Raw genomic sequence first — 121,896 nt, forward strand, 5'->3', positions numbered from 1 at the left:
TGCAGATTTAGAAATTCAAATTTTAAACTACTCAGCAGAACAAAATTTAAATTAGAAACCAAAGATTTTTTACATTAGTTAGACGTAAAAAAAGTTCTGAGTAAATATTTAAAAAAGAACTTCTCAAAGCTATTTTCAATTAATATGACGCACATATTAACATCACTGGTTTGTAAAGGGCGAAAAGTTGTATCAAATAGTTCGTACCGATTATACTGATTTGCACTGTACAGACTTATATTTTCTAGTAAAAGAATTCTTAAATTAACTAAAAACAATTCAAGAGATCTTTTGCAAACGTAAATATTTATGAATAAAATAAAAAATATTTACAATATGTATATTCTTTAATAAAGTGAAAATAATTTTTTTTCATTTAATTTGCAGTATATCTTGACATCATTGATTTTGAATATAAATAACCTAAACTTATACTAAGTGTGAAATAGTATGATCGTACAGATTCTGGAATTCATACAATTCTGGAATCAGCATTTTCAGGAACGTCGAATAATAGTGCACATTGAGAAAAATGTAGTCAAAACAACCAAAATATGGTAAAATTTACCATGTTTCTGGCTCTGTGGGAACACCAGAAAGTATGGTAATTTCCACGATATACCTTAGTAATTATTTTGGTAAAATTAACAATAAAATATTGCTTTATAATTTGAGTTAAAATTAGGTAATTGATGTGACATTTGGTAATTTTATCTTGATATCTTAAAGCATGGCATAAGAACCAATTATTCGGTGAAATGTACGTTTTATTTATGTATTTTTACTATCTGTGTGGTAATGAAATTTATTAATATGAAAACCAAAAATTCCGGTAAACCGTTACCATATGAGTGTTTTAAATATTGTATATTTTCTGATTTTATTATTACAATCATGTTTTTTTTTTACCAGAAATGTCTTTTCGATACATAATGGTAAATTTATGAAAATTTTTTATTCATGTAAAATTTATTATAAAATAAATCTAACTTATTAAACAATAAATATAGTTTATTTATCATTATATGATTGCAAAGCGAAAATTAAATATCGTTATAGTAAAAAAGTAATATCACATATTTACTTAATAATGTAATAAAACGATATGTTTAGTGAGCCTTTAACTTTAATTTACAATCATAATCGAATACCCAATAATAACAGAGAATAATATCTAGTGTGGATGATAAATGATGTATAAATTTAATTGGTAAACAACTGTAAATACACAAATACATTTTTATTTTTTCGGTAAATACCGTTATGTAGCATTACTAAACGTATCCCCCCCCCATGTCCTAGTATGCTGCCTCATCGTGGCGGGGGTGGTGGCCCTGGGTGGAATGGGTGAAGTACGTCCGGAGTTATATACTCCTGGCAGGGTCACCCAAGGCGTGAAGGCCATTCCACTATACCCAGCTAAAGCATAAAGGCAACGGACAAAGTCAGACTTCTTCCCTCGGGCGTCCACGGTCCTAGTACCAACAGAAGCTGCATACTTCTCCTTCATGCTCACCAGGCTTCACCTGATCATTTGCTGTCCTGTATGGGACTGGAGAAAAATTTTATTTTGGAGGATCCGCAGATGGTGTTTGATTTTCTGTCGGTGAACGGTCTCCTGGACTTGGTCTAGCCTTGTTCTGGGCCAAGAGGAATAAGTACCACTAAACGTATTACCGTTATGTAGCATTACTAAACATGAATTTTATACTGATGACAACCAAGAATTTCAGGGTTTTTTTGTTGTTTAATTTACCAAAACTTTTCTTCATTAAGCAAAAACTATTTTAAACCATTATGTAGAGCCCCTGAATATAGGAGCCTTACCATTATGGAGATGCATTAGCAAACGTCACTTCACTTACCAGCCTGAAAATTTTCCAGTGATGGATGAGTTACTAATAGCAACCGATTGGAATATGTTTCATTTCTAAATAAAGAGTGCTAACAACTGGTTGCCATTAACAATCATAATATTATGGCAAATGATTGAAAGATATTAAGTCGAGTGATATAGTTCTACCGCTAACTTTGACCTCTCTGATTCGTCATGTTATATAGCGAAATAATTTTTGTGAGCTTATGATGCATTAGTAAACATCTCTAAAAAGTATTTTACAATTAGATTATAATGCGATTGAATTTTTTTTTTAAAAAATTCCAACTTTACTCTCAAGGATTAGTTTACTTAAAATAAAACGTCAATAAGCTTATTTCAGTATCGAATTTGGGTCGAAACATAATTCCTGCAAGCTCATTGGTGCCTATTAGAACTGTGTCCAATACAGTTGAATCAAAATTGTCAAATCAATAATTAATGTCCGATTTCATGTTAGCATTTGTACCTCTCACATTTTGTACCTTAAAAGGTAACCGAAAAATACTTATATTAAAGGAAAAACTTGCTCATCTTTTCTTTTTATAAAAAAATACAAGTTGCAAAACTTTTTTTTTATCTCACACAAATAATTTCTTTGCTCCTGGGACAATCGTTTCAGAAAGAGCTAAAAAGAATTATTGAAAAAAAAAGAAGAAGAACGCCCTTCTTAGAAAAGTCTGTGGAGCAAAAACGCAATTTTCCTTTTAATAAACTCTCAGCAAACAACAATGCATGGCCCTGAATTATATCTCTCGGGAAATCTAGATTATTTGAGAGTAAATTACGTAAGAAAAATGATAAAATAGGAAAAGAAAATTTTTGTTAAAATGTTTCACATTTTTTTTATTTGGCGTTGTTTAAATACTTTCGAAAACCATTGCACGGAGAATTAAAATCTCACAAAAGTACTGTACGTTAATAACATTACTGGGGAAAATTACCATAATTCTGGTTATAAAACCAAAATTTATGATATATAAACCATTCATTTTGATAACTTTTCTGTTCATATGATAACGGTTTAACGGAAATTTTTGTTTTCAAAACAATAGTTCTTAATATCACACATTTAGTAAAAAATACAAAACTGAAAAGCAAATTTTACTGGAATAATGGTTTTTATTTCGTGCTCAAAGGTGAAATTGTATGAGGATGAAATTACCAAATTTTCCTTCATATATCACATTTTATCATATATTATTAAACCGTATTTAATTGGTAATTTTCCCAAAATCATTACCAAAGATCTTCAATGAGAACCGCCGAGATTTTGGGGTTGCCAAAAAGCCGGAAACACTCTAAATTTTATCATATTTGTGTATTTTTCGACATTTACTTTATTCTTAGTGTAACAAATCCAATTCATATAACTAAAACACAAGACATTTCAAATTACCAGTTTTAAAATAATTAAAATTTTGGTCCCCTTTATTATTATTATTGTTGTTGTTCTTTCAGCTACTTATATAACTACCTATATTTCGCTTTAACTAAACATAGTAGTACTTTAAGAGCTCGTTAAATTTTAACGATTATGGTTGGAAACATTTATTACATAGAGAAAAATTATATAGAATTTGAAAATTGAGAATATAAATTTTTTTACCAATTAAAAAAAATTATTAACTTTGAAACTTAATGTATTTTCCTTATATTGATTTTACATTTTTTGAATATCAACTACAATAATTCTCTGTTTTTACACTAATATCCAAAAAGGCACATATGAGTTTTGTGTTTAAACTTTATTTATATTCAAATTCTAAATCATTAAAAGATCTTTTTCGTATTGATTTGCTTTTTTTTAAGAAGTTATCTTTAATAATCCTCTGCTTTTATGTAAATATCCAGAATTTTGTTTATGTATTTATCCTTTAAATTTATTATGATTAAATTCAAAATGTATTAAACATTTTTTTGTATTAATTTGCTTTCTTTAAAAATGTTTTCTACAATAATTCTCTACTTTTCTACTAATATTGACGTGTCAGTGTGGCCGAGAGGTCAGAGTCGTCGTCCTGGAAAGACTGAGATTCAGGGTTCGATCCGCAGAACTGTAAGAAAATATAAAACTCCAAAATAAGCTTTTATTTATTATTTATAATTCTTCTAGAAGTTTCTAGAATGTTCTAGCATATCATTTCCTGTTCCTATCACTTCCTGTTATTATTCCTATAAAAGACTGGGTGTCTCAAGCCGAGGCCCCAGTTACTTTGTTCACGTTACTCTGTAGGTGTTGAATAAAGCTCTCGTACTTTATAGACTAGGTCCTATTTATTCTACGTGACATTTGGTGGAGGCGCCGGTTACTCGAAGCAGCTCTGGCCGGTGATTTAAGAAGGAGTCGCCGCTTAAGAGGATTGGAGCCAGAATATCCAAAAATGGCCGAAACACCTGTCACTACTCCGATTATTCAGCACATTCGTAATCCATCTTCGTTCTCTGGAGAATCCAACCAAGATCCTGGAGCTTGGTTAAAAGAATATGATCGTGTCGCTAAATATAACAATTGGGACGACGGAACATGTCTTGCAAATGCGTACTTTTTTCTAAGTGGAACAGCCAAACAGTGGTTTGAAAATAATGAAGGCAGTTTAACATCATGGGAAGTATTTCAAACTAGCTTGAAAGGTACATTCTCTGATAGTTTGCAGTCAGTACATCGTGCCGAAGAAGAATTGAAAACCAGAGCTCAACTACCAGGGGAAACAAGTCTTTCATACATACAAGCAGTACTGGGATTATGCCATCGTATCAACCCTAGCATGAGTGAAGCAGACAAGGTTTCTCATCTTATGAAGGGCATCGCGGAAAATATGTATCAAGTTCTGCTGACAAAAGGAGTAACAACGACTACCGCTTTCATCGAATGCTGTCAACATGTCGACTCGTGGCAGCAGCGACGCATTAATCGAAGGAAGTTTGAAAGATTACCAAATGCCGTTCCCGTTGCGTCTCTTGAAGACAATTTCGACCTATTGTCAATAATACGCCAAGTGGTCCAAGAAGAAATCACCCGACTATTTCCTGCTACTGTTTCAACTCCTGAACCAACTATTGACAGTTTAGAACAAGTTATACGACATGAAGTTGTGAAGACCTTAGCACCCATGACCGAGGCAAACTTCAACAGAAACAAAAACATGTCGGTCAAGTGGAAGTACTGTCAGATTCAAGTGGAAACAACAATTGGCTGCAAGGAAAGCAAAGGTTTACTGGCTCAATGCGGTAGATTTCTAACACTGCAACGAAATTTAGTGTTCCCATCGTCTATTATACAGAAAGAAAAAAGATGGAAGTTGGCGTTTCTGTATCGACTACCGGAGATTGAATAAAGTGACCAAAAAGGATGTATACCCGTTACCCAGGGTAGACGATATTCTGAATTGCTTAAAGAACGCAAATTACTTCTCTTCTATGGATTTATTTTCTGGATATTGGCAAGTAGAAGTCGATGAAGCTGATCGTGAAAAAACTGCTTTTGTAACCTCTGACGGCCTATATGAATTTAAGGTTATGCCGTTTGGACTTTGTAATGCTCCCGCCACCTTTGAAAGAATGATGGATAATTTATTACGGCATTTGAAGTGGAAAGTTTGTCTGTGTTATCTTGACGACATTGTAGTATTCTCAGATACTTTTGCCGAACACGTGCGACGTCTGAAGATTGTTTTAAATTGTCTTGATACAGCAGGATTACAACTCAATGCGAAGAAATGTCTATTTGGCTCAAGGAAACTCAAGGTACTTGGTCATGTCGTTAGTACAGAAGGAGTAGAGCCAGATCCAGATAAAGTCATGGCTATTGCTAATTATCCTGTACCTACTTCAATTTCAGACATCAAAAGTTTCCTCGGACTTTGTTCCTACTATCGTAGGTTTATAAAAGACTTTTGTACCAAAGCGTATCCTCTGCAGAAACTGTTAAAAAACGATGAGAAGTTCATGTGGTCAGAAGAACAGCGCTACTCGTTTGAAATTTTGAAGGCCGCTCTAACCACCGAACCAGTATTGGGTATATTCGATCATGATGCCCCCACAGAGTTACACACTGATTCCAGTGGCTATGGCATTGGATCAGTGTTAGTTCAAACTCAGAAGGGAAAAGAGACTGTAATTGCATATGCCTCTAGAGTACTGACCAAGGCTGAAACAAATTACTCGACAACGGAACGTGAATGTCTTGCTGCTATCTGGTCCATCAGTAAATTTCGTCCTTATCTTTTTGGAAGACCGTTCACCATTATAACAGATCATCATTCTTTATGCTGGCTTGCAGGTTTGAAAGATCCTTCTGGTAGGTTAGCTCGGTGGGCTCTCAGACTACAGGAATTCGATGTAACTATTGTTTATAAGTCCGGTCGTAGACATAAAGATGCTGATTGCCTATCACGACATCCACTACCAGCTACTGAAAATGATCCTGAAAAGAGCATAACTACCATCACAAATCTAGCGGAAGAGCAGGACAGAGACCAGGAGATAACAACTTTGAAGACGAATATAGGGCAGCGAAGTAATGATTCAAATTATAAAATTATGGATGGTATACTCTGTAAGCGGAATTATGAATCTGTCGGAAGACAGTGGTTACCGATTATTCCTTTTAAGTTACGCCTAGAAATTCTTCATCACTTTCACGACGCGCCAACAGCAGGTCATTTGGGATTTGCCAAAACATTGGATAGAATAAGAAAGCGCTTTTATTGGCCTAGACTGTACCGAAGTGTTAGACGGTACGTTTCTCATTGTAAGGAATGTCAACGACGTAAACGTCTGCCGCAAAGGCCGCCTGGAAGCTTGATGCCGATCCCTCCTGCGGAAGCCCCTTTTCATAGAATAGGTATTGATTTGTTGGGACGCTTCCCTAAGTCACTTTTAGGAAATAAATGGATTGTAGTGTGTACAGACTATTTAACTAGATTTGCCACTACGAAAGCTCTACCCAACGCCGAAGCTCCCGAGGTAGCAAAATTCCTGCTTGAAGACATTCTGTTAAAACATGGTTCTCCAAGAGTTCTCATCTCAGATCGTGGATCTGTGTTTCTCTCGAGGGTTGTATCGGAGCTATTGAAACTCTGTGACGTGGATCATCGCACTACAACAGCCTACCATCCTCAGACTAATGGCCTCACGGAAAAATTTAACAATACGTTAGCTGATATGCTGTCTATGTATGTTGACGTTGAACAGAAAGATTGGGATGCTATTTTACCCTTCGTCACTTTCGCCTATAACACAGCTAAACAAGAAACTACTGGCTTCACACCATTTTATCTTCACGGCTATGAAGCTGAAACAACTTTGGACACAATGTTTCCTAACCAACCAGGATTTGAAACTGATTATGCTGCGCATCTTGTCTGCAAAGCAGAAGAAGCTAGACAACTTGCTCGCCTTCGTACCATTGATGCGCAAGAAAAAGACAAGAAACGATACGATGCAAAACACCGACCAATGTCTTATGAACCAGGTGAACTTGTTTGGATTTTTAGACCAATTCGAAAAGTTGGGTTGTCCGAAAAACTATTAAAGAAGTATTTTGGACCTTACAAAATAAAGCGAAAGTTATCTGATGTTACTTACGAGGTCGAAGACGTCACTCCATCTACAAGGCGCAAAACTACAGACACCGTTACTGTGGTGCGCATGAAGCCTTACCATGACCCATCGTTTCAATTAGAACCATGTGAAACCGAAAATGCCGAAAGACAGAGAAGTTACAAAACAAAGAAACAATCTAAGAACGAGAGTAAGTTGGAGTATCGAGGACCAACCACCCGATCACGTGCCAGAACAGTCAACGAGTGAAACAGCGTGGACGCTGTTTTTTTTTCCAAGGAGGATGCTATGACGTGTCAGTGTGGCCGAGAGGTCAGAGTCGTCGTCCTGGAAAGACTGAGATTCAGGGTTCGATCCGCAGAACTGTAAGAAAATATAAAACTCCAAAATAAGCTTTTATTTATTATTTATAATTCTTCTAGAAGTTTCTAGAATGTTCTAGCATATCATTTCCTGTTCCTATCACTTCCTGTTATTATTCCTATAAAAGACTGGGTGTCTCAAGCCGAGGCCCCAGTTACTTTGTTCACGTTACTCTGTAGGTGTTGAATAAAGCTCTCGTACTTTATAGACTAAGTCCTATTTATTCTACGTGACAATATCAAGAAATTCATCTTTTTTTTAATTTATTTTTCTTATTAAAATTAATCTTAATTCAATTAGAAATGTATTAAATATTTTGCGCTGATTGGCTTTTTTTAAATATTATCTGCAATATTTTCTGCTTTTACCGTAATGTCCGGAAATGTGTAACATTTTCTTATGAATTTATGTTTTTCAACGTTTCAAAATCAACAATTAATAAAAAATATACGACAAATTATCTAAATATGTACTACTTTTTATGTTTTTTTCTTTAAGAAGAGAAATTAAAATTTATCAGCAATATTTTTCTTCTTTCAATCTAATGTTAGGAATTGTATATTTATAAATTTGCTTCTCAAAGTTTTGAAAACAATAATCTTAAACTTTATAAAATAATAAACTGATCAAAGCCAGTTTTTATGTGAGTTTATTTTCTTTAAAAAAATCAAAATCCATCTACAATAATTCACGACTTTACATCTTATTTTTTTATTTATTTATGCTTTTCAAAGTTTTAATAATAATCATATACTTAGTAAAATTATAAATGTGTTGAAAAATTTAAACTTTTAGTTTGTTTATTTGTTTAGCAAAGTACTAAATTTGCCTGAAATATCTTTTGCAATTTACCTTTTGCAATAACGTCAAAAAAATTATGTTCTTGTTTGTCTCTAATATCAAATTGTATTTAGTGGCATATTTACTCATATAAAGTTTCCATTAAAAGGAAAAAATACAGTTATTTTCTGGATTAAGGCTCCTATACTATCAGAGCTGACCTATCAAGCAATATTGGAGCCAAAAAGTTCACAAGTTAACGTTATGTTAGTATTGTGCTTATGTTAGCTCTTTGAAGCAAAAATAGATGATGAGTCGGCCTGTCTAATTCAGGGGCTCTATTCTGGATAATGTGTTTAATAGCAGCAATAAAACACGTAATTAGTGCTATTAAAGACGTCACAAGTATAATTAAACAAGTGATATAAGTAATTTTTTACTTTTTCATTGATATCAAAAAATTTATGTTCTTATGCATTTCTTATGTCAAAGTATCTTTAGCGACAGATTTACTCATATAAAGTTTCTACAAAATTTGAAAAATACAGTTATTTTTCTTGACAACGTGTTTAATAGCAGTAAAAAAATTTATTGCTGACTTTTAGGTGTTTCCGCTTCGCTAAATTAATATTTTACTACCTTTAAAGCTATAACTTGTGTAGTTAATGTCAACTAAGTCTTTTCCGTTTCGCTTTTTCTTGTATATTTACATTTAATACATCATAAAACTATTTTTTTTATCCCAAAAGGCTATCCATACCTCCAGTAACTTACTCCTAAAAAACATTATTAAGATAGGTAAAAAGTATTGCTAAGCAAATAAAACGGGGGGAAAAAAGGTTTGACCTTTAAGAAGATTTATTACCTTAAACCTTAGATGGTATTTCTGACATTATCTTGTAAAACGTAAAATAAAGTATTTTATTTTATTGAGCAAAAGGGATTTTCAAATTTAATAATTAATTTTATTTTTCATATAAAGAAAATATTGCCGATCTATCGTCAAGACCTATTATCGAGATGGCTTGATTGAACTGACATATTTGTTTTATATATTCAGATAGTAGATACGATATGTTAAAAAAAATTTTTCAGTTTCACTTTCTCTTATACAGGGTGATGTAACACAGTAGTTATAAATTTGGAAAGGCAGTAGAAAACAGGGTCTAAACAGGGATTGCTTGTCTACCCAGCCAAGTTGGTCTCCAAATTATTAAATAGCGTGCATACAAATTGACATGATGAGTCCATTCTTAACAAAGAGGCACACCAAGCGACGCACGATGATACTTCTGGAAAGGGTTTGCTATCCTTAAATAGCGAGCATACAAATTGGCATGATGAGTCCATTCATAACAGAGAGGCACACCAAGCAACGCACAATGATACTTCTGGAAATGGTTTGCTATGCACTTGAATACCTGCAAGTGACGTCATCGTAGGTAAATCGTGACATTTGTCGATTCGGATGTCAATCAGGTTCGACACACACGCGTCACGTCACTTACAGGTATCCAATTAAGTCTGATTTAAGTTACTTTGTTAGGCGCAATCACTCCACTTCTTTTCGAGTTGCAAATACTCAATTCTCAAAGCTGATTTATTATTCTCAAATATATCATCAAGAACTATGGTTAATATGACTTATGGACCAGCGGTTTTTTGTAATTAATAAAAGTGCAAATTAGTTGCTAATGTCAAAAGAAACACCTTTTTTACAATATGAAATGCGTGATTCCGATTACAAAACGAATTCTTACATATTAGGGTATCTCGATACCACGGTACAAATAGACGTCTTGTCACATAGTAATTAAGAATAAGAAAATAAACAGATACGGAGCTGTAAGAAGCTGTTTGTTCGAATGGAGAGTATGAAAGGATATAATTATCGACTATGTCAGCCTTCTTCTATCAAAAGGTACCTCGTGATAGAATCAAGTTACATGTCTTACATATTAGTGAATTCGTATTTAATATTTATAGTGGTAGTTACACCAAATTACTCCCTTTCCAGTGTTTTATCTGTGTTAAAATTCGATAAACGATTACCACTAGTTGATTTATGCTGTATTTTTTCATATAATTTTTGCTTATTGTATTTTTTTTCATTTTTTGTTTATTTATATCATTTCGCCCATTTTTTTTCTTCTTTTTTGTTTAATGACCGAGAGACTCATGTTTACTTCACCGGATTTCTTTTTTTATTGAGCATATATTTTAAGCAAAGTCAACTGTTTCAATGTGGTCCATTCCTCGATCTGGGTAATTTCATATCACGTTCGCAGGTCACCATTGAAGGGATAAAATTATTGACTATGTCAACCTACTTCTATCAAAAGGTACCTCGTGATAGATTGAAGTTAACATGCCTTATATCCTAGTGAATTCGTATTTAATATTTATAGTGGTAGTTACACCGCAAGTATAAATTCAGAATGCACCACAAACTGACATTACAAAACCATAAGCTGTAAAAAAAAGTCCTGACTTTATCTGTAATAAAGTTGCCAGAAGTTTTCGTAATGTGGACTCAACATGAAAACTGTGTGAGACCCGTACAACTCTTCTGTGCGTTATGGGTTAGTTTACTAGGATATTTTCTAATCAATTTGTTTGTAATTACAAACACAGAAAATATGAATTCCATTACTTATAAGCACAAAAGTTCAAGTTTATGGCCAATTTTTAATTGTATGGAAAATTTTAAACATCTCACCCACCTTCCCACCAAAAAATGGCTTCAAAAATAAAATTAATTTTAGTTAACAAACTGAAGGAAGTTATTTTTCTAAATCAATCGCAATAACATTACGAGAAAAAAATGGCCCAATAAGGGGTAGACTACGATATATATTAGACTTTTATACATATGTCAGACTGCTAACTATATGTTAAACTGCTATATATAAGTTAGTTGTTGTTGTTGTTGTTGTAGTAGTTAATTTACGTTGCACTAGAGCAACACAATGGGCTATTGGCGACGGTCTGGGAAACACCCCTGAGGATGATCCAAAGACATGCCATCACAATTTTGATCCTCTGCACAGGGAATGGCACCCCCGCTTCGGTAGCCCGACGACCTGCACGCGAAGTCGAGCACTTTACGGTAGAACAGTTTAACGAGGACCAATACCGCACATCCTCGGTCCCTACGCAGACTGATCCAAGTGGTCACCGACCCGCACACTGACCGCAACCAGTGATGCTTGACTTCGGTGATCTGCTGGGAACCGTGTCTTAACGATCAGTCCACTGCGGGACATATATATAAGTTAGACTACTATAATTTGGTGTCTAAGGAGTGAAAGAAAAGAGCACAGGATGAGAAGCAATCCGAAAAAAAAACAATAAAAACTCCGAGCGATAGCGATAGCGAGCTCGGGTTAGATCTGTCTCTTGTGAAGAATACTACATACTAGCTTTAATGTTTGTTCTTAAATAATAAACATTTTTCTCCCGCGAAAATAGGTTCCCTTGAACGTTCTTCCTTTATCTCAGAACTGTTTGAGTTTGGCGCTAGTCAATGCTGTCGGGCAGCCAAATTGAATTAACGTTGACAAAAGAACACCATGATCCAATAGAATCAAGCTTTTCAAAGAACACTCACAATAGAAAGTATTCTAAGTGATGATTTAATAGAATGAAGTTATTTTCCCTATACAAGCCTTAGAAAGGATAAAGCCAAGTATTAGCTTAATCTCCAGTCTTCAATGGCATTAGAAACTTTATAAAGTCTTATCTTAAACGCGCCAAGAGTGAATTCTTGGAGGGATATTAATTAAGAAGAGAGCTTTCTATCAAGCAGCGTTTGAGCTTCTGGTTTAGTTTACATTAGCAAGGAAGAGCAAATAAGCTTTATTATGATCAAGTAAGTAACCTTCAAAGATGAAATTCTGTTGTAATTTTGCGATTTTGCTGACACTGGATTTAAAATATTTTAAAAGTATTACATTTTTAGTAATTCATAAAAAATATTCAGTTAAACTACGTAATTAAAAATTTCTTAGATTTCAATATTTCAAGTAATTAAGTTTAATATGACCATTTAATATTTTTAACTATATTTACTTGTACAGTTAGTAGTAGAAAAAAATATGTAAGTAATGGAAGAATAAAAAAGCTTTATTATTCTAAAAATTAAAAACTCGAGTCAGTTGTGAATATATGAATGAAAAAAAAAGGCAATCACATAAATTGGCGTAACTTTGACGCCGATATTCAATGACTCAAGATTTACAATATGTATGTTTAATAAAATAAATAACAATAAATTAATAAATTTATTGTTATTTGTGGACCAAACACTGGGACAAACTATCCTTCGTGGAGGACTTTATTGATGGAGCTAACCCACATTTGCGTTAGAGAGAGAGGAAAGACATGACAACCTCCCACAGTTAACATGGGACTCCTACCCATGATCCGCCAACCCCTGGCGATATTTTTTATTAGCATTGCAGTCGGTGAGAGTGGTGTGCAGAATTCATATCGGCCAGACATTGTTGGGATTCGAAGCTGGGTCACCTCATTGAGAAGCAAACGATCTATTTCGTATGCCACCAACGGCTCCAACCTTTTTAATTTTATAACCATCGTTGAACAATAGACCCAATTTTGAGTTTAGGTCTACCAATGTTCAATTCCATAGCCAATAATGCCAATAATTATGAAAAGAGTCTAGAAGACAAGGGAACTCCAAGATCAAGTATTTTGATTCCGTGGTGGACTTTTTTGAAAGGGAATATTTTATATCTGCACTGTGGTTGGTGCAAACAGTCTGTGGAATTCGTATCGACCAGCCATTGCTGGTATTCTAACCCGGGTCACCTCATTCAAATGCGAATGCTCTATCCTCTGAGTCAGCATCTTTTTTTTTAATTCCTTTCACAATCAAACATGATCTGATGTCACTAAACGTGCCTTCCTCAATAGAGGTTTGTCGGATTTCGATAGCATATTTGGTTATATGAATCTTATTATTGCTTTGTGTCTCTTTATAAAAATATCTAAAAACATATTTTAGGCGTGTTAATTATGTAATATCCTGTATCTTAAATTCGTTATCAAGAACATGAAACTTGTATCACAATACATAAAAGTCCAATCATTAGGTAGAAAGCTATTGAAGTTGTAATTTTTTTATTTATTTAATTAATTAAATTTTTGTGTAATGTATTTGCATGAACTTTGCGTAACTTATTACGTTGCTTAGAAAACCTCTTAGCATTTTAGATATTTAAAATATTTCCCTAAATTCTCAAAAAACGTAGTTCGCTACTATACCAATTTGAGCTATTTCACTTTTTATAAACTAGAACTTTTATGGTGGAATAAAATATACAGGTTTCATTCTTTTATGTAGATTTCCCGATTTTGTTTTACCTCCTTGGATACAGCAAGTAAGAAAAAATTCTTGAAGCCATTCATGAATAAAATCTTCTGATTTCGTTCAAAATACTGATGCAAAAACACTAGAATTTCGTATCACTCTTTGGAACATGCATTGTTATTCAGCAGCAGTACAAATCAAAATCTGTATTTTTATACTATTTTAGAATATTTAAGTTTTTGTCATAAATATGTCAAAAAACATGCGTGCATAGAAATAATATTTAAAAAAAAGCAATCAATCAACCATAAAATTAAAAAGTAACAATAATAAATAATTTTTTATTACATTTTTCAATGACTTTTATCATTGTTATTCAGATTTATTGTAAATTTTCATTAATTTGTAATAATTAATTTGTAACTTATCTCAGTATCAAACTGGTATTTAAAGTCAGTGTTTTTCTAATGTAACATGGCTAATATTTCTTTAAATTACCGTACTTGTAGCAGCATATCACTAAAAGTTGAAAACATTCATCTTGAATAGTATTACAATTGTTATGGCTAATAAAATGTACCATTATTTTATATGCTAAATATTCAACAATAAAATGAAAAATAAATTTAAAAGCTATGTTTTTCAAGTAGATTAAACGAAGAGAAAATAATTTCATTTTTCCAGACTTGACACCTTAGGTATCCCGTTATCACAGAATCAACATGGTCAGATCGAAAAGACAACAAACATGGGACGGAGCCTCTGAACTGTTTCGTTTTCAATGCATGCGTTTGCCTCATATTACGATCCCAGACGCCAGTGAAGAAGCTCAAAAGGTTCTAAACAGGTTTTGCTTTAAGGTTTGCTCAAGAGCAAAAACTTCTTCGCAAGTAAAAAACAGGTTTTTGTTTATGATCAGAACAAATATGAAGAAAATATTTATGTTTTGGCTTTAATCTCAGCTAACAGTTTACAATGTCACAAAATGAAAAGTTGATCAGTTGTGTATCTCGACCGACGATAGCACGGGACCGTTTACCTGAAATTAATGGAAGTTTTATTGCCATCCAACTAAGCTCTGGTTAAATTTAAGCATTCTAACTAGCTCAATAGAGATCACAATTTTAATTGACGATAATGACGATAATTGACTCTTTGATAATAATGTATCAATAAATTCTGCTTGCGGCTGTCAATAAAAGATTAAAACTCTTGTTTTCATCAGACACTAAGCTCCAGAGGAGATTCAAACTCTCTAGTTAATCGAAAAGGAAATAGTTTGGTGATAAATTCCATGTGGTGACAAATTCTGCTTGCAGCGGTTAGAAAACAAAACTTGTATCGCCATCCATTAAAAAGTTCCAAATGGGAATTTTGAGCACTCTAGCTCGTTGAAAAGTTTTAAATTTCAGTAGCAAGGTTCAAACCGTAAACACACAAAAGTGAGTAATAAAAATGCAATAGCAGTAAAAGAGCCCTGATGGCCCAAGGAATAGAGAGTTCGCTTTCCAATGAGGTGATCTGGATGTGAATCCCAGCAATAGCTGATCGCTACGAATTCTGCATCCGGCTTGCACCGACCACAGTGATGACATAGAATGTCCTCAGGAGTAAACAGATCATGAGTTAGAGTCCCATTGCTGTCAAGCTAACCATGGGAGATTTTCGTGGTTTTCCTCTCGATGTAACGCAAATGCGGGTTAGTTCCGTCAAAAAGTCCTGCACGAAGTCAATTTTCCTCCAATACTTGATCCAGAAGTTCCCTCGTCTTCTGTATTGGGTTCAAAATTGCAAGCCTACTGAGTTGAACATTAGTAGTCGTAAACCCAAAGAATTGGGTCAGCTGTTCAACTACGGTTATAATAACAGTAAAGTAAATAAGTCATTTGAATTTTGACCTTCGTTTAGGAATAAACTAAAAAGGATATTTCTAGTATTTTTATCATGTCTTTTCTTTAACCGAATTATTTTTTGAAGCATCAAACTTTTTAATGAATATTCAAAAGAATTCTGTGATATGGTCGCTTTTACAGCATTGCCAAAATGTTTTAGCCAATTCTTAGAACTATAAACTTAAAATGAATATCCTTTAAGGAAATAAATATAACATCAATCTCTTCTTTATCTTTTTGCAATCCATCAAGTGTTTCAAGACAACTAAAGACGATTTGTTTCTTTCTGTTTGAAAAGGGGTCCTTTGAGTGTCTGGAAATCCACCAAACAAACAAATTTAATCCAAGCACTTGAGGAGAGTATCTTTCCCTTCAAAAGTTTCAATGGAATTATTCAACTTCAAAATTGAAATGCTGTAAAAGCGTTCTTAGAACAGAATTCTTCAATAGATATAACGCTCAAAATATTTTATAAGTCATTCTCTCTCTCTTATCCCTTTTAAAAACGAAAAATAAAGTTTGAAGTGCACTCAAAAGCATTAATGCAATTTGGAATTAGAAAACTTTCAAAAGGCAAATTTATGTATTTTCTAAAGAGAAGGGATCAGAATAGAAAGGTGACAAATAAATTCGTATTCGAGTATTAAACATTTTAAGAAATTTCTTTTCGAGAACTGAATACTTTGACACTTTTCAGCCTCCAATTTAAACCCAATTTTTAATAATTTTCAACAATAGTATAGTTAATACTTAAATCAAATTGCAGTATGGTTAATACTTGTATAGAAATTCACAGAATATAGTTAGTCAAAATCTAAAAAGTTGCAAAAGATAAAAATCTGCATGACTTGTAAAAGAACTAATGTTTATCAAAAAATTATCGTGCATTAACGTTTATATATATATATATATATATATATATATATATATATATATATATATATAATAAATAAATAAATACAAGAAAACACTAAGAAAGTTAAGAAAAACAATAATGTAGTAATATTTATTTATCCAAAATACAAATCGATAAACTCTTTCAAAATCTGATAAAAAACAATGGATACCCAACTAATGTAATAAAATTTTATATAAAATCATTGAATTAATCGTATATTTTGGTGGATATATTTTCTAAACATTTTTTTTTGTTAATTTTTATGATTTTCCCATGTGCAAATCCATTTCAGGCCAAAATTCATTGCCAAAATTATTTACTAAATAATTTCTTTGTTAACTTATATAATTTTTCCATGTGCAAATCCATTTCGGGCAAATCCGTGGTTAGAATTATTTACCAAAAATTCCTTTACAAAATAATTTCCTTTGTTAATCTATACAGTTTTTCCATGTGCAAATCCATTTCGGGCAAATCCGTGGATAAAATTGTTTGCTAAAAATTTCTTTATTTATACAATTTTCCATGTGCAAATCCATTTCGGGCAAATCCGTGGCTAAAATTATGTACAAAAATTTTTCTTTGTTAATCTTTCCATGTGCAAATCCATTTCGGGCAAATCCGTGGTTAAAATTATCTGCTAAAATTTTTTCTTTGTTAATTTTTCCATGTGCAAATCCATTTCGGGCAAATCCGTGTTAAAATTATCTATTAAAATTTTTTCTTTGATAATTTAAATAATTTTTCTATGTGCTAATCCATATCGTGCAAATCCGCGGCTGAAATTATTTGCAAAACAGGCAATTTATGTTTGTCTTTTCTATTTTGTATTTTTCTTAAATAAACATCTATCTTCTAAAACTATTTATGATCAATTTTTAAAATTATCCAGTATAATATTACCTTGCGCACATCCATTTTGGGCCCATCCTTGGTAACTAACAAATCAAAACAAATCACTTCAGCAGTGCAGTAAGAACGACACTTTTAAACCCTCTTGTTACACTCAATTTGCGCTTTTGTTTTCATCTTTTGTTTTCATATTTTGTAATTTGGCAATCTTTCTGCGAAAACATTTTTAAATCATTCTTGAAAAATATCCGTCCGTGTAAGTTGTTATGATTTTGCTACTCGCTTTATAGTCCCCCCCTTTTTAATGTTTTTTCTTTTTATTTTATTTTATTATCTGTTTTTACATGTTATTTTTACTTTTTATGATCTATTTTTATGTGTTATTTTATAAAAAAAATTTTTGAGTGCTCCTCACACTATTGTATTAATATATTTTGATCTGGCTTTATTGATACAATATCAGAAAGCACTCTGTTTTGCGGATATAATCGTGTGGGCTGAAGAAAAAATTATATCTTTTTTTTCCCGGTTTTTTAATTAACATTTAATTTTTTTTTTTTTTTAATAAAATGTTGTTTATTTTTTTACTTATTATTTCCCACCCCCTTTTTTTCATAAGTCTATAATTTTTCTTTGTTTTATTCTTCATTTTGATATATATATATATATATATATATATATATATATATATATATATATATATATATATATATATATATATATATATATATATATATATATATATATATATATATGTGTGTTACTTTAAAAACCCGAAGTCTGGTAAATTCTTGGTATTTCCAAAATTGAATGGTGACAGAAATTCTACTTATAGCGGCCAGGAAATGAACGTAATTTTAATTGCCATCCAAATAGATCTCTGGTTAAAATTTAAGCACTATAATTAGCTAGATAGAGATCAAAAATATAATTGACAATAATGACGATAATTTAATCTTTGATAGGAATTTGTCAATCAAATCTGCTTGTAGCTGTCAATAAATGATTAAAAATCAAATTTTCATCTGACACTAAACCTTTGTGGAGATTAAAACACTCTAGTTTATGGAAATAGATTTGGTGATAAATTCCCTGTGGTGACAAACTCTGTTTGCATCGGTTAGAAAACAAAACTAGCATCGCCAACAATCAAAAAGTTCCAAATGAGAATTTTGAGCACTCTAGTTCGTTGAGAAGTGTTTGAAATTCGCAATGGCAATGAAATTCGAAATCGCAAGGTTCAAACCTCAGCCGCACAAAAGTGAGATAAAAAAAAGTTGTTTTATCACGCAAGCCAAAATGGAATCATAATAAAGCTAACTTCGGTCTTTTACATAGCCAATTTGGTAAAAGCTAGATTTTACCGGCAAAACCAGAGTCTTATGAAATTTCAGATTTTTACGGTAACAGCTGTAAAAGCTCGAAATTTGGTAAATCCCAGATATTATTGGTTTACCTAGGATGTACAAAAATTGCTAGGAAACATGTAGGAGTCATTTTTTTATGAATTTATGTTTCTCAACGTTTCAAAATCAACAAAATAATAAAAGTATAAGAAAAATTATCTAAATACTACTTTTGATGTTTTTTTTTTCCTTAAGAAAAGAAATTAAAATTTATCTGCAATAATTTTCTTCTTTCATACTAATGGTAAGAATTGTATATTTATACATTTGCTTCTCAAAGTTATTATTACGTTTTGAAATAAGAATTAGATAATTTTTGTGTTATGGAGAATTAGGTAAAAGCGTTTTCTTATGTCTTCAATAACTTTTAACTTGTACAATAGAACTCTAGTTCATGTTTAGAAATATGTAGAAAATTTTGTATTTCTTTCAAGAATTTAGTTAAATAAAATATAGCAGTGGAAGAAATAGGGTATATTTCTTGCCGTACTCAACAGTTGTGAAAAAAATATAATCTTGAACTTTATAATATAATAAACTGATCAAAAACCATTTTTCATGCGAGTTTATTTCCTTTAAAAAAATCAAAATCAATCTACCATAATTCACGACTTTACATCTTTTTTTTTTATTTATTTATGCTTTTCAAAGTTTTAATAGTAATCATATACGTAGTAAAATTATAAATGTGGTGAAAAATTTAAATTTTTAGTTTGTTTATTTGTTTTAACAAAGTACTAAATTCATCTGAAATATCTTTTGAAATTTTCCTTTTGCAATAACGTCAAAAAATTTATGTTCTTATTTGTCTCTAATGACAAATTGTATTTAGTGACATATTTACGCATATAAAGGTTCCATAAAAAGGAAAAAATACAGTTATTTTCTGGATAATGTGTTTAATAGCAGCAATAAAACACGTAATTAGTGCTATTAAAGACGTCACTAGTATAATTAAACACGTGATATAAGTAATTATAAGTAGTAATTAATTTTTTACTTTTACATTGATATCAAAAAATTTATGTTCTTATACATTTCCAATGTCAAAATATCTTTAGCGACAGATTTAATCATATAAAGTTTCTATAAAATTTGAAAAATATCAAAATTATCATAATAATGTGGCCACTCACTGTAAACGTTACGGTAAAAATGAGAAGTCTGCTAAAAGTTTGGGTTTTTACCCAAATCAGACATGGGGTATTTGCCTTAACATGTGCACTGACTGACAAAATTGTTATAACCACTTTACACTTACACATAGATCAATTATAATTTTCTCGAGGTACAGATAGCTAAGAAAAAGAATTGCAGGATAAGTGAAGAATCAATTGAACTGTGATGCTCGCAAATAAATGGGCGGCAAGACGAGATTTAACTGAAATAAGGTAAAAATTGACATGCTTGCAGGTGCTTAAAATGTAGGAACCAATATTATAGCCGAAATGGTTACACTTATAAAGCTTTTGTAAAGAGTTGTTAATAATGCAGTTAGTATTGTTACATGTTTTTCCTTACACCATGCAGGTAGCTTGATGCAAATGGAAGAGACAGTGCATAAGCAATTGCCCCAATTGCATCGCCACAAGACTCCAAACTGGTAAAGGCAATTAATGATCTTTGAGGTGTTTAGTTTATATTGTATAGTTCCATTGATTCCTGCAGAACAACATTTGAACGCCCAAGTGTAATTAAGTGCTATCGCAAATCAAGCACATCCTGTAATATTAATGATGCATCCTGCCAGATAAGGATACATTGCTTACTGTTATAAAGCTGACTTTATCCGATGATAGTATTAAGAGCACGACAGAAACTTTTCATCTTCATTACTGGCTACTGCAGTTACCTGATCTCAATCAAATCGAGAATCTGTAAGATAAGTTCGAATGGGTCGTTGTGCAACTTAATCAAGTTCCCTCAAATCTTAAGGAATTGGAAAGTGCAGTCCATTGAATATGCTCTCAGATTCCTTACACCACCTACTAACATCTCAAATTTTAAATGATTCCATACCATATTAATGCAAAATGTGATATTTTATAGAAAAGGTGGTCACAATTTGATTACTCGGTGGTATACATATAATAAAGTATAATTATTAACAGCAAAGTTAGAACTCCAAAATAATATACATATATATAAATGAAAGTCTGTTTTTTATCTGTACCTTGGGGAGCTGATAGTTTATTGAATCTATCGCTGATAGATTTAGCGAACTGATAGTTCGAAGCGCGGGGAAGGCCACTGACTTTAGAGCATTCCACTAATTATGAGAGAAAAAACGAATAGAATTTTTTTATCTGCTTAGAACTCGCCATTGATAAAAACTATCCAGCAGATTATTCTATTTTCTCTATCAGATAGTTTAAAGACTACATGAGTGTTTTCTTTTTTAGCTTAAGGCTCTCATTTCAAAAAGGAATTTGTTGCATATTCTTCAATATTAATTTGTTTCAATTATTTCATAATAACTCAATGATCAATGTGAACATGATTGCCTAGGAAAACTTCATTCAATTAGTATTTCTTAATTTATCTTATACCATGTGTTTGTTTTATTTGTATTTATGCTTTTAAAACTTGCTTCGATTAAACTGGGTAATTTAGAATCTGTAGTCCGTGGATCGAGATTCAGACAGAAAGTAAAAGTTTATTAACAAAAAGCAAACAAACACATACAAATTTAAAAAGAACGCCATCTGGCGGTATAAAAAGAAAAAGACTTCGTAGCTATCCTTCCCAGGGAATGACAACAATCTCCCCCAACGAGAAGGATTTTACTTTTTAACACATATAACAATATACATATAAAAAATATTAATTCTCTTAACATAAATTTCAAATTAAACTTATTTTTTCCAAAGAAAAAATTAACTTCTCAAAAGTTACAGCTTTAGTTAAAAAATCAGAAATATTATCATTAGTATTCTTATAAACAGTTTTTAAAATTTTATCTTCAATCATATCTCTCATAAAATGAAATTTAAGGTTTACATGCCTGGTTTTGTTAGAAGATTTACCATTATTCAACCAGTCAATAGCTGCTTGGCTATCAGAAAACATAGTAACAGGAGCATCAATAAATTTTTTACAGTTCAGTTCATTTAACATATTTATTATCCAAGTAAGTTCTCGAGCTGTGTCAGCTGCAGCAAATAATTCAGCTTCACATGTTGAAAGTCCTACACATCTTTGTTTTCTACTTTTCCATGTTATAAGAGAATTACCTATCATAATTACACAACCTGAAAAAGATTTTCCTCCTTCTGCATTGCCCCAACTTGCATCCGCACTACAGCTTAAAAAACCAAATTCTTTACTATAAAACAAGACTCTATCTTTTGAACCGTTCAAATATTTCAAAACCCTTTTAGCCAAAACATAATACCTTTTTTCTGGACGTTTATTAAATTGTGATAAATAACTAGTTACAAAAGCAATATCTGGTCGGGTTCTATTTGCTAAATATAAAAGTTCACCGACGATTTCCTGATAATCAGTTTGATCTACTAAATCATCAGTAGGATTAAAACATCTATCTTCACCTTTAGTTATGGGAATATTTGTTTTCTTGCAATTTTCCAAACCATATTTTTTCATTAAAGTTTCAATGTAATGAGTTTGAGATAGACCAATTCCGTTTTCTTTTTGTGAAATCTCAATGCCTAAAAATTTTGAATCGTTAGTTGTTTCTTTTAATTCAAATGTTTGATTAAGTTTTGAAATAATTTCCTTGTATAATTTCGGATTATTAGAAAATATTGCCAAATCATCTACGTATACACAAATTGCGAAAAAATCATTATCATTAATTTTAGTAAATACGCAATTGTCGGATGCAAGTTGAGTGAGACTAATCTTTTTAAGTTCATTTTTTAACTTTATATGCCAATTTCTACCAGATTGAGGTAGACCATAAATACTTTTATTTAATTTGCACACTTTATTTTAACCATATTTATCTTCAAAGCCTGGAGGTATTTCCATGTACAGAGTTTCATCAATATCACCATATAAATATGCAGTTTTAATGTCAAAAAATTTAACAAATAAATCCAATTTTGCTGATAAAGCAATTAATAACCTGAATGATTCAATATTTACCACAGGTGAATATGATTCAGAATAATCAACATTTTTTATTTGATTAAATCCAGCTGCAACCAGTCGCGCTTTGTAAATTTTGTTATTATTGTCATTTTTAATTGTATACACCCATTTACTTTTTATTATTTTTTCCTTCTTAGGCCTCTCAATTAATTCGAAAACCTTATGTTTCTCCATCGAAAGAAGTTCGTTTTCCATTGCGGTTTTCCACTCGGAATATTTATTACTATTTATCGCCTGGTCATAATTTTGAGGAATAGATGATCCTTTCAAGGCTAAGTTCGCGTTAGCTGATATTTTATTTTTAATTCTTTCAGAACGTCTTAATGCAGGAGTATTTTGATTATTTTCATTTTGTGAATCAGCACTTTCTTGAGAAGATTTAGGAGAAAAAGAATGTTCACTACTTGATTCAGTTGGAGGGGAGTTTTGGGTTTCAGTTTCGATCTGTGGTAGAGATATATTAAACTGGGTCAAATCCTCAATGTTCCATATGCTACATTCATTTTTGTTTGTTAGAAATTTACTTCCTCTTAATGATTCGTTAAAGTTAACAGATCGCTCTTCAATTACAATATTTTTATCGACATCATATATTCTATACGCGCGTCTTTCTCTACAATAACCGACGAAAATCCCACGTTTTCCCGGAACATCAAATTTATTTCGGAATTGTTTAGGTATATGAAAATAAACGACGCATCCAAATACTTGAAAGTAGTTAAGTTTAGGTTCTTTTCCTGACCATATTTCAATCGGAAGATTCTGTTTATTTTTACGCGGTGTAAGATTAGAAATGTGTGTGCTAAAATTTATTGCTTCAGCCCAAAATTTTAATGGTAATTCACTTTCATACAATAATGTCCTAGCACTTTCTACTAATATTCTTATGGCTCGCTCAGCACGTCCATTTGACGAAGGATTATACGGTACTGTTTTTTCATGTATGATCCCATATTTTTCTAGAAAACTATCAATCTCGTTATTGACAAATTCTAGACCATTATCTGTTCTGATTCTTTTGATTTTCTTATTCATTAAATTTTCATACCTTTCTTTAAACATACAAAACATTTCAAATACTTCATTTTTATGTTTCAAAAAATAAGAAAAGTACATCCCAGAAAAATCATCCACTAGTACTAAAAAATATTTTGAATTTCCTAATGAATCACAATTTATAGGGCCTGCAAGGTCCGCATGAATTAACTCTAATACAGAATTACTTTGTGCAATATTAATTGTTGGATGACTTTTATGAGTTACTTTGCTTATATCACAAGATTCACAATGATAGTTTTCAAAATCTTTAAAATTTATGCCAATAACATTTTGCATTTTAACCATGTATTGTGGATTTAAATGACATAGTCTTTTATGCCAAATATTATAAGTATCCAAATTACTTACTTCATTACATTCTAACTCAGAATTATTTACATCATTATAGTCAAACAATTTAGGTGAAATGTTACTACACGGTTCCATTAAAATTTCAAAACGATTGTTTACTTTTACAGCTTTTAAAACACTGCGATTATCATTAGTTAAAACCAAAATATTATTACCTTTAGATTCTATTTTATAACCTTTATCAATTAATTTAGATACTGAAATTAAATTGTTTCGTAAATCTGGTACATATATTACATCGTATATTGTTAGATTTTTACTGCAATTATCAACTGTTGTTGTAGCTTTTACAATACCAATACCTTTCGAAATTAAATTTGACTTCTTACCTGCTAATTGTATTATTCCATTAACATGATTTAAGTTTTCAAAAAAGTTTATATATTTTACCATGTGTGAAGTAGCACCAGAATCCAAAATGAAAACAGATTTGTTTTTATCAGTAGCACTAGAATTTATTTGGTGTTGTTCTTGTTCAGCGGTAAGTGCGAAATTTTCACTAGAATGTTTATCTTGATTTTCAAATGCACAATGAGCGCTATTGCTTTTGGTTTTGTTCATACCCGATTTATAGTTAGTAAATGTTCTTTTTTCTTGAGATGTTTGGTTCTGATTTCCCTCGTTCTTGTTTCGGAAATAGCAGTCTTTAGCTAGGTGATTTGTTTTATGGCAGATGAAACATTTCTTCGTGTTTCTATTTTCATTTTTATGTTTTACTCCGAATGCTTCTGTTCGTCTAGGAATTTCATTTTTTAATTTTGATAAGATGTTCTCTTCCTCCCGCAGTATTTCTAAAATCTCATCCATTGGCTTTTCACGTTGGGTTTTCAGGATTTCTCTTATTTTGGAAAACTTTCCTCGTAACCCTCTAACAGTATAAAATACAAGTTCTCTTTCAGAAATTTCCAGACCCAGTGACGAAGATTTCGTTTTAAGTCCTCGTGATCTTGCAATATAGTCTGACACATTTTCATTTTCTTTCATTTCTAGATTTTTTATTTCGTTATTTGCATCGATTTTTCGATCTTCTGTTTTACCAGTAAATGTGCTTTGAATTTTTTCCCATAGAATTTTAGCGTTAGTTTCGTTTGTGAACTGAAGACTTTGGTCATCAGAAAGCGATAGTTGTATGTATGCAACTGCGTCATCATTGTTTAATGTCCATTGTTCCCGTAACTTTCTTCAATTAGCACATTAGCTATTTTCTTAAGTGTCAGCAAAGCCTTGACTTTAATACTCCATTGATAGAAGTTTTCACTGTTCAGCAGTGGGATACTCGGCAGATCCCTGTTCATTTCGATTTTGGAATCCAAACGATGTAAATCACGGCGAAACTAAGTGAAACTTTTTACTGCGTCATAATTTTCAAAACCACAGCCATGCTGCCAACTGTAGTCCGTGGATCGAGATTCAGACAGAAAGTAAAAGTTTATTAACAAAAAGCAAACAAACACATACAAATTTAAAAAGAACGCCATCTGGCGGTATAAAAAGAAAAAGACTTCGTAGCTATCCTTCCCAGGGAATGACAACAGAATCAATGGTAATTAAAATAAAAACAATTAAGTTTTCGACAATCCAAATTAATGGAGAAACGGTACTAATTCGTTTAGGATAAAAGTAAAAACTCATCATACTATTATTCACACCAATGATACTTGATTAATTTTGGTAATAAGTGCTAATTAAAATGAAAAAATAAGCTATGTTAAAAGCAAAATTATTGAAGAAATGGTATAAATTCAGTTAAGAAAAGAGCAAAAAATTACCAAGCCATCATTAACTCCAATTATGCCTTGGTAATAAGTACTAATCGAAAAAAAGCTGAATACTTTATGAATAAAACAAAATTAATAAGGAAAAGGTGCTGATTCGTTTTAGAGAAAAGTAAAATATAGCCTTACAATAATATACGTTAATGGTACTTAATTAATTTTGGTAATAGGCACTGGTATTAAGATTATTGGTACAGTTTTAATAGGCACCAAATATACTATCATAGGAAAAATGTATTATATTTATATATTTTTCACCTATCGAAACTGCATCAATACTTTAAAGCTTTAATATAGATACTGTGGTAAGAGGTTTTTTTAATGGCCTTTCTAAAAAAATAAGCACCGGAAAAAATCGATTGATTGTGGCGAATTCCGACAATCATAAGTTTGCGTAAAGCAACAACATCATGCCACATGATATTGAACACAGTTAATCTTTATTCTGATAGGATGAACTATTAAAAGTAAGTTTTGCTTAATATAATCACGCAAAGAAACCAGTTAGGACAAAGTGTAATAAATAAGAAAAAATACAATTATTTTATCTTTTTCATAGTGCTGGTGTGTGTCCTTCAATTTTGTGGCTGATTTCGTAGTGTTGTTTAGTACTAAAATATTGACTGTCTACTTATTTTCTCTCCATTAGAAAACGGTTATTCAGACATAAATCGATACAAGATAATTAAAGAGCGTGCTATAAATTTTGTTTTTGATAAAATAGAGCTATAAGCTACCAAACACCACTAATGTTATATTTTGAATAGTTGAAAAATCAGAATTATCTATAGTTTGATTTATAACAATGTCATTTAAAATATTTTAATAATGAGAAAAATTAATTTTTCGAACGTGTCTGAATGAACAATTTCCAGTATCGAGGTTGAAATTGAGTACTTATACTTCAAGACAAGCAAGAAAATCACTGATACCCACACATGCAACCTATGACAGCACCAGCTGATCGTTTATAAGCAAAATGGCGCGTTAAAGTTGAGCTAAGTTTCTCTACATAAAATAGATTGTCAATTAGTTAATTAATTAATAGTTAATTAATTGTGAATTAATCTGAAGTTAATACAGTGCCTTATCGCACATCGAATTTGTTGAAATATAATCCCTTCTCGTCTAGGTTTTTAATTTAACTTAGATTTTTATTTGTCTATGTATTTTATTGTAACCGTGATATATTTTTGTTTTGTCTACCTGGCAACTTCGACCCATTATTAGTCTGTTTATGTTCTACATGTCTTACCACCTCTCTTTGTGATAAGTAAAAAATATTTAGTGAAAAAAAAATTTACTTTTTGTGAAAGAATATAGAATGCGCCATTTAAGAGAATTAATACTTGACGATCTTGGCTTACTCGAAATAAAATAGAAAAAACAGTTCCTAACGTAAACAAATGTCACGTTTCAACAACCAATCTGGATCGAGATACCCACACTACGTCACGTGCAGGTATCCCATTGCCTTTTGCACCCGTTGTCCAAATTCTAAGAAGCGCAAATAGTTCTGGAGTTATAAGAGCGAAAAACACACAGACGAAACATTCCTTTTATTATTATAGAAAATCTATCACAAAAGCGATTGTCAATATATTTTGCATATCTCATAATTTCCTATCCCTTTTCGGAATGGAAAGATGATAAAATACAATTTTCTTTTCAATTTTGAAATTGCCGGTTACAAACTTGGAATAAATCTTTCATTTTTTTAAGGTAATATTGAATTCCTAATTTGATAGTTTGTTGAAAAGAAAATTGCATATTCTGGGAATGGTTTAAAGTGCTTTATTTTTTTTTTATTTTTTCAAAACTCATATTTCTTTTAGGTTCAACCCTCTTTTGAGAGAATATTTTTCAAATGCATACAAAGTATTGATAGAAGAAACCTTTTTATTATTTCTTCAATAAATAAAAATTGATTTATTTTATTACAATTTGCATATCGATTTTAGGCAAACGCGTTCACTGCTTTCATTTGCAAACATTTATAAAATTTTCCAAGCAGTTATTGAACTAAACCATTAATCCTATAAAAAACTTTCTTAAAATATCATTATTAAGAAATTCTTTATATTTATCTACATATTTATTTATCTTATGAGGTAACAAAAAAGAAGGCATTGCTCTATCTAAATTAGTAACATTATAGTCATTTAGATAATTCACTTTGTTAGATTATCTTAAGTATTAATTTAAGTAGTGTTAAATGATGTTGAATAGTTCGTTATACTTTTTGCTTATAACAATCTATAGATTTTATAGAAATAAAATCTTGGTTACTATTTATGTATATTCCTTCCCTCCCTTCATTCATGCATGCATTCATTCATTCATGAAAGTTAATATAGAACAAATTGGAAAGAGCAAAAACCAGTATGAAAATCATTGATATATATATATATATATATATATATATATATATATATATATATATATATATATATATATATATATATATATATATATATATATATATATATATATATATATATATATATATATATATATATATATATATATATTATATATATATATATATATATTATATATATATATATATATATATATATATATATATATATATATATATATATATATATATATATATATATATATATATTATATATATATATATATATATATATATATATATATATATATATATATATATATATATATATATATATATATATATATATATATATGCCTTAAAGTCTAGATAATTTAAGAGACTTAGACTGATTCAGATAAAAAGGCATTTTATTAAGTTATATTAAGTACTGAAAACATTGTTCGCTGGAGTTTTGCGTCTATTACATTACTGGGTTTCCATAGCAGGGATGTTGGGATTTGGCACAGATTTATCTAGCCTTGAAAATAAGAAAAGGCTACGAATTTTTGAAGCTCTTGATATTTAAAGAGGGGTTCTGAAAAAGGGAGGTGGTTGCAAGGATATTCTTATCTTAATGAAACGTCATTCAAATGATAAAATTTAAAGATTTTGATCCGCTAAAAGGATAGCTCCATTCTGGCGCTGGGAAGTTTTTGGGACTATCTTAATGCGTACTTTATCTACGAATTATTACCCATTAACTTCAGAAAATAATTTATCTAGCCTTATCTGGTTTATCTTGACTTTTTATGGCTCTTTGTCAGAAAATGATTTCTATATCTTAAACTTGATAAGAAATATCTGTTTTAAGTTCATAATTTAATATAGAAAGCCTCGTATGAGGCATTCTATATTACATATATATATATATATATATATATATATATATATATATATATATATATATATATATATATATATATATATATATATATACATACATATATATACATCAATTTTGTAAGCATATTACTTAGCATATTACTTTGAACTTTCTTCGGTTTAAATAATTCAACTCTGCTCTTCATCTGCGGATCTGAACTTTGAAAAATTATTACATACTGTTAGAAATTCTAAGGAATCGTTTGACAGCTTTTGATTTGAGTTTTTGTAGCTTAGTCAATTAAAAATTTCTTTTCTTTTAAACTTTTTCTTCCATTCCCATTTGTTGCATTTTTGTTTACATTTCATATAAGCATTTCAACTTCCACTATACCTAACTGGTTTTCCACAATTTGTACATCTCGCCCTGTTATTTAGCCCATTTTTCAAGCTATAACTTTGACATTTTATTTCTCTCTATTTTGTGTTCCTGTACCGAGGACAGTACTTACTGATTTAATCAATAACATCTTGTTGTAATCCAATTCATTATTTAACGCTACTTTATTTCTTCCCATTTTGGATCTCGAAACTGAAGAAGGTACTTTAAAATTCAAGCAATAACTCATTTTTGCAGTTCTCTTAATCTTTCAATGTTACTTTATTATCAATTTCGAAACACATAACGGTCACAAAACTGATGAGGATACTATGAAATTCAAGCGAAATCTCTTGTTCCAACTTAATTGATTATTAAGGTCCATTTTGTGTCTTAAAATTAAATCAATATACTTGCAAATTAACGCAATATCTTCTAGTTGCAACTCAATTGATAAGTTAACGTACTTTATTTCTTTCCATTTTGCGTCTAGAAATCCTGAATTCATTTTCAAATTCAAGTTCGTGTAGCAAATCAATTTACTATTTAATGTTACTTTATTTCTTCCCATTTTGTGTCTGTAATTCCTAAAGGTACTATCAACTTTAAGCAATAACTTCTTTTTTCAGATCTATTAATATTTCAACATTACTTTATTATTTTTTTATTTTGTATTTCGGCATTGATGATAATATTCACTGATTAAAACTAAAATTTCTTGTTGCATCTCAATTGATTATTTAACGTTACTTTATCACTTTCTCTTTTCCGTCTTGATATTGATGAAGGTACTTGCAAAGTCAAGCAATGTCTTGTTTCAAGGAAATTGATTATTTAACTTTTATTTCTTCCCCGTTTGTGTTTTTGTTTGAAACTGATGAAGGTAATTTCAAATTCAATTCTTGCGAATCCATTAATCTTTCCACTTTACTTTATTATTTCTTCTATTTTGTGTTTAGGCACTGTTGATAGTTACCCATTGACTCAAGCTATATCTTCTTGTTTTACCTCAATTGATTCTTTGCTTTCTTTATTCCTAGCCATTGCATCTCAGCATTGATAGAGGTTGTCAATAGATTACAAAAACAGCTGCTTAATAAGGTTTTTATTTTTTATTTTGAATTTTCCTTTTACAATTATGTAAAACACCCGCTTGAAAAAAACACCAAACGTCAACTTAATCATCCATTCTAATAACGGAAGACATTAATAGTACACAAAATACTGAAATAACTACATTAAAGTAACCTTTGTTATGCAAAATATCAAACTTTATTTCAGTACTACCTAACAAAACAATGTAGATTTTTAGCTACTATATTCATGAGTGCTCATTCATAAAGCTCGAATATTATGAAAAGTTTTTAAATTATAATGCAAAAAGATTCATTTTACTTTACAAAAAATGAATGTAAGGTAAATCAAACAATGGATTCTTTGGAGAAAGATAGTTCTTTTCTTCGCTAGATAACAATTCCTTATTTGGAGATCATGATTAAAGATTTTTCACTGTGATCAAGTTTCCTACTAAATATATTCATTATTTTTTTTGTTCCTTGTTTAAGTTTTAGAAAGACCATGTCTCATTATGCATAATTAATCTACTTTAAAATATAAAAGGAAAAACAAAAAAAAATGTACATGGACATTTTTTTACATTACATGTCTTTCTTTTAAAGTTCCGTTTTAGCTTACAATGCAAATTGTGATGTTAAACTGCCATGCTTTTTTTTAGCACACAAAAAAAATTAGAATATTGCATTTTAAGTTCTCGGTTCTTTGTTCTAGTAAAATAATAAATATAGTATAACACAGATTGGAAGTTTTAAGAATGCAAATTGAAAATGTCTTTGTTTAGAACATAATTATTTGTTTCAAAATTTATGCAACATGCTAAGCAAGACTTGGATTTCGTAAAAAATGCAGTAAATGTTTTGAATACGCATCTGAATTGTTTTATTATGCATATCGATTATTATGGGTTTTATGTAATTTCTATATAGAAATTAGTTTCATGTACGAAATGGAGATAAAATCTCGAGAACTACGAAATAACTTATATTCTTTTTTCTTTTTAAATCACTCTCATTTTGCAATACTTTTATTTTCAATTTATGAACGTTTTAAAGTAATCTTGTTTATTTTTTGTTTTCTGTTCATTTGCGAACGAAGAAGAACATAAGTGATTTGGTCTCAGGAGGGTCATTTCTAAATATTTATCTAATTGTTTCCCAACAATATAAACAATAAATTCAAGTATTAAATTAAATAATCAAAAAAAAAAACTGAAGAGGTAAGATATTACTTGATTAAAAACTTCATTTACTTCAAAAATGGGAAAATAGAAAATAACAGTCGACTTTGCCAGAGTGAAAACTTCATTTACTTCAAAAAATAAACAAATAATAAATAGCAAGTCGATCTATTTCAAGTGCTTCACTGTATGGCGCCCATGCTCAAGACTTGCCAGACCTGAATGTAAGGAAACAAAAATGATTTGAAATGAAAAAGTTAAGTAGCCGACGAAAAATAGAAAAATAATGCTGAGAAACAGAACTAGAAAAACCGCAGAAGCAGATACAGAAAAAAAATTTAAAACAGAGCAATAAAAATCACAGTGGCTGAGAGACAAATCAGGGTAAAATGCATTTCCATGCGATATGGAGAGGTTGGGAGAAACTAGTGTCCATAGCAGGGGTATCGGCATTCATATTTTAGCATTGTCAAAATTGAATTCATGTCCAAGATTCCAAGAATGTGAAGCAATTGATGATGAATTAAGTCTGAATTTTAAAACGCGTTAGTATGCCCAATGTGGCCCAAACCGCACTGACAATTGAATTTATTCCCAAGATTGTGACAATGTGAAACAATTGATTTCTCTAATTCTTGATAGCGGATTTATGTATCGTGCTCCTTATGTCTAAATTTTAAAGAGCATTTGGTTTCCCCCAAGGTCGCACGGACAAGGAATGTGGTAAATATCCTAACGATTGCCAAAGCTTATAGGATGTTTAAAGGACTTAAATGTAATTTTGTTAACATTGTAAATGACCCCAGCGATTATCAAAGCTAATAAGAACTTTAAGAGACTTAAACCTATTCAATTCAATTTCAACAATGGTAAAATTATCCCCCCCCAGTTACATCAGCTCATCTCGATGCCCTGGATTCTTGTTTTATTTTGACCCCCATCCCCCTCCTCTCTCTCTGTGAAGGTATGAGGTTTTTCTAATTTTATTCCCAACCTTTATTTATTTTTCAATTTTTCGTTGGCAACTTTGCGTTTCTATTGCAAATCATTTTTGTTTCTTAACATTCACGTCTAAAAAATCTTGAAAACAGACTCCGACTTGAAACACGTCGATTGTAATTTCTTATTTGTTTATTTCTGAAGTGAATGAAGTTTTCAAACAGATAATATCTTACTGCATCAGTTTCTTAGGATTATTTATTTGACAGTAGACATGTTCCGAGTGCTTCAAAAATGGGCGCCCATTTTCAAGACTTGCTCGACATTTTCAAGACATCTGGCATGTCTTTAAAATGGGCTCCTTGTTTTTTAAGCTATGTAACATGTCGACTGTTACTTTTAATTTTTATATTTTTGAAGTGAGTGAAGTTTTTAACAATGAAATACATTTAAGTGTCTGTTTCACTACTTCTACTTAAGTTCATAACTAATTCTTTCAATAACAATTACAACGTTATCAAAAATCATTGTCCAAGGACCAGAAATGAAGTTACGTGTCAACTACTCTGACAGATACTCTAAAGGCAAGAGATTCAGTTCAAGAAAATCCTGTCCAATACTCTAAAGTGATACAGCTCAAGAACTTTTGTGATTTAGGACATCATTTTTCTTAGTCAGTTAAAAAAAATTATGACTTCCCTATGCTTATTGAAAATTTTTCGCTTAAAATTTCTTTCGCTTTTTTGCAAATGTAATTAATTTTCCAATTTGTAAGTGTTATTAGTGACGTCTTAAGTGTTTGATAAATGTCCTTCCCCTTTACTCTAAAAAATAAAACACTAAGTTTTGATGATTTATTAATCTTTGAATTATATTTCGTTATTTTTGAGAAACATTTCGTCCTAAATTCACATTTTTTGTGATGAAACGTGAACTCTCAAATATATGACGAAAATGTTTCCTCAACTCAAATTCTCATCTTAGTGCATTGTGGGAGGAGATTGTTAACTAGAATAACGAAACTATAATCAAGACGATCGCAAATAACGTGACGAATGAAACAGGCCGGGCTGAATGGTGTGCAAGGAGTTAGCCTAGTTCTGGGAAGATCCCGGGTTCAAATCTTGTTTCAGGTAACGGTGTGGCTAATATTTTTGTTCTATATGTCCTTTTTGTATTGTTGGGATGACATTTATCCACCTACATGGTTCTTACGATTAAGCGATTATTAGAAAAGTTAGTAGGTAAATCAACATTAGGCACTACGTGGTTTTTTTTTGTTTGTTATTTTTTCCTTCTTTTCTTTGAGAAAAATAAAATGACGAAAAATTTTTCTAATTTTGACGAAATTTGTTTCCACGAAGAAGTAAGTAACGATAGTTATTTCTTCATTTTGATGAAATTTTTGATTCAAGCATATTCCAGGAAACGGTTTCTTCCAAAAACAAAGAAAGTCTCGTGACATCTGAGTATCCATTTTTTACAGTGTTGACAACAAAATTGAGTATACGTGAAAATTGCTTCCCCTCGTTATCAAAACTGAGCGTATCTACTTATTCTTTAAATAGTGACGTATTATTCGAAGAGGCCTATAACTCTGTCAAATAAAATAAACAACATGCAACTTTTGTTCTTTTATAAAATCCGTCATATCGAAATATACCATTATGGAAAATTCAATTAATTTTGCTATTCGCTTGTATTTTTTGACACTAAAGTTAATTTTATACCTTAGGTTTTGAATTGATGATTTGATTAAATGGAATGATTAATAGAGGTGTGAGGGAATTGATTAAACCTCTTTCTCTTTCCAACAAATTTGGACAAATCGCAAATCCACTCTTCTTCAGATGCTTCCACAATATTTCAATTTCGCCATACCAGTTGAATTTAGCATTTTTCATTTTATTTCTCAGTAAAGTATCAACAACAGAAAATAACTTCCGAAGCTTAGGAAAGCATCGCTACATCGTATCATATTTGGAAATTTACTTTATAAAATTTCTTCCCTTATAAGGATATTCAAAAACTAGAAGAAAAAAAACTATCTACATTCGATCCTGCATTTTCTGATATAAATTTTAATATTCAATATTTAGAATCTACGAAATTTACCCAAGTAAATTCTTTATGTCATAGCTTAAACTATTCCATACATTTTTATAGCTAATGTCGTGTATATTGCTTAAACTTTATAATTATAAATCTATGAATAACTTTTCAAAACTGTTTCTTAAAACTCTTACAGAAATAACCTTTCCTTGCAAAATGTGCAGGATTGGCTTGGTTTTAATTGGATTAGGGTTTAGATATTTCGAAGTTGCAACTCAACACTGTAAATTAATTTCTTCTTTGCTTCGAAAAGAACGTCATCTCTGATTAGCTCCCAGTTCGAAATGGGTTAAAAGAGAATGACTTGACTTTACAGACGCCGACAGCACTTTTAAACTGAATTTAGAACACTGAACTTCCCTCGGGGACTCTTCGCGGAAACTGCTGACGTAATCTTGACGCAAGCGAACAAGGTACAAATTTTATGGCTAACGCTGGTAGTTGGGGCAAAATTATCCAAAAGAGATATTTTGAATATTTAAATGTAAATGAACTTGGGTACTTAAAAGAATCTTTTATGGAAATAAAAATCTTTTTTTTTTCGTTCAAAGAATGTTAGAGTAAGTGTGGTAAAGTGAAAAGTAGTATTATAATTTCATTTCTAGTCTTAAAGAGGTACAACATACCTTTGCCATTTTTGCCAGAAAAAATCGGGTAAAATTACAGAAGTGAATGGTAATGAGATTTCTGGTTAAAAAAAATTACATAATTCTGATAATGAAAAGCAAAATATACGATATTTAAAAGATTAATTTGATCATGCTTCCGTTCATATGGTAATGGTTTACTAAGTTCTAGTTTTCCAAAATTTTAGTTCTTATTACGAAATATTTAATAACAAATACAAAAGTGCGAGGTAAGTTTTACCGAATGAATGATTTTTATGCTATGCTCCAAAGTATCATGATAAAATTAGCAAATTTTACCACATTTACCAAGTTTTGCCCCATAGTAAAAAATTATATTCTAATATTAATTTATTATTATCATTTTTCCAAGACTTAGGCAAAAATTTCCGAGTATTTTGGTTTTTCCTATCAGAAACAAGGTAAATATTACCATATTCTATATTTTTTACCATACCTTTTTCTCAGTGCAATATAACTAATTACTGATTCGCATCCTTTGTCCACTTGATGTCATGATAATACCAGTCCAAGTTGTTGTTAGCCCAGCCATTGTCAGTTCTTCAAGTTATTCATCCAACTCATTGCCATGTTAAACACTCAGTTGTGTACTTGCAACTGGAGAAAAAGTGAAGTAATTATGCCTAACCATGTGATTTAAATCAGATTTAATTGGATGCCTATAAGAGACGTCACTCGTGTGTATTAAACCTGATTCCATGCATAATTAGTTTGTTTACGTTCTAACATGGCTTCGTGTCAGTCTTCGTGTTAAGTAAGAAATATATATAGAGAGAATTTAAATCTTTTTTAAAGAATCTTTGAGTAAGAATATAAAGTGCACTTAAGTGAATTGATACTTGATGAGCTTGGCTTGCACGAAATAGAATTCAAAGAACAGTAGCTAATCTAAGCAAATCCCACTCTTCAACAACCAATCAGGATCGAGATATATACACTACATCACTTATAGGTATCTCATTCTCCCGAAGATTACGTCGAAACATTTCATTTTTTTCTTATTCATATTACTAGCTTCCAGTTCTTTCTCGTGATATTGAATACTTTTTAATGTTGCCTTTAAACAGTAAAAAATTCCGAATAAAGTAACGGTAAAAAGTACCGGCACCCTGGGTGCATCTATATGTAAAATTAATTTCACCGTAAAATCCATTTTTACAGTAAAACTTTATACCGCATATTTAATAGTAATAATTAAACTGCAGTGACTCAGTGATTTTAAAATGAATATTACTATCAAAATAGCCGTATATCATATTTTTTGTTCCCTAAACATTTAATGTAAATAGTACCGAAACTCTGAGTGCCGGTAGATTTTACCGTAATTTGATCTAGAATTTTTTACAGCGTAGTGAAAATCTAAATCTCAGCTTCCTAAGAAAGTTCAGCTGACATAATTTGATTATTAACATTCCTCTTTAAGCTAAATGATATAATGCACTTAAGTATACTCATCTCATGCTTTATATCTCATGCTCAAATTACTTATAACTAGGGGGGTCTAACCAGTAGTCGCTGCTCTCGCCAATTCAGCAAGCCTAGACTCTTTTGAATAGCTCTCGCTTATTCAAGCTCGCTTCGCTTATTAAATACTTAATTTATTTAGTCCTCACAAATGCTAATAGATGCTTTCACAATCTGAAAAAATATATGAGACCAACTTTCTAAAATTAAGAACTAATTTGCCCTATATAAAACTCTTATAAGACCTCTCTTGACTTATGCTTCTGAGACCTGGGCATTGATTTCGAAAGACGAGGAGGCGATTACAATTTTTGAAGGAACGGTACTATGATATATCAGTGGTGGAACTCAGGTAAAAGGTTCATGGAGAAAAGGAACCTACTCAGAGCAGAATAAAAGCTGAAGAGAGCCTGATGTTGTCAAGTACATAAAAATACAAAGCCTAAAACGGGCTGGACATTTAATCAGACTACAGGAAAACCGAAACTATAAGTAAATATTTTTATCAAAACCAATGGATCGAAGAGAAAGCTTTATTTAATATATACGAAGAGGAAGATAACGTCTTAGGTGGATCGACAGTGTTGAGAAGGACATCAAGACTTCGAAAATCCGAAACTGGAGGACAATCGTCTAACAAAGGAACAGTTTGAGGAAACTCCGAAAGAAGACCAGAGACCACCAATGGCTGTCACGCCAGTGAAGAAAAATTAATGCTGTCCTGATTTTTATGAACTCTTTTTAAAACGAATTGTGAAAAATATGTACCGTAAACATCTTTTATATATCTTCTTCGAATTTTAATTAATTCATGTGCAACTTACACAACTTAACATTTGAGACAAATGATGCATAGAATTTTCCTTAACACGCAATAATAAATTTTGGAGATATAACAGCTTTTTTTCCTAACACAAACTCAACAAATGGAAATCAGAGTGAAAGATAAGACGAAATGAACCAAACAAACAAATGATAACCAAAGAAAAGAAATTAGAAATGAAGAAAAGAAAACCTAGCTTGATGATCTTTGTTGGAAAATCGAAACTGTTTCTTCCGTTAATTATGAAGTATGCTAAACAAAACATACAGTTTTAAATTATTATTGGGCCGGCGCAACCAAACAAGCGTAAATAAAAAAATTTAATTTTTATGAATTATTAACTTTTTGAACTTTTTATAAGGTATAGCTCAGTTTGTTTCAGTCTAGGGCAACATAAATGAGTATAGTATACCAAGATTTCAGCTCTTCGTTGCCTACGCGGGAAACGAATATTCATTCAGAAATTTGTAAACACATGTACGTTTAAGCGATCATGCTTATGCCTACTCACTCGCTTGTTATTTCTCTTTTGTAACGTGAAAAAGAAACTCCATAGATTATTAAACAATTTACAAACATTGGTATTTCTTATAGATAATATTAATTAGAATTAATACCGAGTAAGCATCTTTTAATACTTCTTTGCGTTAATTTCTGATTAGAGAAATAAGATTTTAATGAAATATTACAGCTATTAATTTAAAATTTTGATACATTCTGAAAAAATTTCGTTTTTTTAGCAATTTTTCAACAGCTTCAGAATATTCATTTGAAATATAGCAATTTTGATGCAGAAGAAAAACTAGTTTAAAATTTTTCACGAAATTTTTGCGTAAAACAACCGTTTAACATCAAACATTTCAGATAATTTATTTTAGACGTAAATGATGAGAAATTGCCCCAAAAACAGTAACAATTCTTTTTCTTTTCTAAAAATTCATAAATATTTAAAGGTCCATTTTCTTTCCCTAAGACTTCGTTGATGTTAAATGCAAAACATTTATTTGAAATTGAAACACAAGTTATTAATTCATAAATTGAATTAGTAAACATAAAAAAATAGTCCTCCTTTAAACAAAACGCACTCATTTTTGACACCATGTTTGACACGTTTAATGCTTTATTTCTCTTCTCCGATTATCTAGATAAATAAATTAAAAAAACAAGGGATAAAATCACAATCAAAAATTGTAGACACAATTATTACATCTAGATTGACAAACAAGGATTATGTGAAACAAAATTAAAAATATGTCAGTAAATAATGAATTTCACTGAAAAATAATCACAGAAGATTAATCTAAAAACCTGAAATGAAAAGGAACAAAGGAATTTCTTTTGTCACAAAAGAGAAGCTATATAAAATCAAACACAGAAAGAGTCACATTGTTATAACTTTTAAAGAAAAAGAGAAAAGGATTAAGTTCATAAAATTTAACAAAAGTGCGAAATGAGAGTTAAATAAGCAGAAGAAAACAAACTCCCGAAAGTTAATTAAAAATTTCATGCTTTTTGCTTTTTTGAAATAATCAAAACAAAAGGCAGCAGCTAGCTTGGTTTTGAGAAATTTAAAAACTGGAATTCATGACTAAATGCTTATAAGCAGAGGACAGACATATTTTTTAGCTCACGAAACTTTGAATGTCTTCTTGTTTCTAACCGAAAGAACAGAACCACAAACAAAAATTTTTTGCTTTTTAACATAATTCAATACTTAATTTTTAACTATAATGTTTTTAATTACCTTGAAGAAGTAAAAAAATAATAATAAAAAATGTTAAAAGCTACTTTTTCAAATCGACTATAAAGAAGGAATAGCAATTACATTTTTATCACATCTAGAAGTTAGTAGACAGTCATGCCGTTGGTCATGAAATTGAGGAACCCTAATATTTATGACTGCCCAGGCCTACACCGGGCTGTTGCGGGAATGCTTTACTTTACTTTTAAAGGTAGGTAGTATTTAAGATTATGTTGTAGATATAAGCACAGACCTGTCATTGAACTGGGGTTTAATTCCTGATCTTGGCTTGAAACCCATTCAGCTTCAAATGGATAGATAGCAACTTCTCTGGGGATGACTGCATTGCCAACATCATATCAGTGGTCACGAAATTATGGGGCTTCAATATCTACGCCCCACCCCAGATCTATGACGGCTGGAGAATGCTTTATTTAATAGACATTTAACACGTCTAATAGATATACATGTGTAAAAGAAGGAAACATGTGTGTTCTTTTACACATGTTTACACATGTGTAAAAGAAGGAAAATAGAAGTTAAAACTTGCAGTTAAATTTTCATATATATATTCTGCCTTTTAACTACACTGTAAAGAAATTCCGAATCAAATATGGTAAAAAAAACAGTACTCAGAGTTCCAATACTTTTTACTATTAAATTCAATTTTATCTTTAAATTTTCCGGAGCAAAAACATCTGGTGTACCGTATTTTTTATATAGTTTTTTTTTTACTGTAAAATCTCTGAATCACTGTCATTAAATAAAAATCACTATAAAAATATCGACGTAAAATTTTGCGGTAAAAATGGATTTCATGGTAAAGTGGATTTTACGGATGATGCTCTCGAGGTGCCAGTGCTTTTTACCGTAATTTGAGCCAGAATTTCATACCCAATGATTGTACTCAACTGTACGCATGTTGGGAAGACAATGCTAACAAAATGCAACGTCAAAAATGCAAAAATCACATGTTGCACATTTTGATCTCAAATTCATACTCAGTCGGGTAAAAAAAACGTACACTATTGAAATTTGACGACTGACTATAGAGAAAGATGTGCTTGATGCATTAAAGCTCTCTTCTTCGTAAATGATTTGTCAGAGTTTAAGAAAAAAAATTTTTTTTTCATTTAAATATTAATTTGCAATCCAAACGTTCATAATTTTTTCTTCATATTATTTCTACCATTTGTATCATACATCTTTACTGCAAAACCCTTCAGAACATAATCCATTCTCGTAAGTTTGCATTATTAAAATGTCTGTGGTATTTAAACAACAAATAAAAAGTGACAAAGGTAATTCTAACTTTCTTTTTTATAATTCTAGGCATGAAACATGCTTAAATAACATTTATTCCATATTAAAGCAAGACCAAAAAAATTAAATTACACACTAAAAAAAGTTATTTAGATAGAAATATAGAGTCATACTTTAAAATTCTTATTTTGAATTTCAAATATCTTAAGAGTATTTAAATAATCCGATTCCCTTGAATTTTGGAAGATAAAATTCGAGCGTTTCAAAGTTAAGCACTTATTTTCAAAGTTGAACTTACTTACAAATATAAGTTACGCCTCATGAGATTTAAATTTCCAAAAGATAACCGAATGAATTCTAATACTTGCTTTAAATTACAGTTTAATATTTGATATGATGCTAGCCGCTTGACGCAAAATTTTAAACTCTTTCTTCTTTTTAAAATACAAGGAGAAATGAATAGAATAGCTAGATAAAATAAATTATGTATGTATATACATAATAAATTATCAATAAATAAATATATATATATATATATATATAAAGTTCAAAATGAAGATAAAACAAAGAAATATTATAGACGTACGAAAAAAAGGGGGGGACAGTAATAAGTAAAAAAATAACAGTTTAAAAAAAAAAAGAAAAAAGGATTAAATATTATTTAAAAAAACCGGGAAAAAAAAAGATATAATTTTTCATCAGCCCACACGATTATATCCAGTTTAGTATAAAACAGAGTGCTTTCTGATAATGAATCAGAGAATATCAGAAAGCACTCTGCTTTGCGGATATAATCGTGTGGGTTGATGAAAAGATTATATCTTTTTTTTCCGGTTTTTTTTAATAAAATTTCATCCCTTTTTTTTAAAAAAAAAACTGTTGTTTGTTATTTTTTTACTTATTATTCCCCCCCCCCTTTTTTCATATGTCTATAATTTTTCTTTGTTTTATCTTCATTTTGAACTTATCTAATGAGTTCTGTTTACTTGCAGCTTAAGCGCAATAAATGAAACTTATTGTTTTTCTTAACTTTCTTCGTTATTTATTACTATATATATATATATATATATATATATATATATATATATATATATATATATATATATATATATATATATATATATATATATATATATATATATATATATATATATATATATATATATATATATATATATATATATATATATATATATATATATATATATATATATATATATATATATATATATATATATATATATATATATATATATATATAGAATGTCTCATGCGAGTCTTTCAAAATTAAATGATAAGCTTAAAATAGTTTTCTCTTATTAATTTTAAGACGTTGAAATTGTTCTTTTACAAAGAGCCATAAAAGTCAAGAGGGTAATTAAAAGATAACTTTCTGAAGTTAATAGGTAATAATTCATAGAAAAACACTCATTAAAAAAATCCCAAAAATTACCTATCGTCTAGTAACTATAAAAAGAAACAAGAAAACTGACAATAAAATAATAACAAAAACAATAAAAAATATAATTAAATTACGATAGAACAAATTATAAAACGACCATTGTTTACACCTAAATTGTTTAGGGTAGCATAAAATTAGGAGAAAAACTTTCTTAAAATTGAGTAGCATTCACAAAAGTAGTACACATAAAAAATTTTATTTTTCGTGCTCAAAGTTAAAATAATAAAACAATAACAATAAAATTAAATTAAAATAAAAAAGCAATAAAAAGAAATTAAAATAAAAAACAAAATATTAACAATTAAATAAAATAAAAATAATAGCAATAAAATTAAATTTATTATTGAGTAGCCTTTACGAAAGAAATAGACATAAATCGTTTATTTTTATCTCCATGTTACAATAAAATCATAACAATAAAATAAAAAAACAATAATAACAATAAAATATTAAAAATATAATAAATAATTTAAATTATGATAAAACAAATTATTAAAAATATAATAAATAATTTAAATTATGATAAAACAAATTATAAAAGGAGAATTATTTAAGGTATCTCTTCGTTATTTTAAAATTAACCAACAGCATTAACGGTAAACGGATTTCAAAAGTAATTCTCGCGAATATTCTTAGTTAATGAAGAGGATTATTTTCTTCACGTAAGGTAAATTATACTTTTACTAACTTCAAAGAGATAAAAAAAAAGTTAAGTGAATTTTCATACCAAAATTGCAATTCACGTTGTCTTGAGGGAATGCTTACATGGCTATTTGAAACACAGTGATGAAAATGGAATTTTATAATTCTAGGCTATACCACGGTTTTAATCCTATCTAAGCAGTTTTTTTATAGGTATAATTATGGCAGATTTTCTCGCCGGTATCTATTGTTTCCGCAAGAAAGTAATGCATTAATGGTTTGAATAGAGACTTAAAATAAAATATTTTTCTAAATTTAAATTAATCTTTCATGTCAAGTGATGGATCAAAATATATTATATTAAAATAATGCTCAAAATATACAATAATAAAATAATCTTCAAAATTTATGATAATAAATTAATATTCTCTGCTCGAAAGACGCATATGACAAGCATCGAAAAGTTTTTAGGGAATTGAAGTGAATCTGTGTTACAAAAAGAGGAAAACCAAGAAACTTTTCTGTTCCTTCAATGCAACGATCTTAATACCAAACAATTTAGCCATCAAAGATATCTTATGTCAACCTTGGATTCAACTTTAAATCGTTTTCTCTTAGCATCATTTATTTTTGTATTCTGAAAAGTGAATGGTATACTATTTGCTGTAACGAGACACCCTTCATTAGAAATCTCTCTCATTCGTGTGTTTCATAGAAAGCATTAAAAAACAGTGACTTTTCTAATACTCACCCGTATTTGCTTCGGTCAATATTTTGAACAAGTAAAATAGGAATGAGGAGGTTATTGTACACTTATGCTGAAATCGTAATATACCTTACGAGTATCATACTACATTTAACAGCGAATCGGTACACATATATCGGAAATAGCCCTAAGCCCGTAAAATACCTTCAGAGTTGGAAATTTTGGGCAGGCAGTGACCCATAACTATAAAAATTATCAGATTTAGGAATACCCGACAATGAAAATATTACTAGTATCTAAATTTCTTTTAGCTTTAATTGCTATTATCAAGTAGTGAATGTATATTCTAGGTGAAAAAAACTTGAATATCACAATCACGGCAGACAAAACCAGTAACTCTGAAATCGTGATATAATAAGGAGTAAAATTAGCATTGAATTCAACTTTTAATTGGTAAACATATATCGACAATGACCCTTTATCTAAAAAAACATCAGAGAAGAGAATACAAGATGATGGCTATTAAATAAATGTGTAGAGAATAGCGGGTAATAGCCCATATCTTCAAAACTCATCAGCGTTGGGAATATCGGACAAAAGCTCTTAACCTTAAGCTGACGCTATACCACGGGCGAAGTTTTTCATCACAAATTCTCTTTCCCCACCATAATAATTTAAAATTTAAAGTAAAGAAAAATGTGTGTTTATACAAACCTAGAGTAAGCCATGATGTTTCAAATACTGAAAAAAAAATTTCAAAATATCAAATGAAAATAAATTATGAGAGAACAACAAAAGGTTATGCAATCAGAAAGTTCTCTTTCAATGATTTGCTTGCATTCTGAAATTTTTTTTCTGTAATTGAAACTTCGTGGTTTACTCCAGTGTTTGCCAGAATTCACTTTTTCCATACTTTAAATTTTGAATTAGTAATGGAGGTTAAACAAAATTTGAGATTCAAAGTTTATCCCATGGAATAGCCTCCTCTTAAAAACCATCAATGTAAAAAAAACATAAGAAAATACTATGGGAAGAAAGAAACGCCTCAAAAGTGAAATGAAACGACAAAAAATGGATGAATAAATATGCTTCATTTTAGAAGAAAAATTTCAGTATTCTCAAAACAAATTTGCTTTTTATTATAGTCTATTCCCTAGCTGTGAACACTTTATGTACAGTGACTTTCGAGATATTACCGTTCCTTATAGGGACGCTTTTCTAGTTTGTACCTTGAAATGCCCACACTTGAAAGTGTGCTCATTGTGAAAAAAAAAATATATTTCTCACTTTTATTACACATTACTAACTATAATACCACATTATATTTTGTATTTATTACTAGGGAAGAATGTGAAATGCTCGGCTTGCGATTTTGTCCAAACACCAGATGTATTCAGAAATTAATTAATTAATAATAATAATTAAATTTTAAAGTATCAAATTTTCATGTCTCCTAGTCAAACAAGCTTATTCATGCATGTATTAAAATTAGATATTAGCAAAGATACGTTAAAATCAATGCATATTCATTAACACAACCTTCATTTATCTATATAGCAAGATATCATTAAGGGTTCGCTACACATTTCGAAGTTTATGAAAGGAATTACCCACATAGAAGTCATCTCAGCGCATCAGGGTGTACGGATTTCCGATATGCGGGAATTAAATCATTTGCTACATTCCTCGTCAATCGAGACAATGATTCGAAATATAATCCCGAAGTTGAAAACACGATTATTTACCATGCAAATTGTTACAATTAACCAGCAGTTAAATGTTTCGCTCGCTTTAAGATAAATATGAATAACATTGTGACAACTTCAAAATCTCGGTATAGTGTTGTATGTTGGTGCGGCAGGAATTTGGTGAATACTCATTTTGAAGATGCTTATTAACATTTGAAGATAAATTAGGTTCATTTTGTGGAGGTAAAATAATATTGTATATGTATCCAGGTGGGATGTGATAGTGAGTTTAAACAAATCCATTCCACTACCTTTGTTGAAACTTGATGTATAATCTAATTTTGCATAGTAAAATAATATAAAAGTAAAATATAATTATTAAAAAGCATTTATTAATTAATATTAAGTTTTATTTATTCTTTTATTTCTTTTTTTCAAAATCAACAGCAAGAAGCTCCAAAAACTGATAAAAAATATCTTTCACGAATAACATTTTTAAAAAAAATATATATTTATAATAACGGAAAGAAATGCACCATTTAGAGGGCATTGATCACCAACAGAGTACATTATTCTGCTAAAAAAAAAAACAGAAATGTAAATGGCATGTAGATGTTTGTATGCTACTTCCCAAGGAACCCATGATTTGACTATTAATATTTAAAAATTATTGCCAATGCCATTTCTCATAGCCTTATACATGGCGGGAAGAAATACACTGTTATCATAATAAAGACTAAAAATTTGATCATTTTTTTCAAAATAAAAATGTGTAGATATATTATACTCCTATGTAGTAGAATGTTTAAATGTTTAATAGAAATCGTAATTGATATATTTTAATAAGTAATAATATTTCGATATTTATTTATTTAATTGAATGTGGTACTTTAATAAGCATTAGAAGTATACAGTAGATTTGATTCCTTAACATCCTCTATAATTATAAAGAATGCTTAACTATTACAACCAGCAATCTTAAAAATAAATGCTGTGTCACTCATTCAGGTGTATCAAAATGCTGCATAAAAAAAGGAAATTAATTCTATAAGATATTTTAAAGTTAAACAAGCGTAGAACAACATTTCATCTAGATAAAATAAAATACGATATTAATGTAGGATTAATCCAAATATCTTACTTTACAGCAATTTTTTCTGAAAAACACAGCAATATATATTCAAATTTGGGAAAAACATCACTCGAAGAAAACAAAATGTAGTAACCCCTTCTTTGCCATGCGATATAGTAGCTTTTACGTTCTAAAATAGACGATACAAAATGCATTTTATTAGTATGCTAGACGCAATCGAAAGTTTATACGCCAGAGAAAAGGCAAATTTGTGCTTCCTACATTTTGAAGAATCAAAATGCATTAGGAATTGCAGCGTTTTTGCGTTATATATAAAGATATATTTCAGTAAGATAAGAATGTAGTTTATAAATGTCGAAAAAAGCTTAAATCGGTGAAGCAAATACTTTGGATTTTGGAAATTGGGAAAATCTTTGTAGATTTTATAGAAACTCTTGGAAAGGGGAAATTGAATTTGTGAAACAACAGCATTGGTTAAAATTATGTTACCCTGTCGGCTTCGATGGTATTTCGATTTCTTTACCTTAATTCTTAACTGGGTTTGAAATGCCCTTTTCAACATATTGCAAATGACATAAAAAATAACAATATATATATATATATATATATATATATATATATATATATATATATATATATATATATATATATATATATATATATATATATATATATATATATTTATATATATATATATATATATATATATATATATATATATTTATATATATATATATATATATATATATATATATATATATATATATATTTATATATATATATATATATATATATATATATATATATATATATATTTATATATATATATATATATATATATATATATATATGTTACTGTGAATAACCGATATTGGTGACTGTTGACTTCCACCGGTGAATGTAGACAATCACGCAGTCGCTTTGGTAAATGTCCTAAATATATACTAGGTCTAGTTAAGTGCCACTGCCCAGTATACATTTGCCCGGTCGGGTCTACATCAATGTTTTTTAAGGCCCAGTGCCACTGCCAAGTATGCATTTAACCGGTACACCGAACACTGTTTCTCATAATCTATCCTCAGAAGATATTAAAATATCGAATAAATATAATAATATCAACGCATCAAATCGGATATAACAAATATTTTGGACATTCACCAAAGCGACTATGTGATTGTTGAGATTCGGCGGCGAAAGTCGACATTCCCTTGATTTCAGTCACTCACGGTAACATATATATATTAGGCATTTGGAAAGAAAGAAAGACAGAATTATACGGAGAAAAAAAATTTTGAACTCGCATTACTTGAAACTATACAAAAAAAGGAAAATAATCATAAACTATTTAACTTGTTTAGCAAAGACTTCAGACATACAAACTGAAACGATCTTAATTAAGCCAAGAAATTGTAGAGCGTTGATGAGCAACAAGGCTTCTTGATATTGCGTACTGAATTCATTCTGTACGCAATATCAAGAAGCCAATATGAACGCATCATCAAAAAATGAAGTAATGAACAAAAGCCCCTCGCAACTATCATACATATGATACTCTATGATTTCAGCTGAAGAAGTGACGGTACATTCCTTGAAAAACATGCAGGTTTATGCAATTATTCTTTATCACATCGACCGAAATCTAACATCTCGACCTGTTTCCATCATATTGGTGGGCTCATACATGAGCACGTCGAGGACCATTGTTCAAATAAAAACGGGATTCAACAGTGCATAGAATATACGCCCCCTGTTCTTACATCAGTTCAGGCGGGCTCTCCTGTAATATAGGGGGTCCTTATATGATTGTTCAGAAGCGATATTGGTCTCTTTCTATGGATGATAACGCGCATTCACGCAGGGACATTTTGAAGCAGAAGATTTTCAGAAGTTAGAGAGGCCAGCCTGATCACCAGACCTGACACCCAAAGATAGTATCTAAGATTCAGTCTCTCACTCAGGGCTAAGAACTACCTAAATGGAGAGAAATTTATTGTTCCAAGACATTATAAACAACTTCATAAAACAGCATGAAGTTCATTTTGAATCCTGCAACTCCACCAGTTTTGGACTATCTCATGACATCTTTTTGTATCATCATCGTTTTTCGCCTATACAAAATACGGTGGAATCAAGATTAAAATATATATATATATGTGTGTGTGATTCTCACGAAACATGACAATTCGGACCAAAACATTTCTTCAAATTTGAAGTCTTCAAAATAATCTAAAAATTTTTTTGTATACTTCTTTAGCTACACTTATTAATATCTTATAGACAGCAGTGTAGTTCATTGACATTTGCTCGAGAAAAAAAATAAAAGAGAAATTCACCAAATCTTGAATGCCAGGAAAATGACATATTACCTTAGAAGTTTAAAAAACAGTTATTTTAAGTTAATAGTAAGTAACTCAACTTAAGCCTTTATGTTAGATGGACCATAAAATTGCTTAAATTAATTCTTTTTATCCGTAGAACGAAAAAAAAAATTTTTTGTTGCTGATATGTACAGAATAAAATTGTGTATATTAATCGATCATTAAATAAATAAATAACTTTGATTACATCCAAACATATTACAATCATATATAAACTTGGTATTAGGTTAATATTTGCTTTCCCTCTTTACAGTAAGCAGTTAAAAAGAGTTTCAGGTAACACTTCAATGTCCTGGTTTTCATAAGCCAGGAAAATGACAGCCAGGATAATGACAAATTCGCTATTTTATAGCATATAACTTTACTTTAATTTAATATTTTTGCCGAAAACGTTTATATTCTGCAGAAAACAACAGTATTTCTTAAAAGAACTCAGATAAACCTATGTAGTTTTTGTTATTAATGATTTCAAGAAGCCAGGAAAATGACAGCATAAATACCTACTCTCCTTGAAAAAATTTTTGAAATAGATTTTGATCCTGAAAATTGGTTATTTATTCATGCAACAAGACATGTTCAGATAGGAGGGTATCTAATCAATCTATTAACATAAGATATTGATTCCTGGCGCTATCTATTTTGGTTATAAATCACTAAATAAAAGTAGCCAGGAAAATGATTTTCATGGGACAAACAAATTATTGACAGAAAAATTTCTTTTAAACGAAGTTTTAGTAAACAATACCCTCTGCGTATATTCCAGAAATACTTACATAGGATAAGATAAAAAAAATTAGATTTTGAAAAATGTATTCCAAGTTTTGAAGCTAGTTATTATTGGAAATATTGTCTGGGACGTGCCAGGAAAATGACATTTTGACATTCAATTAAATTTTTTAAGTATACAAAACAGTCAATGCTAGTGCAAAGTCATTTTAAAATGCTAACAGCAATGTTATTTATTAATTTTTTTTAAAAAAAAAGTTCTTTTAGTATTATAGTATTAGATTTTGGAGCAAAGGACAGTGAATTTCATGTTTCGTGAGAATCACCCATATATACTTGTATATTGAAATAAGAAGTTTATTTAAAAGTGAGAAAAATAAATTTAGAATAAAACATAGGTGGTTAAGTTTAAATATTTATTATATATATATAACATCTCTAGTTTTTAGAAAATTATGTTTTAGCAGTTTTAGATTTCAAAAAAATTCTCATTTATCACTCTTTGGCACGGAAAAAGAAGTATAAATTTTAAAACACCATTAACTACTTATTCTGAATTGAATAAAGAAAGGGGAAAAATAAAATCTTGAATAAATTTTAGTTTAAGTTACAATTGCCATCAATCTATGTCATTTCCTTAAACGGTTCAAAGTATTAATTCTCCCACACTTTCAATTGATCTTTCCAGATTAATCATTGTTCTGAAAAACAATTCCTGGGTAATATTTTAAAAAGTTTTGTAAATATGACTTGCTTCATTGCTGTGTACGGATAGAATACAAACATTAATTTATTTATATCATTAAAAACTATCGAATTTAACAAAAATGATAAGAATTAAAAAAAAATTTTATAACTAGGTACAATCTCTTCTGGAAAGAAAAAAAAAGCCCCATATTTTCTAGATTCTAATATTAAAAAATATTATATGTAGCATATAAATTAAGAACATATAAAGATATGATTTTAAGATTAAAAAAAAAAAAACTCGAAATAAGGTTTGAAAAATTGAGAGTTAAAATGCAAAACCACTATCGCTCCTAATATCTTGCAGCTTTATATCATAGAAAAGCATGACATATCCATTTACTAACACACCTCTTGAATTATAAATAATTCCCTACAGAAGACTTTCTCACTAACCACTAAATAGAGAAAAAATTAAAAACTATTACCTTTAGTTTAAAATATTAATCACAATCTGCACTAAAGTAATAATTGCAACATAAAAAATTATTTGAGCAATATATATTTTTACTCGCATATTTGAGCTACAGTAAATATATATTTTTACAAATTTTGTGAGAAGAGAACGTTTTTATAGGTTTAAATCAAAAGTTGCGACCTTTTTAGTAAAAATTTTCATTAAAAAGATATAAAAAAAACGCTTGCAGGAAAATATTTTTCCACGCATGTATTAAACATTTTTTCAAATTTTAAGCAAAACTTTTAGAGAGCTTTTTTTTTTAAATCCTCGGAGTTTTCCAAATTTTGCCGAATTTTTCCAATTGAGGAGTGTGAAACCTGGATTAAATTCAACTACAATATGTAAAATATTTTGGATTGCAAATTGTTTTAAAGAATGAGTTTTGCCATCACATTTCTTAATAAACTTATTAAGAAGCATGATAGCAAATAAGTTGATGTAAAAAGAAAATTATGTTTGGAGTCAAAAGTAACACTTTTGTATCATAATTTTTTAATTGAAAAAATCCTAAAGTAATCTCTTGTAGATTTTACCTAGCTAATTAAAAATAGAAATATGATTCTAAAATATATTAAAAGCTTTTTTTATTAAAGTCAAAGTAAAAATTATTTCTTTAAAAAAATTAATTTAAAAAAAAATACAAAACTTAAATTTGTTGATTTATGCCAAGAAAATAATTCTCTGCAGTACAAATTTGTGTCATAACTGTACAGTCAAGTTATTAAAATTTTCATCACATTTCAGCGACACAAATGAGAATTGATTGTAACCATAGGAAATTCAAACTTGAATCAGTTTTTTTTAAAAATAAAATTTATAATAATTCATGTAGTTTATTAATTAAAAAATTACTACCACAAGAAAAATTTATGATATAGGTCTCAGTGTATTCTTCTGGAATATTAAAGCTAAAACTTTAAGTTTCATAATAAGCTTTAAATTTTCATAATATATATTGCATAATTTTCATTTCATAAATTATTTCCCTATAAGAAACACTTTATTTTTTATTTTGTGACATGGTTAAGTTAACGACAAACCGACCTTATATATTCACCAATGCAGGATACTTCTCTACAAGATCTCCAAGACTAGTTTGCCACAACACTTGATCCAGGTGTGCCCTTATCTTCTGGGTTAGGTTCAAATTAACAAGGCTACGGAGATGAAGACTGATAGTCATAAGCTTGGAATTGAGTCAGCGGTTCAACACCAGTTATAAAGCAAATTTAAAGAAAAAAAACCTGACTTAACAGCTAAAACTAGAAGGTTTGCTAATTAAACATCAAAATAAGCTGCTTTCCACACCTGTGTAAGAGTTAACCACATTTTAGGTGCAAAACTAGACTGCAACAGACATTAGTTTACAAAGAAGTGCACAGCATTTTCAAAATCTGACATTCTTGGAAGTTCTCTAAGCGAAAATAGTATGGAGTTAGTGGTTTGAATTTCAGTAAAAATCTAATCTGTTCAATTCTGTGCTTAAAAGTTTCATTGCAATTACAGAAGGAAAAAATCACTTTTAGAAACATTTCATAGCTTAATCCACAAAGACTGTCAGAGATAGTAAAATTTGAAAATCAATTACAACATGTTTTAGAAGGAGAAAAAGAAGCAAGATTCTCTTCAGTTTTAACAAGAGTTCCTTACACTAATTTTAATGTTTAATATTTAGACATTTTATTTTTTAAAAAAGAAAAATTCTTAACTAATGTGTCTTTTTATGCAGTTTGAAATTGCTCTTCCCATTTCCTGTATTTGTATAAATAGCAATTAGCAGGTTTTGAATCTAGGTTATCAACACATCTAAATAGTATAGGTTTCACAGAGCAAAATTGTGAAATTAGAATTTAGGTGAAAAATTTAAATTTTAACCGGCAAGATTCCATATTTTTTTCCAAAAAAATTAAATTTCGACTGCCAATTGTAAAATTTTTTACAATTTGATTCAAGAGCATACATATGAATTCGTTTATTGTTAGCCCTGATTTAACAAGATATCAGGTTTAACAAAGAAATTTTTATAGTTGGTTTATGCTAAAAAATACTATTGTTGCAAGCTTAATTTGAATTTAAAGAATTTTTAAATAACATCTTGTTACTCTTGTTGTTGTCGAGTTTTAAATAAAAAATTTTTCTAAAATTAGTCAGAATTTGATTTTTTAAAATTCTCAGGAACTATTCAACTGATTTTGTATTTTGCTTTGTAAAATTAAATACTTACAAATGATGTAAAAAATTGCATGTCTTACAATTCAAAATTGTTTTACTATAAATAAAATAATAAATATTTACAAAATTTTTTTTTGCATGGAATTATTTTTTGTCAAATGAATTTAATAATTGAGCTTAAAAAAAATTTCAATTCGCTTCAAAAGTTCAAGATAAGGCAAAAAGTAAAATTAACATTAAGGGGTCTAAACTTCGGGTCGCTATCCTGACCAACATGAATCCAGTTTGCGGCTATACTCTATACTTCGGAAGTAGGTAATCTAAATCCGTTGCAGAGAAAGCAAGTTTTGTCTGATTTCATAACTTAAAACATTGTCTGCACTTATTTATTGCACTGTATTTGTCTGCACTTACATTTGAGGTCACTCCCTTGAATCATCAAAAAAGAGACATTTTATACCAAATTTATGTTTCTTTCTTTACAAACCACAAGTTTTAGACTTTTTCAACCCCTCCAATACATGATCGTAATTCAGGGGTGATTGTGAGTCCAAGTCAAAATTCCGGAAAATTTCCTGAGTTTAAAAAAACAGTTTAAATTGAAAAAAATATAAACAAGGTTTTTTTTCCTTTTTCTCATTATTTTTTAGTTTAATAAAAATATATTTAAAATTTTACACATACTTATACCATTTACACATACCTATGATGACCTGGAGAAGTAATTAAAATTTACTAATATGTCTTTCTGTTGAGAGTATATGATAACAACTATTTACTGATAAAAAATTAATATTAATCATGAATATAAGCTTATAAAGTATCTCTCTGGCTCTCCCTTACAAACAAATAAAATAAACTGCGTTTTTGAGTTCCACCTTTGAAAATTTGATTTCCGGAAACTTCTGTGATCAATGATTTTTTGAAACGTCTGGATCTTCGATCTCCGGAAACTTCCGGACCACTGTTAATGAAAAACCCGGAAAACCGGATTTTTTCTGGAGCACAATCAGCCCTGGTAATTGGATATAAGTGATCAAACAATTATCTCTTCACACACCAGATTATCATACATGAAACAAGACTGACTCTAGCAGCCCAAGATAGCAGAAACATGATCACAATATAAGTTTCTCGCTTTACATATTGTATGCATACTAGTTATAGGAAGCACTTCTTTCTCCATCAGTCGGTCAGGAAGAGTAAATCTTTGCTGAAAACATTTTAAAGATTTTATTGAAGCAAAAATTTCCTTGAATTCCAGAATGATGTTGCAAAAAACTAATGTGAGAATACAATATTCCTTCAATTGAAAAACAATGTATTTAACAGAACTTTGCTGTAAAAAGTCAAAGATATTCATTTGGTAGTAAAATCCACTTTTAGAAAGAAAAAAATTTGATTTGATATAAATTATTTATTGTGGTTCTCTTGTAAAACCTGTTGGATTATTAAAAAACCAGTTATTAATTATACAATAAGTGCTCCAACTTGAGTGATTGAGGGTTGCTTTGTAAATTTCTGACTCGAGGGACATTTTAAACAGGTTGGAATCAAATTAAAATGTGGGAGTGGCAAAATTTTAATCTTTGGAAAACAGCATACAGCAGAGAATGACGATAATATACATATGTGTGAGAAGTTTTGACAGCTAATTTTAAAAAAACTTCATAATAAAATCAAATATATTAGAATTGTTAATTCATAATTTTAAAATAATTAAAGTCAAAAAATGATTATCCCTTTAAAAAATTCTGAATTCAAGCAACTATATATATATATCATTGTATTATCCTTTCAGTCACACATTCAACTGAGCACTTAAAATTATATGCCTAAATTTAAAAATGTATGAAGAAAAATAATGTGTTTTAATGATTAAGACATAAAATAATTTGCATAGGTATATATTGTTCCGGATTCAATTTTGTGAAAGTGTAATATAAAATCTCAGAAAAAGTGTTTCTTGGAAGAGTCATAGGTGTTTCGAAGATTGAGACTTTTTTTTATACCAGAAATGAGATTTGAAACAAACAATTATATTGTAATCAATAAACCATTAATTAATATTTTGATTATTTTTTACAAACTAAAAAAAGAAATAGCATTTTTTTAAAAAAAAAAAATGAATTTTGAAAAGGACATGTCTTGATAAAAAAAAAATAATGACATTGGTACCGTCATGACATTGGTACCGTAATGACATATAGAACTTTTAAATTCAAACTAAAACTAAATTTGACAAAAAATAAATATGATTCCCTGATAACAATTCTCCAACATTTACTAACACTTTCGTTTAAAAAAACTTCACAGAAAACTTTAAAGAAAAGTAATTTAATTTTAAGATTATTACAGAGAAAACATTAAAAATTTTCATTCTTTACATTAAACATTTTCAAAGTAATTAGTATTGCTTTTAATTTGTTTAGTTAATTGCTCGTTTTTAATAAATTTTTTATTGAACATTGCAGTTCTACTAAAAGAAAATTTATAATTTAGGATTCCATAGCAGAAAATTTTTTTTGAACCACTAATCTAAATTGCCACATTGGACATATAAATATTTTATCTCAATTTTAGAAAAATATTGGATTTTGTTACTGTAAAAATTTTGAACCGAAATTCAAATTAACTTAAATTTAAAATTTTTATTATATTAACATGAAAAGACTCAAGACTAGTTTAAAATTTTTAATAAAAATCCAAATTAATTTTGGATAATCAAGCTCCTACTGTTTTGAAACAAACATAATAAAAGAAAGACAGATTAATAGGACACTTTAAAAGTGTGGAATCTGTATTAACTGCAGAAAAAAAAGATAATCTCTAGCAGCTGGGGTGATAAAAAACTAGCAACTCAAGCAGAGAAGAGTGATTCAGCAAGACCATCACCTTCTATTTTATTAATTAATTGTCTTGTTTAAAATTTTTATTATATTAACATAAAAAGACTCAAGACTAGTTTAAAATTTTTAATAAAAACCCCAATTTATTTTAAATAATCAAGGTCCTACTGTTTTGAAACAAATATAAAAGAAAGACAGATCACTAGGGCTCTTTAAAATTGTAGAATCTGTATTCACTGCAGGGGGAAAAATGCATATCTGTAGCAGCTGGGGTGATAATAAACTAGTAACTCAAGCAGAGAAAAGTGATTCAGTGAGACCATCACCTTTTATTTTAATAATTACGTAACAATTTGTTTAAAATTAAACACAAGGCAACTTTATTTTTCTCCCTTTGGTGCAAAAAGACATTCTTCAAAGAACAAACCAGAACAGATAAACAACTACAATAATAGTTTACAACTGTCAAGTAGCACTTTTAAATTTTTATACAGAACAATGTTCACAGATGAAACAGATTTTTTATAAAGTAACAATAAGTATTCTTAATAAGTGGTTCCAATAGCTTAAATGGGGACTATGTTTGTAAGTAAATATCAAAGTTCAGTTTTGCTCTTTGCTTGCATAGAAATAGGTTTTGAAATCATAACCAAGATTTTCATTTCACCTCAATTCAAAACATCCAGAAGTACAATCACAGACAATTTGTAGAACAATTTTTTAGATTGTAACATCACTCTTTGCTAATTGCGACCTCTCAAATGTGAATTTTTGAAAAAAAAGTTTATAAATTAGATAAAAATTTCATCAATAATTTAATTTACATATGTATTCTTATATACAATATCTAAAACATTCTATCCATTTTTCACCACTGATATACAAAACACTCCTTTTGCAGCTAAAAAAAAAAAATTTTCAGCTTCAAGCTATTAAATATTTTCAAGGAAAAAATGAGGAGTGTGGAATTGCAATTAACATATATGCAATTTTTTTTAAAAAATAAAGATAAAACTATCATTCAATCACAGTTTTAAGAGATATTAGCTCTTAATAAAAACTGTTCATTAAACTATAATCAACATACATTAAAAATGTTCAACAAGACAAAAAAAGTATAAAATAATCTGAAACACAATCTGTTTTTGCAGAGACCTGCTTTGCTTTTGCACTACGGTATTGAGCACTCTTTTTTTTGTTACTGACAGCCTTTTATGTACACTTTTACTAGTGCAACATAAACTTTGATAGAGCAACACACCGCCACTCTTGGACCACAGAGATTGCATAAAACAGATATAACATTTGAAAAAATGGCTGCCTCCATCTTCTTTCACGATTATTCACAGAATTTGTAATAATTATCTTTTCAAAAGAGCTCTTAGATAATCGAAAACACAGGCACAATGCAAACATATTTCATCACTTGGATATTTGCTGTCTTATATGCTGAAGGAACTCATAATAGGAAAATAATGATTCTGTCCTATCATCAAGCATGTATTGCAAGAATAAGTACCTTTCTTTACTGTCTTCCCTGAAATGAAAGAAATAAAAATTAATTTATTATGTATACATATATAGCATGAGCATGCATAATAGAGTGTCCCAAAAAGGACAGCTAAATTAAATTTTAAACAAAACACATTTAATGAAACAGCTCAAGTTTTCTTTTTTAATTTAATAACAGCTTGAGCCACAGAGATAATATGTAATAGATAACATTTAAATTACAAAAATTATTTAGTTAATCTATTGGCAGTTTTAACATTTCAATTTTTACTGCTTCCAAATGTTCATACTATTTTATTTACTCATTTATTTTTAATAAAACTGTGGCCCACACCTTCAAATAAGATAACTGTTTTGAATGTTTATTTTCCTTCCTCCCAAGTTAATTCTAGATGGGTGTAGCAGTGCAAAAAAAAAACCAGAGGCTTTTTTTATGTATGCAAGACCATTTGTAGGAACAAAATGAAATGGGGTTTTCTATGTGCATGACCATTTGGAAAGATAAAAAATTACTATCTTCTACAGGCAGAACCACCAGTGTGAATGTATCGATGTACTGTATTGAAAACACTTTAAATTTAATTTGTCACTATTTGTTGTGGATTTCAGGATGCATGCATCATTTGTTCATTACACTTCAATGCCATAATCATGTAATCTACAGTAAGTTTCAAGACAAGGTTGGGTCACTTAGATTGTGCAACTTCCTCATCATTGGCTCAACAGGCCAGGGCAGAGCCTTGATCTTCTCTAGGTCATTTCTCAACACAGTTTTTTTAACATCTTCAGGGGTAATTGTGAGCCCAAGTCAAAATTCCGGAAAATTTCCTGGGTTTAAAAAAAAACCCAGTTTAAATTGAAAAATTAGAAAATTTTACCTTTTTCTCAATATTTCTTAGTTTACTTAAAATATATTTAAAAATTTTCACATACCTATATCATTTACACATACTTATGATAACCTGGAGAAGTAATTAAAATTTACAAATATGTCTTTCTTTTTTGAGTTAATGATTATAACAACTATTTACTGATAAAAAATGAATATTAATTATGAAAATAAGCTTATAAAGTATCCCTCTGGCTCTCCCTTACAAACAAATAAAATAAACTGTGTTTTTAAGTTCCAACTTTGAAAATTTGATTTCCGGAAACTTCTGTGATCAATGATTTTTTGAAACGTCTGGACCTTCGATCTCCGGAAACTTCCGGATCACTGTTAACGAAAAATCCGGAAATCCCGATTTTTTCCGGAGCACAATCAGCCCTGCATCTTTAAATTTTTTGTTAACAATCCATTTTTAAAAGAAGCATGAATGAAATTCCGCTACAATCATACGAAATTATGATTGAAAAGTTCATCAAAAGAAATGTAAATGTTGCAACAAAACTATAAAAAACATCTGACAAGTGCATTATTTCTTACAAAATTGAAAGCGTTCAAACTTATAAAGGATAACGTTGCCTTACTGCCCACATATTGTAACATTTTGAGGACAATAGTAAAAGATCTTGGAAAATAAAAGAATAAATTATATGAAAAAAATGAGAAAATATTATAAAAATTTTAAGATTTCACACTATGCCCTCTTGTAATTAAAATTGTCATATAATCTAACAGATTTTTTATTTTTTTTTTAACAAGCAAAACAATTTACATAAGTTTCACAACACAATAGTAAATCACATAGGTATACGATAAAAACTTTTGAATTTATATGAACATTATTTCAATTTAAATAAGAAATTACAGACTCATGTCAAAGCTTCATTTAACCACTAAATTGATAAATAATTTATGATAAGAGAAAAGAAAAAAAAAGTACTTTTGTGAAGCTGATAAAATAGTAGTAATTTATTTAACAATTTTTCAAATGTTCAACTCATACATTTAGAGGACATAAAATCTTATTAAAATTTTTTCAAGTTGAGTCGACAAAAAACTTACATGTAACTTTTACAATACATCTGTTTCTTCTTAATCTTTTAATTATAAAAAAACCTCATTTACAAAACACTGTTCAAAATAGTAAACGTTTTTATAATTAAACAATCTCATACCTGATTATTTTGATAGGACTATGAAATGGTCTCTGATCCTGAAGCCACATAATGAAATTTCTCATTCTTTCAGATTCTGGAGTTGGTAACTCTGGTAAAGATATCTAGAAATCACACAAACACAAATTTAATGACCTAAAAATAACAATTATCAGCAGTAACAAACTTTAAATGCCTGCATATGCCTAGTGATAAGGGAAAAGAAATTTTTCTGGAAAAAATATTTCAAAAAGAAAAATGTTTAAAAAAATCTTTCACCCTGCTTTTTTTTTATCCAGAAACTTTCAGGCGACAAAAAGACAATTTTTTATAAATTTTTACTGAACATATTTGTATTTTCTATAATTTATTTTAATTGCAAAATATTTAAACAAAAACTACAGGTTATCAATCCAACTTTGTAATCCACTGTATTCCCCTTACGTGAGCAGCACTAGACGACAAGCAACATGAAAGTAACTTAACCTGAGAAATATTCTTAATTAAATTACATTTAGCTTTCTTACATACGAACTAAACCTTTTGGCAAAGAATATAATAAGTTTAAATTCAATTCAAACAAGATTGTAATAATGTACAACAATTGACAAACTATAATTGACAAACTAGACGACAAGCAACATGAAAGTAACTTAACCTGAGAAATATTCTTAATTAAATTACATTTAGCTTTCTTACATACGAACTAAACCTTTTGGCAAAGAATATAATAAGTTTAAATTCAATTCAAACAAGATTGTAATAATGTACAACAATTGACAAACTTTTTAAGAATCACCCCAAGTGGGCAATCAAACATTGAAAGCAATCCAGGATGAAAAACAAGTTATTTTATTTTGCCAGACGAGGATAGATGGGATTCAGCAATGGTGTGGTTTTAACATTTTGATTTCCTGGATACAAAAACTGCTTACAATGTTCAGTGGGCCAAAAAAAAAGAGCCCACCCTGAATATCTTTTGATCTAGTGATCGAATCTTCACATTCCAGGACTCTATCTTAATAGCTCAAGAAAGTGCCCTAAAATATGCTAATTAATAAGTGCTGACGATATTTTAAATTGTGAAATCCTACACAAAAACGTACTTTCTCGAAATAATAGTACCTTTTTTTGACAGATTCGGATTTCGGACTACCAAAATATAGGAGGTGGCCGCAATATGGGAAATATGGTCTAAATAGTTTGATCAGGAGAGTGATTCAAAGTTTCGACCCCTTAATATTAATCTCACTTTTCGTGGATTTAGCCATAGCTCTAGAACTTTTTAAGCGAATTTAACACATTTTTATAGTAATTAAGCTTTTCATTGAAATGAATTAGCATCATTATTAAAAAAAAATTGTTTTTATTTTTTGTAGAAAAATATACAGTTACTAGTGGGTTGTGCCCCCTTCTCGCTAACGCTCGCCAACCCCCGAAAATTGCTCCGCAATCTTATATGGTTTGCTTGGCTCGCTACTAACTTAGGTACATTGCAAATGCACAAAATTCTAAGAATTCAAAACAATCATTCAAATCCATAAAACAACTTTTTTTTTCTTTTAAATTACATCTTTTTAGTAAATACTAAGTCATAGAAATAAATTTGAATTCAAATAAATGACATGTAACTCATTAAACCTATTAGAAATGTGCTATAGTATAAAATCTGAAGATAAAATTTCTAAAACTGATGTCTCTTTAAAAAGGTTAAAATTTTGGCTATAATTAAGTCTATATAAGTATAAGTCTTAGAACTTTCACATACAAAAGAAACATTTGCAGAAACTAAACATTAATTTGCAATAAATACTAAATACGAACAAATACTGAGAAAGATTAAGGGCTTTGTTAATAACAAAAAAATAATTACTATTAAAGATTAAGAACTTCCTTAAACGCACAATTATAAGTTTCTGGACTTGGAGCTATCATTGTTAGGCTTAAATTCGTAATATATAAATTCGTGAAAAAAAGCGCTTTCGACAAAATACTAGAATAGAGATCTATCGACAGAGACTACTCACTTCTGCCTAGCTTAATAGTATGAGATTGCCGAAGCTGATAGGGTGAATTTCGGAAAAGATCACATTTGGTGAGAATGCTCTCTCTGGTTATTTCATTTTCCGTTTTTAAAAGATCTATATATTGAGCCACCTCAGCTAGATTTGGCATGTGACATTTTTATCGCAATCATTGGTCGATTTTCTCGCATTGCCATTTGGAGAGTTATAATGAGGCTTTTTTGTCGCCGTGTAAGAGAAATATAGATAGATTTTGGGTCATATTTTGAATTCATTTTAGATAATTATAAATCAATTTAGTAAATTTAGATTCAATTTAGTTGTCCAATATGAAATTTTTATTTAAATACTGAGACTTTAGATATGGATAACAGTTATTAAATAATTATTATATTTTAACTTAGCTTTTCTTTTTCCATAATTAAAAAAATTTAAATCACGATTTCTATGTGTTTAATATAGCCTCTAATGAATGACAGTTTAATTTTACAATTCCTTGCCTTATTAATTTAATGGCTAACAAAATATTCTGTTTCAAAATTTTCCGCAGTTATTAACTAGCAAATATATTACCACTTTTGTTAAAGATTGTTGCCCCTTCAGGATCAAATATAGACAAACTCAATGATTTAATAAGATATAAATAAGCTTTTACAATTTTAATAAAAGAATTATAAAAAAATTAACTTCCTCATTTTCATTATAAAATAAAAATAAACTTGCTTTTACATTTTAAACAACTTACAAAATTGCTTAAAATAATTATGAATACTTATTAAAAAGGTTATTCAAATTTAAATACTATTTAAATAAGCTTTTTCCCCCATTGTTGAGAAAATGATTCAGTAAAAAATATATTTCAAATAATTTTCGTTTTAAAAAAAAAAATAGGAAAAGAAATTTATTTAAATTTTAAACAACCTACAAACTAATGCCAGGCTCAAAACCAATGCAGCCCAACATGCCTAGGTCACGCAAAAGCATTTTTTTTTTTTTTTTTTAACTATTTGACCTTACATGCTCCAACAAAAAAAAAATTGCTAAAGGGGAATAAAAAAAAATTATGTTTAATAAGACATAAATTTTACCAATTTTAGTTATGAGAGTACATCCTCTTTACATCTGTTTCAAATCTTCAATAATATTTACAAATATCAGAACTCACTTTTTTAAATGTAAAGTTTGTTTAAAACATTCCTACTCCAGTTTGTTAGAACTGTTTTTGTTCCTATTTAATATTCATATCTTTTATTTTGTTATAAAAAAGAGTTTCTGATATAGTTCTAAAAAATGATAAAAGTTCTGATATAGATGTAAACTTTATCTTGTTACAATGTCATGTTTTCAATAAATTAATATTAAGTACATTAAAAAGTTTTTGTTTACATGCATTCAAAAAGATGTCTCTCAAAGGCATTATTGAGACTTATATTGTATAAATACACATGCCTAGCAAGGTATGTAAAGTTTCTGAGGCTTTTCCAGCCTTGATGAAGATACATTTTGAGTTACAAATAGTTAGTTTGTAAAGTGAGCAATATCTTAACATTCTACTTACCATATCTTCTGGAATGGCACTAAAGTTAGATACATTAAGCACAGAAGTGCAAAACTGGTCATTGATTGCTCGACCAATATATAAATATAAGACATCTAATGTGTCAAGTATGTAAGCTCCATGACGATCAATTTTTTCACTAGATAATTGCAGAATAGGGGGTTGTGGAATTATGGCATCATCATCTTGGTGAATAGCATTCTAAATTTAAAAAAAAAAAAAAAAAGCCTTTTTACTGATATATAATTGAGATAATACACTATAGTTATATAATAAATATAAAAAGGAACCAAATTCTTAATACAAACATTAAAAATTAGAATAGCACTAAACGTGTTAAAATACTTAGGCTAACATATTTTATTATGTAATAAAAGATAAATTAACTTCAATATTTAAAAAAGTGAGATTCTATTACTAAAGAAAAAACATTTTAACTAACGTAACATATTTTGCTAAATACATAATATAAGCATTAATGATTTCTAAACATTAATGAATCTATTGCAAAAAATAGCACATAGATACTTGACATATTTTTTTACTTATAAGATAATAAAAAGGTGACCAAAAATGATTAAGTTCATTTTGTAAAAACTAGTTTTTTATAACTAGAAACAGTTTTTTGTCGAACTTTCCTGCTGAAAACCAACGATTTTATAACTTAAATAATAGCAAACTTCCTCAAGAAATAATAGTTTTGCAATAGAAAACTTAGGCTGAAAAGAAAGAGAAAAACTGATTTAGTGATGAAATTAAACCCTAAAATTAGTATTAGGCATGCAACTAAAATTTTACTTCTTGAAGCTAAAGTGCAAGGTTAAGATTTATTAAAAATTTATTGAAAAGAAATTAAGACTGAAAATAGCTCTAAAAAAGTTTATTTCATAAAAATCAACATACCTTATCATCTAAAGCGTGTACAGGATATAAAGTAGGATAAATGTATTTCATTAAATAAACTAAGGGTAAAGTTTTCATACGATCCATAGCATAAACTCTTTCATCTAATTTAGTGCTAACACCAGTCCTAAAGGCCACCTGAAAAAATTACATATTTAAATACTGAAAAGAAAGGCAATACTTTGTACACTGTAATAATAATTTAAAAATAAAAAGAATGTACTCACATGTTTCAATAAAGCTAAAATGAACATAGGTATCAAACGAGTTGAAAATGGTGACATAAGAGCACCTGCTACATTTCCTGACATGGTTGACTTAAAAACTCCTAATACATCCAAACAGACATTGATAAGAGCATCTCTAGCATCAGTAAGAGACGCAGTAACGCTTCGATCAACAGCTAAAAGAAATTGAACTTATAAATATTCAGAAGTAGGCCTGAAAATAATCACTCACCACGTAGTGAGTCAACAAAAAAAGGTGGCAATTTAAATTAAATAAACAACCAGTCACATTCTCCCACCTTTTTTTAAAAAATCGCTTAATTATTAAAGTACAGAAAGATACTCTGAATAACAGAATTTTCAGTAAAATGTGTAATGCTTCCATTTAAAACTTTGATCCCTCAAAATCCATCAATTAGTGGTGGAAAATTCCTCAACGATTCACATATTTTAAAGTTGTAATGTATACATTACATTTATTTTTCCATCCCAAATATTTTTAAATAAGTTCTTTAAAGCCAATATGAACATTTTGTAGCAGTTATATTAGTTCTATTGCTGAAGTATCTTTTTATAGACATATATTTTTAAAAAAAATTCATATTGGAAACAATTTAATTTTATACAAACAAAAAGAATAAGTTTGAAAAATGTGGTGATTAAATGAAAAAGACCTATCGATATCAGCCACAGACTCTTTAGGTTTGACAAAAAAAGTGGTTACTAACTAAAAATTTAAATTTTTAGGTCTATTCTGAAGTATAAGAATATTTAAAAAATTTTCCAAAATTGGATTTATTTGGATACAGCAAAACAAAATTAAATTTATTGTATTATAACCGTTTTCCTAAAGAAAAACCCTTAAGGAGAGTAAAACACATATATAACATAGATTATAGTAGAGAAATTAGCAATTTTCTTTCCTAAACCAAAATTTGTGTAACATGTATTAACATAACGTCCGTGCACTTAACTTTAAATAGAACAAGTGGACTATTTGAAATCTTTATTAAGTCACTTCTCAGGTTAATTTATCATCAGGTTAACTTAATGACTTATTAAGTTACTTCAACCTTACAAATCATTATAACATTAAAGTACTTTAAATGAAACAATTAGACTATTTAAAATCTTTACAGGGTATCTGCCACATTTTAGGTTTTCAAATTCATGACTTTTCATGACTAATTCCAAGAATTTTTCATGACTTAACGACGCTACTATTTTCTCCACAAAAAAAAAAAAACACAGCAATAAATTTAAAAAAGCATTTTAATAATATTAATCGAAATTATATGTATAACCAAAACTGTTAAACACTGCATCTTCATATTTATAGATTTTAAATTTAAAAAACAAGAGTAATGAAAAGAGTTAAAGCTATAAAATAGCTGAACAAATACAGAAGCAAATAATGCTTTCTTTTTTTTCTTCAGAATTATATTCTAAAGATACTTTTCTTGTTTATCGAAAAGGAAGAAATACTCCTGATTTTTCTTTTCTCATTTCGGAATTAAAAAATTCATTAATGACTAGCTTGCTTCAGTTAGAATTTTAAATTGATAAAATAAAAAAAATAAAAAATAAAAAAAATTCTGAAATTGCAGAAGTTTAAATGATAATTTGCTCTAGAAATTATGTTTTTTCTTTCATTTTTTGAAAGAACATAATTTTTAAAGAACATGATAAAAACATTTCATATTTAATCAAATATGACTGTGAATGGGGATTTTGTTACAAATTCAGATATTCAGAACACCATGAAATTGGGTGGGTGGGTGTAAATTCCATTTTAAAATGGGGGGGGGGGGTAATACCCTTTTCGACCATGACTTTCCTTGATTTTCTTTTAAAAAATAGTTAAAACCATGACATTTACCTATTATAGAATAATATAAGGATAACATAATAATATAAGTTAAAATAATTTTAATAATTATAAGAATAATTAACTTGGAAACAGATAATTTTAAGTTCTAAGTATAATAAATACTACACTCGATGTAAAATAATTATGAGCACAAAATACAATTTAAATGCAAAAGATTAACTTAATAGACATTTATAATGTAATTCCAGAAAACTAATCAAAAGATGAATTATTGGTATAATACTGGCAGTGATCATTAATCAGATAGAGCAAGGTGTACTTTTCATAATCTTTCAAAAATCTAAATCTGCACTAAAACTTAAATTCTAAATATTACAAAAAAATAACATTTAGGACGAAAATAATTGCCACGCTTTTCAACAGCTGCTTATCTTTCTGTCAATCGAAACACAAAATAAGACATGAAGTAAAATATTTATAAAATAACTTTTTACATTTGTACACTCCTGAAAAGAAAGAGTCAAATTTTGATCAAAGGCACCAACACATTTACTTTGTTTTGCTGAAAGCGGTTATTTGAGTAGTTTTAACCAAAAGAAAATTAAACAGAAGAAAATTTACTAATTGGGTGAAATTATATAAGACCTTTATTATAGAAAATTATAGCATATATCCTATAATTAAGAAAGAAAATTAAAAAATATCCACCTGTGTTCAAATTGACCCTACTTTAGTATTACAATGATACGGTTAGGTGATAGTTCAAATTAACTGCAGAAAGGAAAAAACACACTAAAAGTTATGTAGTTTTCAATAAAATACAGCAACCATCTCTTTTACTAAAAAAGCACAATTTCACTCAAAGCAATTTTATTTTATCGATAACTAATAAATTACCAAATATAAAACACATTGCTAAAAATTAAACACAGTATAGTATTTTTACCTACCCATTTTGGATACTAAGCCAATAACGGTTTCTTGATCAGCTCCTCCCAATACATCATGAAGCAGCGAAACCACAGGTAAACACAAAGTATGAACTCTAATTCTCCTTTCACCTACTCAAAGAATAATAAGTGTAATAAAATAAATGTAATTTTATGCTGGATTTACTACGCTCATTTTTAACAGGAGAGAAAAATAACATAAATCATAAAAATCAAGCTGTTAATATTAAAATAATAGTTTACCTTTACTAGATGTGTAAAGAACTGCAGCTTGAAAACAAACTGTATTGTATTCATTTAAATTCTCTTCAATGGCGATTTGCATACCATACCCTGAATCAGGATTAACATTTGGCAGAGACAAGAGATCTGTTGATCTTACAAAGAAATTACCATGGAAAGTGTGAATAGCTAAACCTGTAAAAGAAGAATGATAATGCTAAAATGTCTCACACATTTTTTGTCTTCTTTTAAATAATTTTTTTTTTCTTAAAAAGATAAATAAAATGTAGGCTATAAACATTAGTTCATTTAGAATTGAAAAAGAAATTAAAATAATGCAGTTTCTAAAATTAAATAAATTTATTTCATAATTGTTTAATTTTACAAATTGGGACTAACCTATTAAAAAGATGATTGAAATTGACAAATAAGTAACTAATATAATAACTTCAAATTATGAATTTCATAATAATTTTGGCCATACTAATAATGAAACAGGGTGGCCACAAACACTCAGGAAAAAATAAAAACTCAACTATTTCATGATTTTATTTTATTTACCTGATGTTTTGCAACTTGTGGCATAACAAATTTTATTGTAAATCTTTCAATTATGTCTTATTTTTCTAATTAAATTATATTGCAAAACACTTATAGGTGGCATTACAGTTGAAAATAATCAAATCTTAAATTTGCAAAAGAAGTGATCGGATAATCAATAGGTCAGATATTAGAATTTGAAATTTTTTTAATTTATCTTGGATCAATAGAAAGCAAGTAGATAACAAAGATTTAATTAAATAACTATAAAAAAAATTATACTAATAATACTAATATGAAAGAATTAAAGAGCGAAATTCACCACAGAAACTCTAGTTTGATTGACAAAACTAATATTACAAATATTAATTAGTGACTGATTTGCAAATAAGGCACATTCTAAAAACTAAAAAACCAGTATCATTATTAATCTATGGGTTTTAAGGTCTTGATAATTTTTTTGTGCATACAGTGAAACCTCGGTTAAGTGCACTCTTAGGACCGAAAAAAATGTCTGTTTACAGGAAAGGTGCCCTTAATACAAAGTTTAGCACTGTAAATTGTTTTTAGAACATGATATAGAAATAATTAAATAATCTACAATAACTATCTACAAGGAAAATTATTTAAATTTTAAAAAATATTTTTTTCTATACAAAAAGAATTTAAGAAAAAGTTTGATATAAATACATTATTCTAGGGGTAGCTACAAATAAATTAATATAATTTTCCTATAAACACAGATATTCAAGTAAGTCATATGATACCAAACAGGAACTTTTAGTCAGTTGGTTTCAATTATAAGGTTCACACCCCCTAACACCTACCCATCACTTGATAGGAATACCTCCTTGAAAGTAAACCTCCCACGATTCACAGATAACAAAAGAAATCAATGCCTATGGAGTTGTTATATTCACAAATAATCATCTATCAAGTGTCTGAATAAATGTTTCATTTATATGAACACCTTAATTGCTTCATATCTTTTTTTATCCCAACAATGTTAAATACAGTCTTCAAATTTATAAGAAAATGAAAGAAATTTTCAGTTGAGAAAAAGCATTAAGAGCAATTAAGGTGTCATTTCAGCTTGTGGGGTCTCATAATCTGTGTCATCCAGATAAAAAGATGCTGCTGTCGGAATGCACAGTATCATTTTCCCTCCTTTCTTTGCAAAGATAAGGAAAAGTGAAATATTGATTCTTTAGTAGTGAAATAGCTTAACAATATTTAGAGTTATGGTGAAAAGTTGCATTTTTTCCCCTTGCAATTTAAAGCAGGAAAAGGTTGGTTTTTTTTCTTACTTAAAAAAAAAAAGTGCCCAGTTTGAAGAGATAAAAAATATTATTTCAGGGAAAAGAAGACTGTCTGCGTCTGGTTATGGGACTGTCCGCTTAGCGGAGAAAGTATACAATGGTTTATTGATAGAAGATTCATTGGGAATTAAAAATATGTCCGTATTTAGAGGTGTCAGTTTCGCAGGAGTGTCCAGAACAGGTTTCCCTGTATATATACAATTTGAAAAAAGACCTATTAGAAAATTTTTAGTAAAGTGCTTATTAAAGAAAAAAGACAATCAAAGTGAATGGGAGCATTTGGCTATAAACGTTTCAGATAATGGAGGTTCTAATGTAATATATAACTTTAATAACATTACCTCTAGTACATCTAATACGCATCACAGCTTCAAATCCAATTCTACGAGTCAAATATCTCTTTAAATCACCATAAAATCTTTCCACTTGCAATTTACCTAGTTGATGATGATACCCTGGATAATATTGAATACAACCTGAAGAGAATTTTGAGATGCAACCTGTAAAATAATACAAATATGTTTTTATTTTTCTATATATATTTAGTTGATACAAATATATTATGTTTATTTCATTTGATGCACTATTTTTTCACTTGAGTGCTATCTATAAAATTATAATGCAATACTGATCAAGCAATTTTCATTTTAATAAATAGGTATTAAAAGAAAGTAACATTAGAGAAAGTTTCTTTATATCCAATCCAAATGCATATTTTTACTATTTAAAAACTACAAAACCTACATAAATGAGCTCATTTTAACTCTTTCAAATTCAGTTTTGGTAGAAAAATTCCACAAATTTTATTTAAACAAATCTTTTTGATTTTTGAAAAAAAATAAAAAAAGAACATAGTTTTTTTAAACTAAAAAGCAGTCTATAATATTATACACATTGTAATAAAATTAAATTGTTTACCAGAGTACGTCATATTTTACGTATCTTACTTTTTTACAATTGTTTCACTTATTTATCTGCATTTTAAATCTTCTATCTCCCCTTAAATAATAAAAAAATAGAGCTACAATGCTAAAGAAATGAGAGTAAAAGGGGAGCAGTCCCACAATATCTGCAGAAATGTGTGAAATATTCACCATACTGTGGTTATTATGGATTATATTTTATGAAATATATTACTTATTCCTAAAATTAACCTCACCTTACCTTAATTGTATTCAACATTATAAGATTATTAAAAAGTGATAAACATAAGGAGAGCCCCACCCAAAAACAAATGGGTGATAGGGGAAAGTGGGTGTAAGATTTAAATTTAGGAAGTCATTTTATATAAAAATCAACAACTCCATTTATTTACTTTTTCTTTTCTTTTTTTTTTGCTAAAAATAAATAAAAGAAAGACAAAAATGGTTAGAAGGTATCTACAATGAAATTCTTAAAAATGTATAAAAAAAAATTTTAAAATATTGTTTTGATTTTAGAATGACTTAACATAATTTTGCTGATTTTATTCTGACAGTTGGTGTTGCTTGAACTGATTATATGTAACTAATATCACTAAATAATACAATTGGCAAATCAAAAAAAAAAAAGAAAAAAAGAAAGGAAAAAAAAAGAAAGAAATTATTTTACACGCTAATTTAATAAAAAATAGTTAAAGAAATTCTGTATTAGCTACTTCATTATTTAATAACAAACCTTAAAAATCAACTGGAAGTAAATTTTACACAGATAGTGTATGTTCCGTGTATGTTTCGTTTTACAATAAAATAAGTTCTTAATTTAGAAATTAAAATAACTCACTAATTGTGGCAATATCTATATATTGTGAGCAAAGCATAAACAAATCAACAGCTATTTGCTGACCAGAACAGTCTAGTGCAAGCTTTTTGTAGAAATCATTAGCTGGTCCAATGTTTGAAACATCCTGTGTGCAAAAAGAACAGAAACATAAAATAAATACATAAATATGATTATTTCATGTCATTTATTTAAAGGGAAGAAAATTCTAATAACAGAACATACAAATTGCTAACTATTATAAGATAAATTACAATAAATTAAATGTTATACCTTTGCGGCTCTTTGATTTGGATCTTCACGGTTTTTTAAGGCTCCTGGACCATAATTAGGTAAACTGCTTTGAAAAACTGTTACTCGACCACCTATTGGAGACTAAAGAAATAAACACAATTTGATTGCGTCCTATTTATGGGGAAAATAATATATTTTAATGTTAGCAATTTGAAAATTTTATTATTACCATCAGCTTGTAAGCAACTTGAAGAGCAGCACCAAGACAGCTGTTAACATCCCCATTAGATGCAAACCTTTTTGGTAGATCAGTAAGCAATTCTGTAATCAACTACAAAATAAAAATATTACTTATTAACCATTAAAAATTTGTTATAAGTCTCATTAAAAAGGAAAATCTCTGCAAATATTTGAAAAAAAATATTTCTTTCATTTTTATATAATTTTATTGTCTACACTGTTTATTATCCTAAAAGTTTAAGTTGAAACTCAAATTGAGAAAATCATACTTTTTTCATTCACAAGGATAGGAAAGATATGAGCTTTTTGCAAACTCAAAATTAAGTTTTTTCAAAACAGCATTTTTTTAACGCTTAAGACAAAACTCTCAAGTTTAATCCAATTCACTAAAAAATTATGTACGTGAAATAGAAATATTGCACAAAAGACCCTTTTTAGTGAACTTATAATTTTTGCTTCATTACATTAAATATGTGATTCATAAATACTATATTATTATAACCTTCATAAAGTTATCGAAATATTTATAAAAGGAATTTTCAAGTTACTTGAAGGGAAAAAATACATAACACCTTAAGTTAATTATTCAATAAACAAAACAAAACAAAAAAGAACTTAACACTTTTTAACACTTTAATGCAGCACTACTTGATTTGAATACTAAATCTGCAGAATAGGCAAACAAGTATTAACTACAGATTTAAATACTAATAACTTTATCATAGTTTAATTACATGAAGCAATTTAAAAATAATAGAGTAGAGAATATTTCTAATAATTTACTGTCAGGATTGCAACATTTCGAAAATCACAAAACTGAATTTTTTTTTATGAATTTGTTGAATATGACCAAACAGCAGTGGCTAAAACATTTATTAAGAATCATATTTATAAATTAATATACTGGATTTACTAAGGTATGTTTTTTGACCGAGAAAAAAAGAAACCTTAAATAATATTACAAATAAAAGTTAGTGATTGACACTTTGATTAGCTATTTCTTAATTTATTGAACTCTTAATTAGCTTTACTTCTTATAAAAAGCCAAAATGAAGAGCTGTAATTTTTCTAAAATTCGAAAGTATTAAATACTAATTACAATGTTTTTAATTAAAAATAAGTTACTGCCAATCAATATTTTTAAATAAATTTGTTAACACTTCCCTCAAGTCCACTATTTTAAAAATTCTGGTTTTCTTTTTTTTCTTTTCTTGTTTTGCTTGTTAATTGTATTAATTCACCTTACTTACAAATCTCTATCACAGTTTTTTCCCCTTGCATAAATACTCAGGAGTTCGCAAGACTTTTAGACAATGATTCAGGTAGAACGGTCACCTAAATCACTTAACATTTTGAGGACAATTTCCAATCAGCATACTAAATTTACGCAATTTGTTGGTTTACTTTTAAATAAATTGCAGAGGGCCATGACAAGTGTTACTTATCGTTACTTAATAATTTCAATGAAATAGGGATTTTAGATTAAATTGCGTAAATTTTACAACTGTCCAAAATTAAAAAACCTAGCAAAAAAAAATTTTTTTTTAAATATATTTTAGTGGGCAGTATAATGCACCTTATTTAATTGCCGCTTGTTTTACTTACAGTCCATGGTCAGCACAATTATACTACTTAAGGGTTTACACATCCACAAATGTCAAAATATTTTTAAGCTACAAAATTAACCACTAAATTAACTTAAATACAGGGATGAGATTGGCCAAAAGGCAAAAAAGCTGAATTTCCATGTGAGTAAATTTTACGCGTGTGCAATCGTTTAATAATAAATTCCTGACAATTTAAGATAACAAACAAAAATTGCTATTTTAGTTTGAAAAAATTACATGATAATCAGCAACTGTTTAGATAATTATTTTTCATATGATAAGAATTTCGCATTTTATATCATAAATAACAACAGCATTATTTCTTAAATTTCAGTGCTGAGTTAATCAACTCTTTTTCCACAAACAATTTAATAATTTTTTAAGTGATTGCTTTTGTTTGCTATATCTTTTTTCTTTTTTGCTTAATTTGCTGCAAACGCTTTATGTTTCACAAATCAAGCAAAAAATCCTTTAACAAGGTCAAATTTCTTGTAATGCAGCTTGTGAATGAGGGGAAACAGATTGGTGATTAATTTAGTCATTAGCCCATCTTCAAACATCTTTTCACAAATCCTATTTTCTCTTTCTTTACCTGCCTTTGTCACATTCTTCTTTGCAAGCACAGAATGTAAGTTTTGAATATGTCTATATACTAATAATTGTTGATAGAAAAACAGTCACATTTATAGTAACTAATTTTAAAAAAAACCTACTTCTTACAAGAATCGCGATAATCGATTTTAAACCTGTGTGAATATGAATCGTTACATAGGTTTTTAATAACGCGCAAATACAAATAGTGATATTGGTTTTTAAATCTTGTAAATAAGAATTATATTGAAGTATATTCAAATCGAGTGAATAAGAATCGAAATGTTAGCAAATTCCCGGCTTGAGACTTTTAAAAAGCTTGTTTGAAGAAGTGACGTTTGAATTACGAAAATACGAACTATCTGGCAGGCGGGTAAAAATGAGGAAAATCGTATCTTCTGTGCGCAAAAGCAGCTAAAATGTTAAAATGTGGAAGAATTGACAGATATGAAGGTTGAATTTTCTGTTTATCTTTGAAAATCGAAAATAATTATAATTCTTTTACTTCAACAGCTAAATTTTTCGAAAAAGCAAAATATTTAAACAAAATTTTTTTTTAAAAAATTGAAACTTTTAGATAATCGGAGTTCTTGATAAAAAGGCTGATATTCGAGACACAAAAGTAAAAAAAGCGGAAATCCACTAAAAAGCGGAAAAATCTCATTCCTGTAAATACTTATTACAAAATAGATCCATACAAATACTTACAGATTTACTTTCATTCAGAGTGACTAATAAATTGTCTGGAGATGGAAGGAACACATCTAAAAAAAAAAAAAAAAACAGTGAATAAAGCAGAGAAAATACATGTCCTGCAAATAAAATTTAAATATAAAATCTCATCGCATATATGTCAACTTTCTTTTTCAGGTAGAAAAAAATTCCATACCAAAATAAATTCAATTATATGCAATAATCTTTCTCTTAGAATATTTTAAATACATTTATATTACATATCTGCAACCGCACTGTAAAAAATACATAAAATATTAATATAAAAGTAGCTTCTTTAAATAGTGTAAGATTGTTTAGTTTAGTTCAGTTGTACAGCGTCTTCCGCCTGTTGCAATCACATCTTCTCTGAGAGCATTTGCTTTTATACAGCAGCTGATTTTATAAACTAGAATATCTATACTTAAGGGGAAAAAATATAATTTAAACTTTACAAATACACTTAAATCTAAATTGATTACTAAATTTATATTTTTACTTAATCTACATTTGACATTTTAAACATTTGTAACATTTCTAAATTTACAGAAAGGTTTTTAAATATTAGCACATTTGCACATTGAGCAGAATTTAAATTATTAAGATTCACCATTGATTTGAAATTTTTTAAGTCTTTGAAGTTTTTAATATTTCCTTTTTTTGGCTCATTACAAATATTTAGGACTGATTCTGAGACCAACTTAAGAATCTAGAAAATTTCTTGAGTAAAATCATTAATGACGCATTTCAAAAAATTAATGTCTTTATAAATTTCAGTCATTGATATTTTCTAAACACGAAATTCTAGATAAATTATATGTAGCATAATTTAAATGAATAAGTATGTATAAGTTTACTTTTATCTCTAATCACATTTCTTATTCTACCAGAAAAAATATTTACAAATGAAAAGTATTAGAAAAAATAAATAGCTTATAAAATATGTAATGAAAAATAGCTTTAATATTTCTAAATGAAATATGCAAGAATTTTACCACATAAATGTAATCGATGATTTTTTAAAACTTCTGGACTTTGGATTTCTGGAAACTTCTGAATTGCAAAACATTAGCAAAAAATCCAGAAATCTGGCAGCACAATCATGTCTGAATATTACATATTAATATTTTAACTGTATATATTCTATATTAATATTTTAGCTTGCAATAACTTTTCAGTATAAAATATTAACAGAATAAATAGACTAAATTATAACAGCAGTGAAAAAAAAAATTTATATCATTTGTTACATAAGGATTTCTAATTTTTCATATTTAACTTATTTTTACCAAATTTCTTTTACACTTTACAGTTTCTATTAACTTTTTGCAATACAATTAGACTGATAAAATTAAGTTTAAAGTTGCTAAAGATATAAATATGCTTTACAGTCACCTTGAAAATAGGTAACTTATAAAATCTGCTTTATAAAAAAATATTTAAAATAAAGAAAACATTTCAAATGAATCGCATGTGTTACTGAACTATGATTATAATATTGATCAGAAATTTTAAAAAATTTAATTTATGCTCATTTAACATTTTTCTTTAAAATTTTGTAGGAGAAAATTATATATCAAATAAAAAAAAATGCATGTATATACTAATTTCCAGATTGGATAAATTATAAAATTGTTCTTAAAGTTTTTTTAAAAATTCTTTAAAAAAAAAGTCAAGATTATGTTTAAAAAAAAAAAAATCAATTTATGTTAGAAAAAAAGTACGAATTTTAATTGTATATAGTTACATACTATTAAGATATCAAACAGTTATTGATCAAATAAACTTAGATTTTTTAGTTATAGCCATTCATATTTGATTTTTTTTTTTTTTTTTTTTCAATTGAAGTGGTAAGTGCAAAAGATCATCTTTATCAGCCAAACTGTAGACAAGCTATAGATTTCGCACTTCATTTATTTACTTTTCATACAAATGATAATTGATTAAGAATTGAGGAATTATGTTTGATGCAAGAATTTCTGTAATAAGAGATTTTCTTCTGCAATGTAATAGTAATAAATATCTAATATATCTGTATAATTGTAATTTTGCATCAGGAAGACAAGACAGTTGAAGAAAATAATTGTAGCATAATTATATATGCTTCTCTAACATAGTTAGAGATAACAGTTTGCTAAAGTAACAGGATGTCTAAAAAACTCAATAAGTACTCTACTCTTGTAACTTAAAACGACTCTAGATACAGGAACTCTAATCAACAGATACATAATTGATAAATACATAAAACATGTTACCTTCAACATCAGAAACTACTAGCATGTGAGGTTGGTTTAATCCTTCTCCTAAATTATAGAAGTGAATACTGCCATCAAATGTAATAAAACCAACTTTAGTTCTAGAATCACCAGGCAATTCATCTAAATTCTCTAGTAGCACTTTACAGAATGTTTGAAGGTACCCTTTAAAAAAAATGCTACAGTAAATTTCTTTCCTTCAAAATAGTTAAAATAAATATGTTGCAAAACAGTTAATATAATATATAATAAATATACATGAAAAAGATACTAAGTGAAATTTCATTAAAATATTAATACAGTAATATCCGAGCCCCGATTATCCGAGTCTCCGCTTTAACTGAGCTGTCAAATATCTCTTTGATTTTTTTTTTTTTTTTTGTTTTTGCTTCTACAATTTCTATTTTTCTGAACTACCGAAAAAAATTCTGAACTTGATCTCACAAACACTCAGGAAAACAAAATCCATCAGCACTACTCCGCTTACTTTGCATTGTATCACGCACCGCTCCACCCCTCCCCTTCTTTTGAAAAAAGAATATTGTGACACTCAGTTTCAGGGTTCAAAAAGAGAAGCATGAAACGAAAGAGAGTACGCTGAATTGTTTTCGTTGTCTAGTCATATGACCCATCCCCCCTTACTACCAAATGGTTTCGACTGCTCACATGATTCCCTCCCTGGAATCGGAAAATTGTTTTGCGGGAAAAAGTACAGCGGTTACATTCAGTCAATTCTACAGATTCGAAATGAGTAGCAATAAGAGAAAGCGAGTTGTTGTTTCTATAGAAACAAAATTAGAAGCAATTCAAAGATTAGATAAAGGTGAATCAATAAAGAAAGTAGCGAGAGATCTCGGAGTCGGAGCTGTTACTGTTGGCGACTGGAAAAGGAAGAGAAATGAAATAGAAATATGGAGTGCAGAAAAGGCTAATTGCAGTTTACGAAAAACAATGAAAAAGTGTGAATTCTAAAAAACATCCGAATCATTATTCCTATGGTTCACACATTTGAGAGAAAAGGGAAGTCCAATATCAGGGCCTATGCTACAAGCAAAAGCATTGGACTTTAATAAACTTTTCTATGCTGGAGAAGATTTCAGTGCTAGTAGTGGATGGTTGGATCGTTGGAAAAAGAGATATGGAATTCGTCAATTAAATATATCGGGAGAAAAATTATCAGCTGACTGTGAGGAGGTGATTAAATTCAAAGAAAGTTTTAAAAATCTCATTGCAAAAGAAAATCTGAAAATGGAGCAACTTTTCAATTGCGATAAAAAAGGATTTAACTTTAGAATGTTGCCTTCAAAAACTCTTGCGGCTAAGAATGAAAGGTCAGCTCCAGGGTATAAGAAAAGTAAAGAAAGAGTAACAATTTTAGCATGTTCGAATGCATCTGGAAACCTAAAACTAAGAACAATGTTGATTGGCAAGTCGAAAAAACCTAGAGCATTTAAGAACGTTCATATTCCATGTTTACCAGTGTATTACAAAAATCAAAAAAGTTCTTGGATGGATGCGGATTTGTTCAAAAAATGGGTTTTTGATGAATTCGTTCCTAACGTAGAGACATTCTTAAAAAATCAAAATCTTCCAAGGAAAACAATATTACTGCTTGACAATGCTCCATGTAATCCGAATGATGATGAATTGGCGAGTGGTAATATTAAAGCCCTTTTTTTGCCACCCAATGTCACATCACTTATTCAGCCTTTAGATCAAGGTGTTTTGGAGAACATGAAGAGAAATTATCGAAAGAAATTACTAAAATTTCTTATTGAAGGAATTGAGGAAAATAAAAGTGTTCCTGAGACACTTAAAAGTTTAAATGTAAAGGATTCTGTCTACTGGATAGCTGAGGCATGGGATGAAGTAAAATCAGACACCATAAAAAAGTCGTGGAGGAAAATTATCGATAAACAGAGTACATCACGGAAAGTCCAATGAATGCAGTGATGAGCTTTTGGATTTAGTCATTAAACTGCCACTAGCTAAGCCAATAAAGGAAGAGGATATACGTGACTGGATAAACGCTGACGAACAAGAAGAAATTACGGATGAAATGATCGTCAATACCGTGAATAAGGAAAAGGAATCTAGTGATGAAGACAGTGAGGATGAAAATCGATATATGAAAATTTCACATGCAGATGGATTAAAAGCTATCGAAAGTACTATTGAGTACATAGAACAACAAGAAGCAACACCAGCAATCCTGTTATCTTTAAAAAAATGGCAAAACTTTGCTGCAGAAAAATGCCAAAGTTAGACAAAAAACAATTAAGGACTTTTTTAAGTAAGAACTTTATCGTAAAAATATGAATTCCATGTGGTGTATCTGTATAACCTTTGTATTTGTTAAAATATATATTTAAACCTATACAATTTATCTTAATTTACATTTTTCGCTTTAACCGAGTTTTTCGGTTATCCGAGTTAGTCTTGGTCCACATTAACTCGGATAATCGGGGCTCAACTGTACTCTAAAATATAGAATCAGATGATCAAAATTAGGAAATATATCTAAAAGCTAGTCTTGCAACACAAATATGACTAAAACTTCATTAAGCTAAAAAATTAAATTCCTTTTGGCACTCAATTAAAATTATACCCAAAATTATTATACAAAAATTCTAATATAAGACAATAAAATTCGATGAAAAAAATTCCAATATTGAGTGATTTTTAATTTAACAAATACTCAAAATCCCTATGTATTGCTTAAACTCTTCCTAATGGAGCATTCAATTATAACATTCATATATAACATTTAAAAATAATTATTTTTATGCACATTTCAAAAGAGTATACATTAAAAAGGTAAATTAAATGAAATGCTCAAACAACACTTATTTAAATTAAAAATGCAAATATTTAAATCTTACTAATAATTATTAGTAGTATTAGTTTGAAGTATTAAGCATTTTTAAATACTATTAGATATTTAGTTAATAAATAAATTTTACATAATTAGATTTTGATTGATAAAAAGTTTCGTTTAAAATTGAAAAAATCCTATTTCAATAAAATATATGTGTTAGATATATGTAATATAAAAAGATTCAACTAATCTTTTCATGTTATTTTTGTATCTAAATCTTCTAAATTAATTATTCAAAATTAAACACTTTCTTACGCTTTATTCACATCTGTTGTTTTGGTCCTATATTTATATCATAAGTAAGCATGAATTAAAATTTTAAATTTAAGAACCATATTATTCACTCAACCTATTTTATGTACCAATTGTAATTACTATCATTTCTCTTTTTGCATGCGACTTGAAAGTTTCAGGGACTATTTTGGAAGATTTCCCCTAATTTTTATTCAGAAGCACTTTGATTTTTGTCACTTGAAAGCTAGCTCTTCATGATCATGCCTTAATAAATATAATTTATGAATGGCCTGGTGTCTGAGTGCTGCTTTCTGCAATGTCTACTTTCTGCAATGTATTTTACCCCCTCTTTCCTTTTCAGTTTTATCCTTATTATATTGCAAAGCAAAGCTTCAATTTCAACTTAAAACAATTGTGATAAAAATCTCCTTACGAAAACAGAGAGGAAAAAGACATTTTTTCGTTATTGATTACTTGACCAAATTTGTTAAAAATTGTAGGGGGCGTTCAATCAAGTTGGGGAGCTTGTTCAGTATAATATGGCATTGCCATGCTTCCTATAAAGCAATGGGGATTAGGATGAGTAAATCCATGGATTGGAACCAACTGAACCAAATGTGAAAACTTTACATGATGTTCAAATTTGTATAAAGGAACCAAGACATTTATACTTAATTAAAAATCATAAAATTGCTGTAAAAATGATAAAGGATTTTAAAATGTACCATGAAGAAGCGGTAAGTCGCAGTCGCTTAAAATAATTTTTTATCGCATCTTTCTTTTCAAATGGACCAATATAAAACAAAAACATATATATATACAGATATATGTATTACATAAATTTCAGATTTTTTTTTTCCAACCTGGGATAAAATTTTTGTATTAAAACAAAACATACCTGTTTCAGCAGCTCCATGTGATACATCTAATAAGAAAAGATAAACAGCTGGCTGTGGAGGCCTCAGCTAAAAATTAAAATATTTATCAAATTATCAAACAATTACAAAAATGTCATTTACTTGCTCAATATTAAGATTATCAGAAACATCTATTATTACTTTATTAAAACATGATAGCATGAGAAAACAAAATTTTACTCAATAAATATAAAATTGTTAAAAATATAAAATTAATATAAAATTGTTTTCTGCATTTTTAATATTTGCTTTATGCATTTAATATTGATAAATAGATCTACACTAAACAATAAAACCTTGACTTTCTTAGACATATTTCATAGGAAATTTATGCAAATTAGCAAAATAATACCATCTTGATACATAATAAAGGCCTAAAATAATATTAAGTGATAATATAAATACATAAAAAGCATTCTTTTTTTAATTCAGAAGCTAATCTTGTGGTACTATTTAAAGATTGAGAAGAGTAGAACAGCATTAACTTGTAAATTATATATCCATTATTATTTAACAGTAGTATTTACGAATAATTATTATCTATTCTGAACATTTTCTCAGTTACTTTCAAGTTTTAGATTTTATTATTCAAATTTAAAGGCTTAAAACTATAATTATTTTTCATTACATTATAAAATACTCAGACAATGTTATATTTTTATAGAACAATAAATGATATTATATATAGATACTGTTTTAGAACTAGTAAATGAAAAAAAATTATTGCATTTAAGTTTTAATAAGTTATGTTTATCATCACAATAAACTATGTAAAATTATTCCATAAATGTATGCAATTAAAGTAATGAATAAAGTAGTAGTATAAAAAACACACAACTAAAAAGTTTCACAATGCAACAGCGTGAAATAAATAGTTTAAGTTTTCATTGCATCATTACAATGTAAGTCTTTTTTCTTTGTTTTTTAGAGAAATAAATCTTTTAGCCATCCTTTTTCGAAAATTTATAAGTTAGGTGCAAACTGTATCTTAAAGTTTGGCATGAGTGATTATATGTCATAAAAAATGGACATTCCGTGAAGCGAATTTATGAAATATAGTTTCCATTGTATCATTGTTCAGATCCAGAGATATTTTTTACTCCTATGCAAGCATATTTTATCCTTTAAAAATCCAAAATACTCCTTAGAAAAACCTATTTAGTTGTATTTTCATGCTTTGTATTGTAAATAAAAATTTAAAAACATAACGCATTTTTGAAACTTTATTGACATTTTTTGCTTTGTTTCTCACTACATCCAAATTTTTCTATACCATAAACAACTAAATATGAAAGTTTTTAATCCTAAACAGGATATAAAAAATTAAAATAAATAAAACATAGGAGAAATTGACTGATGAGCAGTTAAGAACAATAACTCGAATATCAAAGTAATGACCTAGATTAAAATAAGAAAGTGAAAATTTTTGTGATTTCCAATTTGATAATGTTGTGAAGTCATGAGAATTGCAAAAGAAAAGAACTGAAATACATTAATTATACATTTTTTGTTAAAAATGTCAATTCTTTTTTTCTTTTGAAGTTTATGTAATTTAAAATATTATTTTTCATTCCTCTGAAGTGAATTTTACTGTACAAAAAAATAAATAAAAATAAAATCAAGGAATATTTTCCCGCCATGAAAAAAAAAAAACCCTGCTGTATCTCTGTTAAGGTCATTCTGGAAGGGGAAAAAAAAGAAGACAACCTTTATTAAAGATTGACTTCTACACAAGTCCAATTTTTGTTCACATAAATACTTAAAATATAAACATTTTAAAAACAAATTTGATATCTACATATATTAAGATTGATGTCTGCATATATTTCTCAATCATGCTTGAAAATTTAATAAATACTGTTACATCAAACTTAAACATACCATATAATCTGATGGTGCGATATATTCTATTGTAGCATTCTTTATTTCTGGTCGGCGAGCAGGGTCACCATATGATCTTGTAGCAGGATCATAAAGAAACTCTTCTGGCACTACAAGAATCAATTTAAATGTGATATAGTAACATAAAAATAAGTAAGCAATTTCTTTAAAAATAGAATAAAGAACAAGGATTGAAAAATTACATTCATAAAATTCAAATTTATTTGTTTATACAGATTACCCAAAAATTATCCAATTAACCAGTTCTATTAATTTTTCCTACTTTATGAGAGAGATTTTTTATTTCCTTATTGTTGGATTTATGAAAAGGGTAAAAAAATGTCTTCTTTTGTCTAGGTGTAGTAGTTTTCACTGAAGACTAGAAGTACAAAGAAGTCCAGATATTGTCACACAAAAATTGAGATTGTTAAGATTAAAGAAAAGTGAAAAGGGAAACAATTGATTATGGGATAAGCACATCAACTGTACTAAATATTTAAAAAATAACCATTTGATTTTTAATTTTACATAATTTTTTTGCCGAACAAAAAGACACTCATAAAATATGCCCTAAAATTGGCAGTGGTAAGTCAGCATGGAAAAAGTGCAAAGAAAAGTTGCCTAAAAAATTTCACAGCCTGTTCAATTATCCAGATTTTTTTTAAGCGTTAAAACCAGATTTTTTTTAACCACTCTAGATAACCAGCACTCTACTGTACTTCAATTACCAAATATTTCTTATTTTGAAAATACTGAAAAGGAAAAAGCCGTTTAATGCAAAGTCCCAGTCTCATTCTAGAACAGAACCTATTTGTTTCCCTACTGACCTAACAACTTTTTTTAAATATAAGGGAAATGATAGTACATAATTTCAACATAAAAAAAATAATAATCTGATTTAAGAGAACAATGTGTTTTTATAGTAGTGAAAGAAGATTACAATAATCATTAAGAGAGAAAATATTAAAAAATACAACTTCTAAATTTTCTTTACAAATATATTTTAAGCTAGCTGGTTAATCCTTCTGGTTAAGTGGAAGGTTCCTTTAACCCACTGACGGTTCTGCACGTAAAAAGTCGCATTTTAACCTGCAGTCTTCTCTGCATAGCAAAACCGGCTTTCCCATGTTAACTGATAGGGGAACTGTGTGTAGGGGAGAAACATTCTCCCAATTTTGCCCATTTCCTTAACCGCCAGTGGGTTAAACGTGATGTGAGCTACGATAAGTTTAAAACGTGAAGAGAAAATTTCAATTTCTTCTTACTTATTTACAGAGTTAAGTATGGCTCAGATGCTTATTTGTGGTGTAAGTAATGATTTGAATGGGGTAAAAGTCAGAATAGAATGTACCATACTGCAACAAATGAAAATTATAAGCTGACTCTTTTGTATGTTGCTAAAACAATATTATAAATTAAGTGATACACCTGAAATAATAGGTAAAATGCCTGAAATTTGACCTCTCATAAACATTTAGTCACTGTGAAAGAGATAATGATTAAGTCAAATGAAAGAAAACTAGAGGTTTCACACTTAGAAAATACAAGTTACCAACAGAAAATTGAAGACACGCACCAAACAAAGCTAATATAGTAAGTACAGTATTCTTATAAAAAAAAATAGCTTAAAAAAATTGCTTCAACATTTTTACTTGTATGCAACTGTTTTACATGTTTCCTGACAAAGAGTTTTTTATAAATTTCAGCAACATTAAATTTGCATCAATTTTAAAATTTTTATATCCTGAATAATATTAACTTAGCTGCAATATTACAGAATTCCAAAAATACAAAAGAATTTAAAATTTCAAGTTTTAAATATAGATTTTACAAATATAACATTGAAAAATTATATAATTGAAAATAAATTTTAAAACTTACGATCATTAACTCGAAAGCATAAGTTGCATTTCCATCTCCTTTGATCAATAAATGATATAAATGGATTTATGTAGGTTCTACAACTTCTACATCTTACAATTGTATTACATTGAATAACGCATAATGACTAGAATAAAAAATAAAAACAGACAGTAAACATCATATACTTCAGTATGGTTTATTATCATTTAATGATGAAACAAGAACATATGAAAGCACAAAGTCTCATATCCAGACATCCTCTTACCCACAGTGTCTATTGTACCTACTTTACAGACACTTTGTAACAATTAAAGGAAACAAAGTTCTTTTTCAAATAAAAAATATTTTTTACACTAAATATAGAAAAAAAGTTAAAATAAAGAAAAGAAAAAAATTTATCTTTTTCACTTCTTCTCTAACAGCTAAATATTTGGTTTGCCTCAATAAGCAGAGTAGAAGAGTTGATGAAAGGATAAGAATGATGAAAGTTAAAGAATTAAACTTCAGGAGAAAAATAAACTGTAACATTAATAAATTTGAATATTAATAGTGTTCCAAAATAACACCAGCAGACAAGATTTGATCCGCTTTAAATTATAAATTTCTTAAAAAATCTACTCAATGCTGTTCTCTGATAAAGAAATTATTATTTTTAAATCAGATTACTTTACTTTTGGAATTTGAGGCTCATTTTTTAATGTTATTCATATCTAATAATCTGTTTTGCTAATTCTTTACACCATAAAAAGAAAAATGTATCCTAATTCATAAAATAGAAGTTTCAAATTATACACTCTGCGCATTTTTACTTATTTTTTTATACTTAAATGTCTTATACTAAATATTCTGTAGCTTTTTAAATATCATTCAACCTAGAAGGAAACACATAAAACTGATATTAATTATCGTCAGTTTGTTAGTTTTCTTAATTGAAAAATGCATTTTTTTAATGTCTATTCTAACTTTATTAAGTCCAAACTCTTCTGGACATGTGACTTTCCACTGTATAAACAATAAAAAGAGGAATACATACTGGAGCGTCACGAAATGGGTGTATCAAAATCCCAAAAGGTAATCTAGACTTCCCTAGAAGAGAGCTGGTATCTGGAACCTTGGTTAACGTACATCTGAAAATTCTGTAGAAGAATATAAAAAGTATTATACCGTTACTCAATTATAAACTTTTAAACAAAGGCACATAAGACTTCAATAAGTAAAATAATATTCTAAGAAAAAATTACAACTCCCAAAATTACACAAATTAGTAAAAAACTAAAGAAATATCAAGTGAAATAATTTAATTTTGCTTAATAAAAATAAATTACTCTTAAAAACAACTTTGCCAACGCATTCATAAAAAGAGATGTGCTTCAGAAAAAACCATTAACGAAAGAACTTGAACTAGAAGTTAAAAAGGTGGGAAAACAAATATGAAGCAAACTGCATACTCTACAAAACATTGAAATAGTATCTTGTATAATTCTCAAATAAAACCTTCATACATTTGTTCAAACATACTTTTTTTAAACCTGTAGTGCAAGATGCCTTTAGCATACTTAGAATCAGTTTTCTCAATAGTTATTATATTATTAACCCAAATGATCTAACACATATTTGACTTATAAGACACTTAAATTATTCAAAAATATGACAAACCAAAAGACTGAATTTTTAAATTATAAAATGCAACTTTTTAAATTAAGTAAAATCTAAAATCATCATTTCAACATTTAGCTTTAAAATAAATTAAGTTTAGAGTTTGCTTATAAGATTAAGAAGCAGTCATAGATGTTAGAAAAATTTCAAAAATTATAATCAAAGCTTTAACTATGCTGTGTTGTCCATATAAAATTTGAAAAATATAGAAAACTCCAGGAGTATTGAATCAAAATAACAAACAAAATAAATAAAACTTTGGCTAGCAAGTCTGATTATTTAAGTGTAAAAAGAAAAATATTTCAGGAACAATTTTCATTAATATTAAAAATAAGAGAAACACAAATTTTGTTCATAGAAATCCCATATCTATTTCTAAAAAGACTGTCAATTTACAAATTTTCAATAATGATTTGTGAATTTACTTACGAAACAAAAGTAAAGATTTTCTAGTTTTAGCAACAGTAAAGGGACAATTATCCAGACCACTCAGAACTAAGGCTGATTATTTTAGTTGGACTATTTGATTAATGGCTAACCAAATAAACATCTGGTCATTTTAGGTCTGGCAAAATTCATTAAGTCATATATATATATATATATATATATATATATATATATATATATATATATATATATATATATATATATATTAATATATAGTAATTTTCGTTCTTATTTCACAGCTAATTTACAATTATAATCCGCTTAAGCGTGTTACACATGTAGCCCAAGATGTTTTTTACACTTTAGTCAGGAACATTGATTTGCAATAATAAGACATGATAGTCTTGAATTAATTCCTTTCATGTTGACCAAGAGAATATTCTAATTTTTAATGACCATTTAAGAATTTATAACCACACGGTTGCTACAGAAAAAAATGAACAAAATAGTTGCTTCTAGTAACCTAAAGCAGGAAAATAGTAGCCTAAAATTATGAAAATAGTTGCCTAATTAAGAACAAAAAAATTTCAATAATATGACTAAAATTTTATTAAATGACTTCATTGTAATATACCATGATCCATTAGGTCAAGTTGAAGGCCTATATGATAATTTTTAAATAAACGTTAGTGTTCTAGAGCTAAATTTTTATGTAAAAACAATTTGTATATTTGCAGAACATTAATTTTAAATGCTAAAACTAATGCAGAAAAATAATTTTTTGTTAAAAAAAACATACTCTTTCTATTAATTTTCCCTTTCACATAATTTTTCCTTTTATCAATAATTGATTTAGCATATATATATATATATATATATATATATTGAAAAAGTGATTACTAAAATTTGAAATTCAAGCATCATGGCATCGTATTACAAATTCGGTTCTTTAAAATCAGGCAGAGTTTCATAGCAATACATTGAAAAGGCGATTGAGAAACAAAATAGTTTCACAATGGAATCTGTGCAAATTGAGTGCATTAAAGAGTGATGATTTAAATTTGCATTCAATAATTTGTTCATTTTTTAGAGAAAAAAAAATACATTACATTCAGAAGCTACAGCAGGCCACAGGTTGTCAACCCAATTTATGCTAAAAAAAAAAAAAAAAACATTGCTGGAGCACAGAAAAGTCTCCTTTTCCTGAAAATAGTTGCTTTTATAGCCTTTTCAGGCAAAAAAAAAAAATTTGCCAGTTGCCTCAGGTCGAAAATAGTTGCATTTTAGACACACGTGGCAACTCTGTAACCAATCTAATCTATATCCAAATTCAAACTTATAATACAAGCATTTTTAATACAAGAACCATGGTTCAACTAAAATTCAAATTATTGGAATGCATAAGTTCAATGGTATAAAAGTTGAATGAATCGTGTCTTCAAATAACATGTTCTTAATATATGGAAACTATTTACCAATCAAGTCTTATGCAAAATTAAAAGTGAAAAGGAAAAAAGTATATGTATGACAGAAATTAAGCTTTAGCCATTTCACACAATTGTTCAAAATTATAGTACAGTAGGGAAACAATTATTCGGAACCATCGGGACCATCGCTATTCCGGATAACTGATTTTTCCGGTTTTCTGAATTGCTACAAAAAGCCGTTTTTTTTTTATTGTTGAACCCAACTAAAAAAATTTTTTGGAAATAATCTTAAAAAGAAGAAAAAAACGATGAAGTAATATTATTCCAAATGATTGAATAATATGAATGGTTAATAATGATTATTTCCAAAATGAGGGTAGGGTAAAAATCTTTCAAAAAAGAAAGAAAAATCCTAAAATCTTATGAGGAAAAAAAAAAATTTTTTTTACAAATGGCATTAAAATTCCTCGAATTTCGTTCCGGTTTTTTGGTTTTCCGGTTTTCTGATTTCCGGATAACGGGTTCTGTACTGTATTAAGTATTCTTATTTAAAATAAAACTTAAGAAAATTACTCAACTTTCGATGAAATCAGTTTTTTTATTATTATTTATTAATAAAACAACTTACTCAGGACTGCAGTTGGGACGCTCTGGTGTTAAAACTGGCTTAGGAGCATCTATGGGTAGAGGTGGTAGAATATTACGATCTTGCAAAAGATTTATACTATCATTGCCCTGAAATATAAAAAGAGAAGATATTGTAAAACAATCTCATAGCTAAAACTGTTTTCTATCTTTTTTTTTTATAATCAAAAGAAAAAATGGATTTAAAAGTCATTTTTGGTGAATAAAGATACCTTGTAGCAACATCTATCATTGTTTCATAGAACTTTCATTTTCAAGATGTACCAAAAAAATTCTGGAGAAAATAAAGAGCTCAATTGCCATTTTTTAGAGTAATTAATTCCACAACTTTAATTACTTAAATTGCACAACGATTTCCAACATACTTTATCTTGATACTGTATAACAGACAATTGGTTGAGATTGCCATGCCAGAGAGCGTAGCAACATCGTAGGTAAAAGCCATAGGGATGGAAAGTGCTGTACTATCATTAATATTTCTTGGACTTAAGGCTTTGTGACCGACTTATTATAAGGAGCAGATCTAGTTTTTCCCAAATAACATAAAAATAAACATGTTCTTTATTTTGAATTACTATTTGGTTGAAATTTATCCATGCCTAATATAATACATTCAATATAATTCAAAAACATTATAGAAATCTCCTTGAAGAAATTTTTTATCCGTCAGGGTTGACATTTTGTCTCAAAGAAACTTAACTATATGAAAGAAAAAATTATCAACACAATTATAATAATATGGGCAAAAATCATTAATTAATACAATGACAAGAATAAAAAAATATTAGTTAATTAACAATTTTAGTACAGTGCCAGAAAGTTAAGAATTTTCCAGATCAACTCTTTAAAACATTATTTATATTTAAAAATCTATACATAATATTATTTAAGAGTTTGTTTGAATATTCATACTTAGTAACAGCATTAAATTCTAAAAATTTGTATGCAATTTATAATTGTGAATTCAATATGCAATCAGTAGTAGTATGTGATTTATTAATTTAGTACCTGTTCCTCACATTATTGAAATAAGATATTACTATCAGGGGTCTGTCCAGGCCGAATTTACTACCGTTTAGCGGTACCTTCACAAATTCAATTTTATTTAAAACGGTAGTTTCACAAATTCAACTTTAGGAAAAACGGTAGCTTCACAAAATACTTTTCCTTAAAATTTTGTTTTTGTATCCGTTAAGAAACATTAAATCTATATTTTTACCATGTTTTTGTGTTGATATTTTAATATAATTTTTAATTTTTCACAAATTATGTCTAAATTTTCACGAAATAGGTACCTTTCAGAAAAACCTAGACAGACCCCTGACTATACTCATTTACATAAAATATAGCAGGACTACAGTAATTTTTATTTCTTAAGAAACATATTAAAATTTTCCTTCCTATTGCTGCTTTTAGTTTTCACATATTTAAAAATGATATATTAAAAAAGCTTGAAAATTAATAAGATTACTTAATAGGCTGCAATTAAAAGTTAATGGAAAAAATTTTTAATATTAAATATTTATTTTTGAAAGAATTTCTCTCATTCTGGTTAGAAGAAACTTATTTTTTCCACACAATTTTCTTCGTGGTTCTTTCGGTGATTTTTTAAACTTGTAATCTTTGGTAAAAATAAAAAATTGAAAAAAAATAGTATAATTGATTGCATTTCAAATATTTACATGAAAAAATGAAATAAATTATGTATTGTTGTGATAATGAATATTACAATTCAAAATAAAATGTGACTTGTTTCCTGTTGCAGAATATTTAAGTAGGACAAAGGGAAGAAAGATGCAATTCATTTAATAGTTTATTGGCATTTACATATCATACATCAAAGCAATAAAAATCTAAATCAAAGCAGCTTACTAACCCATAATTTGGAAAAACTTGTGTGTACGCTCATGCCAGCCATTTTGGCATGAAGTTGTGGATCATAACCAGAAGCACCCCCAACAGGACCTTCAGGTAAAGTGCTTCCCCCACGTAGCTGTGGGGAATATGGTTGAGGTTGTTGATAAGGAGTTTGTGGTGAACTATTGTATGTAGATGTAGGAGGCATTAATCCTGGTTGACTTACAATTGGACTAGCATAAGAAGGTGTTTGGTTATAACCAACCTAGGAAGAAAAAAAAAGATTTAATATATGGTTAAATTTCAACTTAAAATATGGTCTAAACCTGTGACTCAAGGTTTAAGCTTTGAGTGTGACCTCAAAATTTCAGTCAAAAAACTTATTTCAGCAATCTTTAGTCAAAAGTAAGGATGAAAATCTAACCTTTAAATTTCAAAATGCAAAGCTAACAATTAAAAGAATTTTTAAAAGAATTTTTTTTTTTGACAAAACAAGTGAAGTTCGAGTATTCACGTAAAGTTTGAAAGCGTAAATAGTTTATATACAGTACAACACAACAGAATCATTTTTCGAAAATTTTATTAGAGATAAATTAACATTAAAAGTATTAATTACAACATATTCGAAATTAGTAACTAAACAGATTTTGAATCTAATACTTGACATACCTGTTGAGGATATCGAGGCCTAACAGGACCAGATTGTGGTGTAACAGGAGGAGGAGCAAAGCCCGATTGTGAAACAGCAGGGCTACTGTTGGGCGGATAAGGCATTCCAGGACTGGAGTAGTTAGAAACTTGAGGTGATGCATGCTGATCATTAGAACTTTTAGGTGGCCCAAGCCCCACATTTGGAGAAAAAGGCTGCAAGCTAGGCAAACTTGCAGAGCTACTAGATGGACCTAAAAAAATTTACTAAATTACTTTGATCAAATAAGACAAGAATTATGAAACTAGAACTTAAATTTGACTAGAGTATGATTTAAATGATAATTTATTCAGCTGTAATTTAAAAAAGTTATTTAGATGGATGTGTTGTTAAAATGTTAGAAGTATCAAACGAGTCACCTACTGGGTTTATTAGAAAACTGTCCCTCCATATAGTCATAGCGATGTGAGGAAATCGGAGAAGGGTTTCGGGAGGATCGGGCAGAGGGGGGTTCTATAAGAACAGAAGCAAAGAAATCTAATAAGCACACATACGAAAAGAGGAGATTATGCAGTCGTAACTAACTGGTAAAGTAGCATTAGACTAATTATCTGGTAAAGCATATCTCAATTAATTTGAAGTTAATTTGTAAACGGAAAATCTAAATGGAAAAAAAAAATTAAAACAGATTTGTGAATTTAATTCTTTGAATAGGAAAAACTGCTGCTTTTTTTTATTTTATGAAATACAAATTATTAACAGATATCTAAACTCAAACTAAAGATGTCACCAGATAATCATCTAAAACTAAATGTTACATTTTTAGTATACAAAGTTGCAATAATTTAACATGCTTATAGAAATTTTCTGCCATGCTAAAATGTTAAAATTTAAATACTGCACACATCAACCAGCAATATAATTTTTTGGAATTCGAGATTTAAAAAACATGTTTTAACCAAAGACCAATAATTAATTTAGCAATTAATTCAGACAAGCAAAGGTTAGCAGATCTATTACAATTTAAATGCAGTTAATAGCTGAAGAAGGCAAATAATAATAAATAAATAAAACCACATATGCAAAACAGATATTCTTTACGTATGGGAATCAGATTGAGTCTACAAATTTAATAAGATTTTAAACATGAAAATGTCTTTCAAAAATTTGGAGAAAAAAAATTATAAAATACTTAAATTATTAGTTTATAATTATATTTATCAGTAAAGCGTAGATGTTTGTATTATATTAAAATTAAGTACAGTCAAACCCAGCTATAGTGAACTCCCGGATATAGTGCTATACCTTGCTATACACGTATATGCCTTGCTATACACGTATAATGTTATTTTTAGTGGGTATAGTGAACCAAAAAAGTGAGGAAGTTGGATATAATGAACTTTCTTCTGTCTTCGCCCATCCCCCCCCATTTTCTTTGTAATAATTTGAAATTTCTACTTCAAAGTAAATACATATACCGATTTTTAAAACCATCTATAGAAACTACTTTTATGTGCTCAAATGGCAGGTTAGACAGGTTTAAAAAGCGGAATAACAGAAATTCAGGAAAAATTATCTGAGAGTCGGGAAGTGTTTCCATATCGGATGTTGAGGATTGCTTATCAGCTAATTTTTATTTGTACGCAAAACGAAGAGTGATGAAAAATGACACATTTTTTGCTACTACATAATATTTTTCAGTCATTTATATTAACATAATGTAATAAAAGGGAGGAGTTTGGGAACCATTAGTGAAATTGCCTGCGTAACGGATATGGTGAACTTTCGGTTATAATGAACCTAAATTTCGGTCCCTTGAAAGTTCACTATAGCGGGGTTGGACTGTATTATTTTTTTAAATGCATTTGAATGATAAAAAAGACATGTTAATAACACTCAAGATTATGTGAGTTTCAAGGCAAAATTTATAACTAATACAACTCCAATTCAAAATATTAGAATAATGATAAATAAAGCACATAGTGGTTTGAGATATACATTTATTTTGGTAAAAATGAATACCTGTTGAAGTGTATTATCAAATTCTACATGTTTTGTAGATGAACATAACATAAATAAATTATTATGATATTGCAAAAGTTTTTACAATGAATTTTTTCTAAAAATTCAAAAAATTAGAATAATTTTCATTCACAGTGGTTCAAAATATTAGAATAGCATGAACAAAAATAGCATAATTCATTTAAATGAAATCTGCATGAATAGTTAATACTTAGTGGCATCTCCCTTAGCTTTAATAACGTCACGCAAACGATTTTGCATACGATGCACTACTTTTTTGCAGTCATCTTTGCTGATAGTTGCCCAAACGGATATCACGCTTTCTATGAGTTCATTTTTGTCCTTTGGAGCTAAATCCTGAAGGCGTTTCTTCACTAAACCCCATATATTCTCGATGGGGTTCAAATCGGGTGAATTGGACGGCCAAGGAAGTAATTTGACTTTATCGTTAGTAAGCCAAGTAGTGGTGGCGTTTGACGTGTGGCAAGATGCAGAGTCTTGTTGGAAGATAAAGTCATCCTCAAATAGATCTTCCGATGACGGAATCATAAAATGTTCAAGTACCTCCTTGTATACTTCAGAATTTACCCTTCTTTTCAAAATGCACAGCTTTCCTAAACCCTCAGCACCCATACACCCCCAAATCATTACAGAAGTGCTAAACTTCACTGAGCGTTTCAAGCAATCTGTGGTAAAAGCTTCTTGCTGGCAACGGCAAACACGGACACCCTGATGACCGTGGGAAACGCAAAACATCGATTCATCACTAAAAAGTACGTTATTCCATTCCTGAATACCCCATTGCAATCTGTCTTTGCACCACCTCACTCTGGCTCGTTTTTGCTTGCATGTAAGTAGCGGCTTTTTCTTGGGCACACGTGATTGAAAATCAAGTTCATGGAGTCGTCGTAGTGTGGTAGATGTTGAGGCTTCCACTCCTTGTTCTCTCCACTTTCTACTTATAAATCTCAAGCTCTTGAAGCGATTTTTAAACTTCACTGAGCGTTTCAAGCAATCTGTGGTAAAAGCTTCTTGCTGGCAACGGCAAACACGGACACTCTGATGACCGTGGGAAACGCAAAACATCGATTCATCACTAAAAAGTACGTTATTCCAGTCCTGAATACCCCATTGCAATCTGTCTTTGCACCACCTCACTCTGGCTCGTTTTTGCTTGCATGTAAGTAGCGGCTTTTTCTTGGGCACACGTGATTGAAAATCAAGTTCATGGAGTCGTCGTAGTGTGGTAGATGTTGAGGCTTCCACTCCTTGTTCTCTCCACTTTCTACTTATAAATCTCAAGCTCTTGAAGCGATTTTTAGTGACGACACGTTTCAGCAGTCTATCTTGTCTCAGTGTGGTTAATCGTTTACGACCACTATTTGAGCGATTATTTTTAAAACTTTGATTTGTAGAATAATCTTTTAAAATTTTACTTACAGTTCCTTGAGAGCAATTCACTTTTTCGGCAATCATTTGTTGACTAATTCCCTCATTGCGTAGATTCACAATCGATGTCTTGGTAGTGTCCGGTATGTCTTTCGTTAGACCAATTTTTACTCCCAACTAACTAAATCTGATTTTCAAACGAGCCTTTATACGTGTACTAGCTCTACAGTGGCGCAACTTATGTAAATTTTATGATTAACGTTGACCAATCACACAATTTTACAGATATTCTAATATTTTGAATCGCCTCTGGAAATATTTTAATATTTTGAAAAATTTCAATATTTTTTTATAAAATCTCTAATACTTCTTTAGGCGCGTGTGAACAATAATATCATACGTCAACTAATTGTGGACGGTTAATAATTTTTCCATTCACCACCGTTGTTTATTTTTAAAGATATCACGCATTTTATAAGGTAATACAATGCCTTTTTTGGTTATTCTAATATTTTGAATTGGAGTTGTAGCACTCTTACTGTACCAATTTTATCAATTAAACAAATTATGAAATTAAAACTATTCGAATCTATATTCATCATACATATGAACAATGAATCATCCAAGATATCTCTTTTTGATATATGTAGGTAGCATAGGATGAAAGCCATGTGAATGAAAAATCAAAATTTGTGCTATCACCAATTAAAATTGAAAAACTAACCATCAAAAACTTGGATTCTCAAGAGCTATCACTATACATAATTAAAAGTAATTTATATTTTATAAGCCAGGTTAATGACAAGGGTTAAAAACGTTTGCCTTGAAGATGAAATAAATCTTACAAGTTAATCGTAAAATTTTCCAAGAACAGCAAAATTCAACTTCATTGCCAACAATAAATTAATAAGAATGTGCTCTAACATTGTTGCCTTTTTTAAAATTTTAATATCTTTAAATATATATATATATATATAAAATTATATTTTTCAGCTATGTGCCATGGGATAAAATATTATTCCCTTTTGAGATAAAATTGTTTCACTTTAATATTTTTGTTAAATAATGTTCTATTAGTTGTCAGAAGATTAAAATTTTGAAAGAAAATAAATTTCAATTCTCTAGAACACACAAGATATAGGCATGTGATTGTTTTAATGAAAAATATAATTCGTTTCAAAATAAAAATAAAAACAATTTAAGATCAGAAAAATTTTGATAAAGGAGTTTTAAAAAAAATGTAGGCAAAACAACTTTTTAATTATTCAATACATAACAAAGATATTAGCTCGAACAAATATAATTCCAAATTTATAAGAGGATCTATAATATCTAACTGATTTTAAGATGGAGATTGCTTCAACTAAAATTAAGTAACATATTATTACAAAATACATTATAGATATTCAAATTCTGTTATATAAAGAATATAATTTTTTATTAAGAGAAATCCAAAATAATAGAGAAGAAAAGAAACAGGATGTAAGTTTGAATAATTTACATCTGACAAACTTCAGGCATAATACTACCATGATGGAGGTGGTTAGTCCAATTTAGTGGTTAGTTGATGTAGCATCATTGTATAAGCATATTCTTGGCCGTTTCAGATACATCTTAATTTGGATATGATGTAGGGATATTTATCCCAGAAAAAAGAATAAAGCAATTTGGGAAAAATTTATTTATTAAGTAAATATTAAATAGAATATGGCCACATTCAAAAATAAAGAAAATAAAATTATTCTCTACACAACAAGAATATTAAGTGAAGATATCTACTCAACAGTTGGGACTGAGAGGCCCAAAGGTCCCCAGTCCAACCTCCAATAATTAAAAATTGAAAAAATGAATTGTTCCCAACGAACAGTTAGGAGCTTGCGAAAAGATCAATGGTTGGAAATTTATCGAAAGATAACATAGCCAAAAATAAAGTAATCAATATTAAATTTGAGAACAATTTGACAAAAGCAAATCGTCAAAAAGACTGAGAATTAGTATAATCGTGTAATTGAAACATTTTTATGGTAAGAAATAAAGAATAAAGAGTTATAAATAGATTTACATTTAATTGTTAAGAAAATAATAAAATATTTCATATTTGCATTTTATAAAATGTAATAAAAATTAAATAATTGGTTTAATTTGATTGAAAATAAGTTAAGAATGATTATGAGAAAATAGGTGCATATTTTTGAGAAAAGTTAAAAAAATAGTTGTAAAATTTTAAATTCACTTAAAAAATTTATTAATATCTCCCCGAAAAAAGATACTCATAAAAATTAAACCAGTTGAGAATAATCCCAACAAAGTAAACATTTGTAATAGTAATCAGAGTTAAACCTATAAACACTAAAGAGTTTACCAGAGTGTAATTATTTTTTTAAACAGCGAATTAATGTTTTTAAAAATGAAATATGAATAAAATAAATGTTTTTCAGGAAATGCAGTTTTTATAAAAAGTCCAAAGAGTGCGCATTTATTGTGTTAAAAGAGCAGGCAAGGTGGGCAGCTCTTAAAAAAACACTTAGGGAGAACACTATGTTCACAATAATATGAGAGAGTCACATACCAAGTATTAAACACTATTTTGTCATAACTAAGTGTTCACGCCTTGCCTTGCTACTTAATAGATGGCGCTGTTAATATACATATACATTTTTTACTTCTTTTCTTTTTAATAAATACAGTCCATGTCGTCGTGAAGTGTGGTGCTTTTGTTTCTTGTGTAGAGCTTTCTTGTGTGTGTATAAAACATTTTGGTCCGACATGAGCTCGGAGGTGTTAGTCAGTGACTAGGGAATGTGTTTTGTGAATTTAAAATTGTGATGGAGGTCAGTGAAGTGTCCTTTTAAAAATAAAATGAAAATCGTGATTTCACATGTGTTGCGTAGAAAGTTAAAAATTATGGCTTATTAATTAGATTCTGAAAAGATAGTGGTGTTAGTTTGTTGTGATTTTCAGGGTAAGTGGAATTTCGATTAGCTGTAATTTGAGAATTGTGTTGCTTTGTTTTATTGAATTGAATTAGTGTGCTTTCGTTTCTGCCTAGTTTGGTTTATATCTTTTTTGTTTTATTCGATTGTGTTTTTTTTTTTTTTCGGTCTGTGTTGAGTGTTTTTGATATGTATTGCCTTAGTAGAGTTGCCTTCGTTTTGTGTGTTTACATTGTTAAGTAATTTCGTTTAGTAATTGCTTTCGATTTGGGTGTGGAGTTTAAGTGATAGCATTTCTAATTTGAAAGTGTTGTTTTAGCAGTGACGGATATTAATATGGCACTTAAATTGAATTTTAAAAAAGATGAGTTGATTATGATTGCTCAGGAATTAGGTTTAATAATTCCAGATAATCCTAAAATAGTAGATTTAAAGCTCTTAATTGAAAATAGTGATATAGTTAAAACTGATATTGAGTTTGTACGTGATTTAATTGGGCATGTTTTAGAAGAAAAAAAGGAAAAGTTAGAAAAAGCTAAACGAGAATCGGAACAGGAAATAGAATTAGAAAGATTAAAGTTAGCTCAATTAGAAAAACAGTTAGAGTTGGCGAAAATTAGTGGTAACCTAGCTAATGCATCTCAGACTACAGCGAATGGCGAAACAGATTCAGATAGTTTGGAAAGTTTAATCAAAAGTGTTAAGGTTTTAACAATTTCAGTGCCGGCTAAGTCAGAATCGTTTAATTTATTTTTCAATTCGTTAGAAAAAGCATTCGAAAATAAATCAGTGCCTAATAAATATAAAGCCGAAATTCTGTTAAATCTTTTAGGAGATAGAGTTAATAATTTATTAGTGTATGTTAGTCAGGGAGATTTGTGTGATTACGAAAAGTTAAAAAATTTGGTTTTAAAAGAATTTGAACCTACTCCTCAAGAATGCCTGAATAATTTTAAAAGGGCTAGAAAATTACCGTCTGAAAGTTATGTCCAGTTTGCTTCTAGACTATGTGCATCCTTTGACTATTACTGCCAAATACGTAAAGTTACGGATTTTAAATCTTTATGCGATCTTATTGTTTCTGATAAAATTTTCGAAACCCTTGATCGGGAATTAATGACTCACATTGGGATTAAGCAAGGTGAAACCTTTTTCTTACCTCACCAACTTGGACGTGAATGTGATATTTACTTATCATCGAGAGGTAAAGGTACAAATGAGTTAATCAATCGGAATAGTGCTGGTGAAATAAAACGCGTGGGAGGAAATAAATTTCAGAAGTATTCCCCTTTGCGTGCTGACAAAAATATATCTAAAGTGTTTGTTGCGGAGACTAATAATTCGAAGTGTGTTCTGTGCAGAAATATACATCCCCTCGCTACCTGCCCCCAATTTAAGACTATGTCAGTATATGAGAGAATTGAGGTATTGAAAGGGAATAATCTTTGTTTTCGTTGTTTTGCACCCCACAGGTTAAGTGAATGCCCTTCAAAGAAAAACTGTTTCTGCTCTAAGCCTCATCATACGATGATTCATTTCCCGCGTGAATATTTTAATCATCCCACTTCTCAATTCAAATTAGATGCCCCAGCTTTCGTTCCAAGGAAGAAAGAGGAAACTTCGGAAGTGACATCGCAACCGCAAATTGTAGCGACTAGCCTTGAGAAAAACAAACCTAAAAACGTACTTCTGAGTACAGTTCGCGCTCATGTTAAAAATAAATTTTCTGAATGGATTGAAGTTAGATGTTTGCTGGATGTTGGGTCTCAATCATGTTTGTGTACTAAGGCGTGCGCGCAGAGGTTGCAATTAAAATTGGAGAAAATAAATACCGTGGTTTCGTGTGTTAATGATGCAACTATGGTAGTGAACAATTGTGTTAGAACTTTAGTGGCAAATAAGGATAAGAGTTTTGTTAGAGAATTATCGATGCTAGTGGTTGACAAAATTACTGATCTCATTCCAAATAGAATAATTGATGTGGATGTTAATGTTTCAGAGTTCGTCTCATTAGCTGATAATAATTTTAACAAACCTGAGAAAATTGATATGTTATTAGGTGCGGAGGTGTTTTACGAATTGTTGAGGCCGGAACGATTTTATGCTCAAAATTCCAAATTGTTGTTGCAAAATACTGTGTTTGGTTTTGTCGTGAGTGGCAGCGTTGATCAGGTAGAAGATGTTGGTCATGTTCATTGTGGGTTGATTCTTGACGATGACTTGAATAAAACTTTAAAACGATTTTGGGAAATTGAAAATGTCGAAGTAGAAATTGCAAAGGATACAGAGGCGTCTTTTTGTGAGGATCATTTTGTAAGCACCCATAGAAGAAATGCCGATGGTAGATATGTAGTTGCAATGCCCTTGAGTAAGGATCCGTCGTGTCTTGGACAGTCTAAGAACATAGCTTTGAGGCAACTTAATTGTTTGTGGAAGCGTTTGTCTAGGGACTCAGAGTATTTGTCGTTATATACGGATTTCTTGCGTGAGTATGAGGAACTGGGCCATTTGGAAAAGGTGATTGAAGAAAGTGAGCCACCCACACATTACTACATACCACACCATGGAATATTACGCCCTGATAAATTGACTACTAAGATGAGAGTCGTCTTCAATGCTTCATCTCCTACTACAACAGGCCTAAGTTTGAATGACATTTTAATGAAGGGTGAAGTAAAGGAAGATGTGTTTGAAACAATTTCTCGCTTTAGAAGACACAAATATGCCTTTACTACGGACATAAAAAAGATGTATAGACAAATCTTGATAGATCCAGATCAAAGAGACCTTCAGAGAATAGTGTGGAAACCTGGACTTGATGCTGAAGTTTCAGTTTACAGGTTGAAAACAGTAACTTACGGAATGTCCAATGCCCCCTTCCTTGCAATAAGAACTCTGCAACAACTGGCCGAAGATGAAAAATATCGATATCCTTTGGCTTCGGAAGCTCTTCTGCATGACACCTACATGGATGATGTTGTAAGCGGAGCCCAGAATCTAGAAACTGCCCGTCAATTACAACTCCAATTGCGAGATTCTCTGCAGTCATGCGGAATGAAACTTCACAAGTGGTCTTCGAATTCTAATCAGTTGTGGAATAGTTCATCTTCATCTGATGTCGAGCACTCATTTTCTATCGATAATGACTTATCGGTCAAAGCTCTGGGCATCAGCTGGAAGCCATTCGAAGATAAGTTTGTTTATAAGGTGTCAACTGCAGTAAAATCATCGTACACAAAGCGTGAAGTTCTCAGCGTGATAGCTAAATTATACGACCCTCTTGGTTTTTTAGCACCAGTCTTGACAAGAGCTAAAATCCTATTACAGCGATTGTGGCAGCAAAAACTAGATTGGGATGAAGTTCTGCCAAATCCAATCAGCGAGGATTGGAATGATTTTGTGACAACTTTAAAGTGCATCGAGGATGTGAAAATTGATAGATTCATTCTATCGGACAAATTTCAACGAATTGTCCTTCAGGGATTTGCAGATGCATCTGAAGCAGCCTATGGAGCTGTAGTCTATCTTCAATGTTTCACTTCAACGCATAATGCTAAAGTGACTATTCTCGCAAGCAAATCACGTGTATCACCAATTCGAGTGATTTCGATTCCCCGTCTTGAACTGTGTGCCTGTGTTCTTTTAGCCCAGCTTGTGCAAAAATTACGTGCATCTTTATGATTAGAAATTAGTGAAACGGTACTTCATACTGATTCTACGATTGCATTAGCGTGGTTGAATACACCTGCGAACCACCTGAAGACATTTATCGCTAATCGTGTTTCCAAGGTTCAAAACTTGACAGAAAACTGTCACTGGGCCCACGTGCCGTCATCTCTTAATCCTGCCGACCTTGTTTCCCGTGGGTTAAGCCCTCGTGATATTCACTATCAAAAAATTTGGTGGAATGGCCCACCATTTCTGGAACAAGGTGAGTTATTCTATGAGCAAACAAGCTCACCCATGACGAACGAATATGACTACTCTTGTGAACTAAAGACAGGTGTTGATTCTGATACTCCAGTTTTTAATGTTTGTATTTCAACTAACTATAAGTTATCTCTTTTATATGATTTATTAAGTGTAAGTAATAACTATGTGAAAATTCTTCGTATATTTAGTTATGTGTTAAGATTTGTAATTAATGTTAAGCAATCTAATTTAAAGAAATCTGGACCTCTTAGTGTTTCAGAGTTAGACCAAGCTGAAAAGAGTCTGATCAGAATGGTCCAAGAAGAGGTGTTTTTAAATGATATTCAAGGTTTAAAACAACAGAAGGTTGTTCCCCCTAAGAGCAAATTAAAAAATCTAAATCCCTTCCTTGATAGTGATAGAATATTGAGAGTAGATGGACGACTGGGTAATTCAGATTTACCTTATGATGCTAAATATCCTGCAATTTTACCCCATAAACATAAATTGACAAATCTAATAATAGTGCATTGTCACATTAAAAATCTTCATACTGGGGCTTCTTCCCTTCTGCACTTAGTTAGAGAAAGGTTTTGGCCTTTGGGTGGTCGCTCTCTGTGCAGAAAATTAGTGCGCGAGTGTATTGTTTGCTTTAAAGCAAAACCAATTGCGATGACTCAACTAATGGGTAGTCTTCCCAGAGACAGAGTAGTTCCAAATTTTCCCTTTAATTGCTCTGGAGTTGATTTCTGTGGTCCTTTTATGATCAAATATCGAAATCAGAGAAAAGGTGTGCTCCATAAAATGTATTTATGTATATTTGTATGTTTTGTAACAAAGGCTCTTCATATAGAGATGGTATCGGATCTAACTTCGGAGGCTTTTATTGCCACTCTTAAAAGGTTTTTTGCTCGCCGTGGTAAGAGTTCTAAATTGTATTCCGATAACGGTAAAAATTTTGTTGGCACAAATAGGGAAATTAATAAGCTTTTGAGATTAGTTAAGCAGCCAGAAGAAGAGCTCTCTGCCTTTTTGTCTAGTGAAGGTATAGAATGGAAATTCATTCCGCCGAGAGCGCCTTCCTTTGGTGGCTTATGGGAGGCTGCCGTAAAGTCTGTAAAATACCATCTTAAGAGAGTTGTTGGCAAAGCATTTTTGACCTATGAAGAGTTTTTAACTGTCTGTATTCAAATCGAGGGAATTTTAAACTCCCGACCCTTGTGCCCTTTATCGAGCAGTGTGGACGATTTAAATGCTCTTACACCAGCTCATTTTCTGATAGGCAGATCAATGAACTCGATTGTTGAACCTAACCTAACCATGTCAAAGGAAGGTACACTCAGGAGATGGCAAAACGTGACAAAATTAGTACAGCTTATTTGGAATAAGTGGTACCGAGGATATTTAAGTGATTTACAACAACGTAATAAGTGGCAGTTCAAAAAGTGTAATATTAAAATTGGTGATTTAGTGATCCTCATCGAAGATAATATGCCTACCTTTAAATGGCCCTTGGGTAGAATCGTAGAGATATTTAGTGGTACTGATAATTTAATCAGGGTCGTTAAGGTTAAAACTCAACATGGAGAGTACAAGCGAGCCATCTCGCGAGTGTGTCTTCTTCCTATGCCAAATTAAACTTATTTTATTGTGAAATATATTTTTTCAATTTATTTTGATTGTTGAATGTTAATAACATGTCAACGGGGGGTGAATGTTCACGCCTTGCCTTGCTACTTAATAGATGGCGCTGTTAATATACATATACATTTTTTACTTCTTTTCTTTTTAATAAATACAGTCCATGTCGTCGTGAAGTGTGGTGCTTTTGTTTCTTGTGTAGAGCTTTCTTGTGTGTGTATAAAACACTAAGTAAAATAAATGGAAATCTAAAATATCTTATCAACACATTTTAACAAGTTTAATGGCAACTAAAACTAGAAAGCTGGACCCAAAAACTGAACTTTTTCTTATTGTATTTTAGGAAAGAGGATTAATTTTACTTGCATTTGGCAACAATTGACAAAACAAAGATATTTTGACTAAAAATTATAGTCTTTAATTCAATTTCTGCTTTAGCATGAAAAGTACAAAATTAACAGTCAGTTTTATCTAACATTGAAACGTGATAAAAACAATTTTAAAAAGGGGTCTGGAATTAAAACTTACGGGATGTTCCAGGCGTCACCTGAGGGCTAGATGAATTCACAGCCTGATTGCCATACGGCAAAGGTAAACCTGCAAAAAAATCATATTTGTAAATAGTTGCCAAAATTATTATAATCACAAAAAGATATCATAATACAGAATTATTTAAGTACATGATTTTGATAAGAATATTTAAAATGACTAGCTTAATTTCTTAAGAAAATGCTTTAATTTTAGAAAACTTTTTGGAAACCCAGATTTTCTAGATTCCTCTCAATTTTCCAGATTATTATTAGCTTTATTGCCATACAATTCATTTTTTTAGGAATGAATATAACTGATTAAATTAAATGGAGACAATTAATAAAATAGTTATATTTTACGTAACCGTACCTATTCTTGAAGAGGGAATATTTCTCAATTATTTCTTTTAGAAATGCTACTAAGAGGAATTAGCTACAAAGCAGAAAAATAACTAGAGAAATAGTCATGTTAAGACCAACATCCACAATTACTGATGTTTATTCTTTTCTCTTTAGCAGCAAAAATAGGTTAAATCAAAAAGTTCTTAAGAATTGTTGAGGGTAGGTGTCTATTTTGTTGTTTGACTCTGCCTTCTAAGTTTAGTTTACAATTACAAGGTCATGCAGAATGGTACATCTTATTTAAGGTTTCCCACCAATAAAAGGATATGAAACCTTTGTAAAAGGTTTATTAACTTAAATCAAACAGATGTATATCTGCAACACAATATATATCAACAAATAAAAATTTAAATTGTAATTAAATAATACACATGAATAAAGCTTAAAAATAATGTATACAGTTAATTTGAAATGCACAAGTCTTGCTATTCAACTAAATTCCAGAGGAAAAAAATTCATATGTCACGATATAAAAATATTAGTAGAAATTGATTTACAGTACTTTTCTCTGTCACCCATTATTTCCTAAATAAATGTGAAAAAAAATCAATATAGGAGATTTTGTTAATTTAATTATAATTAATATTAATTAAATTTATATATACAGTGAAACCTCCTGTTATGGACACTCCTGCAAAACGGACGCCTCTCAATACGGACATATTTTTAATTCCCCGGGAATCTTCTATGAATAAACCATTACGTACATTCTCCCCAAAGCGGCCACTCCTGTAACTGGACGCGGACAGTCATTTTGATCCTGAAACCTTGTTTTTCATCTCTACAAACCGGACACTACTTTTTCTAAATAAATTGCAAGCTAAAAAAATGCAACTTTTCACCATTTTTAAAGCATGTAAATAAAACTTTTTGCCTTATCCATAACTAAAAATATTGTTAAGCTATTTCACCACCGAAAAATCAATCTTTCTCCTGTCACCTTGCCTTATCTTTGTAAAGAAAGGAGAGAAAATGGTACTGCACTCCTGAAATAATTCTGACATCGGCATCTTTTGATCTTTTCATCTGGACCACACAGGTTATGAGACCCCTCAAATTGAAATGACTTCTCTCAATGCTTCTTCCCCATTGAAAATTTCTTTAATTTTCTTATCAATTTGAAGACTGTATTTAACACAACTGGGGTAAAAAAAAAGAGAACAGAAGTATAATTTTTGAGGTGTTTATATAAATGAAACATTTATTCAGACACATGATAGCTGATCAATTGTGAATAATCATCTCCATAGGTCCTCACGACTTACAGGTATGCATTACTTTTTTTTTCTGTGAATCATGGGAGGTTTATTTTCCAAGAAGGTATTAACCATGTTCCCTATCAAATGATAAGTAGGTGTAAGGGGATGTGAACCTAATAATTGAAACGGACTGAGGACAGTACGCTCCTATTTGGTATCATATGTCTAACTTGACTATCTATGCTAATAGGAAAACTATATTTATCTGTAGCTACATTCAGAATTATGTATTTATATCAAACTTCTTTATACATTCTTTTTTATCATTCTTATTGCTTAAATAAATATTCTTGTAGATATTTACAGTATGTTTGTAGATATTATTTAATTATTTCTGCATCTTTGAGAATATTCTAAAAACAATTTACGGTGTTAAATTTCGTTATTAGGGTACCCTTCCCGTAAACGGACAACTCTCATAAACGGACAAAGTTTTTGGTCCCATGAATGTCCGCTTAACGGAGGTTTCACTGTATATATATACATATATACAGGATATTAGAGATAGTATTGTATCAACCAGATTAAAGATTACATTATCTAGAGTAGGGGTGCACAACCTTTTTGAGTGAAGGGCCACATGCGCAGCAGATTGACTAGTGATGGGCCGCATGCCAAAGGGAACACCCAAAGTATTTAGACAAACATATTTATAGCAATTTTAGGTAGTAATTGTTATAAAAACATTGTTCTAACCACTAAATTCTTTTTCTAAGTTATCCTTGTAATATCTTAGCATAAAATTAAATACTTTTAAATGTTTAAAGTTAAAAACTTCTAAACTAAAAAAAAACTGAGCCTTCTAAGAAAAACAGAATCAGTTAATCAGAAGAAAATTTAGATAAATTGAAATAATTAAAAAACTATGGGAAAATACATGTTTTTTAAAAGTCATATTACATAATACATAAGTCCATTTTAACATAAATTTTAACTTTAAAAAATTTGTTCATAGAAATAAATTTTAAAAAAATGTTCTAGTTATTAAAATAAATACAAGTTAAATACTTTGATTTAAAGAAAGTTTATAGGGTTAAAAATGATAAAAATTGAAACAAAACCCCATCTGCAGAAAATAAGATTTAGCATTTAGAAGGGGAATATACTTAAACTTTAAAATATTTATTTTAAATTAATGATAGGAAGCAGGGGCAGAGAGAGGGAAGAAAGAAAGAAAGCATTAATCTTGAATAAACTATTTTCCTTAATAATAAAAAACTATTAAGATACTTGTTTAAAATTTTTTATGGCGAATATTTTTTTAACATGACACTTTCTATTTACAATTAATACACATATGCATAAACAATTAGTAACATTTACATTACTTAACGAAACTTATTTTGATTATATTTTTTACTGTTAAAATTTAATGATATACAAATCATTTCCCAGCGTACAATCATGAATGATATGAAATGGTGGAAGTATAGCATAAGAAAATGGTTAAAAAATTTTCTTAATGGTTATCCTGTAATTTGCAAAATTTTTAAATATTGGGATAATTTTATTCACTTGATCATGCTTTTTCGAGTCATTAAATGAATTTGTTAAAAGACTGCTCTGTAATTTTGAACAGGCCAAATTTATTCTGGAAAACAGTCTTATGACAGAAGCTGTTGTTGTGGGTAGTATTAAATTAGGGCAAAAAACTTAATCACTTTTGGAATTTGTCCTAGATGGTGTTCTTCATTTCCATATTTTTAAATCACGTGAATACAAATAGCGATGTGTTATTTTATAATTGCCTAAATACTAATTGTTATGTGTGCTTTTTAAATTGCGCAAATATAAAACGCAATGTGTGATTTTCAAACTGCGTGAATTGCGAAAAGACTACTCACAGCGCATGATTTTTTAAATGTGTGAATATGAATCGTGATATATGGTTTTTAAATCGCATGAATATGAATCGCGATGGATGATTTTTAAATCTCGTTATTTTTAATACGAAATGCGCTGCGCAATTTTAAGATCGCGTAAATAAGAATTACGATGAGTGAATTTTAAATTACGCGAAGAATTAAAACGTATGATTTTTAAAACGTATTAATATGAATCTCGACATGTGATTTTTAAATCATATAACAACAAAAAGAATAGGTTGAGTGTGTGATGTTAACTTGCACTTGTTCATGGGACTAAGAAATATACACGTGTTTTGAATTATTTTTTAGCAAAAGGGAACGCGTTTAATATAAATGTACACAACTTGTTTTTATTTTTCATTTTTATTCTTTTTAGGAAGGTATAAATTTTTCTAAAATACGTAATTACTTTTTAAGTTCCAAAAAAAAAAATTAAAACAGTATCGAATTTTAAGAGTTGTAATATTGTGCTAAAATATCAGGATATTCTAAATTACAAGTAAAAAGACGTTCGAAAAACCTCTTATATTTATGTAAAATCGACACAAATACAGCACATAAAAAGTAATTATTTTAATGCGTGATTCAAAACTCGCGTGCTGTCAAATTATATGAAAAACATCAATTTTTTTTAAATCACGGGTAAAAAGCGTAGTAATAACTACAAAGGAAATTATCAAAATACCTTTATATTTGTGGTGAAATTGGTGTAAATAAAACGCGTCAAAATTTTATGTATTTAAATGCGAAATTAAAGTATCAAAATAGCGTATAAAAAATATCGGACTTTCAAAACCTTGTAACAATAATTGCCAAAATAACGATTGAAAAATAATTTGATTTGCAATAAAATTGGCACAAATAAACCACGTCAAAAAATGGTTATCTAAATGAGCGATTATTTAATCGCGATTCGTAATAATATCGTGCCAAAATATCAAAAACCATGCGGAAATGAGTAGCAACAACTGCTGAAAAAGATTAGATTTTTCATGAAGTTTGCACAAATAAAACGTTTCATAACTTTTTAAAAATCGCGATTTCAGAAAATACGTGAAAATGGGCAGCAATAACTACCGGAAAGTCATTGAATTTACGATAAAATCGGAGCACTCGAAGAGAGTCAAAAGTAATAACTAAAATTAGAAATTTGTATATCGTAATAATGATGTGTTCAAAATAACGGTATTTTCAAAACTATGCCTAAATCAGTAGAGGTAACCATTGAAAAAAAGCGATCGAAAACTACATTGAATGAAATTGGGTGCGCCAAAAACTTAAATGCGTAAATTTCAAATTTCCGAATTTTTTTTTATTTAAAAAAAATTTAATTATTTTTTTTCATTTTGTTCAGATTGCGGTAGCGGGCTGCACATTGAGGGTTGGCGGGCCGCAGGTTGTGCACCCCTAATCTAGAGGTTCTATTACATCATCCGGACCATCAATTACATTAGCCCAAATTAATTATAGGAGCAGGAACAAAATGCAAACGGAAAATTTTATTTTGATCTTATTTTAAAGCTTCAAACAATGTAAATGCTGGTTGTTTTTTCCTGTTGCACCTCGAGCAGGACGTAGCAAATTGTTAATTATAATCTAATTTTTTAATCACTTTAATTACATTTGTTATTTGCTCGTAATTTTAATGTGATTATTAGAATCTTGACTTAATAATGTATCTCACCCTTTATATATATATGTATGCAGACATTTATACTTATAGTTTGTCTAACGTAAGAACCCCCCATGTTATCTGTCTGAACCTGTGACGGTGACTATGGCAATGAGGCATAACAATTTTAAGCAGGCGTGTGGGTTCATTGTTTAAGACAGGTTTTGGCTTGGGCAGGCAAGAGAAAAGTAATCTCTCTTCGGACTACTGAGTTAACCCAAGAATGAAAAGGATCTACCCTCCCTGAAATGCACTATTCTTGTCTCCATAGCAGCAGACGGCCTCAGAAGTTGTGGAGGGTCGTTTTTAAAGTAGATAAACAATAGAACTACATGAAAAACCACTTTTCTTTAAAACTAACAAAAATGAAAATAGGGCTGCAATAGAATAAAAATTAAAAAGAAATACAATCATTTACATAAATATTAATTCTTCCCAACTATCAATATTTTTAATTTTACCAATACCTGAAGAACCGAACTTCATACCAACAATTGAAAATTGAGGTTATCCCCTATGCCATACTCAAAGAGAGAAGATAGGGTTGATTGCTGTTGAGATTCGGGGCTGCTTGGGACCTGATCAAAATTTAATACAAAAGACGAGTTGTTGTTTTTTTAATCATCAAGAATTCCTTTATACCTCTATATAAAAACTACACATTCAAATAAAGGGTCATCATAAATTTTAGAAAAAATCAAAAGAATTTTGGTATTTTGAGGAAAAGGTATGTAGCAAATTTTGTCCTGGGACCAGTGAAACCAAAATCTAGCCCATAGTAATCACAAGTTTTACAATAATTTATTTGTCAATTAGCAGTCTTATATATGTATAACTGCCCACTGAAAATTTATGAAAAAACATTGACTATTACAATAAAATAATTTCAGACAAATTATCAGTCACACCTAATAAAAATAGTCACACCTTAATCAGCATGTATTAAATTGTTCAGATACATATAATTCATAATAAATAAATACTAAAAACAAAAATAGATAAATGGTGAATGAAATGATATACTAACACATGATATGCTAATAATGAGGACAATTAAACTGGTTAAGATACAAGATTATACTTTTAGGTATGTGAATAAATATAAATTAAACAATTCAACAAAAAAGTTCATCCTGATTTATTAACTACCATTTTATTATATTAATTAAAAATCAACTACTAAAAGTTCAGTGAGTTAATTATGTTTTATTAGCAGAATAAAATAATTTTTAATCAACTAAATGCAATAAATGGTTTTGAACTACTTTCAGGACACTAATATCATAAACTTATGTTTTTAGCTTAGTAGAGAAAAAACTTAAGGGTTAAAGAGTATAGTATCTTGAGATGACATCTTGACAAGATGTCATCTCAAGATGTTACAATGGTATCTTGAGATGACAATGACAATAAGGGGCCAAATTTAAAGTCTTGATAAGTCTGTGAGTAGTATTTTAGTACAGTATAATTTGAACTATCAAACATTTTATAAAGAATTAAGGAACATAATCACAACAATGAAAATTTTTATTACACAGATAATTGTATTACAATCGATATGCAATAAAATTTTTAAAAAGTAACAAAACCAAGTAGAAAGACTATAATTGGTTCTAAGTGATACAGTCAAACCTCGATATCTCGAACTTGAAGGGAGAGGAGAAAAAATTTGAGATATCGAAAATTCGAATTATCAAAAATCGCATGGTATCAATGGTAGAATAAAGAAAAATGCTCTTTACATACCTTAGTTACTATTCCATATTTATTCTAAAAACACTTTTTACACTTAAAAAGATTCAATTGCTGTTTGCTTTAGAGATGTGTAAGAAAGTTTGTCTATAACACTTTCTAAGTGGACTATAGCTTTAAATGTCTCCTCTGACATATTCGGCTGCCTCTCAATATATCTCCTTACAGTGTCCACTGCAGAAAGTGCTTGTTTGTTAGTAACATTGGGCGGTAAATCTTCGATTTCCTCATCCTCTTCTTCTGATAGTTCACAAGAATCTTTCGTTTGAGCGATGATATCATTGTCATCCCACTGACCACACACTGTTACTGCATCATCTACGTTCACGAAGTCATGAAATTCGATGTCATAAAGCTTCATGAGTCCGGTCAATCTGTTCCAATCATTTTCGGTGTAGTTTTCAGCAGAATTAACGATATTGATTGTTGGACTACTTTCGTGATCTTTTATTAATCCAGACTTCTTGAAGCCATACATTATCGTAGAGGAAGACACATCATTCCATGCCTTGTCAGTCATTCTTAAAACTTTTTATTTCTTTTGGAATACTTTTTTAATTTTAGAAAAAAAATCTACACTATTTATGGAAAAAAATTCAAGTTATCAGGGATTAGGAAAAAAAATTCGTGAAATCAAGTTTTTTTTAAACATTGTGTGTATAGGAAATTCGCAGGGAATTTTTTTTTCTTCGAGATATCGAAAAATTCGTGAAATCGAGGTTCGAGTGTATATAATTTAGGTTTAGGATTATCAGATGTAAAAAAGAGGATTGATCATAAGGATACATCAACTCAAGGAGGTAAAACATGTATTTACTTGGAATGGTGCCGATACTAGAGATGAAACGGATATCCGACAGGCAGTATCTATTCGGCCGATCCGGCTAGTAGGCCGGATACCCGGTTATAGCCAGATATTATGATTATCCAGCAGTAACATTTGGCTCGAAATAAAATATTGAGTGGAAAGGTAAAAATGAAATATATATATATATAATTCATCAGAATGATAGTAGAAAATGTAATTTCAACATAAAAATCAATATTCTTTTCAAATAAAATTTTTTTTATACTTATAGTGTTTATAAAATAAAGAAATTATACTTAAAATATGTATTAGGTTTTAGCTTTTATCTTGGTCATGCCTACAACAGCTATGTTATACTAACCATTAATATAAATATTCTTAAAGTATGTTAGTATTTTGAAAGTTATGTAATATAACATAGTATGTAGTATATAAATATATGGTATACAATTACAACAGAATATATTTACTATACGGATATACATATTTATTATATATATAAATGTATAATAGCCAACCTCCCAAAAACATATAAATATTAACTAATAAATAACTAATTTAATTAAATTTTTTTTTTCTAGTTTCACTTGATTTAAAAAATTGAGAAATGATCTGAATGGTTGGCAGTTATATTAAAGACAAATATTAGAATAAAGTAATAATCGATCTGAGGAATTGTTTTATAAATACTTATTTTAAAAAAAGTACTGCGGCTAGATACCGGACATCCGGCTCAAAGATTGGCCGGATACCCGGTATCCTGCCAAATTAAGATCCATTGCATCACTAGTCGATACGTAGATTACTTTAATATTAATAATGCCTATTTATATTTAATGAAGCAGTTGTATGTCTCATAACCAATTTCATTTGTCTTCATTATGTTACTGTCAGTTTTATAAGATTTTTCGTTTCATCACAAAATAAGACATTTTTTTATGCATGAATAAAAGAAAGAAAAAATCTGTACCTGAAGAAGGCACCTGTGATGTAAGAGGCACAGCTTTACCATCACCACCAGCAAGAGATGATGGAGACATACCCTGGAACTGATTTGGTGATTTAGTCAACAAATTTTGACCAACATTTCCAGGCGACATACCCTGTGGTGGAGGTTGAAGTCCCCAAGGAGAAGATTGTGAAGATGGATTCACAGGACTTGATCCATTAATACCATTAAATTGTGCCTGGCCTGCTCCATTAACACCAGATGAATTGAAATTTCCATAAGGTGTTGATGGAAAAGGACCATTTTGTACGCCTAAATTGGACCTCTCTGAAGAAGGCATTTGAGGAGTTTTCGGACTAGCAGCATTCAGTATACTTTGGCCTTGAGGTGATTTTAAAGATGGCGGCAAAGGTGATGGAGGTTGAACAGTAAAATTATAGTTCTGAGAATTATAGGGCGATGCAAATTGTTGAGGCACATTTCCTGAAGAGAGTGGAGGAGGATTCACAGGAGAAAATGGCTGATTATATGGTGAGGACCCAACTGCACTATGAGACATAGGAGGCTGGTTAGTGTTGGGAGAAAGAACATTTTGATTGTTGGGATACATGAAAGGTTGCGTTAAATTTGGATTTTGGGAAGTCATTTTCCTAAAATGAGAGGAAACACAATAAGTATCTAATACATAATTTTAAAATTATGTCATCCTATACATTCAAATTAGATGAGTGCCAAAACTCAAATTGAAATTTCTTTACTTGAAACTTAAATCAAATATAAAAACTTCAATAGAGTTAAACAAGGCAATAAAGCACATAGATAAAGCTTTATTCATATACAGAACAAATTTAACCTCTTCTTTAGAACAATTTCACGCCTTTATCTTAGTAATAAATTTAATAATTTTCAGAACAATAGGTGGTTTTGCTAAAGCATAAAGCTTAACTCTAGATTGATAAACAATAAACATACATGAAAGAAATAAACATCAGTCTAATTATCTAAAGAAGTACTTAGATGTTCATTTTTCTATTTTCTCCTTCATAAAATTTTCAAGTGTTTACATAATTTGTTTTTATGAAAGGAATGCTTATGAATTTAGGGTTAACGCTTGTGCAATTAATGTCAAAAAAAAATAGAAGACAAAATAAAACTATTTCCAACTTATTTTCATGAAAAAATCTATAGATTTCACCATTGTTAAGAATATACCTTTTGCTAGATAAAGTCTTCAAGATGAACTATTTTTGCAATGCACTTTATCAAAATTACCCCTTTAAAAACTATCAGCTTTTATATTTTCTTTCACTGACATATTTCATAAAATTACATGGAATAAAAAAACAAATTATTCTTATGAAGAGATAACTTAATGTTTCAACAAATAAATAGAATACAACACTCAATAGAGCAGCTTATTTTATTTATTATTACTAATATGATTCCTAGTACAATTCACAATAATTTGATGTACAAAATTTACTTTTGAGATTAATATGCAAACATAGAAATTTCATAAAGAGGTAATTTAAAATTTAAATGAATAAATAAAATATAACACTTAAAAGAGAGTAACTCATTTTTTCAAAGATTCATAGTTCAATTCATAATTCGTGATTGCATTAAATATATAAAATTTGCCTATGAAAATCTTAATTAAAATCATACATAGTGACATGAGTAAATATAAAACTTGAAAAGGTCTTATGAATAGAAATTATATGAAAACTTAATGGAACTTTCTAGAACATTGAGCCTGTTCTTACTTTGCACTATAAACACATAACAAGAAGAGAGAGATACTCAAAATTTTTCTGAATTTCTTTTGGATTTAGGAAGCTTATTATTTGCACTCTGCAAACGTTACATTAAATCTAATAATTTAGTACGATTAACTAGAAAAAAGTTAAAGGCATCAAACTCAAAAATCCTTAATTTAATGAGGTAAGTATTAAAAGAACAAAACAGTAAATGCTAAAATTATTTTAAAAAATGAAAGTAACATGTACAACAAATTCATAAACACAACCTTAAGTAAGGTTTATTATTGATTCAAATTTAACGTTCAGAAATTTATGAGCATAAATTAAAACATTTGAAACTCATTTCAGTTAACTTCACTGTTCTACTACACACGTAAGCACACTAAAAAAGTCTAATCTCTCAATTAATCTTTAAGCATAAAGGCCTGAATCAATAGTTATATTGTTTAAATGACTATTCAATACCTATTCTATACAACAACCTCTAGACAGGTGAACTCTTAGACTTCAAATAAGAATTTATCACAGATTATCAGAAAATAATAATTAATAAGAACTTTTTAATGCATAAAAAACTGACTTAACTAATTAAATTTTCAATTAGAATAAAATCCTACTTATATAACAGAATTAAATATCCATTGACATGCCCACAAAACTTCAAAATCTTCCTTTACAGTATTTTACAAAATCAATATAGCAACAATATGCGAAACGGAATTTAATAGAAAAACAAAACAAGATTATATAAGCTAGTGAGATAAATAGGAATATCAGGGTAAAGGATCTAAATAATGGAATATGATATAAATGTCAAGAAAAACGATAAAGAAATCAGTGTGAAGGCATATACTATTTGCAAGGTGCTTTTATTAATTAAAAAATGGATAAATAAAAACGAAGAAAATGTATGTTTGTGTAATGTTTATTTACTTTCATGACGTCTGTATGAGCTCCAGGAATTTGCTCTAGGATAAGTAAAACTAATATTATTAGAATTAATATCAGTATGTATTAAAACGAATGGATTACCATTTCAATTTTATAAGGAAATATTTAAATCTTTATTAAATTGTCAAATGAAGCAAATGTTTTGTTAATGCATCATATATGATACAAACAAACTTTACAAAGTCTAATCAATTAACGAAACTAAAGGAATGAATATAACAAAAAATACGTACAATAATATCAATTAAACAGCAATACTCATCACTTTCTCCATCAAATTTCTTTATTTTTCCTGAACCTTGAACATTAAATTGATGACGTTCAGAAACTTTACATTCAGCCAACACGACCGACAATCACAAGGAAAGAGTTATGCGCATGCGCAATGTCAAACTGACGTGGCGCGTTGCCGGACAAGGAAAATATAAAACAAATAACGCTGATTAAATTTTATTTCATTTTTAAACTCTTTCTTATATACAAATTTGTTGAATTTTTTTTTATTGAAATAGGCTCTCCAAAGGGAAAAAATTTACTTGGTTAAATACATTTTCTTCATAAAAAGAAGTTGAATTCTAATCTATTATCATCTCAACTCATCTTTTGTTCCCTGTGTTTGTAAACAAATGCATTGACATGCTTTAGGAGCAATTCGTCGCTTTTAGTTAATTTTTTTCTGTTCCAAATTTTTTGTGTAAAACAGTGCAAAAACCATGAAGATCACTAGGCAAAAGCATGTACGCCGTTATTTAAAGTTTTACAAAAATAATTATCAGTTTAGATCACCGTATCAAATTCTGATTGACGCTACATTCTGCAATGAGGCTCTTCAATGCAAATTGAATATCAAAGAACAAGTTCCGAAATACTTAGAAGATCCGAATGTAAAACTATTTACTACTCCATGTGTTATAGCAGAAGTTGAAATGTTGGGTAAGAACAAAATTAACAGTCTGCCCATAACATGTCATTCATTATTTAAAAAAACAATTTTGTTTAAATCACAATTAATAACCTTACAAATTTAACATTTCTCAGATTTCTACTTTTTTTTAAAAAAAGTAACCTAATTTTAAATATTGGATGATAACATGGTTTATAACTATTCACAAGAGCCATTCAGATTTTGTCAATTCAGATGGAGGATTCTGAACCTCAAGGAAGAAACCTTCATAAAAATTCATATTGCAAATAAGGAACCTTCTCCGATTTCTAATCTCTAAAATTCCTATTTACCAACAACATATTTTTTGATTCACCATTTCAATTATGTTCTTTTCATTCTCATCTATATAGAAATGTTTACTTTTGTGTGAACTGAGGGTGAAAACACTATTAAATAGGCTAGAAAAACTGAAAACAAGAAATGTGTGACCCAAACTTTCTGTTTTGTAGAAAGTTTTTCATTTTATCTAAGTATGCCCATCAATAACATTTTCTATCAACATTCAAAAAATGAGTGAGTTTATAAGCAATTTTTCAAACATAACTCAATGATTCGAGGAAAGGCTTTTTTTTTATTTTTTTAACATGTGTGTTAAGACCAGTATTTTCATTACAGAAAATTCGGTTTTTTTCCAGAATTCGCTCATTTTGAAATTCATTAATAGAGTGCACAATCCTCTCGCTTTAATAATTTTTTTAATGCGAGAAAAGAAAAAAAATAAGCGAGATTCTCGCGTTCTCACTCTGTAGTGAAAACACTGTAAGACTTTTTTTTCTATTTAATTTTATAGACTTTTATGCGTTATATTTTTGGAGATTACCGATATCTCATCAAAAGTACGAAGAAAAGAGTTTAGTGACCGTTAGACTCTGAGTAGAATATAAGAAAAAACAAGATTTTAGCAGCAAACATAACCGTTTTAATGGTAGAAAATATTTCAAAATTAACTAGAAAACGGATTGATATCTTAAACAAATTGTTGCAGAATGATTCAGTGATAAATGGGTGCATTAATTAAAGAAACCATAATTAATAACAAACAAATTTAATTATAAAAACTATAAAACGATGTGATACAAACTGGGGCTCGCCAATGAGCCATCCAGTTCAATCCATCGCCTGCCACATAAGTGATTGCGGAATTATTGTTAGTGATTACAACGCCCTCTTCTGGTCAGGCAGAAATTCGTAATGCAAATCAAGTGCATTGCTCCAAAACTATACATAGCCGAAGGTTCCAAAAGCATTGTTAACTCTTAAATAATTAACAGCTTAACATCATCAGATGAGGTATATTTATGTATCTATAAAAGTCCACTACAACAGCCAAGGTGCCAATAGGATTTTAAATTTGTTATAAAAAAAGGTTTAAATGGGAGTGGCTAGTTGTTATGCCCTTCAAGTTGGTCCCTTTCTGCAATGTTTTTTTTTCTTTAGTTTTACACAGCCCTGTGTCAGAATGTTGCCAAAACATAGCGGTCATTTTGGTGTTGATATACATGCAGAAATATTCCCCAAATAATGTTTGACTTCACCAATATTTATAATTTTTAGATTTCTAAAAGAAGAGAGTCTATGTCTCCCATAATCAAAAAACATAAGTATATTATAAGCTTTTTAGTAGCAAAAGTAAGTAAAGTGATTTATAGCTTAAAGGAACTTTTATTTGAATGTGGTTTAGTCTCTATTGTGTGTGTTGGTTATATAGAACCTTGTCAGCAAATCTAAGAAAACAGCCTATATCTTTAAATGCTTACTTTTGTAAATTTGAATTCTTGTAGTTTTAATGATTTATGTTATTTATTAGACAGACTTAAACTATTTTCAAATTAAATAAGAAATACTATATTCTAAATGTTTAAAGATAGAGTGAGCTATAAGTGTATAGATGTAAATAAAGATAATTATTGATATATATAATGTTATATTGATACTTTAGTTTTGATATTATCATTTTTATTGCTTTTATATATAACTTGGTATATATGTGAAAATTTAGAAACTGGTATGAGAGGTCAAAATAACTTTGTTTCTGATTTACAGCATCTGAAGTGTATGGTGCTATGCTGATTACAAAATCTTTTAAAGCTCGCATTTGTGGTCATGAAAAAAATCCTGTTACTGCCTCAGAATGTTTATATTCGATGATTGAAAATGGGAATCCTGATCATTATATGATTGCTACCCAAGAAAGAGAGCTTAGTGAAAAAGTAAGTTATTGTGGTTTATGTCCCTACTAAGTGATATTGATTATGTTTAAGTAAATTTATATAAATCGATTCTGAAAGAATGGGTAAAATAAAGAAAGAAGTTGTGTGATTAGTATATTATGCTTTTATAATAATGATTAAATAAAATACTTTTTGAAATTTCAAATAAAAGTACTTTTAGAGATGATAATTAGTAAGAGCATACTATGTCATTTAATATTGAGTAGTATATATACATTCTAAGCACGCTTTATTAAGGTCGAGTCTAGTTTTCAAGCTAAATTGGTTTAGATGTACGGTGGAACCTCCTGTTATGGTCACTCTCGTGAATTTTGTATTACATGCATTGAATAGGGGCATATTTTTAAGTCCCCGTGAATCATCTCTGAATAAACCATTATGTGCATTCTCTACAAAGCAGATACTCCCGTAACCGAGCGCGGACAGTCATCTTTGACCCGAAAAGTTATTTTCTATATCTTCAAATCAGACACTATATTTCTAAATTTGAAAAAAAAATTTACTTTTTCTGCTTTAAATTGCAAGAAAAAAGAATGTGCAACTTTTTCCCATTGCTTTTTCTGTAACTAAAAATATTATTAAGCTATTTCACTACTGAAGAATCAAAAAAAAAATTTTCCCTATCATCTTTCCTTATCTTTGCAAAGAAAGGAGAGAAAATGATACTGCTCTTTCGGACAACTGCAACTTTTCATCTGGGCGACACAGGCTATGACACCCCACAAGCTGAAATGCCGTCTTAATTGCTCTAAATGCTTCATCCCAACTGAATATTTCTTTTATTTTCTTATAAATTTGAAGACACAATTGAGGTAATAAAAAAATAGAAACATTATCTTTTTAAGGTGTTCATATAAATGAAACATTTATTCAGACACTTGAATTGAGAATATATCAACTCCGTAGGTCCTCGTACCATACAGATAAGCATTGACTCTTTTGTTTTCTGTGAATCGTGGGAGGTTTACTTTTGAGGAGGTATTAACCATGTTACCTATCGAGTGATGGGTAGGTGTTAGGGGTGTAAACTAATAGTTGAAACCAACTGAGGACTAAAAGCTTCTATTCAGTATCGTATGATTAACTTGAATATCTGTGTTAATAGGAAAATTATATTCATTCTGTAGATACATCTAGAATTACCAATTTATATCAAACTTTTTCATGCATTCTTTTTGTCTAGAAAAAAAAATTAAATTTTAAATAAATATTCTTGTAGATAAGTATTGTAGATTATTTAATTATTTCTATAGCATTGAAAATATTCTAAAAGCAATTTACAGTGTTAAACTTCGTTATAAGGGTACCCTTCCTGTAAACGGACACCTCTCTTAAATACACAATTTTTTCAGTCCCAAGAGTGTCCACTCAACTAAGGTTTCATTGTACTTACATTTTCATTATCAGTAAGCATATTTCTTTGAAAATGTTATTGTCAACTTTGCCAACTTTTTATCTTTAAATTTTAAAGTAAATTTTGAGTAAAAAATAGCAATTACATGGATATTTTAAATTTAATGTGCCATTTCGGTGATGTAAATGATTTCATATATAACACAAGAGAAAATAATATTTAGAAAAATTTCCCTCTCTGGTGAATTTGTGTTAGCTTTGCAACCGTTAGGGAAAAAATCAAGGAATTTTATAAAATTCTCATTAGTTGCTTAACAATGGATTTCTCTTCTACACTGGATTTTTGACAAAATTTCTTGAGAAAAAAAATAGTAGAGAGTTCCCTTAAAAGTATGTAATTCTGTATTTATTTTTGTAACTTTGATAATTTAATATAAATTATCTATTATTTATTACTTAAAAAGTTGTAGAAAATCTCATGCAATTCGGGGTTTTATTTCCTGGCATGCATGCTTATACCTGAAGAAATATTTAATGTAAAGTTGACGCACAAATTAATGTAATATTAAACTTTTGACAAAACCTTTCACTAAGGTCTTGTCAAAATTACATATCATTTTTAGCATTGAATTTTTTTTTCTTCTTCTAAATATTGCATTCTTTTAGAATTTTCACCATTTCTATCTTTTTGATTGTCCTTTAACTTCTTTAAAAATACTTTATTGACACAAATATTTATGTTTCATTGAATGCATGTGACTATTATTTCAATATGACTAAGAATATGTATCCGTAGCTTATTTAAGATTGGGTCTGCATCTGAAAACTATGTTAAATTATTAATTCAGTTTATCTACTATTTCTCTGCAAGTGTGTGTGTGTATATATATTGCAAACTAAACACTTTTGGTTATATATTTCTCCATGGCCATGTGATATTTCTAGGTTACGTTTGGTTTCAATCAACTTCTCCTTTTTGCTGTAAATTATTCTTTCTCTATTTCATATTTTGTTGTAAATCTATATTTTGTTCACTCTTATTATAAGAGATTTTTTTTTAGTTTGCCTTGATATATTGCAGGTTCCAACTAATATCCTACAATTATGACCCTTTCCATGCAAAAGTAACTATCTTAAGAAGTCAAAATTATTACAACTATATGTTTATAGTTAACTCTCACAACAACGTCATCCAACAAAACAATATTTTGTGGTCTATTAATTCGCTGATTCAGCCATAAACCCCTATAAAATTTTGTTTTTCTTATTTTAAATTTCAGTATTATATCCTACCTCTACAACCTCGACATAATGTTTATATTGCTACTGTTAGCCAGTAAAATAAAACCTACATGTTTAATCTTAAATTCACATCTAAATCCATTTTTTTATTTTATTTTACTTCAGTGTCGGCAAAGTCCTGGTGTTCCATTGCTGTATGTAAAATACAATGCTGTAAATCTTGAAAAGCCATCTGCATTAAGTGCAGAAGATGCTGATATGAAATCTAAAGCAAGTTTAAAATATTCAGAAGAACAGATTGCTTTGATGCAAAAATTGAAGGCCGAATTACCCTCTGACAGTGTAGAGAGTAAGAAGACGACTAAAAGAAAAGCCAAAGGTCCAAATCCACTTTCGTGCAAAAAGAAAAGCAAGGTTAGTGCTCCCCCACCGGAAAAGACAAAGAAAAGAAAACGACACAAAAGGAACAAGAATAAAATTCCTTCTGTAACTCAAAATGAATAAAACTTTGCTCTTATGTATATTATGTATTATTAAAATATAACTTATTTAATTCAAAAATCTTTATAAATTTTTTTTTTAAACTGTGCCTATCGATTTAGAACTAATTTAAAATTTGACTTTAAATGGAATAATGTGATACTGCTTGTTTTGCTTCTTAGGCTGGTTTTGTATGAAGTAACTGTCAGTCAAAGTTCGCCATTTTGCATCTAGAGATGCATTTTTCATGTCTTGGATTTAAATTTTACTCCTAAAAAATTTTACTGGAAGTAAAAATACTTCTTATGCAATTTTTGTTAAAATTATCAGTTTTTTTCCTGCTGGTGGATAAAGATAATCCCTCCGAAAATCAGTCAATTTCTGTAGAGAGTATTACAATGACTTTTTTCATGTATTTCGATTTTAAGAAATTTATTGCTATTACTCTATCACTGCCAAATTAGCAGTGTAGTAAAGCAACAGCTTTGAAAGAGATTTTACAACACAAAATACAATGAAATCTGAGCAGTAAGCTTTGTAGCAATTAGATGAAATTGTTTTATGATGGACACTTTTTACATGCCACCAATGAAAATGTCAATTGTGACGTGTGTATGGCATATGTCAATTGTGATGAATGTACTGTTAAATAGTGGGGCAGAAAAAACTATGAAAAAATTCAAACAATGATTGTTTGTACATTTTTTTAGAAACCTTAGTCTAATTAACCTTCAAATAGTGATAATAATTAAAGGAAATTGAAAATAATCTATTTTTGGTTAAATATTCAAATATTTCTAGTGTGATTCTGAAAATTCACCCGTCTATTTCAAAATGCAGTTCT

At 29.2% G+C, this 121,896-nt stretch overlaps 2 protein-coding genes across 3 annotated transcripts; one reads left to right on the forward strand and one right to left on the reverse strand.

Moving 5' to 3' along the window:
* Positions 1 to 56,342: 56,342 nt before the first annotated feature.
* Sec24AB (Protein transport protein Sec24AB) lies at positions 56,343 to 115,195 on the reverse strand. Of its 2 annotated transcripts, XM_043045377.3 has the most exons (24): positions 115,034 to 115,195; positions 112,108 to 112,736; positions 103,375 to 103,443; positions 91,373 to 91,462; positions 90,970 to 91,202; positions 90,320 to 90,565; positions 88,427 to 88,533; positions 85,362 to 85,464; positions 84,347 to 84,473; positions 82,466 to 82,575; positions 80,566 to 80,632; positions 76,556 to 76,720; positions 74,298 to 74,353; positions 71,381 to 71,482; positions 71,191 to 71,292; positions 70,921 to 71,044; positions 69,501 to 69,659; positions 67,322 to 67,495; positions 67,079 to 67,189; positions 64,298 to 64,473; positions 64,071 to 64,208; positions 63,168 to 63,368; positions 59,607 to 59,710; positions 56,343 to 57,570 (listed from the first exon to the last, which is right to left on the reverse strand). In XM_043045377.3, the coding sequence occupies exons 2-24, from the start codon at positions 112,730 to 112,732 to the stop codon at positions 57,456 to 57,458; spliced, it is 3,504 nt and encodes a 1,167-aa protein (XP_042901311.1). In that variant the 5' UTR covers positions 112,733 to 112,736; positions 115,034 to 115,195; the 3' UTR covers positions 56,343 to 57,455. The 2 variants fall into 2 exon arrangements, with proteins under 2 accessions (XP_042901311.1, XP_042901312.1); XM_043045378.3 differs by lacking the exon at positions 91,373 to 91,462 and having other exon boundaries at positions 115,034 to 115,176.
* On the forward strand, positions 115,159 to 121,093 carry LOC107453611 (rRNA-processing protein UTP23 homolog). Its single transcript, XM_016070488.5, has 3 exons — positions 115,159 to 115,733; positions 117,790 to 117,956; positions 120,738 to 121,093. The coding sequence occupies exons 1-3, from the start codon at positions 115,514 to 115,516 to the stop codon at positions 121,074 to 121,076; spliced, it is 726 nt and encodes a 241-aa protein (XP_015925974.2). The 5' UTR covers positions 115,159 to 115,513; the 3' UTR covers positions 121,077 to 121,093.
* The last annotated feature ends 803 nt before the right edge of the window (positions 121,094 to 121,896 follow it).

This window comes from Parasteatoda tepidariorum, chromosome 6 (assembly GCF_982258835.1).
Source record: "Parasteatoda tepidariorum strain Cologne lab strain chromosome 6, Ptep-v5.0, whole genome shotgun sequence".
NCBI classification, from domain to species: Eukaryota; Metazoa; Arthropoda; class Arachnida; order Araneae; family Theridiidae; genus Parasteatoda; species Parasteatoda tepidariorum.

Bases quoted from the DNA above. Each gene is read 5' to 3' on its own strand.
- Sec24AB (XM_043045377.3), bottom strand. From the start codon at position 112,732: ATGACTTCCCAAAATCCAAATTTAACGCAACCTTTCATGTATCCCAAC. The intron at 82,576-84,346 runs GTAAGTTTTAAA...TGATTCTTGTAG, and splicing joins ATGCTTTCGAGTTAATGATC to TGCCAGAAGAGTTTCTTTAT. The intron at 64,209-64,297 runs GTGAGTACATTC...TAATTTTTTCAG, and splicing joins TTTTAGCTTTATTGAAACAT to GTGGCCTTTAGGACTGGTGT.
- LOC107453611 (XM_016070488.5), top strand. From the start codon at position 115,514: ATGAAGATCACTAGGCAAAAGCATGTACGCCGTTATTTAAAGTTTTAC. The intron at 115,734-117,789 runs GTAAGAACAAAA...TCTGATTTACAG, and splicing joins AGCAGAAGTTGAAATGTTGG to CATCTGAAGTGTATGGTGCT. The intron at 117,957-120,737 runs GTAAGTTATTGT...ATTTTACTTCAG, and splicing joins AAAGAGAGCTTAGTGAAAAA to TGTCGGCAAAGTCCTGGTGT.